At 40.9% G+C, this 144,179-nt stretch overlaps 6 protein-coding genes and 3 long non-coding RNA genes across 15 annotated transcripts in view; 3 read left to right on the top strand and 6 right to left on the bottom strand.

The window, feature by feature from the left end:
• The window catches only part of bsnb (bassoon (presynaptic cytomatrix protein) b), a 76,971-nt gene extending 52,323 nt beyond the window's left edge, over window positions 1–24,648 (top strand). Inside the window, exons 4-13 of the mRNA XM_080892830.1 lie at window positions 4,002–4,211; window positions 6,808–13,101; window positions 15,153–17,238; window positions 17,594–18,441; window positions 18,757–18,868; window positions 18,972–19,118; window positions 19,279–19,334; window positions 19,581–19,692; window positions 20,292–20,493; window positions 21,396–24,648. Of these exons, the coding sequence (XP_080748956.1) occupies window positions 4,002–4,211; window positions 6,808–13,101; window positions 15,153–17,238; window positions 17,594–18,441; window positions 18,757–18,868; window positions 18,972–19,118; window positions 19,279–19,319 (9,738 nt within the window). The 3' untranslated portion in view covers window positions 19,320–19,334; window positions 19,581–19,692; window positions 20,292–20,493; window positions 21,396–24,648. The remainder of the gene's footprint in view (window positions 1–4,001; window positions 4,212–6,807; window positions 13,102–15,152; window positions 17,239–17,593; window positions 18,442–18,756; window positions 18,869–18,971; window positions 19,119–19,278; window positions 19,335–19,580; window positions 19,693–20,291; window positions 20,494–21,395) is intronic.
• An 8,060-nt stretch (window positions 24,649–32,708) lies between these two features.
• On the top strand, window positions 32,709–78,260 carry erc2 (ELKS/RAB6-interacting/CAST family member 2). Of its 2 annotated transcripts, XM_080890421.1 has the most exons (18): window positions 32,709–32,802; window positions 37,469–38,276; window positions 53,580–53,603; window positions 58,420–58,854; window positions 59,199–59,273; window positions 61,390–61,545; window positions 62,355–62,522; window positions 62,958–63,125; window positions 63,987–64,124; window positions 65,849–65,989; window positions 66,240–66,380; window positions 70,177–70,379; window positions 74,461–74,584; window positions 74,679–74,839; window positions 75,885–76,032; window positions 76,825–77,451; window positions 77,919–77,986; window positions 78,124–78,260. In XM_080890421.1, the coding sequence occupies exons 2-17, from the start codon at window positions 37,605–37,607 to the stop codon at window positions 77,943–77,945; spliced, it is 3,408 nt and encodes a 1,135-aa protein (XP_080746547.1). In that variant the 5' UTR covers window positions 32,709–32,802; window positions 37,469–37,604; the 3' UTR covers window positions 77,946–77,986; window positions 78,124–78,260. The 2 variants fall into 2 exon arrangements, with proteins under 2 accessions (XP_080746547.1, XP_080746548.1); XM_080890422.1 differs by lacking the exon at window positions 53,580–53,603.
• Window positions 78,261–82,744: 4,484 nt separating this feature from the next.
• Window positions 82,745–86,388, bottom strand: creld1a (cysteine-rich with EGF-like domains 1a). 3 transcript variants are annotated; one of them, XM_080890704.1, is made up of 6 exons: window positions 86,259–86,388; window positions 85,132–85,362; window positions 84,948–85,031; window positions 84,691–84,786; window positions 84,001–84,141; window positions 82,745–83,895 (listed from the first exon to the last, which is right to left on the bottom strand). In XM_080890704.1, the coding sequence occupies exons 2-6, from the start codon at window positions 85,343–85,345 to the stop codon at window positions 83,675–83,677; spliced, it is 756 nt and encodes a 251-aa protein (XP_080746830.1). In that variant the 5' UTR covers window positions 85,346–85,362; window positions 86,259–86,388; the 3' UTR covers window positions 82,745–83,674. The 3 variants fall into 3 exon arrangements, with proteins under 3 accessions (XP_080746830.1, XP_080746832.1, XP_080746831.1); XM_080890706.1 differs by having other exon boundaries at window positions 85,132–85,303; XM_080890705.1 differs by lacking the exon at window positions 86,259–86,388 and adding an exon at window positions 86,097–86,234 and having other exon boundaries at window positions 85,132–85,303.
• On the bottom strand, window positions 85,418–92,996 carry LOC308402095 (uncharacterized protein). Its single transcript, XM_080890703.1, has 15 exons — window positions 92,866–92,996; window positions 92,260–92,419; window positions 91,743–91,977; window positions 91,058–91,161; window positions 90,859–90,964; window positions 90,730–90,771; window positions 90,471–90,589; window positions 89,873–89,929; window positions 89,711–89,771; window positions 89,396–89,619; window positions 88,296–88,349; window positions 88,158–88,212; window positions 87,976–88,077; window positions 87,784–87,822; window positions 85,418–87,699 (listed from the first exon to the last, which is right to left on the bottom strand). Exons 2-15 carry the CDS (start codon window positions 92,365–92,367, stop codon window positions 87,128–87,130), a joined length of 1,878 nt encoding a protein of 625 aa, XP_080746829.1. The 5' UTR covers window positions 92,368–92,419; window positions 92,866–92,996; the 3' UTR covers window positions 85,418–87,127.
• Window positions 92,997–96,091: 3,095 nt separating this feature from the next.
• LOC308402236 (uncharacterized protein) lies at window positions 96,092–98,720 on the bottom strand (the record flags this gene model as incomplete). Its single annotated transcript, XM_080890924.1, has 6 exons — window positions 96,092–96,784; window positions 96,884–96,968; window positions 97,042–97,190; window positions 98,172–98,340; window positions 98,482–98,589; window positions 98,705–98,720. The coding sequence occupies 6 exons, from the start codon at window positions 98,718–98,720 to the stop codon at window positions 96,670–96,672; spliced, it is 642 nt and encodes a 213-aa protein (XP_080747050.1). The 3' UTR covers window positions 96,092–96,669.
• Window positions 98,721–99,662: 942 nt separating this feature from the next.
• On the bottom strand, window positions 99,663–102,139 carry LOC308402051. Its single transcript, XR_013972679.1, has 3 exons — window positions 101,823–102,139; window positions 99,913–99,969; window positions 99,663–99,713 (listed from the first exon to the last, which is right to left on the bottom strand). It is a non-coding gene; the product is annotated as an uncharacterized lncRNA (long non-coding RNA).
• Window positions 102,140–112,726: 10,587 nt separating this feature from the next.
• itih3b.2 (inter-alpha-trypsin inhibitor heavy chain 3b, tandem duplicate 2) lies at window positions 112,727–125,422 on the bottom strand (the record flags this gene model as incomplete). The annotated part of the gene is made up of 14 exons (XM_080890923.1): window positions 112,727–112,770; window positions 118,286–118,434; window positions 119,837–119,958; window positions 120,054–120,233; window positions 120,343–120,524; window positions 120,702–120,812; window positions 120,909–121,077; window positions 122,372–122,488; window positions 122,611–122,739; window positions 123,661–123,771; window positions 123,868–124,030; window positions 124,336–124,440; window positions 124,568–124,728; window positions 125,351–125,422. The coding sequence occupies 14 exons, from the start codon at window positions 125,420–125,422 to the stop codon at window positions 112,727–112,729; spliced, it is 1,815 nt and encodes a 604-aa protein (XP_080747049.1).
• A 2,643-nt stretch (window positions 125,423–128,065) lies between these two features.
• Window positions 128,066–129,970, top strand: LOC308402049. 3 transcript variants are annotated; one of them, XR_013972674.1, is made up of 4 exons: window positions 128,066–128,082; window positions 128,183–128,295; window positions 129,325–129,419; window positions 129,528–129,970. It is a non-coding gene; the product is annotated as an uncharacterized lncRNA (long non-coding RNA). The 3 variants fall into 3 exon arrangements; XR_013972675.1 differs by lacking the exon at window positions 128,066–128,082 and having other exon boundaries at window positions 128,122–128,295; window positions 129,528–129,593; window positions 129,761–129,970; XR_013972676.1 differs by lacking the exon at window positions 128,066–128,082 and having other exon boundaries at window positions 128,135–128,295; window positions 129,528–129,966.
• A 117-nt stretch (window positions 129,971–130,087) lies between these two features.
• On the bottom strand, window positions 130,088–132,659 carry LOC308402050. 2 transcript variants are annotated; one of them, XR_013972677.1, is made up of 2 exons: window positions 132,257–132,659; window positions 130,088–130,592 (listed from the first exon to the last, which is right to left on the bottom strand). It is a non-coding gene; the product is annotated as an uncharacterized lncRNA (long non-coding RNA). The 2 variants fall into 2 exon arrangements; XR_013972678.1 differs by lacking the exon at window positions 132,257–132,659 and adding an exon at window positions 130,704–132,244.
• Window positions 132,660–144,179: the final 11,520 nt, after the last annotated feature.

The following is a 144,179-nucleotide window of genomic DNA, read 5'->3' as shown; positions in this document are numbered from 1 at the left end:
TAAGAAATGAGGAGTTCTCAGAATGATACTCTTACTGCAACTTCATTAGGGACACATTGCTAGTACTAGATTGGACCTGCTTTTGCCTTAAGAACTGCTTTAATTCGTCACATCTCAAATTCAATAAGGTGTTTGAAACATTTCTCTGAGATTTCGGTCCATATTGGCATGATAACATCCATGATATGAATCCCTGGCTCCACCACATCCCAAAGGTGCTTTGCTGAATTGAGATTTAGGGGCTGTGGAGGCCATTGGAGTACAGTGAAGTCATTGCTGAACCCTTGTGGTGTCCTCGGGTCAAAACTGGTCCTTAGGTGAATGGCAAACAAGTATATGGGAATCCCGAGGACACCACACGGGTAAAAACCCACTTTTGACTAGATGGTTTGAGCTTTGTGACATGACACGTTGATGGAAACAGGCATCAGAAGATGGGTACACTAGATGGGATAGATATGGACAGCAACACAATACTTAGGTAGGATGTGGTGTTTAAATGATGATCAGTTAGTAGGGGCCCAAGGTGTGCCTGGAACATCTTCCCCATACAGTTATACCAACGCAAGCTTGAACCGTTGATTCAAGCTAAATGACGGCTCAATCGAGACTCAGCATTTTTTCAATCTTCTATTTTCCGATGTTGGCGAGCCTGTGTAAACTGTAGCTTCAGTTTCCTGTTCTTAACTGACAGAAGTGACATGCAGTGAGGTCTTGTGGTTATGTAGCCCCTCTGTTTCAAAGTTTGATGTTTTGTGTATATTCATACCTTGATTATAATTAGAGATGGACCGATCCGATATTACGTATCGGTATCAGTCCGATACTGACCTAAATTACTGGATCGGATATCGGAGAAAAATGAAAAATGTAATCCGATCCATTAAATATCACGAAAGCACCTCACAAAACTTGCAACAGCCGTAACTCACCTCAGAACGTTAGCACGTCGAAGCAGTATGCATCACGTGATAGAGCGGCTGTGGAGCTTCGCTAGCAACCCGGCATTTCATCTCCGACAAAGTTATCCCCGAGAGAAGTAAAGCAAGTGTGTAAGTCCATCTCTGAATCTTTGTAAAGCATTCCTGCGTTAAGCTTAACAAGCGATATATGGAGCCACTGCCTCTTCTTGCTGCTACTTCAATCATGAAACTGCTTAATGATCAGCTGATCGGCTTTTCTGTTGCGAGTCCGTCTCTCTTGTTTGCTTTTGGCCCACTTTGCACCAGAAAGAGGAAACCAGTGGATAAACAACAGCAGCACGTTTAAGCTTGATAAGCTGTTGTTAGAATTTATTTAATATTACTTTCTACACCAGGATCTTTTTCTACGTAGCTGACGCTGGTAACTGTGCAGGGGCGGATCTAGCAAAGTTTAGCCAGGGGGGCCGATAGGGCATTAACAGGGAAAAGGGGGCACAAAGACATACTTTTCTTTCTTATTCTCATTTAAAATGTCTAGCTTTTAATAAATAATTATCTGACACTCAAAGTTTTAATTTGATGCAAAATGAATAGAAGTCAATTACTGTATATAGTAACTATTAAGTCTAATATATATATATATATACCCTAGTAAGCTATAGTACTTTTTACTTTGGGAAGGTACCATCTGTGCAGGCTGCAATTTTGTTGAAGAAATATGTTGAATCTATTTAATATTTTAATATATTGAAAAATAATTGATTTCTGTGCATTTTTTTTCACACTGCATCAAATTAAGGTTGATTACGTCGATTAAGCATCATGAGGTGGAGCGTGAGGGGTGGTTCCCTATTTTTTATTTATTTATTTTTGTTGTTGCTGGGAGTTGGAACCCTATTAGTTAGGTTCCTTAATATTTACGCTAAGTACTCTTTAAAATACCAGAATAGGGAGGATGGTGTAGGTTTAAGTTTATTAGATTGATCAGTATTGCTGAACTATGAAATTTTTTTTTTTGCATACAGGTATAACAGAATAGCTTTAGTGTAGTTGTTGTTTTAAACTTGAGTATGAACTTGTACAAAATGCAGCAAGATATTTAAAAAGACAGTTTTGTTGATTAAAAAACACTATATCGGATTCATATCGGTATCGGCAGATATCCAAATTTATGATATCGGTGTCGGTATCAGACATAAAAAAAGTGGTATCGTGCCATCTCTAATTATAATTAGTGGTTATTTGACTTACCCTTGCCTTCCTTCCAGCTTGAAGCAGTGTGGCTATTATCCTCTGACCGCTGACGGGCATTTTCACCCAGAGAACTGTCTCTCATTAGATATGTTCGCTTTTCATTCTGTGTAAAGATGGTTGTGAGAGAAAATCACAGTAGTTGTACATTCAAAGTAACTGAAATCACCTTTCTTCCATATTCTGATGTTGCTGCCCTGCGATTGGCTGAATTAATCTTCACATTAATGAGCAGTTGAACTGGTATACCTACATTTTCTATAGTTTGTTTTTAATCCTACTTTTCAATTAGGGTGTCCATGACCATGCGGCCACCATTCATTGTGGCCACTGAATCTAATAGAGGACAGACAAGGACCACTAAGAAGAACAATCAGTCTCTCCCTTACACAGGGCCGGGTCAATGTCTCTAAAGGTTTTGTATAAAATGATAAAGAAGACAGACTGTTGTACTCACAGACCTTATCACTAGAGACATATCTATCAAATGCTGGCCTCTTGGGTCTCTAGATTAAGATCCCTATTGTGCTGATCAGATGTTTCTTGCTGATTAAATGCTTGTCAGTCTCTGTCAGTCTCTCTTTGTCTTACGTGGAACATGGGCTTTTCTCATTTATTTGTATAACTCAGGAGGATCTCTTCTTAATGTAACTTTCCTTAATTGAATTTGACTGAAAGACAGCATCCCAGTGACTTCAATGACTCCCTTTTCCATTTGATCATTGCAGTGTGATGAAAACGTAAGGGTGCGTTAAAAATAAATGTTTTATTTGCAACCTTCTCTGCCATCTTGACTGTTTGCATCGCGGTAAAGATGTCCTCTGATACAGTCACTGCACACCTACCACCATTATTTTATTTATTAGCTGTTACCGGGCATGTTGTTAAATTCCATCTTCTGTATTTATGCTTTTGAAGTATTACACCAATAAAAGAAATGATTTATTTGGGCAGATGGTAATCAGCAATGGAGGTGTTTATGAGGTTATTTGTTTTGTTGTACAAGTCGGTGACACAAGAATGCTCATTCTTCAGGCCCGAGGCACAGATGATTGTCATTAACAGGAGGCTGTGTTACAAACATAGTTCCTTCCCCTCTATTTTCAGCTTTCATTACCTGTAATCGAACCATTTCTTTCCATTGAGCAGTTTGATCGATGTGTTGTGTTGACCTGAAATTGAATCTGTTTATGTTAATATCCTGTCTGTGATGGCTTTTGTACTAGATTTTTAACAGTGTCACACTCCTCTCTCCAAACATAGGGCTTAGCGAGGATGACTGTGAAGGGTGAATGCTGCTCTTGCAGATGCTATGGGCTCCATAAAAGATCTGATGATTGTTGCACCCGTCCAATCTAATAACAGTTGTGTTCATTTGTATTTGTGCTGCACTCTTTCTTCTGTGTACTCGGTTTGAGAGTGCTAAATGCTGTCAAATTATTAAGTCTTCTTGAGGAGATGAAAGGCCTTGTTTGGACAGGCTTTCAAATATTCAGTTGTTCAGACTTGCTATAGCATGTCCTTAGCACACCGTGACCATTTATGAAGAAACATGACTTGGATTTAATATATCTAACTAACAGACAGATCTTTATGCTTGTACCCATCAATCACTGGGAATAAGAATCCAGTAGTGTGTTTTGGAAAATATTACTATGAGCACCTAATCATGCCTGAGGTTTGCTGGTGGCAGAAAATTCAAATTGTTTCTTTTACTAGCATTAGTGTATAATTTGTTTTGCTGATGTACATACTATGAAATCATGTTCTCCTATCTGATTTCTTTACTTCATGGCTAAATCCTGCTTTCTTCTTTTTGTTTTTCAGAAGAAAGAATGGTTATGCTTGAACTGCCAGACACAGCGGGCCCTGTCAGGAAGCTTGGGAGATATTCCAGCTCCTGTTCCACAGCCAATGGCATCCCCCCGGTCACCTGTTCCAGCCAATCAACAACCACCTCAACAGAAAGGGCCCAATCAACTATCAGGGCCCAGGACCACAGGTCCTCAACAACAACAGAAACCAGCGGGTCCCCAAGTAAGTGGCCCTCTCTCTAATGTGAAACAGGCTGGGCCTACCTCTGAAACCAAAGGTTCTGCCCAACTTAAGAGTTCAACCCAGCCACCTTCCCAAGTTAAGGGTCCAACACAACCCACGGCTCAGAGTAAGGGACCTGGTCAGGTTAAGGGTCCTACTCAGTCACACGCTCAAAGTAAGGTCCCTGCTCAGCCAGCTAACCAGACAAAGGGCCCGAGCCAGGCCAAAGGGCTGACTCAGACAAAGGTATCTGCTCAGCCCTCTGCTCAGACTAAGGGCCCTTCTGGTCCCAAGACTTCATCTACCCCTGGTAAAGCTGCACCCAGCAATGCCAAGGCTTCTTCCACCCCTTCAAAAACCATACCTACTCAGTCTAAACCCACAGGTAACAACCAGGCCCGCAAACATCTGCAAAGCCAGGAGAAGACTAAAGTTGCATCTAAATCTCTAAAAGAAGACGTCAAAGCCTCGCCAAAGAAGGCATTGTCAGAGACTGTCACTTCTCCAAAAGACACGAAGATACCTGAAGATGCGCAGAAGTCAAGACACCATGAAGTGAGCTACCTGCAACTTCTTCGCCTTCACCTGTTCCACTTGAGTCACCATTTTTTTTATTTATTTTGCTCCATTAAGAGTTGTTCTTTTTTTTTTTTTTTTTTACATTTTTTAATTATTGTGCTTATCAAGCTCTTTATGATTTTATGTTCGTATTATAATTTTCATAACTTCATCTGTTCCACCACTCTGTCATCATTATCTCTTTAATCCTGAGCAAAGTTTAAGGTGTAAATAATTACATCTTTACCTAAAGGTGCTATATCATAACATCTTTTGCATAAAATAGAGTAGTGCTGTCACGAAAAGGTAGTTGTCAGCATCAGTTTTATTTAGGAATTATTATGATATCAAGACCAGTGACATCATTAAGAAGGCACGGAGGAGGGTGACGTCAACTTTAAGGTCACCTCGTGTGGAGAAAATAAATGTGAGAAACTACATTTGAGAGAGGCAAAGAACAGATAGAGATACAGAAATTCCTTCACTTGGTAGTGAGATGATTTCCTTTTAATGGACTTTTTTCATCATCATGATGTCCTTAACATCACCATCTATGTCATTTTCATCCTCATCCTTATGATCGTCATCATTGGTCTCAGGAGCCATTTCTTACATTCAGATCATGCCTTCGTTCTGCAGCCATGTTTTGTCCACTTTTATTTTATTTGCAGGTTTTCTTGAACTTTTTTTGTGTTTGTTTAATGTGACACGTGATGATATTTTAAGCATTCTAAGCATGTTCGTTATTCTTCAGCGGTTGGAAGAATGCAATGGAGAATGCATCAAAGATGGCAATGAAGCATGTAATCAAATGACATTTGTCCGTAATTGTTTGTATGTTCAACTGTCTGTTATAGTCATGCTGTGTCAGTGTATTTATCCATCTGTGTGTACATAATGCTGAAAGGCAAACTCAACCCAAATCAAGACGAGACAGTCAACAGCCATAATAAACTATGAAATAATTCATTACTAATGACACTAATTATTTTGTTTTCTTTTTTCTTTTCTATAAGACAGAAACATTTTGCAGTTAAGTTGGTCTTTTTTTCCAAGTACAAGTACAAATGCATAAATATTTCTAAATGGCAACTTTTGCAAATTTGCCTAATTTCTAAAACCAAAAAGAAATAAAGTGTAAATATTTGGGTTGATTTTAACCTAAAATGTTAATATATCTGGTTGTTTGATTGAAGAAACAGTTCACACATAAAAAAGACAAATTTATGTTTCCTCTGGCCTATAGTGCTGACTTTCCATCTAAACTTAGTGCGAGCTGCCCACTTTTTTTCACCATATAGTTTGGTGAATATCAAGGAGCTAACTGCCACTTACCAAGTGGTGCTCAAAACTCAACCCTAATAAAGTCTGTTTCTCAACATCATGACCTGGTTACTCTAAATAAATAGTGAATCCAGCACTAATCACTTTCAAGAAGTTTTTTTCTTTCTACCCCACTGCATCCACCACCTGCATCACATTTACCTGTGCTGTGAGGCTTGTAGTTGTGACAGTGTGGCAGCATGTATAGTTTCTTTTTATTTGCATGTGTAGTTCAATAAAAAGAATGTAGTTCCTAGAATGAACTACTCCCACCAAGGTCGGTGGTCTTTTTTTAGTTGTGCAGTCATACATTCTAGAAAGAGACATAGCTCCTGGATTTTCAAATGAACCTTTTTTGCCTGCCACCCAAAAAAAAACATGTATCAAGACAACTTTTTTTGGTGCTTTGTGCGCCACGAAGTAAGAATTGTTATTTTGGGGTGAACTGTCTCTTTACGGATATGTTATTTCCAAGTTAATTATTCTCTAATATATTACTATTAGAGACTATTTCATCTTTATTAGGTGTAGTGAATTAATTTTACTCCTAAGCATTTCAAAAATGCTCATAGAAATGTCACTGATGAGCTGGATGAAATAGTTGGATACAAGATGTGCACTGAAGCTTGTAATATACTTTTTCATTAATTAATTACAGGAAAAAAGTATGTCTTTTTTGCTTCTGACCTCTTCTCTTCTTCCTCTCTTTTCTTAGGATTCCAACAAATCAAGTTCTCAGAGTTTAAGTGACACTGGATACTCTTCAGATGGCATCTCCAGTTCTCATGGGGAAATTACTGGTCAGATTCGGGAAGAAGGAATCAAGCTCAGTGAAAGAGGTGCCTCCATCCCCTCAGAAATCACCAAGCTGGAGAGCTCCATGAAACCTCTGTTGGAGTCAAAGAGTACTTCAGATCAGAAGCACAGGCCACATTCACTGTCGGTAGGACAGGACATCAGTCCCGATGACGATGCAGCAAGAGATGAATCAGAAGATGACCTCAGTTGTAAGCTTCGGCATGATTACGTGGAGGACAGCAGTGAAAGTGGTCTCTCACCATTGCCAGTAAGACAGAAGAAGTCACATAAAGATTTAACAGATGAAGAATACATGAGGAGGCAAATTATGGAGATGAGTGCTGATGAAGAAGATTTAGAAGATTATGGAAATCAGAAAGTAAAAAAGTCACATAAAACAAGTGGAGACTTAAACAAAGAGAGGCGACGACTCTCTCATCATTCTAATAGTTTTGAGGATGACGCCAAGGTTTCAGAAGGGGCTTATAAGGCAAATGAAGAAGAAGACGTTGTGATCGCTGGAGGCCTTCGCCGCTTTAAAACCATTGAGCTAAATAACACCAACAGCTACAATCGAGACATGGAGCTCAGTACTGAGCATGACCTAAGAGAACCAGAGCTAGAGATGGAAAGTCTGACTGGGTCTCCAGAGGAGCGGTCTAAAGGAGAGTATTCATCAACTCTGCCTGCCACCACCCCCAGCTACACCTCTGGAACATCCCCCACATCTGTGTCATCCATGGAGGATGACAGTGACAGCAGCCCTAGCCGTAGGGCACGACTAGAGGAGGCTAAGCAGCAGAGAAAGGCTCGCCATCGTTCCCATGGGCCCCTGCTGCCAACCATTGAGGACTCATCTGAGGAGGATGAGCTTAGAGAGGAGGAAGAACTACTTAGAGAACAGGAGCAAATGAGAGATTTAGAGCAACAGAGGATCAGAAGTACTGCCCGAAAAACAAAAAGGGATAAAGAAGAGCTACGAGCCCAAAGACGCAGAGAAAGGTCCAAAACTCCTCCAAGTAATCTCTCTCCTATCGAGGATGCATCACCAACAGAGGAGCTGAGGCAGGCTGCTGAGATGGAGGAACTTCACAGATCGTCATGTTCGGAGTACTCACCTTCTATGGACTCTGAGGCAGAAGGCTTTGAGATAATTGGTGGAAAGCTTTACAAATCAGGAAATGAGTATAACCTTCCAACCTTTACTTCTCTCTACTCTCCAACAGAAAAGACAGCAGTTTTACCATCTGATAAAACACTGAAAAGTGCAGAGGAAGTGTACGAGGAGATGATGAAGAAAGCACAGCTCATGCAGAGGCAGGGGCAAGCTGTTAATCAGCGGAAAAGTACCTCTCAGTCTGATGATAAGCATCATCTTGAAGCTGGAACTGCACTCACCCCTGGCTCAAGCCCAACACAGGTTACTGCACCTATGTCCTTCTCTACAACAGGCAGTGATCCAAGAATTCCAGGTATTCATGCAGCACAGCATCTATCAAAAGAAACACAAAACAGGATGATGACACAGAGTGCCAAAATTGAAGGTGTTGTTGGAGTTGCCACAACAAAAGCTGTGAGTCATACTGTGACAAATCGCCAAACAGGTGGCCCGGTACCTGCTGGCACCAAGGTAGGCTCCCAGAGGCCAACACAGGCACCATCTGACCCTGGAACATCCTCCCTGACCTCCAGAGTCTTTTCCCTTTTCAAAGGGCCTAGCCCCCCAGTCTCTCCCACTGCTTCTCCAGTACAAAGTCCAACTCATGCCCCATCTGTGCGATCCACTAGTAGTGGCGGCAGGCAACTGCCATCTGTGCCTGGTGGTCCTACATCAGCTGCAGCATCCCATGGGGCTCAGGCACCTCAAAGAGCAGTTTCGCCACGTCTCATACGACAGCAGTCCTCCCAAGATTCACCGGTGATGGTGATAACTCTCGGTTCAGAAACAACTAGTCCTGCCAAGCCACTTACTGTAAATTCTTCCACTTCGCCTTTGTCATCACCAACACAAGCAAGTTGTAAAACACTTTACAGCTCGCATCCCTCTTCGACAAGTTCGCCAACATCACCTCAAAAACACCCATCTCAACAGTCCCTGAAACATTCTTCTCAGATGGCTCAGAATGTTGAAAAAGTTAATGTTGGTATAAGTGCTGGATCTGTGGAGATATCGCTAGGTAAAATTTCAAATATTCAAGGCACTTCAAAGGTTGTAGGTCAGGGTGAAACACTTCTTGGAACTAATATTGTGGATTTGAGGGCCCCAATGAGGCCAGCTCCAATTATAATGACAGACCAGGGAATGGACCTAACATCCCTTGCCTCTGACACGAGACGATACTCTTTAGGAGCAGAGCAGCCGGCTGGTAGACACACAGCAGTGCAACCTCTTATCATGAACCTAAATGCACAAGAGCAACCACACGTATCTGTATCAACGCCAACCACAGTGAGTGTCACAGTTGCAGGTTCAACATTCATATCCCAACCAAAGCAGCCTGTCGTGTATGGAGATCCATTACAAAACCGTGTGGATCTTGGGCAAGGTGTTGGATCAGCTGTCTGTTTAACCCAAAGTAAGCCACCAATCACAGACCCATCTATTCCCAAAATTGATGCCTGTCTGGAGAATCTGGGTATACAACAGCAACAACTGCAGTTACAGCAGCAGAAGCTGCTTCAGCAGCAACAGCTTCTGGAACAACAGCTCCAGCAGCACCAGCAGCAATCCTCTTTTGCTCGTTATAATTTGGCTAATCAAGTCCAGCCACTGCTGATAAAAAAAGACCTTGTAGTGAACCAGACAAGCAGTGCCCAGCCTGGAGTGACTGCTAGTGCCATACCTAGAGTCTCCCCACTGGCTCCACCATCAGTTTCTGGGGCTCCTGCTTCTAATATTCCCCACGAATTGTATGGTGGAGTTGCCTTAGAACTAAAAAATAAGCCAACAGTAATGAACCTGTCCACAGGTAAGCCCCATGTGATGATGGTGCACCTTGATGAGAGTAATCCATCACAAAGTGGCACAGTGACTCAACTGATAAAGCGAGAGGAACCTCCTCCCCCTCCTCAGGTCTTGGATCTTACTGGACAGATCAAACCAGAAAACCAGGTGGCTTGTTGTGATGTTGTTTACAAATTGCCCTTTGGTGGTTCCTGTTCAGGGTCACTCACTCAGAAGTCTACCACAGTATCCTCAGATAAAAACACGACCACTGAAAGCTCTCAAGCAGCCCATCCTCCCCAGTCACCTCACTACAGCATTAGCCAACAACAACAACACCAGCCTCAAGTTACACAAGGAATGACAGACGAACATAAAGCATACCAAACACCCATAGTCCCCTCAGGAAGAATACAGCCATCCATGTCGGATACTAATCTGCCTTCCATGACTGATGCTAGCCACTACCAGAATAATCTCCAGGGTGGTATGGCAGTAGATCTTAGCAGTATAAATCAGGTTTATGAAGGTGGATACCTTGGCATGGGAGCACAGTATGGTTCCTACACAGACTTGCGTCACCAAGGAGATCTCGGAGGCCCTTCGTTACCCCTTCGCCGATATGGCTCCATGTCAAATATCAGTTCAGACTATGCCTACAGTTCACGTGACCTAACAGTATCACAGGACTCCAATTTGGCTCAGTATAGTGCGACCACTGCCAGGGAGATCAGTCGCATGTGTGCAGCTCTTAACACAGTGGATCAGTATGGGAACCGGTATGGAACTAATGCAGAATTACCATATGGGGCAGGAAGGGGTGGACCTTTAGCAAAGTTAAATCTCCAGCAAAGCTTAGCATCAATAAGAGCAAATTTACTCTATGGACCAGATGGAAGACCAACAGCAAATGGCCAAACCCTAACAAATCTAATAAATGCTAGACAAGCTAGTATACGCGCCTTGTACCCTGCTGCTTTGAGGGGAGGTGATGGAATGATATATTCTACCATAAATGCTCCCATTGCCTCTACCTTGCCAATTACTACACAGCCTGCCTCTGTCCTGCGCCCCATGCCGAGAGGAATTTACAGATCGTACCCTACAGGTGTAACTGCTGTACCATTGGCTAGTCTTACAAGGTTGCCTCAGTTGACTCCCAGGATGCCTCTGTCCACGCAGGGAGCATATTCATACCCTCCTCCAAACCAATATCAAACGTCTGCCACACCATCAGGAGGTATGCCCGTGGTAAGCAGCTCCCACCAAGAAACTCCAATGTACCTTGGAAAGCCTTTAACAACAGTTGCTCCACAAACAGTTACAACAATTGCACCATCACAAACTGCAGTACAAAGTGTTGTTGCCACTGGGATGTACACAACAGCTGATCATCAAATAGACCACTCTAAGCTCTCATCGCAGAGTATTACAGCTCTCTCTCAAGCTCAAAGCCAGCCTCCAACTGTCCAGCCAGTGCAGGCACAGCAGTTGCCTGCTCAAACTGAGCCTTTATCCCTCACTCAAACCCAAACTCAAGCACAACCTGTCAGTCAGCCTCAACAGTTAGTTTTGCCGCAAAGTCACTCGCAAGCACCACCACATGGTTCTGCACAAGCACCAAGCTCCAAACTTTCTCCACCCACAGATGCTCAGAAAGGTAAGGAAGATGAGAGACTGAGTCAGCAACAAGAGCACATGCTGCAGTTAGAACGAGAACGGGTTGAACTAGAGAAATTACGACAGTTACGTCTGCAAGAGGAGCTTGAAAGAGATCGTATGGAGCTTCAGCGTCACAGAGAAAAAGAACAGCTCCTGGTTCAGCGTGAGATCCAAGAGTTGCAGACGATCAAACAGCAAGTCCTACAGCAGCAGCAAGCTGAGCGCGAAACGCAGCTCATTATGCAAAGGGAACAACTAGCTCAACAGAGAATGCAGCTTGAGCAAATCCAGTCATTACAGCAGCAGCTCCAGCAGCAGTTGGAGGAGCAGAAAAGGCAAAAGACAGCAGCAGTGGAGGCAGCAGCGGCAGCTGTGGCGGCTGAAGCTGCTGCTGCATCTGCTGCAGCTGCAGCAGCAGCAACATCTGCCCAAGGTGCTATACAAGGTGTTGTTGTTGGAGGAGGTCCCCCTCAAGGGTTTATTATTTGTGACCAAAGTGGTAGAGTTATTCAGCAAGATGGACAGAGTGTTCAGTTTTGGCAAGATGGACAGCTGGTCCAAGCCGTGGTGGCAGCTCGACCTATTCATAGTTCAGCCTCTGAAATGTCTTTAAAAAGCAGTGACAAACAGGTTGACTCTAAGATTATGAAAAAGCAGAATTCCATGCCTCGGCTGAGGGATGGCTCAGAGGAGGACTCTGTGAAAAGGATTACAGACAGCTGTGTGCAAACAGATGACGAAGATGGAGAGGAAAGATTCATGAACAGGCGCAGGAGAACTCGGCGAATTGCAGACTGCAGTGTACAGACTGATGAGGAGGACCAGGCAGAATGGGACCAGCAGCCCGTAAGGCGCAGGCGATCACGTGCATCCAAGCACTCTGAATCTAGCGGTGAGGCTAAATCTGAAGGATCATCCAAAGTGGTTTCTGCAAGCATAGCTATTCAGACCACAAATGATTCATCATGCCAAACAGAACCTGACCAACTAGGCAGGGTTTCGCCTGCAATCCACATTACAGTGGCAGAAACCTCAAAGGTTGACCTGTTACATTACATTGCGGCTCCTGAAAGAACGCACAAAGGAGAGAGTCTGGCCTGCCAGACAGAACCAGAGTCTCATTCCCAGGGAGTGGTCGCCCCTCAGCTAAGTGTGCCCACAACTATCAGCCCCTACTCAACAAGTCTGCATATAGTAGGAGCAAACACATCTGACCCAATCTCCCCTAGACTCCAAGGAGTTGTTAAGTTTGAGAGGAGGAAACCAGACCCCTTGGAAATCGGCTATCAGCAGCAACAGAATGAGTCTCATTCTCGCCAGCCCCCCAAATCTCCCCAAGTGCTATACTCCCCTGTATCTCCGCTGTCTCCTCATCGCATGCTAGAGACAACATTTGCCTCACAGGAGAAGCTTAACAAGGCCCACGTAACGCCCCAGCAAAAGGCCTTCACCGCCGAGTCACCCCAACGCCACCAGACTCTACCAAGACCCATAAAAAGTGTGCAGCGTTCGATGTCGGATCCAAAGCCTCTCAGTCCTACATCAGAGGACCCTGTCAAGACCAGGTTCTCCCCATATCACCAACAAGCTGTGTCCAACAGTCAGGTACAAAATCATAACCTTTTGTTTAAACAGAATTTATCATGCATGTAACATATCAGTGTTTATACACAACAAAGAACTAGTAGAATTCTAAAAATTTAAATGCCTGTTTGAAGAGTATAATCACAAGACAAATCTGACTTTAGAAACTAGTTAAACTAATGTGTGGTTATTAGTGTTACACATTCAAGACTAATTTATTCTATAGTTACTAGAGCCTATTAGCACAGATACAATCAAATAAAAGGAGCACCTTTTGGGGGCTATTTGAAGTCACATAGTGCTTTTCTACACTATAAAACTAAAACTTCATTACGTGAATTAAAAAATACACACACACACACACACACACACACACACACACACACACACACACACACACACACACACACACACACACACACACACACACACACAGTTTACGCCAACATATGCTGTCAAAGCTGCTTCAGTGCACCTTGGAGTTCATTTTCCAAGGTTGAGATTTTATGGTAAGGATGAACATAATTCTTCCAGAATATTTTCCCTTCATTTGGTGTTTAAAAAAGGGAGGTGGCGAGTGATGTACAACAAACTGGTCGAAAATCAACTCAATTTAGATTTGAAGACTTTTAAAGCCATAGAATATCATCCACATCATTTTCATACTGGTCAAACCTGTCCCATCAGGACAGAAATGCTCCATCAAAGGATAAAGGTGATTATAACAGTTCTTATATTAATTTGCATAACAGAGCCAGTATATCCCCTGACTGCAAGGTCAAAGGTTCAGGCTTTTCCTTTAATATGTATCCAGGATGTCTCGGATGCTTTGTGTGGACATGAACATGGATAATCACACAGGATCTGGCATTGACAGAGTACCAGAATGATCTCATAAGAGCAGATGGCAAAATCAGAAAAGCTTTTCTGCTACGTCTCCTCCCCTATCTTCTCCATTTATACATTTTTAGTCCGTTTGTCTCTCTCTCTATTTGCCACGTTTTCTATTTTTGGTAAACCCTAAAGTTTTGCCACAGGGAGACACAATGTGAAGTAATCCCACCGCTGCCTTGCTCGCTCCCTAATTGTTAGCAGCTGGTCAAAATAAATTAATATCGCTCTGCACTTAGACCAAGTCTTTTTCATATACATACCTCTAATCTTTAGTGTTAACATTTAAAACTCGATTCTCTTGTGGATACTAAAAAAAACCCTCCATCATGGATCAACGAAGCACAAATGTTTTGTAAGTAAAAGACTAGCATAGATATCTTTTTAAACTGTGTTTTATTTGTTATGTTTCACTGTTCTTACTTGCATGAGGCGCATAAATATTTATGTCTTGTAAAAGAAGTCCAGCCACAGCAACTATCAAAGCAGTAAAGGGAAAATTAGCATTTTTCTGAAACTACATTTGGAGTGAAATCAGAAGACATTTGCTTCATTTTATTCTTCATTTTATTCTCCTTGAAAAGTATGTCTAACCATCATCTGCTTATCTTTACATATACTAAACTGCTAAAACACAGAATTTGTTCAACATTATATTTCATCAAAAATTTTGTCATTGACCTTTATGGGCCTTAAATTTAGAAAAATTGCTGTTATTTTAAGATAATAGCTTTGTAGACTAATGCTTAGTTCATTACAGTAACAGTGGTTTTAATATTACTGTTTTAATAAACAACATGGTTACATTTGAACATTTTTATGTAGTGTGATATAGCGTGGTGCTCTGTGTTGACTTTTAGTTCTAAACATTTTATTAAAATTATTAACCTGGCATAACATGAAAAATTTCAATTACAATTTCTGGCTTCAGTGGAACGTTTTAATAAAATTAAACCATATTAATTAAAATACTGATGAATTTCAGGCTCTCATAGTACATAGCTCAATTAACGTCAGGGAGTCTGACAAAACACAGGGCTTAATAGTTCTTTGCTTCGGTGTAGAGATGAAGATGTGTGCAGCTTCTCTATGAGTACTAAGTGTACAGTAATGAGTTTAATTTACATAAACACATTCTGTTTATAGCTCCGTGTTTGCTGATGTGTATCTGCCCCTCCTAGCAGATGGCCTCCCTGCAGCAGCAGCAGAACTCTCTGATGAGGAAAATAAAGAGGACTCTCCCCAGCCCCCCTCCAGAGGAGACTCCACTTCCCATTGTTACTCCAGCACAAATGTACAGCTCTCCTGGCATGCACCAGAGGGTCCTTCCAAGACCCGCCCAGGGTGTCACCAAGGCTGGCCTTCTGAGCGAACTAAAAGCTGTGGAACAAGAGTCGTCGAAGCTTCGTAAGCAGCAGGCTGAACTGGAGGAAGAAGAAAAAGAGATTGATGCCAAGCTACGCTATTTGGAGCTAGGCATTACACAACGAAAGGAGACTATGGTGAAAGAGAGAGAGAGGAGAGAATTGGCCTACCTGCGATGTATGGGTGATGCCCGAGACTACATGTCAGACAGCGAGCTCAATAACCTTAGGATGGCAGCTGCAACTGGAACCTTTGACGCTAATGGTTTGCTGACAAGGCCCAGCACTGCCCCACTGAGTCAGTTTACGAATGATCTCACTGCAACTTCCCAGTATCCCTCAACTTCATCTTATATGTCTTATCCATACCCTCAAACATCTACACAGCAACCAGGCTCCACTTACCAACAGATAGGTTTCCAGCCTCCTCAGTACCCTTCATCCTCTGCACCCCAGCCTGGAACATTCCAGCCACATCCCCCACCAGGCCCTGGATATCAGAACCAGGGAACTTATTCCTCACGCATGTATGGCCAGTCCTCTTATCAGACAGACATTGGCATGCAACAGCATGGTCACCAGGGCTTCCATTCACCTGCTCAACCTATGCCAGGACAGAGCCTTCCTTATCCCACTCACAGTTCCTACCAGCCTGGCCTCTCCTATCAGCCCCAGGCTGAGATTCTCACAGTCCATCAAAGACCAAGGCAAACATCTTTGGCTGACCTTGAACAAAAGCTTCCCACCAATTATGAGGTCATCAGCAACCCTGCAGTATCTGTGGCTACATCAGCTCCAGATAGCAGCTATGGTTCAGCTTATGGCAATGCATATGGACAATACCACCCACCTGAGCCAGGCCTGACTCATTCTGTGGAGAGCCCCACATCTGCTTATGCTACAGATGGTCTCTACACTTCTAACTTAGAGCAGAGTATTCCTAGGAACTATGTCATGATCGATGACATCAGCGAGCTGACAAAAGACAGTGGGCAACCCACAGATGCTCTGGGTCATCCAGTCGGAGGGCGGTATCGTAGTGAGAATGGCCCCGCTCGAGGAAGTGCATATGGCAGGCCAGATGATGAGCCCGTGGACGCTTATGGCAAACCTATAAGTTCCACAGGTTACCAGACCACAGTGGACAGTCGCACTGGCACCACAGTGAGTGGAGGCTCTTCCTATTACTATGATGATTATAAACACTCATCACGCAGCAGCTCTAGCAGCCACAAATTAACTTCCAAGAATCTTGCCCCTGCCGTAGTCTCCTCTAAACGTAGTAAACACAGGAAGCAGGGAATGGAGCAGAAAATTTCAAAATTCTCCCCTATTGAAGAAGCACGGGATGTGGAGTCTGACCTTGCCTCTTACACAATGACAACATCAACGGGGGGTTCCTGTACAGTGGTGTCCAGATCCAAGAAGCTTCAGGATGATGCCACCTACGGGATGAAGAAAAGTGCATACGACCAGCAGAAATATTATGGCACCAGTCGTGAAGGTCTTGAGGAAGAGGACCGCATGTATAGCTCTGGTAGGTCCAGGTCTACAGGATATGGTATGGACAAGATTTCTTCCAGAGATGCCACAGGGCACCGGAGTAAATCGTATGAAAGAGATGCTATGGAGCGATCTCAAAGAAGCAGCCGCAGTGGAAGGCCTCCTATGCGCCAGAATTCAGAAGAGGAGAGCCCGCTCAGTCCGGTTGGAAAGCCTGTCGGCATGGGAAGAAGCTCTGGCATATCAGAAGCCCATGACGTGCGAAACCAGTACGGCTCCAGCCATTCACTTCCAGATGTACAGGACCATCATAAGAAGGACCTGCCCAGGAGTCATGTCTATAAACCAGATGACCCTTATCTTGTAGATGACATGCATTGTGCTGTTTCTGACAGTGAAGGTAACTGGTGCTGAATTATTTGTGCTGTAGTTTGTTCCTCTGTGCTGAAAAGACTGCATGCCAAGTTTGGAGAACATCACCATTTTTATTTTGATTTATTTATTTTTTTTCCTTTGACAAACAATGCCAAAAATGTTTTATATTCATGTTTTGCATGCATAGTTTTTATGTATGAGGTGGGCCGTGAATGCTGCTTCTTTTTTTCCTTTTGTTTTTTTTTAAACATCTGCATGGCTCTGGAATATGGAGCATGGCTTTACAGATATTTTGCATGTCATCAGTCTGCATGCTACTCCACCCGCCAAAGCAATACCACTGACATTGACTGATCATGTCTGTATTGATTTTTGAAAAGCCTATCATTTGGGTCAAGAGGAGACTGACTGGTTTGAGAAACCACGGGAGGCTCGTTCTGATCGCTCAAGACATCATGGAGGCGGGAGTCACTCGTCCACAGGCAGACGTAGTAAACATACTTACCATGATTACGACGAGCCTCCAGAGGAATACGGTCCACAGGATGAGTACAACCAACGCCACTCATCCTCCACACCACGGGACCACCGTCACCACAGCAGCACCCCTGGCAGACACAGCTCTTCCCGCCACTCCACAGAAGACTCCAGGTCCTCTCGGTCTTCCAGGACACACCCCAAAGACCCATCTGGCCGTTCTGATGGCCGGAGTTCCTCATCTTTACAAAGAAGGAGCGGTGCAGACTCACGTTCTGCCCAGGGAAGCCCTCGGAACTCAGGAGACTTCTCTCGTGACTCCGGTCATCACCATGGCACTGCAGGAAGGAGTCAGAGGGGACAAGGAGATCGCTCAACGTCCCGGAGACAGGATCCCACTGCAACAGGGCCTAAACCACAGCAACAGCAGACCTCTCAGGGCCATTCTGGACAGCAGCGGTCAGGTGGGCAGGACCAGTCGGGGAGGCATCCAGGCTCTGAGCCACTTGATGGTACCCAACATGCTCAGCAGCAGCACCATCAGCAGAATGCACAGCAGCAGCAGCAACAACAGCAACAACAGCAGCAGCAGCAGCAGCAACCGCTGCAGCAAGGCCAGATACAAAGCAGTCAGCCTATACCAACAAGTGCAGGGGCTGGACCAGCACAGCAGCAGCCAAAAGCTGGCCAAGCTCCAGCACAGGGACGACAGCCTGGAGTAGGGTCGGCAGCAGGGCAACCACCTGCAGCGGTAAGTAGAGCTACACCTGGCCTTGCTTTCCCCATATACAACAACATACATGTTTTTATGGCGACATATTTTAAGTAGTTGTGTTTTCTAAATAATCCACAGAAGCCTTTTATGATGATATAATAATTATAAGCAGTGAATTGCACTGGTGTGTCCTATTCAGCTTTCAAAAACGGTTCCAAATGCCACTATGGATAAAGCTGTTGTTTGATGCTGTTGCTGAAATGCAAGTGTGAGAACAACGTGACTCACTCAGAAATCCACTCAGTAGTTTCAGTTTCCCCGTACTCAGTATTTGTCTTGATTTTTGTTCAGGCAAAAATGGATACCACGCCTGCAGCAGCTGCCACAGGAATGAAACCTACAGCAGGAATCCCAATAGCACCTCAGCCTACCAAAATAGCCACGCCACCTCTAACAGGCATTGGTACGTCATAGTATCACTGTCAAGATGCCATAACCACCGCCACAGGCAAAAATATGGCACACAGTACATGATGATTTAGATTTTTTGTTGTTGTTGTTTGTAGGCTCCAAGGCTGCCCCCGTTGGGATCGGTAGCAAACCGGGAGGTATAGGCAGCGCTACAGCAGGCCAGGCACCTGCTGAAGGGGAGAATGTTCTCACCAAAATACTGCAAGGAGGAGCTGCAGAGCAAGCAGGAAAACTGGGAGATGGTACTCTCATTAATACTTTGATTTATTGAAATAGAGTTTTCCTTTAGGTTTAGTTTTGCTATGATATGGTAAAACAGAGAAATTTATTACAGCTAAAACTAAGCTCTTGGATTTTCTTGTTTTTTCATATTTGCCTTCTTCTCTTTTGTCATTCTTGCAGCTTTGTCCGGCCTTGGGAAGAAGTTCACTTCATTCTGGTGAACTGTAGAGAGGAGGGTAATGAAACTGTAGTTCTTAATAAGAGACTTGTTGAAATTATAAAAATGTATACATTTTTGTTGTTTTTCAAGCTGTTATGTTAGAAGCACGGATTGCGTTAGAGAAATGATGACGGGCTGACATCTGTCAACAGAAATGATGGAACACTTGCAAATTTTGAATAGTTACTGCTTAGAAAAGGGAAATATGTGTGGTTATTATTTAACATGTTCATTTTCTTTCTACTGTGCTGCTTTTTTCCAGGGTTTGCAGAGTGGAAATAAGTTGGATTGGTAGCTTTGTACTGGAAAAACCTATGAAACTGCTTTAATACATTTCACTTTTTAGAGGACAGGGAGGAATGCTGAATGCATCAGTGAGTATCTCTACTTTTAGGACAAGTTTGAAAGAGATTTAAAGGGTTTAACGCTCCAATGTATTTATTAATTGTCTGCTTGAAAAAAGGCTGAATAAGAAAATACTTACACATACACTGGCCTCATTGTCTGAATTTTGTTATGTTTAATGTGAGCGTCAACATTTTAACAGTGTACATTTGAAAGGGAATCGTAACAGGTCGACTTTGATTTTTATTTTTTTATTTTTTTGGGACAAAGCACCACTAAGCAGTCGAAAACCACGTCATAATAGTAACTTATTGAAAGATTTGATAATTTTGTATGTAGTAAATGCAGCAGATGTTATGCTATTGATCATTGGTGGTATTTTTTATGCATTTAGGTTTGTGTTTTGGTTTTCTTGGGGTACACCAACACTCCAAGCTGTGAAAACATAAAATGCTGTCTCACTTTGATTAATGGATTAAGTGTTCTATCAGGGTATATTTACATAGATTAGCATAGTCCATGTCTGCATAATGAGAAGACTCAAGTGAAGTGATGACTCATTAAATGTCTTGATTGTATATTTGAACTGATTCGCGGTACCTCTCCTTTACCCCGAATTGCTAAACAGAGGTGGAATCAAAGGATGCCTTGTCAGCACTCAATTCCCCAGACATGGGCGCATGACTGAAGTGGATTAAATAAGGGCGATCGCTTCGTCAGCACAGTGTTACAAGTCCTGAGCAGAGGGCTGAAAGTAAGTGGAGGCTTATACAGAACTATGGTCCCAGAATGATGATTGCGAAGACATCTGAGGCCTCATTAGACCAACGGCAAGTCACTTTCACATGCTGCACATCTGTGTTCTTGTGTGTGAATGTATGCCTGTGTTGCTGGTTTAATTAACTTTTCTTTGCATGTGCATTTTTTTTTTTACAGTTTTGTTACTGTCCACTTGAAGTTTGTGTAGCAGAGATGATAGGCAGAAACCAAGAGCAAGTGAGGTCTGCACTAGAATAGTTTACCTCCTAACTAAACACACCTCCGATAATCTGGGCCAAGCACACTGGGCTATAATTAGCCAGCGAAAGCTAACTGTGGCGTGGCTTTAGTTGCACACACGCAAAGACACACAGAGACAAGAGCACATGTAGGGACACAGATTCATGACTCATTGTAATTCATTACATGGTAGAATGAACAAATTCTGCTCAATGGAGCAGAATTGCAAAAGTGCAAATAAAGCAGATTTCAAAGCTCGCTTTTTTTTCTCTTTTGCCTGTGTTAAAACTCACGCAGGGACAAAGTTGAAGTTTATTTGAGTGAAGATCTATCATTTAGCTTTGATTCTGTCTGCTGTCGAGTTTGGATTGATGTCAGCAACCGTGTTGGTCATCTCTGTTGGTTGCCACTCTGAGGAGTCAGAGGGGAAATGTAGAGATAAACCAGACCCAGTGGCTCAGTGAATTACTGCCAGGACCAGCAGGGCTGTGATAGGCTGGAGTGTCATGTGAAGGAGGATGTGGTGGGCAGGCTGCGTCGTGACATGAACAGAAGAAAGAAAGCTTTAATCTCTGTCACTATGTGATTGCTTTTTACAAAAATATGGGTTTTTTTAACGTCATTTTTGGTATTTTTCTTTTAACTGTATTGTTTTAATTTAACTAGCATCTGTTGTGCATTAAGGTTTCATTTATTTCTGCCAACATTAACATTTCCATTGTCTCTATTTCAGGTGGATAATGGGGATGAGGCAAACTGGAAAGAGCAAGTCATGCCTCCCATCCTTTTTTAAAAAAAGAAAAAGTCCTCCTGGGATCTGTGTGACAGTAAAAGCCCCACTAACTGAGGCAGGTGGATATCATAGGGGAAAGTCAGCATGCTCATCCTTGCGTGTCCCTCCTTTGAAGCAGCTCAATGAAGAAAGCCTCACAGCGCCCTCTACAGGGGTTTTAATGTGACACCACTCATGTCTTTCAAGGATACTTGATTCTACTTTGATGCCTTCAGAGTATTTTCATGCAAAACATGGTGGAAAATCAATAAAAAGAAGTCAGATTTCATAGGTTTTACCTTGTACCAAAGAGACCAATCTTAGCCCTAAAAGGCACCACATACCTGGAGCAGAACCTGCATATCACGACAATGACGACCAACCTGATGACGCCACTAAAACTCTTCAAGGCTTGGTTTCTCTGATCTCTACAGTACATTCCAGTATAGGGAAAATGACCCTGTCTTTGAATGTGTTTTTATTTGTCTTTTATTTTGTTGTTGTTTCAGTGTCTACAGAATGCATTGTGTAAACGTGGACATGAGAATGCACGCACAAATGAAAAACTGCAAAAAAGAAAAAAAAAGCCCATATCAATACTTTTTCACCACCTCGAAGATGCCGCTAGTCATTAGCTGTAGGTTTTTAGGGAAGGGAAATTACTACCGGTGTGCCCACATGTGTGAGATTCACACGGATGAGAGGACCAAATGAAAGAATGGCCACGGCTCTTTATTAGCCATCACAAAGCCATCGTTGTAGTCAGCCCCAGAGCATTCTGGGACTTTATCCTTTTCATTGATTTGGCTCATCTTTTAGTTTCTTTTCACTTTTTTTTTGCCTGATATATTCACTGAATGGAAGAGCCTTATTCGGTACGTTTTTACTTGTATACCTCATATGTTTGAAAACGTTCATATTGTCACGCATTTGTTTTTACACTGTATACTACTGTATGTACATAAGACAAAACAAGAGATATAATTATGTAAATTTGTTGTTTTGTGTATTTAATGAATCACTTTTCTGTGACTTTTTTTGTTATGTGGTTTACTTTGGTAAAACTTTTTATTTATATTATCTATTTTTCACTTTGTATTTATTTGAATCTCTGTTTTCTCGCATCAAACTAATTTGCTTATTCATTTTTAAAAGCAATAGCATGCAGAAAATGCTATATAGCACATAAATGTAGTTTATAGTAGTGAAGGGTATTATCAGACACTTCTGTCAATAACTAGCCGTAATACAATTTGTCAGAGGGTTTACAATCACAGTACCGTGTACAAACATGCATGGTATATGCAGACGCATAAGAGCATGCAGACAGGTACGAACACACTCTCACTTTCTCTTTCTGTCTTTCTCTCACTTTCTCTTTCTCTCTCTCTACCAATTTCCTGCAAACACACGCACACACATACTGCACACGTTACACACTTTGCATCCCTGTTACACTTCAGAGCCAAGGCTAATTGAGTTCTCTCCAAATAGACCTGTTAACCTCCTGCTGATTGATGAGGTTACCAATAAACCAACGAGATGATCTCACTAACAAGCTGGGGCCACTGCCTCTATTTGTACAAAGACACACACGTACACACATGCGGACACACACACAAACACACACCTACACTCACAGACAGATACAGGAGAGGACGAAAGCAATTATCAATTCAAATGTTCTATGCAATGACTCATTTTGAACCTGGAAGTGATTCAGCCTAAAACAGTTTATTATCATCACTGTACTCACAAGAAAACAAGAGAATTATGAACTACGAAAGCAGAAAAAAAAAGTACTGAAAACGTTTTTACTTAGCAACTTGTCTGTATGAATTTGAATATTGAACTAGAGTTCTTGTTTGTTTTTTTGTTTTTGTTTTCTGTGGCATGTTTTGACCCCTCACTCCCCGCATGGGGGACTTGTTGCCAAAGGGTAAACTGTGTTAGACTGTCGGTTTTATGAATGTCCACCATCATGTTGCTTTGAAGCATGGGTTTGCTTGGCTTTGTCTGGCTGTTCGTAAGCCCTCATTCAGTTTTTGTGCGTTTTGGCTGACCTGGGCTCCTCAGTGTTTGGCTTGCAGTGACTGTCTGTGCTGCTATAAAACCTGTGATACAGATGGTCAGCACTCCTCATTAATATGTGTCAATGTACATATTGGGTGTCAGTATAACCTGTAAGGATGAATGGAATGCTTCTATCAGATATTTCATTGTTGATTAACCCACTCAGCAGCCAAGCCATTGGAAAGGTGCATGATTAGAAACTATATTCTTGGAAGTTGTACCTGAATTTAAAAAAGGAAAAAAGGAAAAAAAAAGGTAAGGCATGATTTCACCGAGGTTTGCCTAACAAACCTTGACGTTCATAGGCCAACGTAGAGAATAACAATGAGTAAAATGTTCAGCCAGTCATTCACAAATCAGGGCATGTCATTTTGAAAGCACAAGCCTGACTGGCAGCACTCGATGCTTGATGAAACACAGGAATATCGAGGTTGCGTGACAGTGCCTCTCTCTGAACAACGTTAATACTTGCATAAAAACACGGTGAGGAGCGACGGCGAGGCGCATGATACTAAACAGGACATTATTAACAGAAGGGCAGACGGGCACGTTCTCACATTCTTACTGTAAATATAAAGTCATTCTTCTGTACAGCTTTTGAGTTTCGAGTACGGCTTTCATGTGCATCCCCATGCCGTATTTGCTGCCAACTTTTGTGTATAAAAAGAATATTTATTATCACAATAATGAGGATGATGACGATAAAACTAATGATGACGATGATCATTATTACTGCATAAGCATAGTGTATGTGGCTGACTTGTATTGACTGTTTACAACAGTGGAACAAACCTTGTATTCAGAAACATATCCAGTCTCTGTGGAGTTTCTATACATATTGTATTTGTTAAACGAGGAGAAAAAAAAAACCTCCGTGGCAATTGCAGAGCAGAATGCCTTTGTCAGACTATCAGGAGGTCTTTAGTTTGGTGGGTGTGATCCGCGAGGTGACGAAGGGAAGCAACGGGAAAAAAAGGAAACTAAAAATTTGGAAAAATGTCATTCACTGTTGTAAGTGCAATGGGCAAAATGTCAGTCGTGTATCCATTGTGAAACCTTGTGTTTTATTCAGTGTATTCCTGTAAGCAGAGTAAAAATTTTGGTGCATCATGTCAAGTAATGTGATTAATGAAAATATTGACCCTGCAATTTCCAAATGGAGAAAAGAATAAAAAGAAAAGGAGTATATTGTGATTTCTGTCTGGGGTCTCTGTGTGAGTATGTGCATGTGAGACACCGATATAGACTCATAGTTGTAGGCAAGTTGTGCGGTAGGTTTGCTGCCAGCCAGGAGAGGAAAAGATCAAGAATAAGACCCTCGAAGGCAATGATACTGTTCAGATGAGACTAGGCTTTACATGCTGAGGCAGGGATGACTTATCCCGGTGTGGGTGGTAGAGGGGAAGGATCAGCGTGAAGTGGAGCGTTTGCCAATGCATAGGGAGAGATGGAGGTGTGAGTGTGTGAGTATTCGTGACTGAGTCTGCACATGTGTGCATGTCAGAACAAACCGATTACAGTTCCTATCGTCGCTAACGTGTGCCTTGTGTCACGTGTCATCTGCGTGGTTTGAAGGATGCAACATGATGAAGATCCTGATTTTTATTCATGATATTCTCATTGAGATTGAAGAATGTACCTTTTAATAACAAATATTCTTGGAAATACTGCTGGATTTAAAATTTGTTAAGAAAACTATGAAAAGGATGGTCTGTGTTTCATATGCACATTGTGCCAGATATTTACCTGAAACCTGAGAAACCAGGTTGATCTGTGTGTCCTGGCTTTTTGTCATCCATGTAATAATAATTCACTGTTTATTTCAATTCTGCTTACACGTATAATGTGTCCTCACCTGCAACACTGTTTGACTTACTGGTCCTCCAAATAGGCTTTGAAGTTGCAGTGCATTCAAGTTGCTGAATTGTGCTTGAATTGATGGCGGTGCAGTACAATAGTGTACTACTCTACAATGTGCTGAATTGCCCATCACCTTACTATAAAACACCACCCACTGAACAGCTCGCCATACCACACAGTAAGAAATCAACACCCACATTTCCTAATCTTGACTGCCCTCAACTGGTGTGATAGAGAATTGGAGTCAATGTCATTTTATTTTTAATGTAAGATGCACATAGTAAAAATAAATAAAATGTGCACTTGTGGATAAGCTCTTTATGATGTTGTTAAAATATTCATTTTAAGTGCAGGGCTATAGAAGGAGCAAGGAGGAACAGGAGAATGAACTCCAATGGACTGTTCGTGTGTACGTTACTTACCAAACTGTAAGAAAGTTACAGCCTTGAGACGACTGCTGTAGTGATTTGGCGCTATATAAATAAAATTGAATTGAATTGAAAGTTCCACATAAGCACTGAAAAAAAATCGTGATACCCTTTAGTGAGACCTGTGCTCACAGCCCAGCATCACGCAGCTCGACTGGCATACGCCAGAGTACACCAGAACTGACAGGTCTGCCATTGGCGCCTTGTTCAGATGAGAGCAGGTTCACACTGAGCATGTGTGACAGGCGTTACAGAGTGTGGACATGACGTGGCAAATGTTATGCTGCCTGCAACATCATGTGTGAAGAGAACGGGACACCAGTGGTGCACCTGCCAGCTCTAATGCTCTTGGATGAATACCAATTGAGCTTTACCTTGCCTGGCTGTGAGCACAGGCAAGGTAAAGGACAGCGAGCCCTCATGGCACCTTCTCTTTCTGACAGTTTGGCCAGAAGGAGAAAATTGATTCACATCAGCTTCTGCTGCCCGGCTGAACAGATTGATATCCCTGAAGTCTAACCGACTTTGTTGATAATCAAGTGTTAACTTTATTTTTTTGAGCAGTATACTTTATAACTTAGAGTTTGGAGAGGCAGATAGAAATAATGTATTCGTGCATTCGAAGTGTTTAATCATCACACTTCAGGGGTTATTTCTGAATAGAAAAGCAAGAGAATAGCTTAAAAATAACAATATAACCAACTGGAACCCTCTAAATGCAAAACAGGATGAAACCTTAAACTCATCCTTCAGTGCTACGCCCTTGATGCTAATCCTGACTCAGAGGTAGTCAATTATAACTGTGCTGGACTGCATAGTCAAAGACTACACTGGGATGTGAAAGGATTAAACTGAATTTGCACCCGACTTTACAGGCAAAAAGGTCAATGATTTGTTTAATGAGGTCAGTTTCTGTGCTGACCTGCAAATGCAACAATGAAAGATCTTTTGATTACAAAACACACACACCATCACATTTCCTCCAAAGTTTAAGATATGGGCAGCATGTTAAAGAAGAGACATGTTTTCTGGGATACAAAAGATATTCTTCTTTTATAAATGTGAAGTCCAGCTAGAAACAAAACGGAAGTCTCAGCAGTGAGGGATCTATTGGTCCTGTTAATTAGCATTACCGAGGACCTTACCGAAGTCTTTGATACTTCGAAGGAAGCATAGAGTGGACTTCACAGAAGATATACTCTTTGATACAGATGATGGAGCCATAGGGCCACAAAGGTTAAAACGAGACTAAAAGAATCACTGTTAGCTGATATCACCCATCAGTGAGAGCACCGCAAAGCTTTAACTCCTAAATCTTTTTCCTAACAAAGATTTATTGCCAAGTCCAGCAGCCAGCTCTACATCACGGGTGTCCAGCCTTTTTGTAACTTTAAGGAGTTCTAATGGGACACATTTAACATCATAACATCATAAATGACACTGCTGGGCTCTATAGTAACTTATGGACATATTTCTTCTCTCACAGAGGTGGTCTTTGAGGCTTTTTGAGCCAGCTCTATCCAGTCTCTCAGTGCAGAACAGATGAACGACTGTATACATCAGGCTGATTAATTGCCTGTTATTGCTGAACCCAGTTATACTGTAGGTCACTTAACCTGGATGTCCTCATATTAAGGGCATATGTGATAAATGATTAAACTATAATTGGTACGCTCACATTCATTCATTTCCTGAAAGCCATGACGACAGACTTTGGCTCCAAGGATTAAGCAGTTATTAACATCAGCCATGACCTGAGAGAAGCAGTTTATGACTCATCCTCAAGTGATGGAGGTAGAAGCAGAGGGTGACCAGAAGTGAGGGCCACTCATTCTACAATTTAGTCACCGTTACGATCACTCAGTGGGCTCAAAGATTACAGGAATTGAGGCTTTAAATTTAAACTGATTCACCGTGCTACTCATTTCTGAGAAATCTCCTGCGAGTGCAGCACTCCCTGTTTCTAAATCTTTTAAACACATAACAAACCAGACAAGTGTACGATGAAAAGTGTACAGAAAAACTAAAAGCGACTTTTACAGACTGAGGAGATGCTTAACAGGACTTTGATGTGTTTGAAACCATCAAAAAACAGATCCATAACCCTATCAGCCCTAAATATGGCAACATTAATCAGGCTATTGAAATTAAATAAACAGGGTTTCCTCCCTCACCCGTCACAGTCTCAACCTACCCGCTCGCAGTCCTTTAAATAATGAAACAACCCCTCTCTGTGCGCCTTTATGGACTGATGACTTTGTTTCGCCATTGATTGGCTAAGTTTTATTAATTTTAATTTAAGAACGGAAATTGATGACTAAAAAGTAAACTCAAATTATTATTGTCACGGTGCTGGATGCCTTGATGTAAGACAATATGACTCTATCAAGAAAAACTAAATATGAGAAAAACATATTGCTTGAATAGCATATGTCAAAAAAAAGAATTCCAACGATTCGATTTTGAAATTTTTTAAGAAATTGTTAAGACTCGGTTTTATTATGGTGACATTTTGTACAATTATTTATATGCCTATCAGTGCAAATACTGATTTTAAAAACTTTTCAAAAAGGACATTTCTGATATTTTTTTATGTCATAGTGCTACTCTGACTGACAGCCGTGTTTCACCGACCCATCAGCGTTCAGCGAAACTCCAGGTTTCTCCAGCAAAATAAGGATAAAGAAGAGGGAACAAATTCCCACCAATATTCCCTGAAATCCATCATATTTGAATGCATTGTTTTGTCTGAGCATCAGCACAAAGTTTCATTAAAGGGTTGTTTTTAGTTTTCATTTAGGATTGTTTATTTTAAAAAACGTAAGCAGTTAAGAGAACTCACAATATCAACAGCAATGTTTTGAACAACTAATCAGTTGATTGTTCATTTCAGCTGAACACTGGCCCCTTTCTGGGTGTGCTTCTGGGTAATAATGAAACTGCTCACACAAACTTTATAATGTTCGTGAGCACTTGGCTCTCGGGGTCTGGGGTTTTTTGTAGCGTGAGATAAACCAATTTTAATAAAACCAAGATTTAAGTTTTGATTCAGTTGTCTCACTGTTTCCATTGTTTGGATACAGAGTTATCAGAACAAGCCACATAAAACCCCACTGCCTCTAAAAACATAATGCTAGATAAAATAAACAACCCCCCCCCCCCCCCCCCCCCCCCCCGCACAAAGCTTACACATCAATATATCATATGCATTAATGAATGTTTTGTTTCCTCACATTTTTATTACTGCTTCCTATTTTATTTTTAGCTCTCTTTTCATTTAAGAAACTTCCCTTCTTGCCCATGAGGGTTTCCTGTCTGTGTGACTACCTACTCTTCCCTTATTTGTTTCACCTTCATTTCATTACCCTTGCAGCATGTGCGTTTCCTGTGTGTGTGTCTCATACAGGCGGGTTTCTTTTTCAGTGGTTCACTATTGGCATTTTGTTTTATTTTATTCCTTTCTCATGTTTTTAAAATAAGATTTCTCTTTGTTACAGATTTACAATCCGTAACACATTTCAGAATAATTTTTAATACAGTTGTTGTTATTATTTGACAACTTAGTGGTTTCTTGTGAACTTTCCACATTGTGATGGAGTGATGGAGCTTTTGGGGTTAGATTTGTGGCACTTGGCATTAGTGTTTTTGATGCAGTGCTGGTTATATTTTGGGTAGTGTGAGATACTTAAGATATGTAGGAGTGTGTACCAGTACCTGTGCATGCAAATTCTTTGGGATCGTGGCCTTAAACTCACCTAATTGAATTCAAAAGTTAAGAAGAGAGATTGCCTCTGATTGTCATGGGTCTGTGGATGTTACAAACTGCGTTCAGTGTTGTGAGGATGGCCTGAATGCAGGCTCTCGGGCAGGCAGAGGTGATGATAAAGCAAATGATTTAATAGAGTGTTAACAAGAAAAAATAAGGGAAACACTGGAAATGATGAACTACAAGAAAACACACACAGGGAATGGGAACTGCCAGGAGAGCAGACACTCTAACAAAGACTAATAGGACACATGGCACTGCATACACACAGACAGGGAGAAGGGCAATCAGCGAAGTGGAAACAGATGGAGAGAACGAGGCAACACCTGAACTAAATCACAGAAGATGGGAGAAGGGAAGAAAAACTAAAAGCAAAGCACAAGGAACAATGGACTATCAAAATAAAGCCGGAAGTGAGTCAACTTGGAAAACAGACAAAGGAATAAACTTAATACAGGAGACTTGACAAGAGAGGATGGCACACTGAAGGAGGAATTAAACTCTAAAGGACCGAGAACAGCACTAAATACACTAAAGTGGGGAAATACATGAAACAGCCTAAATTCTAAGTAAGCCAACAATCACATCAGATATTTACAAAAACAAAACTTGAAAGTCTAAAACACTTAAATACTGAGCAAACTGACCGTGGCACTGATGTCACACATGAGGCAAGTAAACCTTATGGCTAGCACTCACAACAAAAAAGAGGTCCTGCTGGTTATGAGATATGATAATGGAAACATCAGAGGAAGATAGAAGAAGAGATTATTCAGTCAACATGCCCAAAGGGTGTTTTACTACTTCCTCTTTCCCCCTCATTATTGTTTCTGGATACTGGCGTGTGCGCATGAAATAAAGAGCTTCAGAAACAGAGAGACCATGTGAGCTGGCGTGTTTGTGTGTTCAGGACACAGAAATGCTGATGCTTCTCCTTTGGGCCCTGTCAAGCACACTTAGCGTCAGTGTTTACAATGTAAAATTGGAGAAAGTCCCTGTAATTCCAGGAGGCCTGAAGGCTGGTGAGAACAGGAGGAAGACAGGAGCCAGGGGGAAATTGTTCGGAATTGGAAAAGCCCTCGGGGCTGTGTGTTCAAACACATGTGAAGGACGCACTCACCTCATGGTAAAATCACAGTGCATGATGTCATGGGTTTAGATTGATTTCCGCTGCAGCGTAGGTTCCTCTGTCAGAGCAGCTCAACAGATTCGTGGTTACCCTCAGGCAAATTTGATTTATAATGCTGGCAGGCTGAATACTGTTTTATAAAAGAGCACACAATGTGTCAGTGCTTTTCTGACTCTGTGATTCTTCCAGTGGTTTGATTTAAAAACAAAGATTATCTGTCCTAGTTCAGGGCTGCTTTCATATTTTAAAGAGGATGTTTTTTGGGTGTGGGGGCATTCCTATTGTGTTTGTGGAGAGTTAGAGAAGATTAATATCACTCTCTTGTCTGTATGGTAAAATGTTACTGCATGAAGTTTTGTTGTTGCTGTAAGATTACCAGTGCATCAGATGAAACAGTTTCTGCCTCTGACTGAATACAGAGGCAGAAACTGCCTAAAGCTTAAAGCTTTCACTACATTAAACAAGACCAATTTCAAGTTAATTAATGAGGCCTTGAGTTGCTGATCAATGCAGTAGATTTTTATGTCTTATACATACAGCAACGGTAGCGGTTTCCTGTTGTTTCTGAGCTTCATGCAAGGCTAAGCTAATTGCTAAGCTAATTGCTAAGCTTTACCATGTTTTCAAGGATGGTCTGCATGTTTTCTGGTTTGTTTCCTTTCATCGGACTGATTTACAACTTTTTATTATGGATTTTCTGATTAAGGCCCGTAGCTTATGTAAACCAAACCTGGACTGGCTTTAATCACTCTAACAGACATTAATATGTAATAAAATGCACTTGATCCACTTTCATGCAAGCAGATTGTTTCTTCTGCTTTATGAGAAAGAATGAACTAGATCAGATGTGCAAGAGTGGTCCTGATTCTGTGACCTATCATTCTACAGATAGGTCACAGAAACATACGGGCTTTGCTGTAAAGAGCTGAGGCTGTCACACAGACTAAGCCCTAATGATAGAAACAGGTGATTAAAAAAACAAATTTGAGTCCTGCTATACATAAGTAACCTTAAAATACTTTAGTAAATGTACTGAGTTACTTTCTACTACTTGTTGAATAAAAAAAGTATTCAGGTATATTTTGTCAATGATCCAAACTGATTTGTACTTAAACAAAGGTCAGTGCAATATAATCATATATAATCAGTTCAATACAATCACATAATAATTTGATTGTAATTTGTCCTTGTATCTAATATTAAATACACAATTTTACTACTTAAAGCAGCAGACTAAGTGCAGGAGCTGATAACTAACCACCACACTTGTATTTGGGGTGTTGTAAAGCATGTAAAGCTGGACTGCCCGTGGTGTGCCAAAAAGTGAGTGACTACCAAAAAAAAAAAAAAAAAAAAAAAAAAAAAAGATTTCCAGTGGGGTTTTTTGTGTTTTTTAAAGCACGATATATTTGTTTGCTTTGGTAAACAAACTGTGACCTGATTCAAGTATCTTTATGACTCTGTGTTATTGTACTTACATTATAACCAATCCAGCCTTTTTGGGCTACTTAACATATCTTTATAAATGGACTGTTTCTTATATCGCACTTTTCTACTCCACTTGAGCGCTCCAAGCGCTTTACACAACATGCTTCATTTACCCACTCATACAAGCACGATTTTTCTACACTTAAGTGCTGTCTATCTAACAGACACACACATTCATACTCTGATGAACGCATCGGAGAGCAATCTGGGGTTCGATATCTTACACAAGGACACTTGGGCACCTGGAAGCATCAAAGTGCTTCCAGGGCCCTGTGCACGCAGGTTTGATGCGCTATTATTGGCACAGAGAGACGTGCAAAGAAAATAAAATAAAACAAGATCCAAATATCTTCTACTAATGTGGGTGGGAATGGTCAGTGATTCCCATTCAGCACCAAGATGTGAGATTCAGCGCAGGCCGCTCTCCGCATCCCTCTCGCCCATCCCCTCCCGCCAGCTGCCACTTGCAGTAGTGGTGATGCTGCTCCCTGGCGTGTAGAGGAGGAGAGAGAGCGTGCCCGCTGCCCAATGACAGCGCAGGATGCTGAGAGAGGCTGCTCGGGTGAATGGAGGCGACAAGATGCCGTCTAGAGCGGCGAAGAAGAGGAATTAACATCGATAAAGGTAAAGCCCGTGCGTTTATTTTACCTCACATCAGATCTGTGATTTTCATTACAGAAGAATGAACGCCTGACATGCGCGAAGGTTTTTTTTCCCTGCCTTCTTGAGGGTTTCATGAACGACTTGCCGGGGGAAAAGGCACAGGCTGTGTGCGTTTAAAAAAAAGAAGAAGAAAGAAATCCTCCTAATTCCGTGGTGGCTGATTGCATAGCTCACTTGATACGTAAGAATTTGCATTTTTAAGCCGCGTTGACGCGATAGAGCAGCGAAGTCTTTCAAAATAAAGGTTTCAATCGCTTTCTCCACGGCGGGTTAGACTAATATTTCATTGGTGTATTCAGATGCACACCACGCTGGAGCTATCGAAAATGTAGGCCCAGTGAGCTGTCAATTGCTCGGTCGTGCCTTCCTGTATTACTGTGCTGCATTAAATGTAGCCCCTATCACCCAGTGTCAATAAGGCGACATAAGGAGAAACACCTCAGCTCCAAATAGTCGTTTATGACTTAATGAAGGTTACCGTGATATCGGGGTGTTTGACATTTCCCTCCCCCCGCCCGTGACATCTTCCATTAGGAGCCTGAAGCATAAGCTGGACCATCCTTAAATACTGGAATTTGGTGGATAAGTGGACATCTACATTTTCTCATCTAATCATCCAAGCGTTGAAGTCCGTGGGAGGCATTCGGGGGCGTCAAGGCTCTGTAGTAGAATACATGATGAGGAGGCTGCATGTGTTGCACTTGCTCTCGTAAGGAACCGGTTGGCGTGCTTGGCCGCCTTCACATGAATTACTAACTATTATCGGCCCATATGACAGTCTATTTATAGAAAATGTCCTTCTTTGTCCGCCATTGGCATGCGCTCTGACCTCACATTACCACAGCGGCTCCATATAGTTTAGTAGGCTGGTCGTTTCATCAGTTTTATCAGGGCAAGAACAAAATACCCCCGTGCAGCCTTTCATAAAATGTCACGATTGCCTGATAGGAAACACTCCCCCTGACCCCAGAGGTAGCCAAAGCATCCCCTGTGGTGAAATCTTTGTTTCGGGACATCTGTACCCTCTCTGCTGTTTCCGCACCATTTCTCTCTGATCGTGTTATACTGTAATTTGCTCTTAGGTTTGTCACCTCAGCGGCATAATCTATGTTTCAAACCCTCCAAAACCACGCGTGTTTGATATTTACGATCGCAATAATAAGCTCACAGCAGAAAGCCTGGATAATAAAGTCTGTAAACAAGTTTGGTGTCATAATGGAAGTAAGCTCTGATTTCCCTTCTGATTTGTCATGGAACCTTTTGTTATCCATATAAGGTAGATGATTGCAGTTGGGCTTGTCATCAGCTGGCATCTCTTGAGGTTCTTCTATATTATCACTGTTTCTGCAAAAATAGATATTCTCCTTTTTCCATTTTTTGACAGTTTTGTCATTCTGGCTTTCTCAGCAGTGTGCTTCGGATGCAGGTGATTCAATTTTCCTTTAGAAAAGGGTTATAACAACAATAAACGAGCCCCCACAGTCTTTTATAACACAGTATATAAGGTAGAACATAGCACGTTATGGTATTTGTCACAGATATTTGTCACTTGAGTCCAGCTTCTACAATGAAACAAACAACAATGACTAAATGGACTAAATGGATGATTTAGTGTAAATTTTTTCACTATCTGCAATCTTACACTGCAAGTCCTATGACCAAACCACAATTTACAGATTTCCATCCAACTATTCCACCACTGCAAGTGCAAGTAGAGAAACACATGACTGTGGCACAATGATGTGCTTGGAATGTGCCATATGGTGGACAGGGAATACTGTGCAATGTAAAAGCCTTATCACTAGCAGCTGATTTCTGTTAGGACAGAGAAAGACACACTTTTGGTGTGTTCACTTAAGCGGTGGCAGTCTATTGTGCTTTCAAAACCTGTGTTTGTATGTTGTTGTTGTTTTTTTTAAAACATTTCCCAGCATTGTTCTGCATGTGTGGTTTTCCTGTAATTTCAGAGTTTATATGCCTAACTCGGAATGGAAGTTGGATAGCCTAAAAAGCTTCAGCATTGGACAAGAAGACATATTTTAGGTCAACTTACAGAGTGAGAAACATGCTGGAGTCACTGCCTGAATCGTTGGCTCATCATTTTTGACACAAGTCAAACTAAAACAATAATCCTAATTCTGTAGAGACTCACATTTATATATCCTAACAAACTCTGATTCACTGGATATTTTCTGACACATTAATGCCTCAACTCTGAGCAGTGTCATCTATCAGCAAAAAAATAATGATTATGAGGCTCATTAGCAGGACAGTGCTAATTTGTTAAAAGATGCTTCTCTGCAGTCTTTTGCTGGATATGTTGGGGGTTTTTCCCCATAAATTTACCAACTAGACTTCACAGAGCTGCTGTAGCAAGCTGACCGCTGAAGATAACAGCAGCAGGCTTTGTTGTTGCACATGTCAGCATATTTGAAATTTGCATTTAATTTGCTCGTGTCCCTTTGAGCATGTAAAGTTAAAAAAGAGGGTTTTTTTGCAGCTAAAGGATATAGATGAAATATCTGAAGGCATGCTCTGTCCGAGCCTTTAGACAGATTCCATTTGATTTTCTTTTGCCCTTTTTAAATATATGCATATATCTGTCCAGCCCCGTTCTGTTTCCAGACACCTGTTACTTAATACAGCTAGCAGAGAAGACACTGTCTCGTTCCACTTCCTCAGCCTGGCTGCAGTGATCGCTGCTGGGCAGGCGCTGATTTACAGATGAAGCTTCGGTGAAAGCAGCTGAGGGTCCCCATCATCAAAAATCGCATTGAATTTCACACACTGCCCAACCTGTCGATATGCTCTACCGTGCCATTAATTGTCATTTTAACTGCCCTTCAAAGTAAAATACAAGAATGTACATGATAATAAAAAAGGAATTATTTGCAGAATATACCCTTAAGTAAATTTTGTGCTGCATATACAATTAAACATTTAAAAAAAAATTTTTTTAATCAGACCTTTTTGAAACATTACGTCAGACGACTGAGGTGCTTTATCTTTGTTAGCCCTGGCATAGTCACCATGGCAACTGGATCTGCGTAACAAGTGTCACCAAAGGAGACACTTTGATGGAAGAGTCTGGTTCTTTTTAACTTACACTGAATGCCTATAAGCTCAGTTAACCTTTGTCTTATACAGGGTTATACAGGGTTATACAGGGTTATATAAGGTATTTGACCCCAAATATCAGCTACGGTGTAATAAGGACATCAGGTTTAAATAAATTATAAGCGTAATACATCTTGTGATATATTTAAACTAAAGATGGCACAAACTGACACATCCATTATTACACCCATTAAAAATTAACTCTCCCACATCATTTTCTCCCATTTAGCCAGTAATGTCTGCTTTGCTTTGCAGTCTTTTAATTTCTGAAAAAACAAAACAAAAAACAAACTAGGCCCCATACTATGGCATTACTGTTATAGTTAATACTAATCCCTTCACATGTTCAAAAAATGAAACCCAGTCAAAAATATCCATTTATTTTCTTCATTGCAGTCTGGAGTCTATGCCAGATGACACTGGGCAAAGAGGCGGCGTACACACTGGATGGACAGTTCACCAGTCTAACACAGGAAAACGCAGAGAATCAGACAACCATCCACACTTTACTGTTTGCACATAACAACATGCAGTTAAGAGATAACGGCTGCAGCATTGTGCTGATCCCAAAGACACGTTCAATCCCAAACTCTTTACAGTCTTATTGTGAATATTACTGTGTGAATTAAATTATCCGTTTATGAGACAATAAAATACTGCAGGGCTTTACTCTGTTCTGTTTGCCATGGAATCTGTTAGCTGTCTTTTTGTACACACATAAATCACATTTATTTCTTTAGATATTGCATTGACTGCACTGTTGGATGCACTGTGATACTCTGTGTTCATGTGCTGTGATGCTCTTCATACTGTTACAAGCATGCTCGGTCATGCTTCTGTGTATGTGGGACATGTTATGGGCTAACTGCTCATTAAAACCACTTTCCGAACAACACATTTTTCTCCTCGCACGAGGAGCTAATTAGGAATCAACACTGCTAATTGGGTCTGTACTTTATCATTATATCTTAATATAATAAAACAATACAACTAATAGCCCCTATTAGTTTTAATTAAAGCAATATCATTAGAATGTGAAAAACCTTAAAAAATGACTAGATGTTTTAAAAGATTTTTCTTTAGTATCTCAGTAAATTTTCCATGGATATCATTGTTCACTCTACTGCACAATAAGCAAGCATCAGTGAATGGGCATGTGATATATTATTCCTGTGAATTAGTCCGTTGTTTATTTGGGATCATTAATGGGATTTACTGTACATCACTGCTGGACAGTGTATGAATCCAGTGGGATGCTGGGAGATTACTGTAAGTCACATAAATTGTGTCAATTTGCTGCTAATAAAACTAATAAATGATAAAACTAGTTATTTTTCAATCCATAGTAGTATTTTGCAGGCCAGGTCTGTTTTGGTATTCTTTTCTGAATGCAGTGTTTTTTTGGGGTTTTTTTTTGTAATAGTAAATGCTTTGTCTCGCTGTGCCTTTCATGTGACACGTACAAATAGTGGTTATTTATCTAACAGAAGCTTCTCTCCTGTTTCCTCAGATCTGACTTTGATCTACTCCACCTTTTCAGACATGAAATAAGTCACCCATGTGCAGTTCTAAGAGTCAGAGCAGTCTCATTATAACTCGCCCCTGTTAAGGACCCCTCTGGTGGCTACACCGCCGAATCACAGGACATGTACGGCAGTGCCAGAGCTGTAGGCCATGTAGAGAGCAGCCCCGTACGGTCCCCGCGCCTACCAAGGTCCCCCAGACTGGGCCATCGAAGGGCACACAGTGGGAGCGGGGGCGGTGCGGGGGGCAAGACGCTCTCCATGGAGAACATCCAGTCCCTCAACGCTGCCTATGCTACTTCGGGGCCCATGTACCTGAGTGACCACGAGGGCGTGGGCTCCACTGCCACCTACCCAAAAGGCACTATGACTCTGGGTCGCGCCACCAGTCGGGCCATGTATGGGGGCCGTGTCACAGCCATGGGCAGCAGTCCCAATATTGCTTCTGTGGGGCTGCCTCATGCTGACCTTCTGTCTTACAGTGACCTGGGCTCCCTCTCCATGCTGCACCCCCACCACCACCAGGGGGTGCCCTCTGCTCTGCTGAGGCAGGCAGTGCGGGGCAGTGGTGGGGAGCTGCTGGAGATGCAGGCCCAGCTCAGGGAGATGCAGAGGGAGAATGAGATGCTGCGACGGGAGCTTGACCTGAAGGACAGTAAGTTGGGATCTTCCACCAACAGCATCAAGAGTTTCTGGAGTCCTGAACTGAAGAAGGAGAGGATAATGAGGAAAGAAGAGGCGGCTCGTACGTCAATCCTCAAAGAGCAAATGAGAGTCACTCATGAGGAGAACCAGGTGAGACAAGCCCTCGTAGCTGTCATAATCCACTCATTACTGCAGTGAATTTCAGTTGCTGCTTTTGTCTCTTGCCTTTCTGTTTTTTTTCACGTACTGTCCTTCTTGAGCTGTGACTGTGCTTTCACCACGCTCTCCTTCTGCAATAGACCACAGTCATCCTCAGTCCAAGATTTCAGAGAATTATTGCAGTCATGTTTTTCAATACTTGTGGGAACCTTTCTGGAAAGAGTTATTTGTGTGCATAAATATTTAACATGCCGACACTCTCCTCTCCTAGTACTCCTCTGCAGAATCAATGTCACCTCAGCCACAGGAAATACAAAACACTAATCAAGTTTTTTACAATATACTCGAAATCTGAGCATATTAAGTTAAAAGTGCAGTGACGCTGCCAACAGGTAAACTGAACTTCCTGCACACAGTATAGAAGCAGCACTGCTTAATTTTAGTGTATTTTTTTAAAGGTTCAGCAGATTGGCCCTAGAGGGGGGAGATGTCAAAAGGTTTTCTGCTTGCCTCAGTGTGGGGGTGTAGTCATGGCCCAGTTAAATCACTGCCTGACAAGAGTAGGCACAAGGCCCAGACACAATTGTCAAGGACTCTTAAACACTCTCTATCTGTCTTACTCTCTAACTGTCATTCTCATTTTCCACTGTCTGTCCTTTACTCGCACTGGCTTTGATCATCTCTCGCTGTTTACCTCTGTTCATCTGGCCTTCACTGCATTCACTTTAAGAGAGCTTTCAACCCACTTTTGGAGTTAATGAAGTAAAAGGCTAACCTGCAGCTTTCTTCTTCTTTTCCACTGACCTGTGTGTGCAGCACACAAATATCTACAGAAAACAAGGTGGATAAAAAAAAACCCCCAGCTGAGCTCGCGTTCATGTTGAGAAAATGCTCACCCTGATTTTAATCATTTTTATGTCAAACCTTGGTGGCAGAAATTGGAAACAGTTAGCTGACTCATAGTCTGGAGAGAACATTTGAATATAAAGCCCTCGGTTCAGTTGGATATGTCATTGCTGATGATACAGTGCACTAGATTGTGGAGTAGGTCAGCGTACTGCTTGTCTGGCCAGACTGAACCGTACAGTATGTTTTTTCTTTTTGTGGCAGGCTGTGGCATGATGCAGCAAATTGAAGAATACCTCAGTGATGTAAAGGTTAAATATGACCAGCCGGCTGGCGTCTTTGTGCCAGTTTGAGATGTGATTTAAAATAACGAACAGCCAGTGGGGCATTCATTACTCAAAGCAGCAGACGGTGTCTCTCCACCCTTCAAGGTCATAGAAGGATAGTGTTAGCAGGACCGTCACATGACTGTCTGTCGGCACATTGGTTTGGATTTATGTATAAGAACAGCCCTTTAAAAAACAAATCGGTGTGGACGCACCTGATTTGACTGGAGTTAAAAGGGCCTGCACTTTTTATTCTTGTGGTTACAGCAGTGTCATGAGGCTAAACTGAAAGATGCGTCACAGGCTGGATGCCTAAACCTGCTAGCAACCCTCATAAAGGGTGTGGGGCAGGTGTACTTTGACTCTTGTCTTTCTTTATGATTCCTAAAAAAACAAGGGGGCACTTGTTTTGGGCGTGAATGAGCATTTGTGTGGTGTTATTCGATTTCCTTGATTTGTTTTTTGAATCCACGCCTGAATAAAAATGATATCATCATTTGCAACACATTAATTTGGCAACAGTTGTGTAGATTATGCACAGCCTTTGTATTTGAATAGTAGGCAGACTGTCTGGTTATTACTGATGAGAGTCTGTGTCACGCATCGGGATGAAGTCAAAGATTTAACATCGAAACAAGTTTTGTATGCAAATGTGCCTGTTTAATAGCAGTGTCAGTGACAGGACCAAAGCAGTTCTTTACATTCAGTGTGATTAGGTACTGAGTCCTGTATGCATTTTTAGCCTGGCTTCAGACATTGCAGTGGCTGATTGGTCCTGTAGAACATGAAGGCTATATACAGTGTTGGCTTTAATAGGTTTTCACTTGCCACAAATATATTTAGCCTTGTCCAGTCCATAGTCATCCCCTGCACTGAGTGATATTTATGTTCCTCCTGGTAGGGCTCATTAATGAAGTATGTCAGCTAATAAAAGGCAGATGTGCCTTGTTACTATAATTGGTCTGTTCTAAGTTGATTTCTGGGCTGCAAGGCGTCCTTACATAAGTGCATACTTGCAGTGGAATGCTTTGGTCACACCCACTAGGCTTGTTCAGAGGCTGAGTGAGGAGCAAATTGCTTCATTAATAATGGAGTAATTTCAGGCCAATCATTACGTCTGTCTTGCAGAACTCTTTACAGTTGCATCAGGTGCCTTGGGCCTCTATTAGCTTGAGCAAATGCCATGCATTATTTATCGTGCGAAATCTAGAATAAGGGAGGATGTGCTTCTTTTTTTAGACAAACTTTTTAAAGACATGCTCTCTGGCATTAGATTTTGCCTTTTGTCTGTTTTGTAAAGCGAAGATTTCATTGTGAGTGAAATACCAAGCGTAGCCTGCAGAGTTTTTATCAAAACGTTCAATGGTCATGACTGGAGGTAATGATTACTGATTAGCCCGGGACCGTTTTGTGCATTTTTAATGTAGTGTGGCTGAGGCCGTTATAAAACTGTTCTTTTTTGACTCCATTTCACCAAATGTTTTGCTGCGCTCAAGCTGGAGAAGAGCTGCTGGAGGCAAATATGTGAGCTAGAGCATACCATATCGGACTGAGTCATGACCACTCCTGCTCAGCCACCCAGTCAGCCTGCATCAATGCTTTTCACAAAAATGGAGGCTGAGCTTCCCAGTCCCTCTGCTCTGTGTCTGTGCATGGGTGCAATGTTTGCTTATTTTATGCTGGAAGATGCCAATCTTTACATGGTGTTAGCACAAGTGTGAACTTGTGAATCTCACCAGAGTGTTGGAGTGTATTTTAAATACCTCATGAAAAAGCATTCATGCTTGTATTCCTCATATCTGTGTGTGTAGTGTGTTTGCATTCTTAATTAGCGGTTACTTCCTTTGGTAGTTGTGCTGGCTTGTAAATGTGTGCACAGAAGTTTAATTGCCAGGGTGTGTTTGTGTGGGAGGGGATAGTTAATTGTTTGTATGTATGATTCATGGCTCAGGTGAACCCACTACAGAGTACATTAGTGCAGTTTGTTGATTTATCCCATTTCATTAAGTAGCAAACAAGCTTGCAGCTGTCATACACACATGATGAGCAAAAGTACTGATGACACGTTGAGTCATGTAACAGTCAGCGTCATGTGAATAGTCACTTTTCTTAAAGTGCCCATGGATTCTTCCCGTGCCGGCCACTCTCCATCAGAGCACATAAGATGGCTGCTGCCTCATCCACACGACAGGAAGGTGTTGAAATGAGGAGGCCGTCTCCCTATTTTATTTTGACAAGATGAGATTAAAATGCAGTTTACATAGGGCAAGGCTGCTAGGATTTGGATGAGAGTGAAATGTTACAGTCTCATTTTTCTACAGAATCACATCAGTTTAGATTCAGAGCAGAGATTTGAGTGCAGAAAAATCATAACAAGTAAAGTAATAAAAAATATGCACAAATGTAAGCCAGAAAATAAAAGGTAATCACACAATTAATGACACTGCAGTTTTGCATTTCTCTAGGAACATATTTGAATCTTGTTATTTCAATACATTACACTGAAGCATGTCAAAATACAGTGGGGGGAAGAATGATCTGATCTCCTGCTGAGTTTGCTCACTTGCAAAGAAATGAACTCTAATCTTCTCTGATTTTTATGGTAGTTTAATTTTAATGGAGAGAGACAGAATATCAACCAGAAATTCAGAAAAAAAAAATACATTAAAGTTAAATCCTTGTTGGCAACCACAGTTGTAAGACAGCCATAACATGTTTCTTGTAGTTGCTCAGCAGGTCTTCACACATCTCTGGTGGGATTTTTGGCCCACTCTTCTTTACAGACACTCACTGAAACCTTGAGGTTTCTTGGCAGCTGCTTGGCAACTCAAAACTTCAAAGTCTGGAGACTAGCTAGGCCACTCCATGACCTTAATGTGTTTCTTCTTTAGCCATTTCTTTATTGCCTTGGTCATATGTTTTAGGTCAGGGGTCAGCAACCTTTCTAATGATGAGTGCCATCTAAAATTTCCTCAGAAGTCAGTGTGCCATATGATTGCATTAGCAATAAATTTAATAACGCTCTATACTAACAGTTACACACTATATAGAACAACTTTATAGAATTATATTTGTTCGCAGATGTTGGCAGCTATCAGCAAATAGTTATCAGCTATTTTGTAACAAAAAAAAGACACTTTTTTAGCCATAACAAGAACTCCATAACAGCAAATGAACTGTACAACAGAAAATGCAAATGCTATTTATGGTCTCCTCACAACAATGATAAGAAAAATAAACTGGGCCAATTGGCATGTTTGTTAATACAGAGATACACGTATTAATGTGACCTCTGGTCTCTCACTCCAGCATTCAGATGGCTACCTGAGGACTCTCTTCGTGTGAGAGAAAATCTGCTCACACAGATATATAGAGCCAAATACTGTCAATAAGGCCTCCGCAATGTTCTGAAGACAGTTAAACTTGTCAGGTAGTGATGTCCAGCAGGTGAAAATGCAAGCTCCATGAACACGCACAGCTATGGATACCAGTTGCATTCGTATTTCTGCAAACTTTGACCCCCACAGAGTGTGAGTTCTGTCACGAGTCTACCGATGTATCCGTGTATTTCCGCGGTGTTGATGCTGCGCTGGGCAGTTCTTTCAACATCGCTTGAAAGAACTGCCAGCTAGTAACGTCCCTTTTACCGGTAGGCCAAGTAATTTTTAGCTTATTGGTTGTATCTGGTAGTTGGGGGTTGTTAGCTAAGATACCATCATTAAGAAGTGGCACAACTAATGTGTCTATGCAAGCTAATTTGCAATGTGCACCGCTGGCCCAGCCATTTATTTTTTAATGCACCTTCTCAAATTAATTCACTGCGTGTCGTGCCCAGGGCTGGACTGGGACAAAAAAATCAGCCCGGGCATTATGACTAGAGACCGGCCCACCAGGTATTATAGGAAAAGCCATAAAGCCTTTGAATGAAAACAAACACTGTTGTGACAGTGATGTACAGTCTTGTTGGTATATGTATGATTTCTATACATTTTACATCAGATAAAAACTTTGGTTGTAAGATTAAGATAATTATTTATTAAAAGCGAGACATTTTAAATGGTCCTGGGTGAGGGACCAGACAAGGAGCAATTCAGAAGACCCTTATGAAAAAAACATCGAGGGAACAGTTTACCCTGCCCGGGATAGGGTTACCGGGGCCCCATCCTGGAGCCAGGCCCGGGGAGGGTGCCCGAGGGCGAGCATCTGGTGGCCGGGCACAGCTCGAAAAGGGGACATGGGCCCATCCTCCTGCAGGCCCACCACCCGCAGGAGGTGCCATAGGGGTCGGGTGCATTGTGTGCCAGGCGGCGGCCAGGAGCGGAGGCCCTGGCGGACTGATCCCCGGCTACCAAGACTGGCAATCGGGACATGGAATGTCACCTCTCTGGTGGGGAAGGAGCCTGAGTTAGTGCGTGAGGTTGAGAGGTACCGGCTAGATATAGTCGGGCTGACCTCTACGCATGGCTTGGGCTCTGGAACCAGTCTCCTGGAGAGGGGCTGGACTCTGTCTCAGTCTGGAGTTGCCCCTGGTGAGAGGGTATTCTAATATCCCCTCGGCTTGCTGCCGATACGTTGGGGTTTTTCCCGGTGGATGAGAGGGTTCCCTGTGCCTTAGGGTCGGGGAACGGGTCCTGACTGTCATCTGCGCTTATGTGCCGAGTGGCAGTTCAGAGTACCCAGCCTTCTTAGAGTCCCTGGGTGGGGTGCTGGAAGGTGCTCCACCTGGAGACTCTGTTGTCCTACTGGGAGACTTCAATGCTCACGTAGGTAACGACAGTGAGACCTGGAGGGGCGTAATTGGGAGGAACGGCCTCCCTGATCTGAACACGAGCGGTGTTTTGTTATTGGACTTCTGTGCAAATCACAGTTTGGCCATAACGAACACCTTGTTCGAACATAAGAGTGTCCATAAGTGCACGTGGCACAAGGACGCTCTAGGCCGCAGGTCGATGATCGATTTTGTAATCGTATCACCAGACCTGCGACCATATGTTCTGGACACTCGGGTAAAGAGAGGGGCTGAGCTGTCAACTGATCACCACTTGGTGGTGAGTTGGATCAGGTGGTGGGGGAGGACGCTAGACAGACCCGGTGGACCTAAATGCGTAGTGAGGGTGTGCTGGGAACGTCTAACAGAGGCCTCAGTCTGCGAGATCTTCAACACACACCTCCGGCAGAGCTTCAACAGCATTCTGAGGGAGACTGGGGACATTGAGTCCGAATGGACCATCTTGAGCATCTCCATTGCCGAAGCTGCTGCATTGAGCTGCGGCCGCAAGGTGGTTGGTGCCTGTCATGGTGGTAATCCCCGAACCAAATGGTGGACACCAGAGGTGAAGGGAGCCACCAGGCTGAAGAAGGAGTCCTATCGGGCTTGGTTAGCCTGTGGGACTCCGGAGGCAGCCGACAGGTACCGACAGGCCAAGTGGAATGCGGCTCGGGCAGTGGCTGAAATAAAAACTCGGGTGTGGGAGGAGTTCGGAGAGGCCATGGAAAAAGACTTTCGGACTGTTTCGAAGAGATTCTGGCAAACCGTCAGGCGTCTCAGGAGGGGAAAGCGGTGCTCTACCTGCACTGTGTATAGTGCTGGTGGAGCGCTGCTGACTTCGACTGAGAAAATTGTCGGGCGGTGGAAGGAATACTTCAAGGACCTCCTTAATCCCACTGACACGTCTTCCGAGGAGGAAGCAGAGTCTGGGATTGAGGGGAATGACCCGCCAATTTCCGAGGCGAGGTCACTGAGGCAGTTAAACAACTCCTTGGTGGCAGAGCCCCTGGTGTTGATGAGGTCCGCCCCGAGTTCCTGAAGGCTCTGGACGTTGTAGGGCTGTCCTGGCTGCCACGCCTCTACAATGTTGCGTGGAGATCAGGTGCAGTACCCCTGGACTGGCACACCGGGGTGGTGGTCCCCATCTTTAAGAAGGGGGACCGGAGGGTGTGTTCCAACTACAGGGGGATCACACTCCTCAGCCTCCCTGGGAAAGTCTATGCCAGGGTGCTGGAAAGGAGAGTTCGTCCGTTAGTCGAACCTCGGATACAGGAGGAACAATGCGGTTTTCGTCCTGGTCGCGGTTTCTGCGGATGATGTGGTTCTGTTGGCTTCATCGAGTGAAGGCCTCCAGCTCACACTGGAACGGTTCGCAGCCGAGTGTAAAGCAGCGGGAATGAGGATCAGCACCTCCAAATCTGAGGCCATGGTTCTCAGCCGGAAAAGGGTGGAGTGCCCACTCCGGGTCAGGGATGAGTTCCTGCCCCAAGTGGAGGAGTTCAAGTATCTCAGGGTCTTGTTCGCGAGTGATGGGAGAAGGGAGCTGGAGATTGACAGACGGATTGGTGCTGCGGCTACAGTGATGCGGACGCTGCACCGGTCCGTCATGATGAAGAGGGAGCTGAGCGTAAAAGCGAAGCTCTCAATTTACCGGTCGATCTACGTCCCTACCCTCACCTATGGCCATGAGCTGTGGGTAGTGACCGAAAGAACGAGATCGCGGATACAAGCGGCGGAAATAAGCTTCCTCCGAAGGGTGGCTGGCCTCTCCCTTAGAGATAGGGTGAGAAGTTCGGCCATCCGGGAGGGGCTCAGAGTAGAGCCGCTGCTCCTCCACATCGAAAGGAGCCAGCTGAGGTGGTTCGGGCATCTGATATGGATGCCTCCTGGGCGCCTCCTGGGTGGGGTGAGGTGTTCCGGGCATGTCCCACCGGCAGGAGGCCCCGGGGCAGACCAGGACACGCTGGAGAGATTATATCTCTCGGCTGGCCTGGGAACGCCTTGGTATTCCCCCGGATAAGCTGGAGGAGGTGGCTGGGGAGAGGGAGATCTGGGCATCTCTGCTTAGGCTGCTGCCTAAGCGGATGAAGATGGATGGATGGAATAAGAAAGAAAAGTATTTCTTTGTGCCCCCCTTTTCCCTGTTAATGCCCTTCCTGGCCCCCTGGCAAAACTTTGCTAGACCCGCCCCTGCACAGTTACCAGCTTTCAGCTACTTAGAAAAGGATCCTGGTGTTATTTGTCTCTCAGAAACAGTTCATAACTTCCCTTCAACTCATTCATGTCACCTAAAAGGTAAACCTGTTTCCCCATAACCTGTTCAGCTCTGATAATTCAGTAAGGACATCTCCGTTTCCCTCTCACCACATATCCAAACCTATATCATGGCCAGCAGCTTACAGCTGTGGCTCCAGCAAACATCAGCTGATACTAGAAATTAATATTAAATAAACGATTCAGTTTTTTACCGGACGGTTGGCAACTCTAATAACTAATCTTATGAATGAAATAAAGTTCACTATCAGTAACATCATAGCACCCGCCCAGCCATTGGCTGTATAGCACCTCCGTCATGCTAGCTAGTACGCAGTACAAGATATTGTAACTCACTGTAAAAAGTCAGCACAACAAAAATAAACTACACCTAAACTTGGTTTATATCTGACCCAGATAGACTGCAGGTCATAACTTCTTACCTGAAGTTCAGTTCACCTGACACTTGGACCAGCGGCCGCCTCGGGTCTCTCCTCCTCCTGTCTCTCCTCCTCCTGTCTCTCCTCCTCCTGTCGCCCCTTTCCCTCATCCACCTGCTGGCCTCTGTGAAAGCTCCGCCATAGCCACCATCAAACAACTGAGTTATTTTTACACATTGGCCAGCATCTGGCCAATCCACCACCTTTCATTGTTTATACTGTTACAAAAACGACAACAACAAAAACAAAAAAACATCGGCCCATGAAAACAAAAAATCACCATCACCGGTATGCCCGATGGCCAGTCCAGCTATGGTCGTTAACCAGATCAGTTAACCCTTCGCATGCCACAGCTGGCACAGGTGCCCAGGGTTGCCGACCCTGGTTTTAGGTCATACCGGAAGACCCATGCATGACCTAATGGATGGAGGTTCTCATCCAAGGTTTTACAGTACATGGCCCCATCCAGTGACCCCTCAATGCAGTGATGTTGTCCTGTATGGTAAAAAGAAACCCAGAACAGCCCCAAACTTAAGACAGCCCAGAACTTGTGCCTTCTTGAGCAGGGGGACCTTGCAGGTGCTGCAAGAGTTTGATCTATTACATTGTGGAGTGTTACGGATGGTGTTCTTGATTACTGTGGTCCCAACTGCTCAAGATCTTTCATGAAACTCCAGACAGAAGGCGATTGACAGTTCTTTTATATTTCTTCCATTTGTGAATAATCATATCAGCAGTTTCTCCCTTTTCACAATAATTCTTGCTGATGGTCTTGTAGCCCACTCCAGCCTTGTGCAGGTCCACAATCTTGTCTCTTACATCCTTTGACAACTCTTTAGTCTTATGCAAAGATGGTTTAGAGCAGGAGTATCTGTGATTGTGCTCCCAATCTGTGGGAGTAAGAATTCTTCCAAAGGCTTGGTTTCAGGGGATGAAATAATTATTTCATTCAGTGACATGCAAATGAATTTATAACTTTTATGTAAGGCGGGGTAAACCCTGGCAACTATTCTCACATTCACATTGAAGGTCACTTTAGAATCACCATTTAACCTAACCCCACTAACAGTCTTTGGACTGTGGGAGGAAGCCAGAGTACCTGGAGAGATCTCATGCAATTCACGTGTGGGAACGCCACTAACCACTGCACCACTGTGCTGCCCTGATATTCTGCCTCACTCCATTAAAATAAAACCTTCATAAAAAGTAGATACTGTTAATTTCTATGTAAGTGTCAAACTTACCAATTCAGCAGGGGATCAAATATTTATTTCCTCTAATGTAACATAGATTATTGGAGGTAAAAAAAACCCTGATATTTAAAAGAAATGTACATTAGTTCTTTTTTTCTCATGTGTGGTTCTGTTTTTCTAATTCATGCCTGATTAAAAACCATATCATGAGCACATTAATTTGGCAACATTCCTGTAGATTAAACACAGCCTTTACGTTTCAGTAAAAGACAGACTAGCTGATTTTTCATGCAAAATGACCGTGAAATTATCCACTTCAGTCCATCATTACTGATGGGATTGTACATCATTATTTTGCATCAGTTTGAAGACGATTTAATAAAGAAGTATCACATTAGCTTGCTGTTATTCATAGCACATAAGCCTGAGCCTAATGGATACACTAAAGCCCATGAACTCAACGTTACACTACCAACACAGAATTAGTAAAGAAACACACAAACTGTGTCACAGGTTCATTTCTTCTTTTGATGTCTGGTGCATTTAATCCCACAGTTTCTGCTGCCTGCCTCATAAATCTATAGTATTCATTTATATTGTTAATTAACTGCAACATTCTACAAAAAATAGACTTTGTGAACATTTAAGAAAACGTAAGCTCATTCCATAACTACAACAAGGACTGAAAATCATGATTAGCAGAGGCGTGCGCTGACAATTAATGAAAGGCAAGCAGTGTTGATGAATCAATCAGTGATTCAACTGGTCAATGCACAAATGGTCCGCACTTACACACTTCAAGAGTGCAGAAATTATTTTGATGATTTTCTCCTGTGCTGAAAATCTATGTACTGCATCTTGAGAGACAACTGTTATTACCGGCTTCCTGCGCTCTTGAACTGTTGGTAGGTTTGAGAGATCTTCTCTATAGTTCAGTCAGTCCTGTCACCCCCATATTTACTGACACGCCACCATGGATGCATGTGGGGTTATCCATAAAGATAGCAGACTGTGTTGCCAAAAACACACAAAAAACAACAGTGCTCTCTCACCATTGCTGTCAAGACACACACACGTATTTCTTACTTTCAGCTGAAAGAGAAAAGATGCGACATACCTGTGGGGTCAATATGGGGTCATCACATTTGCCTGGCTATATATTTATCTCTCTCTCTCTCTCTCTCTCTCTCTCTCTCTCTCTCTCTCTCTCTCTCTCTCTCTCTCTCTCTCTCTCTCTCCATATGTATATATGTGTGTGTGTATGTGTGTTTGTGTGTGTAAATGGCCGCAAACACAGTTACAAAAAACTTTAATTAAAAAAAATAGATAGCAGCACTCTCATTATGGCTTCTCTCATTTGATGATGATGGATTGGGGTAATCACCACCCCCATATGTTATCTCAAAGAGAGCAGAATTAAGTACATAAACCTTTACTTGTGCCCCCATGTGCACTCAAATACACGAGTTTTACAGGCGTTGGTTATGAATCTAATTATTTAATACATTAACGGTTAAAGAAGCCAAAAGTTAACATATGTTGTATTTTATTGCTCAGAGGGTTTAAAAACAAAACATTGGCTGTTTCCAGTGTATATTGGTTTGCCCTGACTTGTTATTAGGTTATAGCTAATAAATAACTTTTATAACCATGTGGATGGCAACTTTGCATTATATTATCCAATAAATACTAGCAAAAATGATAACAATAGTACTACTAATAAACAGTGTGCTATCAATGAGTTTAGAAACATAAAAAAATATATAATCAATAAATTATTTGCTCTTCTTTTGCATATTACATCAACAGTGAACAGATCTGCATCAGAGCACAGTTTAACTGCTAAAATGAATAATTTCATCTTGTGTTTGAACTTCATATCATTCTTCACAGTGACGCTTTGACACTCAGTTAATTAAACAAAGCCTAAGTGTAGAAGATCACTCCTCAGTCTTTGGTTTTTATCAAACTTAATGATGCTGGAGTATTATAGTTGGCTGTTCTTGACTATGAGGAGAACATCTAATACGTTTAGACATCACGCCTACAGCTTTAAAAATCCATATTGAAAGATATCAAAATGAAATTCCCCTACCAAGGGTTAATCTTTAGTAGTGCTGCATAGAAAAAATCTTGCTGCACAGTTGTGTGTACTGCCTAGACTCACAGATTCGTGCCTTTACTCTGCTGCCTAACTTTCCTGTAGCTGCATGCAGATGCACAGTTGCCTCGTGTGGGTGTAATTGTGTATTGTCAGCTGTCACGACATACAATACAAAGATTAGGAATGTAGTGAGGAGTAGGCTGCTCCGAGTCAGCACTTTAAAGCTGTCTGTCAGATGCAAACACCCACATTCTTTAACACATACACAGACAGTATGCCACACATATCGCAGCTTTTTCCTTTGCCACCTGGTAAAACCGCCTAAATGCCACCAGCTTTGAATATAATTCTGAGGGTAGAGTAGCTTTAACAGTTTTTATTACTCATTGCAAGACACATTTTAGCTATCCTAGTAAACACCCATCCTTGTGGGCAACTGGTTAGAATAATAAGGCGGGGAAGAGTAGAAGTTTCTGTTGAAGTTTCCTCTGCTTCCAGGATTTATGGAGGCAAAGTATAAGTCTGAAAAGGTCATGCCTTATTGTTAAACCAACAAGTGATAGAGGTGGAGCAGGAATGCTAGTTCTTTTAAACAGGGCACAAAGGGAGGTTGGCTGGCTCCTCTGACATTGAGGAAAAAGGTGGTTGATTGTGGATCACATTTAAAATTTTCCCAACAGCTACAACTATTTAATGCCGCCTGTCAGCCCCTGCTAAGGAGAAGAACTCTTTAAAAAATGTCAAGGATGTTAGAAATCAGCCAATATTTTCACAGAGATTCCTGAGCCTTTGTTGGATAATTTAGCTATGAAGAAAGAGCATCAAAGACATGTTGTAAGGCAGGAGATTTTACACTCTGGGTTCAATCTGTTTAATGTCATGTTTGACTCTTTAAGATGTAGCACGTGCACATTCTTACAGAACAACAGTACTTTTAGATGTCAAAATGACAAAATATAGTTTTAAAGTCTTCATAAACCTTCATACACCTCTCATTAGTTATTATTAATGTGTGGCTCTCTTCCACAGCGTGTCTTTGTCCTGTCTTCCTCCCCTCACCCCAGCCATTCGTGGCAGACGGCCGCCCCTCCTTGAGCCTGGCTGGAGGTTTCTTCCTGTTAAAAGGGAGTTTTTCCAAAGCGCTTGCTCATAGGGAGCCATATGATTGTTGGGGGGTTTTCTGTTTTCTTTGTATTATTGTAGGGCCTTTACCTTACAATATAAAGTGCCTTGAGGCAACTTTTATTGTAATTTGGCATTGTATAAATACAACTGAATTGAATACTTACTGTAGTTGTAAGCTGCCTTGTGGTATTGTGCACAATACAGTGCTTACATAATACAGTGCTAAAGAGTAAGCACATACAGTGGTTACTCTTTGCATGAGTAGGTAGATGGAACTGTAGTAAGTTTCTGTCTACCGATCCTGCCTTTTCCTGTGGTAGCTGGGATATGCCTCAGTTTGAGAAACAGGTAAGGAAAATGGATGGATGGATTGCTAGAGTAGATTTAGGTCTAAAGTTCAGGTTAATGCAATTTTGCAGGCAGATTTTTTAAGAAACTTATTCCACTTAATCTCAGTCTTTTTTCTCTAGATTAACCAGAGTTTTGCTTTTTATAGATATATTCCTTAAAATGGCTGAATCTGACTCCTTGTTTATGGTCTCTCTCAAATGGATTTCCTGTTTCCGCACTACAAGATTTCTGACAGCCAGTTACCCCCGGCTGCACCAGGTGTCAGTCGAAGAGGGAAGCTTAGCATCTCTCTGCGACTCTGGTGAAACCTCTGGAAGCAATTTTTTAGGATATGCGGCCAAACAGAAGCCTACTCGTGAGAGAGAGGGTGACCAAAAAGGGAACATCCGCTGAGTCATTACTGACTCACAGAAACTTCCACAGTTGTGCTGTGATTATTGGAGGAACGGCCATGCAGTCAATTTAACCCACAGTGCAATTATGTAAATGGATTCACTGGACTGGCTTTTGCAGTTCAGTTCCAAGATGGGAGGTAATTTAGGAGAAAGGAGCAGAAATGAGGGAGGATAAGAAAGAAAGTATGTGAGGAGAAATAAACGGTTGGGTTTCAGTATTTGCAGAGATTTAACCTCTACATGTTCAAAAAATTAGATATATTTCTAACATGTTTTTATGTACATAGCAAATTAATATTTCTGTGAGAGAGAAAACTTTGTGTTGAAAAGTGTTTGTCACTAAGAGACTGTTCAGGTTTTAAAGTTTGGCCTCATTCTCTGTTTTATATATTATATTTCCAACAGCACTACTGAAGGGAGTTGTGCTTGGCAGCAGTCCCGCAAGAATGCTGACACAAACACCGCCCCCTGATGGCCGGAAGAGTACATGTTTTATACTTACACAGTATCATGTCAGTTCTGTGCTCAGATACTGAGCCAAATGAGAAGGTTTTGTGACATTTATGATAATTTTGTATTTATATTAAGAGGTGGCTGTACTACATATATTATAACGTAGTTACACTGTAATTATTATAAATTAACACTGCAACTAGTGACTCTGTGGTTAATCTGTTCATTATGTTACGTCCCTCTGCAATTACTATTTCAGTAAGTTCTAATGAAATGGTAAAATAAGCTAACAAAGATCAAAAAATATATTTGCTGCAAGATTGTAAGAGGAAAAAATGTACTTTTAAAGCTGGTGTAATGTTTTGCGTATTTTCTCTGTAGCTGCAGTTTTCTACGATAATGCTTCATCTCATCATTATCATTCTTAATAACATAATTTATACTGCTTTTATTAATTGTACATCTATCACTGCTGCTAACCAGAATGCTTAAGTCATTTTTTAAAAAGCCATTTCCAATCTTTTCTTCATCTCTTTCCAGAAAGGCCATTCTGATAAAGTCATCATTTTTCTGTGGACAGACTTTTGACTTCTTGTAGAGAGAAAAGGCAGAAATAAAAGAAATAGCTGAGCTCTAGTAAGTCTCAGCACGCAGTGAGATGAGAAGTGTACAGAATTCCATCCCTAACTTTTTGATGGTTATGTGTACACCCTCTGAGCACTCTGTATAGACAGAGCTATTAATGTGAACACACATATGTGTAAGTGTGGAAGTACAGCTCAGGACTCTGAAGCATCCTTTATCAATTAAATGCTGTCACTATTAAAATGATTAATTTTTTCCATTGCTTTTCCTACTATGACAAGCCAAAATGTCTGTTTTTAAGAAGAATTTGCACTACTGACTGTGGACTGATAAACTGGCAGCTCTCATTTTAATCTCTGACTTGTTTATGTTCATCCATCTCTGTTGCATCAAGCTCTGACGCTGTGTTTTCACCATACATTTGTTTTTCTGTTCATTCTGCCCATGCTCTGCAGCTGCTGGATGCCAGGAGAACCAAGGTTTGTCCCTATGTTTGCACCACGTGCTGAGTGCACAACATAGAGTCACCTTCAGTGTGGCGTGTATTTTCAGACACCTGGCAATCCCTTTGCACCATACAGTCCTTTCTCCTATGAATCCTATAACTCCTAGAAGTTAAATATTTTCAGTGTTTCAGGCTCCCTTCTTGTCCTATGAACCCTGGTCTTTATGTTTCCTCATTTTAAGAGTACAAAGCGATTACTCTGTTTAATGTAATAATGTCTGGTGCTCCTTTAGTACAACAAAACCTAAAACCTCAGACTCCCCGTGAAGTCGGTTTGATTTCACATATTTTCCACTCCTTCAGATCCTGACTGAGCTATTTTCTGAACAAAAAGTAATTTGTGCTCCACTCTCTGTCTCTGCTGGAAGAAAATTTCAACAGAAGTCAGTTTTTGACAGAAACCGGGCCTTAAAGGTATTCCTCTAGACCCAAAACCAATCAATAAAAAGAATGTGAATGGTGTATAGCTTTGATATCATGTAATACGGACAGACAAATTCACAAACATGCACACCTTTGTTCAACAGATGGCTGATCTGTCCCTATGGGGTATCAATACTGTAACTTCTGTTCATTAATTTTATATTTTAACTAGTTTTCATCCACCCAGCCAGTCTCTACCAGGAAATTTCACAGTTAGTTTGCATATGTTTTCATTGTAACAGTATGGCCCCTCTGATATTTTTAACTTTTAGTATTCGTGTCCTGGTGGCAGATGCATAAAGCTGTGTGTATGCACAAAGGCAAAGGCAGATTTATGAAACCATGCATACAGATTGTGCTCTTCAAATACACCTAGACACTTAGATTAAAACAAAAATCTGTATAGTTGATAAGTTTTGTATCCCATATTATCCTCATCAGTTTCACCATATCTGCGCTGATTTCCTCTAAAAATGTCCCTCATATGGTCTGAAGATCTAGTGCATCTAAGAAAATTTGATCATTGTGAAAAGTTCATTTTTTTGTGATTAAATTAAAGAAGGTGAACTTTGATACATTCTACATTCATCATATATAAAGTGAAATATTTCAGGTCTTTATAAAGAAAAATATAGATTTCATTTTGAGTGAAATACTGTTCACACAGTATAAATAATGTCTATCTCTCAGTCTAGTTCAGTACATGCAAACACAACCCAACTGCTGACTTGACAGTTCTCCAGATAATGATCATTGACATCGTCCACAAGGGCACGGAAGAAAAGGCTGGCTGTTGCAGAGTGCTGTGCTCAAGCTTATTCGTGGATAGCTGACTTCAAGGGAAAAATGTGGTAGGAATAGTGCACAAACAGCAGGGATGACAGCAGCCTTGAGAGAATCGTGAGAAAAGTTGATTCAAGAACTAGGGAGAGCTTCTCGAGGAGTGGACAGATGCAGTGTTACTGGGCTGTTGCACAGACGTGCAAAATGCTTTTTTTTTCAAATGAAGCAAAGGTCCTGACGTCTGGGGGAAGAGTGGAAAAGGCACAAAATCGAAGATGTTTTGAAGTCCAGTAAGAAGTCCGCACACTGTGATGACTCAGGGTGCCAAGTCTTCAGCCGATGTTGTTGGTGTTTTGGTCCACTGTTTTTTATCAAGTCCAAAGTCAATACTGACATCTACCAGGAGATTTTATAACACTTTATGCTTCCATCTGCAGAAAAGCACCACCTGCTCACAGTGCCAGAACTGCTACCATGACCATGTTATTACTGTAAATGATTAGCCAGCCAACTCTCCTGACCCGAATCCCCAGAGAATCTAAGATGAAGATGAGAAACACCTGACCCAAAAATACAGTCGAGCTGAAGGCCGCCATCAAAGGAACCGAGCAGTAACACCTCAGCAGTGGAACAACCGTGTCATACTGCTCTGATGCAGTAATTAGTGGCAAAGGATTCCCAAGTACTGAGTATTTATATAAACATATATTCCATTAATTAAATATTTCTACATTACAAATTGTTTTAATAGTTTACTGGACTTCTGATTTTCATGAGTTTTAAACCATAAAAATCAAATCCATCCAGCCATCCATCCATCCATCTTCTCCTGCCTTATCCGGGGCCGGGTCGCGGGGCAGCAGCCTAAGCAGAGAAGCCCAGACCTTCCTCTCCCCAGCCACCTCCTCCAGCTTATCCGGGGGAACACCAAGGTGTTCCCAGGCCAGCCGAGAGATATAATCTCTCCAGCGTGTCGTGGGTCCTCTCGGTGCGACATGGCCGGAACACCTCACCCAGGAGGCGCCCAGGAGGCATCCTTGTCAGATGCCCGAACCACCTCAACTGGCTCCTTTCGATGTGGAGAAGGAGCGGCTCTACTCTGAGCCCCTCCCGGATGGCCGAACTTCTCACCCTATCTCTAAGGGAGAGGCCAGCCACCCTTCGGAGGAAGCTCATTTCCTCCGCTTGTATCCACGATCTCGTTCTTTCGGTCACTACCCACAGCTCGTGGCCAGACTCTGCTTCCTCCTCAGAAGATGTGTCAGTGGGATTAAGGAGGTCCTTGAAGTATTCCTTCCAGTGCCCGACAATTTTCTCAGTCGAAGTCAGCAGCGCTCTGCCAGCACTATACACAGTGCAGGTAGAGCACCGCTTTCCCCTCCTGAGACGGTTTGCCAGAATCTCTTCGAGACAGTCCGAAAGTCTTTTTCCATGGCCTCTCCGAACTCCTCCCACACCTGAGTTTTTGCATCAGCCACTGCCCGAGCCGCATTCCGCTTGGCCTGTCGGTACCTGTCGGCTACCTCCGAAGTCCCACAGGCTAGCCAAGCCCGATAGGACTCCTTCTTCAGCCTGGTGGCTCCCTTCACCTCTGGTGTCCACCATTTGGTTCGGAGGTTACCACCACGACAGGCACCAACCACCTTGCGGCCACAGCTCAATGCAGCAGCTTCGGGAATGGAGATGCTGAACATGGTCCATTTGGACTCAATGTCCCCAGTCTCCCTCGGAATGCTGTTGAAGCTCTGCCGGAGGTGTGCGTTGAAGATCTCACGGACTGGGGCCTCTGCTAGACGTTCCCAGCACACCCTCACTACGCGTTTAGGTGCACCGGGTCTGTCCAGCGTCCTCCCCCGCCACCTGATCCAACTCACCACCAGGTGGTGATCAGTTGACAGCTCAGCCCCTCTCTTTACCCGAGTGTCCAGAACATATGGTCGCAGGTCTGGTGATACAATTACAAAATCGATCATCGACCTGCGGCCTAGAGCGTCCTGGTGCCACGTGCACTTATGGACACTCTTATGTTTGAACAAAGTGTTTGTATGGCCAAACTGTGATTTGTGCAGAAGTCCAATAACAAAACACCGCTCGTGTTCAGATCAGGGAGGCCATCCCTCCCGATCACGCCCCTCCAGGTATCACTGTCGTTACCCACGTGAGCATTGAAGTCTCCCAGTAGGACAACAGAGTCTCCAGGTGGAGCACCCTCCAGCACCCCACCCAGGGACTCTAAGAAGGCTGGGTACTCTGAACTGCCACTCAGCGCATAAGCGCAGATGACAGTCAGGACCCGTTCCCCGACCCTAAGGCGCAGGGAACAAACCCTCTCATCCACTGGGAAGAATCCCAGCGTACAGGCAGCAAGCCGAGGGGATATTAGAATACCCACCCCAGCCCGCCGCCTCTCACCAGGGGCAACTCCAAACTGAGACAGAGTCCAGCCCCTCTCCAGGAGACTGGTTCCAGAGCCCAAGCCATGCGTAGAGGTGAGCCTGACTATATCTAGCTGGTACCTCTCAACCTCACGCACTAACTCAGGCTCCTTCCCCACCAGAGAGGTGACATTCCTTGTCCCAGTTGCCAGTCTTGGTAGCCGGGGATCAGTGCGCCAGGGCCTCCGCTCCTGGCTGCTGCCCGGCACACAATTCCCCCGAGGTGGTGGGCCTACGTGAGGATGGGCCCATTTCCCCTTTTTGGGCTGTGCCCGACCGGGCCCCATGGACTAAGGCCTGGACACCAGACACTCGCCCTCAGGCACCCTCCCCGGGCCTGGCTCCAGGGCGGGGCCCCGGTAACCCTTACCCCGGGCAGGGTAAACTGTTCCCTCGATGCTTTCCTCATAAGGGTTTTCTGAATCGCTCTTTGTCTGGTCCCTCACTCAGGACCAATTTTCCATGGGAGACCCTACCAGGGGGCAAAAGCCCCCGGACAACATAGCCCCTGGGATCCCTGGGACAAACAAACCCCTCCACCACGATAAGGTAGCGATTCAAGGAGGGGATAATAATCAAATTTAAAACAAAAAAGGCTTGGAATATTTCACTTTATGTTTGATGAATACAGATGATTATGATCATTTAGATTTAGAATTAAATTAAATTTCAGGGTGTTCAGTTTTTTTTTTTTTGTTCATCTGCACACTTTCTTCACTTATATGTACCAGTTTACATAAAGTTGAATGTGCATGTTATTGTACATGCACTTGGTCCCTGCTTTCTCAGTGTGAAAGTCAGACCTGTGAGAGCACCAGGGTGTTTCTGTGTATAATAAAGCCCTTTACAGACTAATAAATTTATATTTGGAAGCTGTGAATTCTTTTTAAAGATATTTTCTCCAACAACTGTAAATCTATGCAGTCAGGACTTAAATTAGATCCGTGCTTCACACTTTTTCAACAAAAAACCTAAAATCTAAAAGCGTGCCAAGGTAAGTCATGTGTTCCCCATGATCGACCTGCTGTGGGATTGTTTGTTCATCCCCATGTGTAGTGTTATTACGTAATGTCCGGTTATGAGCTATACCTAAAAATAGTTTCAATAATTGGTAAGTGTGTGTGTTTGTATATGTGTGTGTGTTTGTAGCATCTTCAGATGACCATCCAAGCTCTGCAGGATGAATTGCGCACACAGCGAGACCTCAACCACCTGCTGCAGCAGGAGAGTGGTAACCGCTCTGGGTCTGAGCATTTCACCACCATTGAGCTGACAGAGGAGAACTTCCGGCGGCTGCAGGCTGAACATGACAGACAGGCCAAGGAGCTCTTCCTGCTGAGAAAGACCCTAGAGGAGATGGAACTGAGGATTGAGACCCAGAAACAAACCCTGGGTGCCAGAGATGAGTCAATTAAGAAGTTGCTTGAGATGCTACAGAGCAAAGGGCTGCCCCCGGGCCCGGGCAGGGCGACCGAGGAGGAGGAGCAAGAACGAGCCCGGCGCATTGCAGAAGCAGAGGCGCAACTGGGACACCTGGAGGTCATTCTGGATCAAAAGGAGAAGGAAAACATCCATTTGCGAGAGGTAGTATATGTCGAGGGTTAAGATGATGATGTTAAGTCATTGCATTCACTGCTTTAGAGTAAAAAAAAAAACTGTTCTTTTGTTTTGTTGTCACTAGATGGCAGTGCAGCATGTCACAAAATCAATATTCTCTTCTCTGCTGCTTATCCCTGCATCATAACAATTATGTAATGTATGAAGTAAAAGAACTGAAGAGCAGTTGCATGAAATATTTTGCATGTGTAAGCATAAAGCTTTTATGCATTGTGAGGTGAGCTTTTGAAATTTTAATAATCTAGCTATTCATTGGAGACCACGATCGGTTTTGCTGTACCGCTGCTACAAATTGTTGTCTTTTTTTTAAGGAACTGCACAGAAGAAATCAACTGCATCAGGACCCAAGTAAAACTAAGGCCCTGCAGACCATTATAGAGATGAAAGTAAGACTCCTATACAGCCTGCGCATAAACACATACAGCAGGGCCCATCATCAACTACGCTTCACTGCTTCTGTTTAAAGCCAGATGTTATTTTTGTATTTACCTAACTGACTGACGTTCACAGCTGTAGCATGTTTGCCACTGCATGTCTAAATGGAAACCTGTTCCGGCAAATCTATTGTTGTGATTGTGATCGTCGGCAGCTGAGTCAATCATCAACACACTGACACACTCTAGCAAACACACACACACACACACACACACGTACTGCTCACAAAGCAGTTGTGCAAACATAAACAAGAGTCAATATTACTGTTTAACATTTCAGCTGTTGTGGCTCGCTTGACAGATGGCCAGCTACCCCAGACAGTAACACGCCACACCAGTTTCATGACAAGATGTTTTCTATTCTGCATGACAGATTGTTTGCAAACATCCCAGACTCCAGCTCTATCATTTCAGCTTCATTTTTTTGCAGGGGAGTATTGTGACTCCAAAGCATTGTTTTAAAATTTTCATTCAAGGTTTCTGAACTGAGGAAAAACTACTGAGCTGAAATATAGCAAAAAAAAGTGTATAAAAGGATAGCAAGAAGCATCTTGGATTGTAAATAATTCCACAAAACATACCATATGGAGAATCTTTTAGGATGAAGGACCCCACCCTCTTTACACAAGCATGTTGTACAGCAGCTGGATGTGACACTAGCGATATCAGGCTCATTCAATGAACCACTGTAGACACCACCAGCCTCACTGCAGAGGCCTGACATCACTTCCTCAAAATAAATCATGACATCATCGCTGAGCTGACACAGCCCCTCTCACTCGGCTGGATCCGTGCCGAGCAGGCCCCAGCCTAGTCATGTGATGTGCAAGCTCTACGATCCTGTTGATTTTCATACGGCGCGCGGGGAAGTCCCGCCTCCTTTCTCCTCCTGTGCTGTGCAGGAAGACCCTGCATCTCTCCCCCTCTCCTCTCTCCCACTGCTGTGTTGATGCTGATGGAAGCACGAATAATCCTCCCTCCCTCTCTTCCCCTACATCCCTCCCACCCTCTCCTCCTCACTCACCAGAGACAGTGCACGGTATATAGCCTGCCTGCTGCTGCCATGGAAACAGGTGTGGTTGTTTATGACAGTGAGAGGCCAGTATGCAGGGAGATAGAGAGACAGAGAGGCATACAGAGGCAGGGAAAGGGAAATAAAGAGCAAGATTTACTGACCAGGTCGATGTACCAGTGATTACATGTGGATGGAATAAAATCACTCTTCTTTAAAGGTACGATGTCTTGTCTCGATTGCAGCAGTGTTAGTTCATTGATGTTCGTCTCGTAACACAGAGACTGAGCTGAGGTGCAGCAGCAGGGCGAAGTGCATGTACAATGTGCAGTGCTCATACATTGACGTTAACCCCTCAGATCCTTGTCTGGTACTTCATCATTCCTCATCACATTTCCCACCTTCCTCTGCAGCGGGCTATCACTGCCCCTGCTAATGGCCATAAGTTCATAAGTTCAGAGTCACTAAGAGGAAAGAAGGAGGGACACAAAAAAAGAGAGAAAGACAGAGAACAACAAGGTTGCTCCATGTTCTGCTGGAGAGGGAGATGGACCATGGCTAATCTTAAAGACGTTGTATTATTTATTTAAAAAGCCGTGAAGCTAAAGCTGCACTCACAGTCGCAGTCTAGAGACTTGATCTGCAAGCATCTACGGCAAAAGCTACGGCTTGTTACTTTTCTTCCTTTCCCCCTGCGCATTTCTCTCCGGTCCTGGTTGATCTCGCCGTACTGGATGTGCGCTCAATATTTCCCAATGGTGATTAATCCTCCGAGCTGCCGCACGGAGCTGAGTAGAACGCTTCTGATTTCACCGACAGATACTGCAGTTGCTCTCAGTCAGACCAAAGAGCTTTTTCCATTCTTGGTTTATCTCACTATATCTTTCAGTTCCTCCCCCCCCTTTCAGTCTCTGTGTCTGTATTTCTCTTTAAATCTTTTACCCTCCATTTGTTTCCTGGACTCTTTTCTTTAGCTCAGATTTATTTGCAGCATGCAACTTTTGGACATGCCAGTCCTGGTTTTGAGGTGTGTCTCCTCCGCGTGTTTGTGTGCAGGACACCAAAATTGCCTCTCTGGAACGCAACATTCGGGATCTGGAGGATGAGATTCAAATGCTGAAGGCAAACGGCTTACTGAACACAGAGGACAGAGAAGAGGAAATCAAACAGATGGAGGTCTACAAGAACCACTCTAAGTTTATGAAGACGAAGGTAGAGACTAACTGCACTGTGCATGCAGATCTGATGCTGTTAAAGTATGGCTTAATATAAAATGGCAGGCATGATGTTCAGGGTACAGAGCTGTGCAGAAGAGAGAGTACTGAAAAATGTTGTGTTACATAAATGAGCTGCTTTAACACATAGTGAGAACAGCAAAGTGCCCTGTCGGCAAAAAATCTGAAAGAGGCTCCGTGCCAAAAGTGGGGAAAAATCCAAACTTTGCAAACGCATACTTTAACATTTGAAAACACTTTTCTTCCTTAATTACACATAAAAAGTACATCACTTTATTAATCTGTGGCCACAAGACAAACACAAGTCTAAAATAAGATAAGCCACAATGAAAGCTTTGTTTTTGTTGAACTGACTTCCGCTGCTTGTTTTCCGACCGGTCCGTGATGATAAGTTGTGTTTGCATATCAGAGTTAGAGTCATACACTCAAGCACAGCCACCTACAACCTGTGATAGTGTCAAGGTGTGTGTGTCTGTGACTTTCTGGGGCTCACGCGTACGTGTCTTTGGAGTGTTTACGTTTTCTCTCCTTATTAAGCGACCAGCCACAGTTTTGTTCTTCTATTTTTAGACTTCTTTTCATCAATCATGAATAGAAATGATGTATAATATATGATGAATGCAGGGGAGTTAGTCCCAAATGCATATTTAATGAGGGAGAAGCGTGTTGATGAAAATAGTGCGAAAGCTGTGCAGACTAGCTCGCGGTTCCCATTCGTGAGTGTGAAATCGTTACACTGCTCACGTAACGGTTGGGTCAAAATGATCTGCTTCCTCTCATGTACAGATTGACCAGTTGAAGCAGGAGTTGTCAAAGAAAGAGTCAGAACTGCTGGCTCTGCAGACGAAGCTAGAGACCCTCAACAACCAGAACTCAGACTGCAAACAGCATATCGAGGTGCTCAAAGAGTCTCTCACTGCCAAGGAGCAACGTGCTGCCATCCTGCAAACGGAGGTAATAAAACAAGCTCAACTTATTTGTACACGTACAATAAATTAACTTAACAATACATCGCTTCACAAACATTCTCAAGCTCCTAGCCAAACTGAGCAAACAATAGGCTCGCCCTGGGCCCGAGGCTTATTACAGCAAATCATATCAGCAGAGTGTTTGCTTTGAAAGCTTTGTAGTAAGTGAAGTGCAACCTAGGTCACTACCAATGAAAAACTGTCACAGCTCATAGACCAGAAAACATCACAGATCTGCAGTAATAAATAAATAACTGTGGTGAATTATTAAAATACTTCCCTAATAAATACTCATCCAGCACCTTTTTTACTTTAGGGTTACTATAAGTTATTAAATCAAAGTGCTTTTAACTATAATGGTACACTTGGGATAATTAGTCCACTTTGTGTGCTTCCTCTGACATGTATTAATGTGCTTTAGGTTGACGCTTTACGTCTACGTCTGGAGGAGAAAGAGTCCTTCTTGAACAAGAAAACCAAGCAGCTGCAGGACCTGACGGAGGAGAAGGGTACTCTCGCCGGAGAAATCAGGGACATGAAGGACATGCTTGAGGTCAAAGAAAGAAAGATTAATGTCCTGCAGAAAAAGGTGAGAATGGAAGGAAAGAAGACCTCACCATGTAGAAACATTAGGGAGGAAATACACTTTAGCCACAATTTTGGCTTGCCCACATTACTCTGCTTTTGAGTTATTGTTTATTTTTTTGTCTACAACACACTGTATTGTGGGGGCATGTCTAATTACTCCAGATTTAGTCACAAATTTGAAATGAACAGCGACTGTGTGGGTTGTTTCGTCACATTTCCGTGTCCTGGACTAAACCAGTCGCTCTGTGGAAATATAAAGCTGGGAGGTTACTCTGTCCATGAAGTGTGAGAGAGTCTCATGCTCTCAGGGGAAAATGCCCACAGAAAGACAAGCAAGAAGATATTTCTGCCTCACTGGCTCTCATTTGTGTGTGCTATAAATACTCACAGAGTGTTACTCCATATCGCACCCAGACCTGCTCTCTCGTTTTGTTTTTCTTCTCTTGTGTCTGATCACACACCCTCTCTCTCTCTCTCTCTCTCTCTCTCTCTCTCTCTCTCTCTCTCTCTCTCTCTCTCTCTCATCTTTGCACTTTTATCTGTTTCATCATTTTTATTAATTATGAATCATTGTTTTCTCCTATCTTATCATAAATAAAATACCTTAATTCAGTCCTGCACTGCTCAGATAGCAGTTTGGTTTAAATTCAGGTTTACATTAAGTTCTGCTTTTCAAAACTTAAAGGTCTTATAGTTTTTGATGTATTTCTTCTCACATTGTACATTGTTGCTTATGTAGTGTGTTAAGCTTCAGAGACTTAAAAAATGGCAGATATACCGACTTTAAATGTTGCGCTGGTTTGGAGATCGTGCTTTTTATTGTGTGTTTTGCTCCTTGTTTTTTCTTATTTTTCTGAGTCAGATTGAGAACCTGCAGGAGCAGCTGCGGGACAAAGACAAGCAGCTGGGGAACCTCAAGGACAGGGTCAAGTCTCTGCAGACCGACTCCAGTAACACAGACACTGCCCTGGCCACCCTGGAAGAGGCGCTGTCAGAGAAGGTAGATCACGCCACCCTTATACCACAGAACCCGTAACACTGTCTGAACTGTGACACTTTATCTGTTTGTAGTTACTATCATATCATCAAAAGGATGTATATACTGGAAGGAATTCCAGGTGACTTTTTCAGACAATCATTCATTCAAAATCCAGGATGTGAATGACCTCTTTTTTTCTTGTATGCTCTCAAGAAGACCACAAGGACCAAACATTAGCGTCATTATCGACAAGAAATTGAGATTAGCAAACTTTTTTCCTGACGTTTTATATCTCTGTTAGGTCGCAGTAACACGGTCCTAAGCAAACTTGTATTCCCTGACCGACTGGTAAATGGTTGCTGGCTGTCGCTAAGTGATACTGATCACAAAGAGGATGCTGCACCAAAAACCTCCTTGTGGTTGTTTTGGTCACTAGCAGATTGGCACATTGCCAGCGTTTGTATGGGTGGCTCCAACTTGTCTGCAACATTTTCTCTCTGGGCTCTAGTGAAACTTGAACACACTGCAAGTGCCACACAGAGTAGAAAAGGAGCATGTTCGCCATCAGTTCAATTAAATTCAGTTCGATTCAATTTTATTTATATAGTGCCAATTCAACAACAATCACCTCAAAGTGCTTTATATTGTACGCTAATATTAGAGAGAAGCTATCTGCTGTGACTGGGGGTGAGGAAAAAGAGAAGATAAATACACATTTATTTATTTAATTTAGTAAAAGTTACACTCTTTAAAGAGAATAATGTAAGCTTCGGTGTTGTCATAGATACTTGAACTTTAGAGTTCCTCATAAGGGGAATTTAAAGAGACACAAACAGAAATGCTTCCTCTTATTTCCAGACTTCATATTAAGCTTAGTCAGCTGGTAGCTGGTGAAATTCCCACATATGTTAAACCTTTCCTCTAAATGAACCATGTTAGTAAAAATTCTTGTTTTCTGTTTCTTCTTCTTCTTTTTTTAAACAACTACAAGTTGCGTCTAGTTGCTGTGGAGTGATTGTACAGAACTTCTGAAATTGTGACGAGATCAGATTTGTACTTGTGCAGAAAGAAGTGTGAATAGTATAAAATATTAAAACATTTATTATTACATTCTGTTATTACATTCCTTGATATCAAAGAAGAGAGATGAAGGCACATGTCGCAGCAGGGCGACTGTGCCCTTCTCTGCACTAAGGCTGTTTGTGAAGCCCATCATGGTGCTTTAAAAAGCTCCATCGGGTTTGACTTTTCTTAATCCTCCTAAAAATCGTGGAACCTCACCAAATATCAGTAGTAACTCTATTACAGTTCATAGATTTATGTATAATTGAGGAAATAGCTGATGTAATCCTCTAGCTGCATTAGATATCATTATTTCTTTCCTGCACTAGTGTTTTATTCAATTTTTAGGTAACCAGATTTTGATGATTACATCTTTACTTATAAAAACATACAAGGAAAAAATAACAAAGTAGCACTGGGGTAAAATTCCAGGCACGGCATCTAGCTTGATTCAGCATTTTAGCTTAATTTTAGTCTAATTTCTTAATAACTGTATTTTTCATGTGTGATATTAATTTCACATAACTAGAGACATTTGTTTTTTAAAAGGAATGAACTGATACAAATCTCTGATTTGTGCTGGAACAATCTTAAATGAACATCTCAGCAGTTTAATGTTTATATAGACTCTTAACCGTTCAGTCATATGAAGAGTTTTAATTCTTTGTGCTTCTGTGTGTTAGGAGAGGATTATTGAGCGTTTGAAGGACCAAAGGGAGAGAGAAGACAGAGAACGACTGGAAGAAGTGGAATCATATAAGAAAGAGAACAAGGAATTGAAGGAGAAGGTGAACAGCCTGCAGATAGAACTAACAGAAAAGGAGGTCAGTGAGCAAAGAGATTTTCTCTATAAGGCTACAGGGCTGTGTACACATGACTGTGTCCTTCTCTTTGCTGCAGAGCATGCACCTTTTTTATGCACAGCAAATATTGAAACACTATCTTTCAGTAGGGCTTTAGGTGCCATTTAAGCAGTCGCCTCAGGTGCTGTAACTTTGTTGCACATGCTGGCACTCTGCTGGCCTGCCTGGTTTGAAGCGCTGCTAACCGTCTGTCCTGACTACTCACCTGCAGTCCAGTCTCATCGATCTGAAAGAACACGCATCATCCCTGGCATCCTCTGGCCTCAAGAAGGATTCAAAGCTCAAGTCACTGGAGATTGCAATTGAGCAGAAAAAAGAGGAATGTAGTAAGTTGGAGACACAGTTACAGAAGGTAGGTGTGCATCTCTCACCACCGAATCACCTCGCACACTATAATGCAAAATTTTAATTTAGATTTTAAGAGACGAGCAATTCACAGTTTTTAACCTGTAGAGAATTTTTCAGCAGGTTGTTTTGAAAGAAGTAATTACAGATTATGGTTCCCACAGCCATCTATATTAAAAGACGGCTTATCTAATGCTCATTTTTACACAGTTACTTTTTGCAGCCAATCCTAATTATCCAGTTTTTTTGGTTTTAAAGATCTGTTGTGCTTCAGTTAGAGGGAAATCAAGTAAAGGTGGAAAAGTCGGAAATCCTGAATTGGGGTCAAACAGTGTAGTAAAGCTAGCATTACACCACACAGACTCATACAAGTCTGCACGTGTTGGGAAAACGACACCGCAACAAGTTTCATGTTGGAGCTGCTGCTAAGCTTTTGATTGTACTATTCAATCTCTATATAAAGTTAAGCAATTTCATGTGCTCAGGAAACCTGTGTTTAACAGCTCGACAGCAGCCATGTTCTGGACTTTAACACTGGTTAACACTGTTTTGCTATCAGTGATCCACTGTGAAGAAAGAACTTAAAAATGAGCCTAATGCTACTCTTACTGAAGGTCATATATAAATGATGACTTTCCGCTGATGATTTCAGAAATGTCTGGATGAAAGCTGACCATTTTAGCAGTCAGTACGGCAACATTTTCTATGGATGTCTCTTTGTCTGAATTGCAGAGAGCTTCTGTACTCTGAATGAAGACTGCAGCAATGTCTCTCTTTAATTGCACTGAATTGTAGATAAGAAGCCAGAGCTGAGTGTCCACTGCGAAGAAAGGAATGAGCTCATTGTGAATTCAGGGACCACTTCAGTGGAGACTGTTAAGCAGTTACAGACATAAGAAAAAAAGGCTACTTTCCTTTTGTAGAAATGATTGGCCAAATTAACGTGCAGTGTATTTTCTCTGTTCATATTTTCCTGCTGGTCTGATCTTGGCCTGTGTCATTGAGGGAAGATTAAGTATGATCACAGATTATTTAGTGAAGACAGCTCTGTCCCATTTAAAAATTAAAGTAGCAGTAAAGAAACAAGAATACTGAGGTCTCACTTCTGAGAACATGTTATCCTTCATTAGGCTGTTTCTTTGGACCTGAACAAGAAATGTGAACAGACCTTATATAAAGCACACTTCATTAGGCTAATGGCTGCCATCGTGCTTTGTCTCCTGTAACAGGCAGCCATGCTTTTTAAGGGTGTTGCAAGTAGCAGGCAGTCATTAAATATCCCTCTTTGCCTTCTTCTTCTCTTTCTTGAGACTATCGCTGTATCATCTCTTCCTCTGTGTTTGTCTCTGTTGTGTTGCCGTTAGCCTAACAACATGTGTACTATGTTACTTATCTGTCAAACATGTATTGTACCATGTCTGATCCTGCTGTTCTCTCTTTGGCTCAAACTCAATCCTGACATTTACTCTCCCGGGACTCCCCCGTCTCCCTCCTGTTCCTTCCTCAAACCCTCTGTTTGCAATGTAGCAAGCTGAGCAGCTATTCAGTCACATGAACACTCCTGTAAGTCCCTCTCCTGAGCTCTCTGAGGCACATATTGAAAGCATGAGGACACTGATAACTTCCTTGAAATATGCTAGATGGTGATCGTGCCAAACCCCAGCACAGGTCCTGCTTTCACCCACCCAGGATGCATGTTGTTCATTGCACTGTACTGATATAATGAGCTGCAGTCAGAGTCCTGTGCACTGTGCTCATCCTGTAACTGTTTGTGATATGTGGTGAAACTGGTGCTGCATATATGTAGAACCGAAGGCTTACTTAGTCTGCTGGAACGTGCTCAATATAGATTCTTCTGCCATTTTATTAAGTATATGTAGCTCAAACTAAAACAACAATCTTGCAATAAATTCTGTCTTTATGAGGGTTAATTTTATACAGCTGTTTATTGCCCTTTGTTGTAATTACATTTTACATGTAAAAGTCTTCCTATGATTTAGTATAGCCTCATTACACTGTGTCATGTAAGGACACACCTGGGATTAATTGCAGGACTGTTAGACTGCATTAGCTTTAACTATGTGTGAAGTTGTTGTTGTTTTTTTAAGTTTTGGCTTTGTAGATAGTTTTTTCGGTGGTTATACTTAATAAACTGTCATATTCTTCCACAGCACAAAAAAAACATTTAAATGTAACAAATTTTACATTTATGTAAAATTTTGTATCTATAGCTAAATTTAATGGTAATGTTTTTAGTCACTAAGGCCTCATCTGGGAAGTTGTGTGGCAACAGGAACCCATACATTCACTGAATTGTACAGGTTACACTGACCTCAAATGCAGCACACGTGTGTTTTGTCATAGAAGCTCATGTGGGGAATATGACAAATTAATAGTAAACTTTTCATTGGACTTTCAGAGACTTTATGCAATTGAAGTCACAGGACATGGCATTCAAGTTTCCTCATATTTGGTGCACTTATAACCAGTGAAAAAAATTAAAAGAGGCAAACAGAGTGAACAAACCTTTCTTTAATACATATTTGTCATTGAATTATGTCTAAATATTACATTTTTAGCACAGCATTTCAGTTCAGTGTGTTTTAGCATCTCTGTGAAAATCCTCAAAAAATATCAAACTATTTGACAGTGAATTATAATATTGACATCCCCCCAACTTGATCCACTTTTGTGTATTTTGTGAATCTTGGCAATTTCAGAGGTTCTTAAACAAATGTTATAGATAAGGAAAACAGAATAAAAACACAGAATGCATTCAAATAAATAAAGTAATTGAACTGCAAAATCCTCAAATCATCAAGTGCTTCCTTCCTATAGCCTCCTATAAATGCTCTTCTGTAGTATACTGTTCATTGCAATATTTGCAGGGGCCATATGGAGGGCAATTTGTTGTCCAATAACTGTCTGTTGTAGTTATTTTTCATAAATTTCAACTAGGATTATTGGGTCTTAAATAAAATTATGTATATCTCCTCTAAGCTAAACTCTAGCATCGTTCCTCATGCATAAAATATGACAGTTAGAACAGATTTACTTGGTCACCCTTGCTTCTCTTTCTTCATTCTTTGGACTGACAATTGCAAAGACTGTGCAGCTTCGTTGGGTTTGCATGACTTGGTCGACCTTTGTGCATGTTGTCAGTATCAGTGTTGCCACGCTTCTCTTTTGTCTCAGTGTGGTGCTGTTAGCGAAGGTATCGGCCGTGGTTGAAGATCACTGCTGTGTTTTGGTGGATGGCTCTGTATAACTCTGCGATATGTGTTAACATATGTGGCTGTGTATTGTCCAGGGTGCTGTGTACCACTGTAGTGGAGAGATGTCCTTGCTGTCCAAAAACTAGACCTCTGATTTTGATAGCCAGTGAATCAATTTAGTGCTTAACTATAATGATTTGTTATTATTGTCACAGACATACAAAACTCTCACAGACTATCCTGAAGTCCTGTATTCTACTCCATGTGCATGAAGTGAGTCTCAATGGACCATTTAATTGGAGCTAAATAATAGCTTTGTTAAAACTAATGAGCCAGTACCAGTAATGATGCCCTCATCCACAACATTTGCCTCGGCTTTATTCATTTGAAAGTACAGGGACACTGCAAGAGACGTAGATAATATAAGTCACTGATGGACTACAGTGTACTGTATGTATCTCTCTTTCATTGACAGTAAAACGTTCTGCGCTTCACACTTTTGTTGATACTGGGTTGTTATTTTTGTTAACTGTGTGTTTTTGGGCGTGTACATGTTTGTATTTGTCTTTTCTTGGCATGTTGATGCAGAAAGCCCATGAAGTGGAGCAGCAGTCGGGCTCCAGAGGGAACCCAGAGTATGTGGACCGGGTGAAACTGCTGGAAAAGGAGGTGAGCTACTACAAGGATGAAGCTAATAAGGCTCAGACAGAGGTGGAGAGACTGCTGGACATCCTGCGAGAGGTGGAAACCGAAAAGAATGATAAGGACAAGAAAATTGCTGAGTTGGAAAGGTAACTAATTCTGACTGCATATTAGCCTGCACTGCTTTAATGCTTCCCTTTTAACAAACACTCTGTTTTCTATGACCATTGTTACATCTATGAAGATAAAAATTAGCATACCTGCCTGCAATTTTAGCAAACCTCTTAGGTAATTTAACATGTTTGCCTGAAAATGCCTGATACATCCATTCTTTGTTTATTTTTTAGCTCTCTACTTAGCTTCAATATATTTATATACAATATAAATATAGGGAATATAAAAACACAAAAAATGGGAGAAAACAAGTAAAGAAAAGGAAAAACAAACTTATCAATACATACATACGGTGTGTTTATTTCATGTATGATCATAGACTGTATATAGAAAAGATGGATGTAGCAGGTTTAGGACACTAATAAAGGTGTTTCTTAAATCACCATTCTTTCTGTTGGCCAATTCAAAAAGAAATCCATTTGTAAAGGACTGCATGAGAAAAGGGCCTCATGAAAATGACATTTTCTTTATGAGTTTATTGTCTGTTTTATTAGTTTTAGCTCATATAAGATACAACATGAGATAAATTTTGTAAATTAGCGTCCCAAATAGAGAACAGGTCTGCTGGAAGTAAAATTATACGTGAAAAGTGGAAGTCCCCCTTTATGTTACTAAAAAAGAAAAGAGAAAAAAATGGCCAAGGCCAAAATGCTCAAAACGTTGTGTATGATACAAAAAATAAATATTTTTCTGTGGCTTGTTTCACATCATAACAAGTAACCCGGCATAAAGAGATGGTTTTAAATCTGCTACTCTCTATATCGCAAACAAAACCCCATTTATCTTCAGATAAATCAGTTTATTTTGTAATTTAGGTTACCCAACTCTCTAATGGTATTACCATAAGCAATACAGTGTGCCACTGTTTGTGCTGAGTAGCTCTGAGCAGTCTATTCTTGATCTGGATGCATCTGTTTGTCAGCTTTACAGTTCTCTGTGTTCGGTGTATGCTGGGCAAATGTCCATGTGGCTCTGTGCACATTTTCATAGTGTTTCCATGTTATGTTCAGTTGTGATGTTCTCATACTGCACTGCACTCGATGGTATTGGATAATGTGCTCTGTACACACAGTTTTGATTTACACGTTTAGGTTTTGTTTATAAATATCAGCAATGCTCCACTCAGCCACTTCTCTTTCGGAAGAGGTCATCTGAGTCCAGTTAATGGAGTGCAGAAATAAAGCAGGTGGCCTCTCTGGTTCTCTCCTGGGAGCAGTACTGCAAGTTTATTTGCACTTTGGTTTGTCTAATGAAGGAGATCATCGTCCTTTACCTGGACAGGATTCAGACGGATGAGACTAACATAGGGATTGGTTGATCTGCATGAGGACCACACAGCCCTTCTCCCCTGCCACTGCTTAGTGTTAAAGACACTTATATACTCCCTTCTCAGATCATTATAGGATTAATGTCGTGATACTTTGTTAGTGGTGTTTGATTAATTGCGTCTTCTTGTCCTTTTTTTTGCCATCTTTACCCACTTTTCTCCGTCCCATTTCCCTCTCTCTCTTCTGTACCATGCTCACCTGCCCCTCTCTTTACCCCTGGCCATGAATCAACTTTCAACCTACTTCTCTTCTGTTCTGAAATCTGATTCTGATTTTTCAAAATCTTTTCTTCATCTCCCTTGCAAATCTTTCTCTGTTTTGACACCAGCCCCCCTCCCCCCGCCCCCCGCCCCACCCCTCGTCCCGGTGGCAGAGCTCCCCCTGACCCGCTCCCTTCTGTGTCCACTGCTCCCCAGCAGATAGGGGGCATGGTGTGGGATTTCCTGGGAAAGTGAGTGCTCTGCCCTGGCACTTAAGGCTTGGCTGCGTGGTTAAAGTCTCCGACTGCGACTGCCGCAACTGCATCTGGTTTCACCTGTGTACCTGGGTCTGCCTGCTGTTTGAAGGATTCAAAAATCTTTGTATCAGAGTTACACAGTCTGTTTTTAGTCCGTGGTGCCATTATTTTATTCGCGTACATGATACAAAGATCCCTGGATTCATTTTGATTTCATTTCTTTAGAATGTTTTTGCTTTCTAGTCTGCATCTGTGTCCGTGACTGCTTTTTGATCATTTAAGGAGCTTTTCTACGCGCGTGTGTGTGTGTGTGCACGTGTGCATGTATACACGTGTAAGGGAGAAGGAGTTTGTGTTGCATGTTTATTTTGGGGGCAGCAGTCATCATTAAAACTCATTTATCTGTGCACTGATGATGTAAAGTGGGAAAAAAGTCCACAAATATTTTGCTGCATGAGCAATCACAGCAAATTAAACAGCCATGTGAAATTTTAAGCAAATATGAAGTTCAAACCTTAAAGATCAAGGGTTGTACTTCATATAAATGCAAATCATCAGGTCATAATGTTGTGAATATATGTCCAGATAGGCATATATTGCTTGCCATTTATTTGCACCACATGCTACACTCATTTTTTACTGTTTTGGCGTGTTTCTGTGGTGATGCTTGGTAAAGTCACACAGTAAATTCAGTCACACCGGTGTTGCAGCAAACTGTCAATATAAAAATTGCAGTTTTATAAGCAAATGTTTTGTAATTTGTAACCCTAACTAAAAACGCATTGTATATACTGTAAATGTTTTAATACTAATAATACTGCAAATAATGCACGCATCAGCACCTTTATCTATAGAACTTGGTGTGATTTACCCACTTGCTTTGACTTCTTTACTTTTTTTACATTTTATTTGAACTTGCTATACTTCCTTGTGTTCTTGTGGAAATAGCTTCCTGCTAACACACTTTAAGACACACAAATATACACCCTTTTGTGTCTTTTTGTGGCGTTGGTTGTTTGTAGTAGCTTATTGTATAAGTGTCTGCCCTCAGCTAATGTTTGCTGTTGCCACGAGCACGCTTCCCCTTCTCATTCCAGCCACCCATCTGCTCGCCTCACCCCAAGTCACCCTCTGTGACCCAGCCACCCTTGCACCCTCATATCCCATTAACACCACCTAACAGACCCTATTTTCTAGTGCCCCCTTCTTCCTGCTTTCCATCCCAACCTGCCCCCACGTGCCCTGCCTAGCTTGCTCTACGAGATACTAAAGGAAAAGATCAGCCCTAGTGGCCTGCATGAATAGAGCTGCTGTGCTCCACGTCTACACGCGCTCAGTGTGGGGTGCTGTAGTAGGTAGGGTCTGGACTGAGCCCTCAGTCCTGAAGTGTGTCAGTTCAGTCAGGTCTTTTCTGTCTGAACAACCCTGCATCCATAACTGATTCTCCCACTAGCTCCCTTCTTGCCCACTTGATCAAACCACCGTTGGCTTCCTCTCCTTTTGCTCGACTCTCCAACCTGTCCTCTCCTCTTATTTTTGCCCGGCTAACTTTTGCCTGACTAAATGCATGTCTGCCACTTCCAGGCTTGGCAGAAGATGCACATGGGCCCTTGTTTTCAGAGAAGGTGCATCCTGCATTAGCTGTGTCAGGCTGCAGAGCAGTGACTGCCACAGGCGTGTTTGTAATTTTCCATGTTGTTGGATGAGCAATGAACGCAGCGTGATCTCCTCTGGGTTCACTGTACTTTTTTCTTGTGATTGTTTCTTTATGTTCTGGTTCTAATGTGTCTGTTTTGTTTGTTTTTTACTTTCCTGTGTGTTCTCTTATTTCCTGCTTCCAATGTCTACTTCACTCGTTCCATCAACCCCTTGTCTTCTGCCTTTTCCTTTCCCCATCTGCAGTCTAGCTCCCAGGTAAGTAATGACCCTGCTCCCATTACATCCCCATTTCTTCCTAACTCCATCCTAACACTGGTGCTTAAACCTGTGATTTATCTCAGCAATGCAATTAACATGAAGCTATCGCTACATCTGTGATGCTCATGTTTTGTTGTTGTCCTGGTGATCTCATAAGCGGTACTATTTTGAAACTGAATACATTCAAAATGCACTTGACATGATCGCCCATTGCTGTACTGGCTTTGCTTGTTTTGTGTTTCACATTTTTGTTGTGGTTTTGGGTATAAAATGCACCCATTTCATAAGTCTACATATTTTTCATATAACTCTACTGACTTTTAATGAAAATGCACAAATTTTGTGGTTTTGCAGACAAGGGGGTAAAGATCAAGCTAAAAAGGGTTCAAACATCAAACTGGGGCTGCAAGGTGACAAGAAAGGCTTGGGACAGGACCCTCGTAAGGACAGCTCCATAGATGGTGGTCACCACTTGAAGGTGATGTACCCTAATAAAAAAAAAATTACCCCTGATGATACACAGTTTAATAATTACCTAATGAGATATATGTCCTTGTTTTCCCAAACGTCAGTTGGAGGAGCTAATGAACACGCTAGAAAGGACGAGGCAAGAGCTGGATGCCACCAAGCAGCGTCTCTCCTCCACACAGCAGTCTTTACAGGAGAGGGACACTCACCTCACCAACATGAGACAAGAACGCAGGAAACAGCTGGAGGAGATCCTTGAAATGAAGTTAGTGTTTTCTGAGATTTGCTGTTAGCAAAAATCAGATTGGCGGTCTACATTTTCAACCTCCTTTTTTAAAAAATGTTCTTGTAATTAAGCCTTGGATTAATTTCTTTTCTCAAAATGTAATCCAGTTCATTTGTTTTTGTCCTTCCCCACCGTCTTTATGAGAAGACAGCCGACATAGCACTGCTAAATTGAAATTTGATTTCATTATCAGAACAAAAAGTAATCTGAAATCCACCACGATGGTCACACTGATATTCAAAACAGTAGCCAATCTACCCAAAATGTCTGTGTAGGTTCCCAGTCATCCAGGTCATTGTAATCTAAGTTTCTTGAAGAGGTTTCACTTCTCATCCAGGAAGCTTCAGTTCTAAGACCAAATGGTGGAGAGTCCCAGTTTTTTTTAAAGGGACAACTCCCACTAGGGAATACCTGGGGCTCTCCACCATTTGGTCTTAGAACTGAAGAAGCTTCTCTGAAGTGAAACCTCTTCAAGAAACTTAAAATAGTCCAATAATTTTTCTTCCCAAGCTCCTTAAATCTACCCAAAAGTCAATATGTGCTGCACATTCACCCTGAGGCCAGATAATGTCCAGAGAAATTGCAGAAAAAAACACAAAATCTCAGACTCTACATGCCTTGGTTAGCTTGTTAAATGTTGAAGTTCATGACAGTTTGGCTTGTATGGGAGAGCCAGAAGAACATGGTAGCACACATCGTAAAAGTGCATCTTAAGAAAAAACTGTCCTGGACAAATGAGATCAATGTGGCGATGTTTGCTAATAATAATTAGCACAAAGTTTGACAAAAACCAAACACAACATATCAGTACAAACACCTCATACCCTGTTAAAGCACAGTGTTGGTGGGGTGATGATTTTGGCTTGTTTTTCAGTCGCAGGGTCTGAGCACCTTGTAATCACTGAGTCGATCATGAGTACCTCTGTATATCAAAGTATTCTAGAGTCAAATGTGAGGCCTTCTATCTGATAGCTAAATCTTTCTGGAGATACTACTGTAGTGTTTTATGTTGTTTTTCTTTCAGACAACAAGCTCTGCTGGCAGCAATTAGTGAGAAAGATGCTAATATTGCACTGCTGGAACTGTCTGCCTCGAATAAAAAGAAGACCCAGGAGGAGGTGCTAGCCCTCAAGAGGGAGCGGGACAAACTGATGCACCAGCTCAAACAACATGTTAGTACTGCAGCATACTTCCAAGGAAATTTCTCTCTGCCGATGCTTGTTGCCAAAATAAAAAATGTAGCTGTACAAGTCAGCTAAACAATTTTCTACAAGGTTATCACTGCATGACCACTTTGCAAGTTCAGAGTCATTTTTCTGCTTTTATTTCTTAAGTCTTTGTTAATTCCAGACTAGTACTAAAATGAAGTGATGTCATTATCATCTCAATTTGCAAATAATTTGTGGCCGTAAACATCAGAGTTGAATAAGAAGTCTGTGCCTCCAAGACTTCAGTTTTGCAGCAGTCTCAAATATTCCGTTTTTTAATTTTTTTTTTATTTTAAGCTAACTCAAATTTTAAAGCGTACAGCTCTAGTATGATTTACACACGTAAAATTCTGGCAGAGGCAATCTGGCCACTTTTCTGTCTCTAGTTTTTGTCTTATGTCACCTTGGAAGCACATAAACTGATCCTTGAACAGTGGATGGTCACCTGGAATCGTACTGTAGTTTAACCACAGACGGTATATAAAGAATGGAGGAAGCCTCTAGGCCTAAAGCCATTGTAAATGTGTCTAAGAGTTATACATTCTTTCTAACTGCCAGTAGGAGGTGAGAGTTGTTGCTCATCTTAATCAGTAGTTTTAAGCCTTATTTAATACAACCTGATTTTTATGTTATGAATTAGGACAGCGACAGTTACTTTGTTACTGACAAGTTGCTGCCATGTACTGCAAGTGTGCAGTCTCCTCACTTCTGCCAACTGCAGAGCGTCATGCACTGACCTCTGCCCTCCTCCTACAGACACAAAGCAGAATGAAGCTGATAGCCGACAACTATGAAGACGAGCAATATCATCCACATGCTCCTCACCACCCCCAGTCTCAGCCCCCACATGCTCCACCTCAGCCCCAGCCCCAGTATTCCCACGCTCCCCACCCTCAACAGACTCCATATCCACACGCCCCGCACCCGCAACATCCGCAACACCAACAGCACCCACAGCACCTGCAACACCCACAGCACCCACAGGCATCCCAGCAACACCCACACCCACAGCAGCCACAGATGCAGTACCCTCACCCTCCTCACCAGCAACATCCTCAGCACCCTCAGCCACCTCCCCAGCACCAACAGCACCCACGCCCTCCACAGCCCCAGCACCCTCACCAACAGCACCCCCAGCATCCTCAGCAGCACCCACATGGGCATCTGCCTCCGCAGCACCCTCACCCTCAGCACCCACACGGACCTCCGCAACAGGGGCCACACCCCCAACATCCACACCCTCAGCACCCCCAGCACCCCCAGCACCCTCAGCATCCCCAACACCCTCACCATGCCCAACATCCACGTCACCCGTCGCCCCACCATCGCGGGGGACCAGCCCGAGGACCCCCGCATGCTGGTCATCGCCCTTCCCCAGACCAGGTAAGATCACACATGTTATCTCTGTTATTAAATGCTATTTACAACATGTTTCAAAGGTCAGCACTGACGTCTTTTTGATATGGAAAAGTAAAAATGTCTTAAAACTCAGTTAATCTAATAACTGTGACCAACAAATGCCACAAGCTACATACTGTACTTGCATGTGACACAGATATCTGTGATAATCTCAGCCATGATGGTTAGAAGTTTGCTTTGACAGACTGTCAAATACACAGTAGCACAGTAGTTGGACAATAGATGCAATGTTAAAATTCTGTTGTAGAGAAATAGTTGTGACATTAAGCGAACAAAGAATTAACCGCTGACATCGCTCCAGTCACCAGATGTTGGTCTCAATAAATAAGACACAGTTTCAGTCCCTCCAGTTCTCAATGCTGCTTTGAATAAAAGCAACATAACAGCTTCTGCTGCTTTCTTCTCCTCATGCATAACGCTGCCAACGACAGGATGACGAGGAGGGCATTTGGGCATAATCCTTGCTGTGACAACCAAAGCTCTAATGTTGTTTTGAGGGGTGAGAAATATTTAAGACTTTCTTAATTTTACTTCTTTGCCAGCGGAGTCTGTGGTGTTTTGTAAAAATCTCAGCATGTTTGTCAGATTTATATTTTTATCTTTATATATCTTTGTATTTTTTTTTCTCACATTCAGATGATTCAGTCACTACTGGAGGAGCACAGCCATGCCATGATGTTGTAACACTACCCAACTAAATATTTATTACCTCCACTCAATCAGTACCCAGCAACGGGACCTTTTTTTCCCAGGAAGAGGAGGGGGAACTCAGGTGTGCAGGTCATGCATAGAGACTGACAGCTGAGCAGGTATTTCACCCATCTGGACACGCATAGACATGCTGTAGTGAACATTATATTAATTACACTAAAAGAAAAATCTTTCCAAACTGAAACTTCCACTGTCTCCTTCATGTTCTGTTTAAGGTGATGTGGGAGCTCTTCTTGGTGTGAACAGGACAAGACGCACTCCACTTCACACAACATTAGATATTCACAACTGAAATGGAAGGAGAGAGAACGATATGGAGAAAGAGATGTTCTGTGTGTGTCTAATTGTTGCTTGGAGATGTGATTAACACGGGAGCACTGTATCAGAGGTTACACCGAGGTCAACTCACCTGTCTGTCACAAGTTCAGGCCAACGGCGCTCTCTTGATCCACCCAGCAGAGATCTCATGACCGTCTGTCAGCCCAGTATTTCTTCCTTCCTCCTTCTTCCTTTGACTGGTTCAAGATCATGGTTGTCTTGCTGACTGTTTCACCTGCCTGACTCCTCTGGCTCTGGTTGGCTCCTCCGCCTGACTCTTGTCATGGTTTTTCAATCCTCACTGCCCTCCTGACTCACCTGGTGACATCTGACCCCTCTGCCTGGCTGTCATGACCTTCGGCGTGTTGTAATCATCAGATTGTTTTGCTGAGCTATATTTTCCCTCCGTGGCACGCAGTGACTTCTTCCTTTCTTTTTCTTTTTTTAACCTTTTTACCTGCCATGTGTTTCTTCAGCATTTCTAAACGTGACGTGGTGTCCCTTTACTAGCATGTTCCACACAGTCCAGATTAAGTGGTTTTAGGGTTTCTTTTGTCATTTCTTGTTGGTAAAACGAAGAGCTTTGATCTGACTGATGACAGGCTTGAGCCTTGCCTGCAACATCAAGAGGTCTCTGTGGCTGTGCAAGCAGGGCCTTCCAGTTCTCTGGCTAGTTTTAGCCTTAAGGCTGTGGCTGCACTGGATTTTATCTTCATCTTACCTCATTTTAATCAAAAGTAGTCAAAAAAAGAAATAAACTATGCAGATGTAAACATAGAGTGAATGCATTCCCATCCTTACTTAAATCAAGTCAAAATGATTTAATTGTCCAATCACAGCAGCCAAGGGAGTGGTCAGAATATATTGATCAGATTATTTAGATTATTTCTGAGACTATGCACCTATGCACCTCCTCTGTGTTGCAGGAATTTTTACTAATGGTGCTTCTGCTGGTGCTCAAACTAAACGGTGTGAGAAGACCTGGTAAAGAGCATCTTTTAGTCCTTTTACAGTAAAGGGACTTGATCCCACAATGGGCTTCATAAACAACTGTAAAGGAGTTCTTTGTACATATGATTTGACAAATGGGGTTTGTGATCCACAAACAGAGGCTAGGTCCCTCAGCAAATACTGCTACTATAAGCATCATTCTAGACTATAAAGAGAAGGCAGTGTCCAATAGATGTTTATCCTGCAGGTCTATTGGAGCCACTGACACACCAGTGTCTGACCTAGAGTATGCTCCTGCTCCCCTCTCCCTTGTACTCTTCCAGCAGTAGTTTGTGTGACCTCCCCAAACATAGTGACTTGTTTTCTCCTTCTCAACAAGGTGGCCTGTGCCTCGTAAAAACTGTACACATATGATAGATATGAATATATTATACATATAGAGAGAAATCTATAGAGTGTGTCTATATGTGGTCAGAAAATCATTTCAAACTGACAAGATACTATATAAATATATATATATATAATATATATGTTTCTTTTTTCTTCATGGTTATTTTTCTATCTGGCTGGAGGTCTGAGAAATGTCTTATTTAGAGCGTTGAGCGGTGTGATTTTCCTCTGATTTATACTGTATATGAAAACCCCCCTCAGCAGCAAATTTAACATTCCCTGTCTGAAAATACAGGACAGCCCAAATAAAAAAAAATTAAGAGCTTTAGGACAGTTTATGGGAAACAAAGAAGTGTATCCAAATCTATCTAGAAGTTTAGAAAAGGTGACATTATTACATTCCTTTCTTAATGTGAAAAACAACTCAGTTGAAGACCACTTTGCCTGTGGTGACGACTTTGAACAGCGACTTTATTTATTTTTTTAATTTTGCAGCTCGCACAGGTAGCATTGAGATTATGTCTGCTGAACTCAGCAGTCAGAAGCTTGCACTTGTGAGAGGACTATCACAGTTATCACCCAACCGGAGGTTTGAGTGACTCTGTCTGGATGCATTTCCTTCGTGTGTTTGTCGTTGTTGTTGTCTCGTAAGCCGAAGTGATGATGTATGTGACTGTGACAGCTAACCGAGTAGAAAAAAAAAACACACGCGCACACAAATTGTTACAGTATAGTGGAAAAATGAAGTAGACTGTTACAATCCCCAGTTCCTCTCTCTAACCCTCATAGTGCCTGTGTGTCTCCCTTTTATGGCCAAGTGTTGGTTGTTGTATATAAATGTCTTTCCATTTACTCATCACTCCAAGGTGATCTGTGCATCATCTTTTATGTGTCTGCTTCCCACCGTTACGGCTCTGATCCACTGACCAAGAACCAACAGACCGTGTGAAACCTTGCTGTTTGTGTTTACAAATGTTAAGATAAATCCTGACTTGGATGTTTAAAAAAACAAAAGGGAAGACAATGCAAACAGACAGAGGAGCAACAATCCTCTCACTACACCGAGAGGGGGATGAAGTATGAATCCTCTATTTTCAGGTCCTTATCTACTGAATACTTGAAGTAGGGAGTTCTCCTACCATGAAATAGTAACATATGATTTACATGGTAGACGACATTTCAATTGTGCCCATGCATGTCGATTTTTACATAATGTGCCAACTGAAAGCGATGATGTAAGGATAATCTCCTGTTCTCTATGCAGAGCGATTTCTCTACTGTTGCGTCAAAAAAAGGTTTCGGAGACACCAAGGCTTAGAGGCTGGGACTGGTTTCCTGAGCTTAGACGCAAGAGTAATCTGACATTGCGCGTGGCAGATTTTAGAAGGCAAGGCTTCATCGGTGCCTAGAAACAGATGTGTAGAAAGACTTGAAAAGTCACCAGTAATTTTTGTAAACAGGTTGTTTTTGTTTTACTGCAAATCACTGAAAACTTTGGATTAAACAAATCACTGTGACCAATGCCAGAAACGCTTTTGTTTAACGGAACAAATATTATGTTTACTTTTTTATTATTCATTTTTTTGTATTTAAGTTAGCTTTATTTTTTCTATTTTTTCGGTGCACTGAACATGCCAGTTTGAGACTGTACTATTTGTATAGGTAAATGTTTTGAGGTGTACAGTAAAAACCAAGGAGCAAACTAAATGTGTCCAGCATGCTGAATGATTATTCGTGTGAACGTGAGCTAATCTCCCATAAAGCATCATTCCTCATACATTAATTGCATCTGCATCGTGCATTGTGACGGTGTGATGTTGTGTTTGAGAGTGATGTGTGTCTCACTTACTGTGTCCCCTTAGTAGACAGCCTGTGCAGTTCTGTGAGAGTGCAGCATGTTCTTGGAGTTGCTGGTGTAAATGCATTCAGAAAAGAGGGATGTGTGCGTGCATAACTGCAATTTATTTGTTTATGAGTGCGTGTATGTTGTTGTGTGAATGCACAAGATAAAACTATTTAAAAAAAACTGAACAAAAACAACAACAACTTTATAAAGAGAAAGTCCCTAAATTAAAAAAAAAAAAAAAGTGAGATTGAGTAAGTTTGGGGAAAAAAAAAAGCATGGATACTCTGTAATGTTTTGTTTTATAAAAACTATAGGAGGCTGTCCTCAGTGCCCCAGTTTGCTATTGTATGTGCTGTATCAGAATATTACTATTGAGTGTTGGCCAGCTTGTTTATATCCATCAAATAAAGGTGACTTTCTTTCTGTCTGCGTTTGTGATTTTTCAACTAAAATCACTTAAACAGTTGCTACTTTATACATAAACTTTGTCTACCTTCTTTAAGTTAAAACCTGATTTAATGCTCACTGAAGATGACTGATTCAGAATAACTGTATGTAAAGTATTTATTTGAGCATTTATACCTTGAAAAATGTGCACATGGAAAGCATTGAACATAACAGCTTTACTACAAATTTCCATACACCAACACAAATCAGGATCCTAATGAGGACATATAATCTTTCCTTTAGTTTGTGCTGACAGCAAAAAGCAAAGATGAAAACCAGCACAGAGAGACTTTGACTTCAGAAACATGAACAGGTAGAAATGGAGGCAGCAGCCTAACTGCTCATCGCTGCTTTTGCTACATGTTAAAGTTCAGGGTCTGGCTGCTGAGCTGGGGTCCACATGCCTTGGACCATCATCTGTAAACTATAAAGATGGTTATGTTGGGAAATTTTAAATAGATCACCAGTTTGTGAAATACTGAGACCAGGCTGTCTGGCAACAACAACCTTGACATAGTCAAAGTCACTTAAATCATTAGCCAACTATATATTTGCATAAACGGCAGCTGAACAGGTGTACCTAAAAAAAAAAAAAAAAAAAAAAAAAAAGGGTGGTGAAAGCATCCTCTCATTGTATTTTGGCTGCTCCAAATACAGAGAAAAAAAACCCCAATCGTTGGTCATTTCTAATGCAGTACATACAAATAACAGCAGCATTTTATATGGAAAACTGGCCATGGTCATTACCTTGGACTGCTGCAGGAGCACAACATTAATGTGTTTGTTTGATATATATAATAATCTAAACACATGACTTTCTTCCTAAGCCTTCTGCTAAGATACCTTCTCCCCCCTTTGTTTAGATCTTTAGTTTGGATTCTTTGGCTCTTACTTGTGTAAAGTGAGACAACATTCACCGTGGTATTTAGATGTCTGCAGCTTCATTAACGTCCTTGTGAGAAAGATACTTGAGACCCTGAAAGTCAGTTTTTCCTGGGTGCCTGTGCCAATACTTTTAAAGATTTAACAGGTTTTACTTGAATCTCCGTAATCAAACTCACTAAAACTGCAATGTGCACATAGAATTCAAGACATCTGTAATTTTATTCTACGAAATAAGACGATGTTAGATACCACCAAATGCACTTCAACTCTTTAGCTGCTTAACTGAATCAACCTTTTGTAATCTCACTGCACAAATATATTTTCTTTTCCGTACTCCATAAGGACCATGATATCACACACTGACTTATGGAAAAACAATTTAAATCCATGAGTCTGAGAAAAATCTGCAGACTTGCAGAAGATAAGGCACACTAAATGTCACCCTCCTGAATCAAAAATTTTTATAAGCAGCATAAACTTAAAGTAATAGTTTATACACTTTAACAAACAAGACATTTTTAAAAGCACATATTATATTCCACACAATACAAAATAATGCAAAACTCCATGGCCACTCTAAGCAGCAGCGCATTGGTTTGTCCATTTCCTGTAAAGTTCTCTTTGCAAAAGTCTGCAACTCTAATGTCCCTTTACAAAGCTGTTTAACAATCGGTCGCCTCGATCAGAAAGCCAGTAACCCGCCATGGCTGCCAATGCTCCCATAAACACAGATGTGTAGACCAAATCTCCCTTTGCTGCAAGTGTTGCCAGAGCACAAAGGACCACCCCAAAAAACATCTGCTTCAGTATCTCCACCTCATCATCCTGGATATCCTCAAATAGACCTTTCTCCTCAAAATCTGCAGAAGGGTGGGAGAAAAGAAGAATTCAGTTTGGTTTCCTTTGAGCAAATTTTCTGTTCATGTATTTGTAAGTGTCCATGGTTAACATTAGGTGGCACTCACGAGGCAACTGCTTTTTCACGCAAACACTGTCCATGCGGATGAATCCTTCAGCGCAGTCACAACGGAAAGATCCTTCTGTGTTGGTACAAATCTCATCGAGACCATGGCAGGCAAGCACACGGTCACTGCATTCATCTATATCTGAGCAAAACAATAGCAACAGAATGGTCAGACTTTTTAAGCAGCTAGAACTTTGGAGCTCTACTTTTCCACCATGTACCTGCATCATTATTTTTCACCTACTTTTTGCTCTGTCTGTCATATAGAGTGAAACTAGTACATATAGCTAGCGATGCTTTACTGAGTCATTTGTTTGCTTTTGGTTCACATTTAATCATCTACTAGTATCTCCTCCTTCATAGCCTGGTTGCACTCAATGGTGTTTTTGCCTCAAGTTTTGTTGTTTTGACCTCTAATGGGAACAATTTTCTTGCATATTTTTTCAGTGTACTCTTTTCACTGGAGGCTGACATACAAGCTCTTTCTTCAAACACACCTGAGCTTGTCTCATTTTTGTGCATTTTGTGCTATTTTTAAGGCAACAATATTGCAAAAACACTTTTATATTGTGAGAAAGAATCATACCAGGTATTTTATTACAACACAATATGGCACAGGCCAGTTTTACAGTGTTCCAGCATTTTTGGAACTCATGCATATATCATGCACAAACTATTCTCTTGTATTTACCCAAACACTTGGATCCTGTCAGTCTGTACCCAGAAGCACATTTCCTGCAGCGTGCTGGTCCGCTACCCAAGCAGCCCACACAGGCCACGTCGCAGCCTGAGAAAAGAGGGGTCATTTCCTTTTTTTAATCCACTGCCTGCATTGCATTCTTAAGCTGCTGCAAATAATAAGCAAACAAGTGAGCAATAGGTCCAATTCTTAATTTTCTGCATGAGTATCCAACATAGTTTCTTTAACACCAACTCTAAGGCACTGACCTCTGCACTCAAAGGATCCTTCTGTATTAAAGCAGTAACTGTTTGGAGGACAGTTACCCAGCTGTGTGCCACACTCATCGATGTCTAAAACATAACATTTAAAAATGTAAAAACACCTTTTTAAAAAAATTTAATATATAAGTGATAATGTCTTGACTCCAGAAAGAAGCTCTGTATACAGTACCTACACAGATCTTATTATGGAGTGTCCATCCATCTCTGCATTCCTCACACTGGTCATTTTCTGGCCCTGAACACAAACTGCAGCTATCTGGACAACTGCTCACCTGAACAGCCAGCAGACTCCATAGACAAACACCCTGAAGCAGGTTTCTGTGGAGACTCTTCATGCCCATCTGGCCAGAAGATGAAACTATGAATTTGCTCCAAAATACCATGTCTTTACGAAATGGTGCTTGTGTTAGTAGAGATAAAGTGAGATTTATCTGTTTACTTCATGACAATATCAGTTATTTTCCACAATTATATTTAATGGTCTCCAACACTGCTTCACAATATTTCACACATAACACAAACGTTTTTGTTTTGTTTTGACACAGGTTTTATATATTAAAGTTTTACATATAAACAAAGGTTGCTTAAAAATACACAAAAATACTACTACAGTTCTGAAAGCTATATCAATTAACTGCTATTATCAACAGTTACTGGAACATCACAGATATATCATATCAAAGGTATTTGTTGTCTTATATGTTCTGACTGTTTTTTATTTATTGATTGATTTTTTTTATTGAACTAAATGCTGAAAAAAAGAGGCTTGTGGTAATTTAGAAATGATGTCATCACCTAGTTTGCCCAGTAGAGTGGTTACATTGTTTACATTGTACTCAATATTATCTGCAGCTGTAGCAAATTATGCACCACACTTGAGCAGAAATTATTAAGTTGCTATAAAGCTAATAAATTTTGTTTTACTTCCCGAAAAGTCTAAAAATGGAAACCTCCAGTATTGGCTGGGGTAACAGAATACATTGCTTAACACACCCTAATTAGGATTTTCCATATAAAGGATATTAACTTCTAAAATATTCTTAGTTAATTTATTTGTTCCACCACTGTTTGGTTCAATATAAAAACGAACATTAACATAAACAAACAAACAAAACCAAAAGAAACCGGACGTACTCGGTTACCGTGCTTCTAAATATAAAGTAGCCTTGATGCCAGTCTCTGGTTCTTCATGTTTCACGTTGAAAAAAAAAACATATCAGCCGACAGAAAATCTGACACTAAAACAAGCAACACGACCAGCAACAAACTGACTCTGAAATGAAGAGTATTCGTTACCTTCGCGCTGCTATAGGGTGAAACGGGCAGAAAACTTTAAAAGAAGTGAATCCAAGACAGACCCGCTTGACACATGACCCGGCTGTTGGCTACATTGTGTTCGGTTGCAGAGATAACTCACACCTCCCGCGCGGGCGGAGCACATATCCGTCCCAAGACACCGCTCTTACGGAATGTGGTAATACTTATAACAAGTACTTCAGTAAGTCCTTACACTGGCCCAATAAGAGCCGCTGTCCTTCCAAAGACCAATCATAACTCGATGTGTTTTAGCTTTTAAACCAAACAAAAAAACAAAAACAGAGGCAAATATAGTTATAGACAGGTGTGGACAGGCTTCCGTGCACGGTTATTTTTAGTCTGTAGGAGTTACAGTTTTGCAGCTTTGACAATAAGACTATAATCGTTCTTGCTTTCAAAAAATCCCCTAAAAGACCAAAATGAATAGATCATCCAGATTTTTTTGCCGTTGTCTTTGTGTACAGAGATGATCATCTCAAGACATGTCAGGACTTAGTTTATACTGTCAGTTTGTATACACTGTCCTGGTACAGCAGCTGCTTCTGCTTAAGCAGATTTAAAAAATAAAATAAAATAAGGCTTGAAGGTATGTGGAGATTTAGAACAACAGATTATTGGTTATGGTCTCTGTATGGAATTTGTTGACTGTATTTGTATCACTTATCACTGAGTCGGGAGTCTTATTCTTCATTAGCATATCATCTTCATGGCAGCCAACTCTGATGAACATATTCTTCATGTACACAAAAAAGCAATACAGCTTATTAAAGTACATTTGGGGGATTTAAAAGATTTACACGATGATGCCCTCTTGCTGGTCTTGGTCCCTTTTTAGCCATTGGAGTACCTCACCTTCCTCCATATGATCCTCTCTCTGTCTTTGTCACAGTTAGCTCAGCTAGGAGAGACTGATTCTGAGAGGGAAGACTAAACAGTGGCAGCCCCTGAAGAAGCTCTGGTAAACACCTGTCTCTGGTGTGAGTCTCTCTTGGGTGGGAATCAAATTTCACCAGAACGAAACGTTTACCAGCTCTATCAAGGAGCTTGTCAGCTTGAATGAGGGACAGGGAGGCTGTGAACAAATCAGAATACGGTGACCACAGCTTTGGTAGATCATTTTCTTTGTTCCCCATGCTTTCGTTGATAATATCTTTGTTCCAGTGCATCCATTCTTCGGTTCTCTCCAAGGCTCTACGTGTCAGAACCAGCAGAACTCGGCCACCCAGGCTGTTAAGCTCCAGCAGCTGTGAATGCAGCCATGGCAGAGGCCCCCAATTACACTGCTCCCTCCTGCTCCACTGGTCGACAGACACACTGAAGCCCTTGTCGCTGAGGTTGGACCCGATCTGACACACCAACTTAGAAGTGGCATCATCCACGTCTGGGGGGCTCAGCAGGACAACATGACGCATCTTACCAACTTTAGAGAAAGGTAAGTCAGAATTGTATTGTTGTGGGTGTATGTGTATGTGTTTTTTAGTGAAAGTAGAGAAAAAAAACTCACTTTTTACTATCCCACCGTGTTGCCAGCTCCACACCCATCCTATAAAAGTAAGAACAGGTAAATTTAAATCACTGGATTTATCACTACATGGATATTTATCTCTTCACAAATAACTGATTCGCTGCACCGTGAATACGCGATGTTATTGTTAGACTACTAACGCGAAAAAGAAAAGGAAATTTTCAAACTTACCCTTGATAGATTTATGAAAGGACCATAACAACAGCACAGTAATGAAAGCCAGCAGCATAACAGCAGTGGCTAGGAGACTCCAGCGCCACCTGCCAGCTGCAACTAGGAAAAAATAAAATCCCTTTTCAGAAAATAGAAGAATGCTATTCTTTTACAATTTTTAAAATGTGACATGTACCTACCATTGTCATCAAAACAAAATGGACCTAGGTCATGTTCCATTCCCTTTACTCTCATCTGCACAAACAAATAAAAACAAAGGAGTTACCTCTGTTCAGGAATCAGGTATGACTAAGTCTATACATTTTGGAATACTTTACCATCAAACACGGCAAGGGCCGGAGGGGTACATTTTCAAACACAAATGTGTTCACCTGATGAAACAATTGCAAATCCTATTAGTTTATAAAATAGGGTGTTCAGCTAGACACTGTTTTATTTTATTTTTGTCTAATACAGATACATTGATACTAATATTGGTACTTCACTCGTTGCAAATGTCCTTTATTTTCAATTAAGAGCTGGAACAAACTGATATAGTGCATGCAATCCCGATCAAAAGTTTAAGACCACTTGCAAAAATGGCAAAAATTTTTTTGCATGATTGGATCTTAACAAGGTTCCAAGTAGCGCTTCAATATGCAACAAGAAGAAATGGGAGTGAGACAAAACATTTTTGAGCATGTAGTTTTTTGAAAACAACGCTGAAACTGAAACAGGCTGTTTTACAGCTGATCAAAAGGCCAAATCTGTCAAAAAAAATTGATTCATTGTCAAATTCTGTCAGGTAATCACACTGTCACGGTGTTCTGAAGGCAAAAGCAAAAAAAATGTTCCCGTTTTGAGTGTCGTCAGGTTGTTGAACTGCATAAGCAGGGTCGCAAAAAGAGTCTCTTGAAATCCATATACCTGACCGTTTGGACCAAACATGGGACATTGAAAGGTGGAAGAAAGTTTTATTCTCTGATGAGAAAAAATGTAACCTTGATTCCAACGTTACTGGCATGACAAGCAGATCCCACCTGAGATGTTTTCTACAAGCCACAGTGGAAGGGGCGCCATAATTGTCTGAGTTGTTTCAGCACTGTTTTCAATAAATTGCGTGCTCCAAAAAATGTTTTGTCTTTCTTCTTGTTGGATGTTGAAGCTCTACATGGAACCTTGTTAAGATCCAACCATGTAAAATATGAATTTTTTTTTTACCATTTTCAGGTGGTCTTGAAAACAGATAGATAGATAGATAGATAGATAGATAGATAGATAGATAGATAGATAGATAGATAGATAGATAGATAGATAGATAGATAGATAGATAGATAGATAGATAGATAGATAGATAGATAGATAGATAGATAGATAGTAATAGTGAAGAGTCTGAAAAAGAGGAGTGCACGCCTCACTAGGCTGTATCACTTCTTACCCAGAGTCCCTTGATGTTTTGTTTCCATGCAGTGCCATTTTCCAGCTGTTGGCTGAAGGCACTCCTGCTTCGACTGTGTTTCTTAAGCAGCCACACTTTACCATCCAGCCTGCAAGGTGCAGACACGTTCCAGGATAACATTTCTCCAAAGCTGGTCATTTGTACATGGGGCTTTGACACGGTGATATTTTCCCATATGTTCTTTTGTGATTCATTTAGAGAATCTAGGGGAGACACATAGTGAGTTATGATGTCTACATTTCAAGGAGGTAATCATCCCAATTAAATAAATACACATTGCTCAAATTTTCTCACCAGATTTATTGAAGGGGCATTGTAGTGACCGTGTAGACCTTTGTCCATCCTCGTACCACAGCTATAGGACATGTGAATATGTGAATATGATAGTCATATAAGTCTGCATGGGACACAAGACTGCTGATATTAGCCAGGAGAAATCATGTAAAAGAGCTATACCTGGAGACACATGCAGCGGGTTACGGAGTACAGTGGTATGGTCATCCTGTTCCAACTCTGCAGAGTAACATTTAAAATGGCTTCAGCAAAGAGTAGTACAACTTTAGTACAATTTGCCTAATTGCCCAGCTACTTTTGTGGGCAGAGGAAGACAATATTCACTACATTTATCAGGTTATGTTTATCAGGTAGTTACTTTGCAGTGTTAATGATTACTTATTATTATTTGCAGTGCATTTAATAAAGCAGTGAAAGCATTTCCTCCTCAAATTCTCGAATTATTCCTTAAACTAAATACCTTCTTCACACACACTAAAAGTAATAAAATTAGCTTCACCTACACCAGCCATCGAATATTATGATTGTATACTTATTCGTGTTTATATAACATCATGAAAAACTCCACATGATGAGTAATTTCTCCTCTGATGCGTTCTAATAATTTGAAATAAAGTGAAATTTTAATGCTACAGTTTTACTTGGAATGGTGTTTTTGCTTCTTTTACTAAAAAAAAAAGTCAAACCCTTTCCAACCTTTGTACAGAATATAAATGACAAACTATAAATGTCATGAAATTAAGGCACTGATATCACTAACCTGACACCTTCCTTTCTGCTCGTACTGGATGCACATCGAGGGGGGGATCTTATTCCCGTCTTCAAGCTGCAGCTCCACTTGATTCATCTTTGAGTTTACTGCAAATGTGAATTTGGGCACTGAAAAGAGGAAATCAGTGTCAGTTATTAGGTATGTTTTCTCTCTCTCTCTCTCTCTCTCTCTCTCTCTCTCTCTCTCTCTCTCTTTTTGTTGTTTTTTGCTTTAATGCACAGGGACATTGTTTGATTGTGTGTTTTACCTTGACACTCTGGTAAAGTTTTCTGCAGTTCCTGGGAGCACACTGAGAACAAACAGGTATATATGTCACTGTTGCCAGATGTGTAATAAGCTGTAGCTTTATAGTTCAAACGTAATTAAAAATACACACCTTCATTAAAAGAAGGAGCAGCAACCCTTTCAGTTATACTTGAGCTACGGACAATCAGGGAGATTTCAAAGGGAAAGCCATCTGACTGAGTAATCACCACTGAGATCTGTAGAAGTCACATACAGATCAGCGTTAATGAGACAAGTATGCTGGAAGTGAGGCAGTAATGGCAGTGCAAAGTACATGGGGTTTACAATACCTTTAGCTGGTTTTGTTGAGTAAGAGCTTCATTATTCACTGTAAACACCACCTTCTTGCACTTTGGCATGGACGCTTCTGTGCAATAACATACTGTCAATGACCCTGTGGTAACACAGAAACAAACGAAGGTGTGGATAAGAAAGAATTGAAACTTCATTTCCACAATAAGCCAGTAGTCTTATCTGTCAAGACGCTTGACTTATATTGTATTACTAACCATTAGTAACTGAAGCTAGTGGTTTTCACTTGTGCCACTGTTATCTATGACAGCGTTGCAACAAACCTCTGCTTCTTCAGATTGACTTATGAAAAAGCAAATCAGATGTAACTGATTTTTATTGTGAGCTAAATTGTTGTTTTGTTAGCAAAACACGTGTTCATTTCACACGAACCATTTCACAAATAAACTCCATGTTTGCTCATTCATTGTTCCAGTGATGATTCCCAACATGCCAGGACATGTTCTTCTACATCTCACTTGGATGGCTTTCAAAACACATCTGCTTGTATATCGCAGCAAGTAACTCTGACTTTCAAGTAAATAAGAGTCATTGCTCACTGTAGTGGCTTTCCTTCAACCAAGACAAAAGTTTAAAAATTGCATCACATAAAAAGGCACGTTACAGTTTCCTTTTGTTTTAATACAAGGCTGATGTTTGAACTTATAAGTGGATTTCAAATACCTTGTGAAGTGATCTTGTCTTCTCTGTATTCTTCCATTTCTGAGCCAGAGGAGCCTTGATCCTCCGTGTCTTCATCTGGATCGATGTTAAACTCTATGTCTATCACCAAACATAATGCACATGCTGTCTTGTTCGTACAGCAGAGCTTAAAATCTGGTTTTAGTGTCTGAACATCCACAGTGTTTTTGCTGGGATTAACAGGCATCTCATCTTTCATCTTGCATTTAGAGAGACCCTTTAAGGAGAAAAAAAATTGGAGGAAAAACATTTGACTTGTTACTGAATGAGCCTGGGTGGCAATATTTGCAGTTCTGATGACTATGTTATAAAACATAAAACACTCTGATCATATAACCTTTTGTCTGCTTTTAATTAAATGTTTAAGAACAGATAACTTGATTGGTGAAACAGGAAATGAAAATGTTCAGGGACATTATGATAAACTATCAATGAAAACTGTGTTTTATGTACAGGGCATGCCATTGTCGGTGTATTTAAGCACTGTAAATTATAGTACCTGTGAGCAAATGACTTTGTGGCTGTCATGTTCAAAAATCTCCAAGCCATGAAGTGGCATGTGTAGACTCAGTAAAATACACCAGAAGGACCATCCAAGAGCCAACATTCTTCTTTAGGTATCTGCAGCAGTCCTACAGCATTCTTCTACGCATATTTCTCTGAGGGCAACATTCAAACCTTGTTAAGCGAGTAATTTGGCTGCTTCCTGATCATCAGCTGGGTTAGAGATTGGAAGTTATACACATAGAAACTCTATTTGTACAAGGAAGGGAGTGAGGCACTGAGATAAACTATAAACCCACATATATGAATATGTGTTTCACATTTGTTTATGGTCTAGTCAAAAAGAGATAAAAAAAATAAGTTATTTTGTTTAACAGAATAACTTAATCAATACAATTTAGATCTAGCAACTTGACTGGCATTGGCAATCTTTGTGTTGTTAACAAATCCATTACAGTGTTCACTGTTAACTCAATAGTCCTTGCTTAAAACGCATTCAAACATGAAAAATAAGAACACTGTAGTATGACATTAGATAAGACAGGAGTATAATGACATAAAACTACAGCAAAATTAGTAATCTAATAGAGAATAGTCTTACTTTCTTTAAAACCTTGTGTTGTAATCCACTCCAAAGTGTGCATTTCTACTGGGTATTCAGCTCCACACCTTACCAAAGTATCCCACAAGTGCTTGAGTCATGTGAAAATTGCACCACACCGCACGTCATTGTACTGAATCAAGACAAGTCCCTCCCTCTCTCTCCCTGCCTCTCTTTCTTTCTGTTCCTGTCTGCAACCGAGACTCAGCAATGCGCATAATCCTAAAACTTCCTGCTCCGAATTCTTGATTACAGTGTAACCAACACAAACGACAAAGTTCAAAGTCCACAAGGAGGTTTTTTTCTGGGTTTTTTTGTTGTTGTTTTTTTTTAAATCAGAACAAGGTTCAACCTTTATAAGACTAAAGTATTCTTAAACAGTACACAGAGTGTTACTTTAACAGTTAACAGTTCCTATTTGGGTTTTTTGTTCTGTTTTTTTGGACAGCACTTGATAATGTGTTCTCTGTGCCTTTGTCAAAAATTCCTTGTGTTGCTGTTTTTGGTATACTGTGCCTAGATAAACAAGTTTAACACCTACTTGCATGTCTTTCATCCACTCTAATGCAGCCCGTTGAGTGAGAATTATTCAAGGAGGAACACAATGGCACACACCTTGCACAGCAGCTCAACTGGTTTGACCACATAATGCTTAACTAAACTCAAAACCGTGTCTGTCTCTTGAGAAGAAAAAAAAGAAGAAAAAAAGAAAAAGAAAACGTATATCAGTGTTTTTGCTTTGTCACTGTGAGACAATGGCACTGAAGTTTTCAAGCCTTTCTGCATTTACCATTTCATTTTTTGTCCGATTTGTTTTTCAATGCACTGCAATAATCAGAAATTTCCAGTTTAAGATAACATCTTCTCTTTGTTTAAGAACCAGTTAATAAAGAGTGAGTGAACAGTGAGGCATATCACCACCCGTGTAACCGAACTCTGCTTGTCCCTGTCCATGCAAGTTTGAACACTTTAAAACTTGTGCTGTGTTTATGTTTTTCAGTTTCTGCTATTACCATTAAAAAAAGCAGATAGCCTTGCTAATCTCATTTCTTTTCACTTAAACATGGAGTTAGCTTTCATTCATAATGCTTCAAAATTATTGCATTTAAACAGGTTGCCAATGTGAAGTATTTGTTACTTTAGCGCAGTGTAAGAAGTGTTCACATTACTTTCACTTTTGGTTTGTATCATGAAGAGACAGGTGCATGCAGAGCTACAAGCTGGTGTTGTTGCATTCTTTACATTGAAAGGACTAAGATGCTTGGTAGAAAGCACTAAGACAGTAAGAAGTATATAAATAATACCTTTTTTACTGTCAATTCTGTGCAAAGGAGTAATGTTGGAAGGTAAAGTGGCACCACACATTTTCTACTGAGTAATTACCGTTATTGCAAATCTTGATATATATATATATATATATATATATATATATATATATATATATATATATATATATATATATATATATATATATATATTTCAAGACATTAAATACGAGGTTATACGAGTCATTCATATAAACCTTTTTTTCTGTTAATGTTGGTAACAGGTAGAAAAGTATGAAGGAGCATTAGTAATATATTAGTAATATATATTATTGATCATATTGATCATTATTGAGAATACATTTGGAATTTCTTCCACAGTTTTCCGTCTGACTTTCTATGCCATCTTTTTAATGTCCTTAAAGTCCTCTCCACACTCTGTTTATGTGCTAAGAAATAACCTCCTTCTTACTAAAACCGATTCTGAAGTACGATCTCATTAACCCAACTACACAAGACGTTTTGCAGAGGGTAAAGCAGCCATGACAGTTTGCTTGATACAACAACTGTAACATTCAGATTTCTTTTTCTCAAAATAGAATTACAACTTTAATCTTGAAACTTCAATTTTATTCTCAAAATGATAAATAATATTTTTCTTCTTAATGTGGCCTAATACTCCATCATAGGAAAGACATTTTCCTCATAACAAAGAAAACTCTAGTCTAGGTGTTGGAGTAAAAAACCTTAGTAAACAGAACCAATCAGTGCAAAGTTTAAAAAGACTGAAGAGACTGCTTAAACTTTTCTTTAGGAGTTAGATATGTCACTGTATTTCTTGGTCAGTCTTGGACACATCACCCAGTTTGGACTGGTGTGAATAAGTGACCAACGAACTAAATAAGGCCACACATTCTAAGGAGGAGAGGCCAGGGCCCCCTATAAAAACATGGAGGCTCCAGTCAACATAACATAACAACACAAATAAAATAGCCTCTACACATTTAACAGAATATTCATGCTCACAGTATTCAAGTTAAAGTTGACAGATTATATGAGTTAGGCTGTATGTTATATAACATATATGTCATGGTTCTATTGTGAACCAAAGTCTAACGTTTTGTTAGACTTTGGTTCCACTCCACTGATTAAAATAGCTGCCTTTCCGCACCAGTTGTGGTAGAGATGCATGCTGGGAATTTTTTTATTTTTTATCTTAACTTAATCTCAGTCATTTGTGCAAAATGTCCTTTAACCTGTTGTCATCAAATATGTAGGAGCTAAGATAAGGCATATTAGAATATCTTGAAAGTAAGAAGATGAAAGACTACTCCATCCCATTTAGTACTTTAGTTTTCTTTATATGCAGTTTTATTTTAAACTGTAAATCTGAGCATTATATATACATATGTTTTGGGAAACTATAAACAATGACCAAAAGGTAATAATAACAGTAAAAATTATAACAATTTATTTAGTAGTTGCAGTATTAGAAGTACTCATCATTTAAACTTGTGTTTAATTTTCCTAAGACTTCTAAACTGGTCCATTGTTTGAGTTAGGTGCCTCCTTATGCAGGAATAGGTCAGTGTTAAGTGGCTATAGAAAATATAACAAAAAAAGCATTTCTTTGAAAATAGTCAAGTAATACTGGACATAAATGAGCGAAAAAGGAGCCAATGTCCAAAGGAAAACTTTGAAACTTCAAAAAACCCAGTGAACCGTTGCTATTAATGTTGAAAATTTACAAGAAAGTCTAGCTCTCTCCTTGAAAAGAAAATACAAAGAAACAAGGGTGGCTCGAATGTGTTTTGAATTTCTTGTACATCAACCTCCCCAGCAGGAGGGGCTTATAGCTGTTGTACAGAAGAGCTCGCAAACAAGGTTAGGGAATAGTTTGGATTCTTTATTCATTCGCTTGATATCCATTCCATAAACTGTTCTGAGGAAGTCATGAAATTATGCAAGAAAAATAACAGCATTATATTTGTCAGAGATCCTTGAATCAAGTCAGCCTCATTACATGTCATTTGCAGTTTGAGGCTAAAGACAAAACAGAAGAAATGTTTTAAAAAGTCTTCTCTCTCAATGTTCTGGTACTTAACCAGGATTCAGAAATATTTGAAATTGTTATTTATAAGCAAACCTTCTACAATCCAACTCTCTTCCAGATCAGCCAGCAAAGCTGATTAACATTTAGCTATAACAATATGATTACTGTAGTTTAAACTTATAAAATTAATTTTTTTATTTTTCAACGAATTTAAAAAAATAAAGGTGTAGAAGTATGCCTGTTATTGTCATGTCAACTGCATTTGTGTCATTTTGGACGCTATGTTAATGGCAGATGGTGGTAATCATAAATCCTGATTTATGTATGTTATTTTTAATTGGTAATGCTGTCTGACACTAGATCCACATTCACAGTTATATTTCTACATGTTGGAAACAGATGGAAAGAAAGTTTCCACAATATATGTTTTTGCCTTGTTTTCCTTTTAAATTAAAGATTTTTCAAATAAATCAACATATTTGCCAGTTAAAGCTGTGTAATGACAAACTGGAACAGTGGTCTCTGCAGGGCAGAGTCAGCAGACGTGAGCCAACACTTCATTGTGACAGGAGAAGCAAAGCTGTAGTCAACAACCATCTCCCTACAAAAGAAAGAATAAAGAGATCATTAATCTTTGTAGAAATGGCTGGATTCTAAAGCAAAACAAAAACATAAATACAAAAAAGAAAAGAATATATACCCAGTAACGTCTGCCTCCTGGTTTTTAATCTTTAGTTTTCTGACAGGAGCTTGCTGTACCTCCTCATAAACTGCAGCCTCTACAGCTGGAAAGAGAGAGTGAAGCAACATTGAAAACCAATGCAGCAAGGACACAAACACACACAGCTTTTCACTCACCTAAAAGTCCTTCAGCATTGTTGTCCGAGGGACGCTGTCTTAAAACTGGCCAAAGGATTTTTGGACCATTGTTCTCATGAACTATGATGACCATTCGCATGTCTCCAGTGGCAACGTCTATTTCGTTGTTGCGCACAATCACTGTCACACTGGAAAAACATGGAGTTACTCAACTTTTTTTTAAAGCTGTATAAAGCACCTGCACAGATCATGCTACTTGGATGAATTTAGCCTGCTCTGATTAAACAGCAGTGCAGTGCATAAAGTACAGGGACTTTAATGTTAGCATCTTTTGTAAAAGTGAATTTATGACAGTGAATTCATGACAAACTCTACTTCATGTCTGCCCCTGCCATTTTCATTCTGTACTTCAGTTCATGGCCTGAACAAATAATTATTTGCATCCATCAATGCATTTTCTTCCACTTATCCATGATAGGAGCTGGAGCCTATTCCTGAGAGTTGGGGTACACCCAGGATAGGTCCTCAGTCTGACACAGTGCTGGCTTGGTTTCTAATAAGTAAACTTAAGTCTGTAAATAAATATAAGTGTATGGCTTGTAGTCTACCTCAGCATAAAAAGTGAAGATCTGTATGCACTCGTCTGCCTGTATTCTCGTGCATTTGGGCTTTACTCAAATCCACTCATGTGAGAAACAATCATGTTCCTGCTTTCGCTTTCCTTTTCTGAGCCAGCTAATCTCTGTTCTGTGTGTTTTAAATCTCACAGCCTCTTATCATTTTGCTTTTCGGACTCCTTCATGTGACCCACCTCTTCCAATTGCTTTACCTCATCCACCATTCGCATGTACCCTCCTAACATTGACTCTGATCTGTTACACTATGTCTAATCACCAAATAGCTTATAATTCATACTCTTTACTTATAAATCTTACCGGTGCTTTCAAACGATCTGTCCTTACTAAAATCATATCCCATCTGTTCAATAATCAACACAAAATAAAAAACAAACTTTTTAGGGGTTTCAGCCTCAGAGATGTCAGCTAACATATATAGGTGCTGAGAGAGACAGTCTTCTCATGTAAATCTTGGTAACACAGGTGAATAAGGTCACACATCTGTGCTTAAAGCTGAGAGCACGAGTCTCGACCATGATAATACAACATCACCTTCCAGCTGTAATGCGATCCTGTCCAGTGTAATATGTCACTGTCTGTCCATCTCGTACAGTGACCCAGTTGGTGTCGATCTCAACATGTTGGCTGTCTTTGACGTGTATGAAAATTCTGCTGAAGCCTCCATTTGTAACTGAATCAAGCTCACCATTTACAGACAGTTCTAGAAGAAAAGAGAAATGCTCATCTTATACCACAAACTGGAGTTTTCATATGAAAAATAACAATGGGGAAGAAAAATATTCGTTTATATTACACTGAAAAGAAAAAAAAAATTAGGATGGAAAAAGCTAACACTACTGACCCCTGCTGGGATAGTGAAGAAGTTTAAGGCGGACAGGTCCACTGACATCAAAGCATAGTGGAACAGTCTGATTCTCAGCTTTTAGCAAAAACCTGTGGAGTACAGGAACTAGAGATACAGAGGTACACAGTGTTAGAACATTTTTAGTGAAATTAAATATTCACCCCAGGTTTTCTACCCAAAATGTGCTTTATAACCCCTGAGCCAGGAATCCAAAAAATACACATTTGTTCATACATACTATGCAGAGCCTGATTTATATAACATATTATTCTTACAATTTTGTTTGCTTTTCTTTTTGTTTTATGGTTAATGAAGAGATTTGAAAAACAGCCCATGTTTGGAGTTTCCTTCCAGAAAAAAAGTATGTAATTTGCTGCATATCTGAGTACATCATGGGTTGTTTGGAACTTGCAATACAAAAAAAGCAAACAAACAAAAGAAACCAAACCAAAACAATTACTATTATTTTTTTTATCAACCTGAATGACATCAAGGCAATACAATACCATCAGTGTATTCCAGAGTAGTAGTATCACGTGAAAGATGAACAACAGCAGGTTGGACATCAGGGAGAACAACTGTAAATACATTTAATCACATACACTAATATTTTAAGTCTTTATGTTGCATATTGAGTTTATAAACACATCCTGATACTAACCACTGCTTTAAATAAATAAATAAAGACATGTATATATTGAGTCTCACAACTCAGTGTCAGTCTGTAAACATAGTTTGTACATAAATTCTAATTTTTGCACTTCAACTTGTTAGAAATGTTGTTGACAAACATTATCAAAGACAGCTCCTACACTGGTTTTGACCTGTTCAACCTGCTTCACTCAGGGAAACACTACAGATGCAGCGTAAATAGTTTCTTCCAAAAAGCCATAACCACGCTGCACTGACAATACAATACCACCTCCCAATCCAAGGACTACCCTCTACACCCAGACTACACTCTTTACCATCACTACTGTGTAATATTTAATTAACGTGCAATAACCAACACAGTAAATATATAACCCTATTTGTTTTTCCCCCATTATATATTTATACATTTGATGTTTTTTGAATACTGTTCATATGTATATAGTGCTGCAAAATACTGTTAATCTAAAGCAGCAGTTACATAAACCTTGCATTGGGTGACGGACTAATAAATTTGTTAAGCACTTCACCTGGTGCAAGGTATCCTCTCCCTCCTCTGGGGGTGTGCTGTTCCATGACTAAAAATAAACAGTAACATATAAGAAGGAAATATCTGCTTTTATGAAATACTATTTTTTGCATGTTTTTGTAAAAGAGTACATTTGAAAAAATAATAAATAAAAATAAAAAATTGGTAGTTACCAATACTGTTAATCTAAAGCAGCAGATGCATAAACCTTGCATTGGGTGATCTAATAAATTTGTTAAGCACTTCACCTGCTCCAGGATGTCCACTCTCTCCTCTCTCTCCTCTGGGGGTGTGCTGTTGCATGACTAAAAAGAAACAGTAACATATAAGAAGGAAATATCTGTTTTTATTATATACTTTTGTATGTTTTTGTAAGAGTACATTTGAAAATTCAGGGATAATATTAATGATTATATTTTAGCATTGACAATATGATTTTAATTAAACAGCTTGCACATACTGGTGTATTAATTATTCCATTAAACAGATTTGTTTTGGTAGTTACCAATACTGTTAATTTTATGGTAGCAATTACATGAACCTTGCATCAGGTGATGGTCTATTACATTTGTTAAGCACTGTACCTCGACCAGAGAATCCTTTTTCAGGTGAATTCTGTACATTACGTGACTTAAATAAGAATAGACAATCGGACTTCTACCGGATTGCAGAAGTTGGAACAGTTTGTTGCCAGGATGGGACGGGTCCTTCAGTATCTGCGCTGCTCTAGTCCGTCATCTCCTGGTTGCATTTATACCCTAGTGGAGGTCCCTTAAGAGGACTATTAATCATGTGACTCATCACATGAGCCAAAGTGTGAAAAAGGCATGGGTCATAATCACAAGAGGTTTTTGGGTTAAACCACTGTGGGACCTTGCTTCACCTGATGCTAGATGTAAGTGGGGCGTGAGCTGGGAAGGGATCTCAAAGCTGGTTTGTAGGTGGCAGACAGTTGGTGTTGTAAGCAACCCCCTCTGTTCAAAGATGGTCATTCACAGTAGACATAAATAGCTTCTTTTACTCCTCTTTCAGATTATCTGTCTTCTGTTTCCAAAATGTGAACATTGCCATCCTTGACAGAGTGACCTTTGACCTTTAGATCCAGTTGTATAGCCAAGTCTTGTCCCGTCAAGATGGCTCTTCTATGTCATGTGTTTATAGTATGGCTGTTTGGATTCTGTGATGTAGAGGTGTGGCTGGGTCTGAAGTGGACTGGGATGTCATGCTTGGTGAAAATTCTCATTTGGTTCTAGAACTCAATACGTTTCTCAGATGAAAGGTGAAACATCTTCAAGAAACTTAAAGAAGTCCATTAACTTAGATTCCAAGCTCCTTAGACTACCATGACCTGGATGACTGAGAACCTACCCCATTAGCCTTTTGCAGGTAGTTGTAAAAATTTACCATAGTCTCCGATAGTATTACAGGTACATTATCCCATTAATAAACTGAAAAAAATAAATAAAAACATTCTGAACGGTCTTCAATTTAGAAGTATCCTTAGAGGTTCTAAGGTTCTAAGCCTGATCAGAAATGGCCCCAGTGGAAGGGTGGCTGTTTTATGAAAGGGAAACAGAGGCAGACAACCATTCACACTGACATTCACACCTATGGACAGTTTAAGTTTAAAATAATCAGTTAATCCAACCCTGCCAACTGCATGTCCTTGGACTGTGGGAGGAACCTGGAGAGGACTAGGGCTGCCACAAACGATTATTTTGATAATCGACTAGTCACCAATTATTTTTGCGATTAGTCGACTAATCAGATCATACATCCATTGGACATAAAACATACAGCTTATTGCACCAGCAGCATCTGCTCTTATATAACTATCATTAGCTTACAGCTTTAAGTGTTTAAGGTATGTGCTAAATAAAAATAAAGACAAGATGATAGTTTGTTAAATTTTAATGAAATTTGCAGATTGTTTCGGTGAAGTTTAATAAACTTCTTACTATCTAAAATATAACGGGACACCGGAGTATATTCTCGAGCATCTCACACTTCTGATAATCAGTCGTCTGCTTATTCAGCTGTGTAAAAACTATAATTTTAATCTCAGCCAAACCGATTTACTCAGGAACAAATAAAATACTAAAAAAAAGGCCAAACAATAACATTTTTAAGTTATCTAAGTGACTTATGTATGTTTAACCTGAGTAGCGAAAGACAGCGGTGGGTTTGAAAACGATTTGCCGGGAGTCCAGTGTTCTCACGGGCTCGAGTGCGCCTTGCCCCCAGCTAGGAAAAAGTCGGAGCGCTTTTGAAAATATGTGGTGTCTTGATAAACTGAGCAGATATTTGAGGTTTAAATAGTTACATTCTCGCCTGAAAATATGTTAAATATATTTTGTGACCCAGAGAGAATAATCAGAGTAATATTAAAACTAGCTAGCTGCCGCCATTGTTGGAAACTGAGCTGGCCTGCGCTATGAATTCTGGGACACAACTTCTTCTTCTTTGGGGTTTAACGGCAGCTGGCATCCTTGTACATGCAGTGCTGCCATCTTCTGTTTCAGTCCGTTATTACACTCTTAAATCTTATTACTGCGTCTTTTCGACTATTAAATCAGTCGTCGACGATTTTGATAGTCGACGTAATTGTGACTAGTCGACTAATCGTGGCAGCCCTAGAGAGAACCCACACAAACATGAGAAGAACACACACACACACACATATATATATATATATATATATATATATATATATATATATATATATATATATATATATATATATATATAGATAGATAGATAGATAGATAGATAGATAGATAGATAGATAGATAGATTTAAACCATAACAATTTTGGGAAAATCAGATGTGGTTGAGCAGAAGAAAAAAAAAATCTGATAATGTAAGATGGGATGAGTCTAAAAAATTAACATGCATTTATATAGAACTTGCTGACAAGAAAAAATATAACTGTGTTTATAAGTGAGAAGTGAGGGAGCAGGTGAGAAGTGACGGAGCAGGTGAGTAAGTGACGGAAGTGACGGACAAGGTAAGCGACTCATGTTGTAACTGACGTCAGACGCCGGAGATTTTGGCGGAAAATTAAAGCAAATGGTAGTTTAGATTTGAACAAATTCATTTAAGCTTCAGCATTACCAAATACACTTATCAATTGTCTTATAACTAACACTATTTGTCTAAATAATCTCCAACACCCTGGAGAACAACGAGGAGAGTTTAGAGACTCTCCAAGATTACATCGATCAGTGCTTTCAGGATCTCGTGATGAAGAAGACCCCGTGTGCAGCTTCCCCGGCCAAAGCTGAGACGCCGTCGTCGAAAAGACAACGCCCGGCAGATTCCCCCGGCTCAACATCGCCAGCCGGCAAAGATATTGCCGACATATTGGAGTCAATCGACAAGCGATTGTCCAGTTTCGACGCAAGGCTGTCCTTGGTGGAGATTCTTCACCGAGAATTTAAATGCTTGCGAGAATCCCTGGAGTACAGCCAGCAGCAGGTGGAAACGCTTGCTGCTGAAAATGCCACGCTAAGGGAGTCGGTGAAATGTCTCACAGATAATGTTACCCAGCTCAATAGAGAAAATAAAAAAATAAAAGAAACAGTTATCGATCTACAAGCTCGTAGCATGCGTGATAATCTGGTATTTTCTGGTATTCCAGAAGCCGCTGGAGAGGACGCGGAGACCACGGTAAAAAGCTTCATCAAAACCCACCTGAAGCTGCCGGAGGACACTGTGAAGAACATCGTCTTCGATCGGGTACATCGCCTCGGCCCCATTCGGGCTACGGCCGGGAGACCACGTCCTATCGTGGCCAAATTCGGCCACTTCAAACAAAAGCAACATGTGAAAAGCCGCGGCAGGGAATTAAAAGGAACGGACTTCAGCGTGAACGACCAGTTCCCCAAAGAGATCTTGGAACGACGCAGGGTCCTCTTCCCAATCCGACGCGGCTTCATCCAGAAGGGCTCCCGCGCTGTCATCGCTGTGGACCGGCTGTACGTGGACGGACAGCTCCACCGCGACCCCAACATCACTCCGTGGCTGTATTAACCTCACACCAGATAAGAATCAGCTACACCATTTCCCTATCCACTCACACTAACTTGCATTAACATCTGTTTAACTTACCAGTATCAAATCGCATCTTAAAGTGTGATTTCATAGCAGAATTAACACCGTCACTCTCCGTCAGTGATTTAATTGGAATGTTTACGTTTTGTTTCTGTTTTTTTTTTCTTCTCGTTTTTTTTTTTTCCCTCCTCTCTTTTCCCCCTCTTGGTTTTATGCTGCTCACCTCTGTCCTTGGTTTCTTTCTTTATTCCTTTCACTGCCTCGATCACCTGCTTCGACACTCATCCACAAACATCCTTTATTTCGACACATACGCACCATGCGCTCAACGGCAGCACATTTACATCAGTCAGACAGCGCACACAGTCATATAAGATACACACACACTTAAGCCAAGCCTACTCATATTAGTAACTATGCATACACAAAGTCAGACTCAGGGAGCATCTCGCCACACATTTTCTCTCTCTCCTTCTCTTTATTTATGAACAAGTGACGTATTCTCTCCACCTGTCTAAGCGACGCACACAGCATACATCCCTAGTTATACACAAACATCTATGGGTACACTGAGGTTCATTACATGGAATATAAATGGAGCTGGCTCCAGAGAAAAGAGGTTAAAAATATTTAACCAACTCAAAAAACTACAGGCAGATGTTGTCCTATTACAAGAGACCCACAGACCTCTTAGAGGTTCGAATGAACTTAAAACACCTGAGTTTCCTAATGTGTTCTCAGCTTGTTATAATTCTAGACAAAGGGGAGCAGCAATTTTAATACATAAAAATATTAATTTCACAGTACTCGATACAGTTATAGATCCAGAGGGCAGATTGTTAATCATTAAACTATCTATACGTGATAAAAAGCTATGTATTGCAAGTGTATATGGTCCAAATGTTGATGATCCCTCATTCTTTCACGGTTTTTTCAGCGCACTCTCTGAACACTTAGATGGCACACTTGTTCTTGGAGGTGACCTCAACCTTGGACTAAATGAAGACATGGATAGGCTCAATACAGCGGGAACTCAGCGTAATTGGCAGTCCACAAATATAATCAAACAATATATGAGCGACTTTGGTCTTTGCGATGCATGGCGCTCCCTTCACCCCACCAGTAAGGAATATACTTTTTTCTCACATGTCCATCACTCCTACTCTCGTCTGGATTATTTTTTGGTCAGCAGCTCACTGCTGAACGACATTTCAGACACTGAGATTCACCCTATAGCTGTCAGCGATCATGGTCCTGTATCTTTAACACTAATGCACAAGAATAATACTACGCCAAGAAAAAACTGGAGATTTAATATATCACTACTTAAAGATGAAGACTTTATTAAATATTTTAAAAAAGAGTGGACTTCATATTTGAACTATAATGACACTCCCGAAACATCAGCTTCTGTTCTATGGGAAGCAGGGAAAGCTGTGATGAGAGGTAAAATAATTTCTTTCTCATCACATAAAAAGAAAAAAGAAAACAAAAATATTCAGGAATTAGAAAAAAACATCAAATCACTAGAAGAAGCCTACGCGTCCCACCAAGATCAGGAAACATTGAACAAAATACGCAAAACAAAACTAGAATTAAATGAGATAATTGATAAAAAAACAAAATTCTTAGTACAAAGACTACGCCTACAAAATTATGAACATGGTAATAAATCCGGTCAATTTCTAGCAAACCAGCTAAAAATAAATAAAGAAAAAACAACTATATGTGCTGTTCAAGATTCATCTGGGAACACATTATATGAACCGATACAAATAAACAACATTTTCAGGGATTTCTATAAAACGTTGTATTCACCACAAATAAACCCATCTAAAAAAGAAATTGATCAGTTTTTGGACAACATAACTCTTCCAAAATTATTGGACACTCAAGCAATGGCACTGGATTCACCACTGACACCAGGTGAACTCCAGGAAGCCCTGATAAGTATGCACAATAATAAGGCTCCAGGTCCAGATGGCTTTCCTGCAGAATTCTACAAAGAATTCTGGTCGATTCTAGCACCAGTTTTCTACAGAACGTTGTTGGAAATTAAAGAAAAGGGCAGACTTCCATCAAATATGAATTCTGCAAACATTAATCTCCTGCTAAAACCAGGCAAAGACCCTGTATATCCCTCAAGCTATCGTCCAATATCCCTTATAAATGTAGACCTTAAAATAATCTGCAAAGCTCTCTCAAAGAGACTGGAGAAAATAACCCCCCTCTTAATTCATCCTGACCAAACTGGTTTCATAAAAGGTAGGCACTCATCAACAAATACACGTAGATTACTTAATTTGATAGACTACTCATACAGTAAAAACCTAGAAACTACAATATTCTCTTTAGACGCAGAAAAAGCATTTGACAGAGTTAACTGGAAATTTCTATTTGCAACTTTACACAAATTTGGTTTTGGATCCTCTTTCATAAACTGGTTAAAAATATTATATAATTCCCCAACAGCTTGTGTTAGAACAAATGACCAGACATCCTCCAGCTTCTGTCTCTTGAGGGGCACCAGGCAGGGATGCCCACTCTCCCCTTCACTATTTGCAATTTTTATTGAACCACTAGCAGCAGCAATTAGACAGAATTCAGTAATTAAGGGCATAAAATGCAAGAACGTGGAACATAAAATCAGCCTTTATGCGGATGATGTGTTACTCTTTCTCCAAAATTCACAAACCAATATCTCTGGGGTGATTGAATTGATAAACTCTTTTGCAAGAATATCAGATTACTCAATTAACTGGTCAAAATCTACAGTCCTACCGATTAATTGCTCCTTCCATAATTCCTCTTCTACACCACTGCAATCGGGAAATATAAAATATTTAGGTATTAATGTTTCTCCCATGCAGATCTAACTAAATTAAACCATATCCCACTTTTAAAGAAGGTAGAAGATGATCTGGCTAGATGGAAATGTCTACCCATATCACTCATGGGAAGGGTTGCCGCTATAAAAATGATGGTCTTACCAAAAATAAATTATTTATTCTCAATGATCCCAACTAAACCGCCACAAGATTGGTTCAGATCTCTAGATTCATGTATGTCCAAATTCCTTTGGAAAAATAAACCCCCACGTATAAGCTTAAAAACACTACAAAAGACCAAGGATAAAGGAGGACTAGAACTGCCTAACTTTCAGCACTACTTCTTAGCCAACAGGCTTCAGTTTATCTCAGGATGGCTAAAACACACCCTCTTAGATGAACCTTGGCTAGATGTAGAACAAGCACTCTGCAATAATCTAGAGATCTCAGACCTACCATTTATCAGCTCAAACATCCAACGACATGAATGCTTTAAAAGCATCAACATCAGCTCTTCTCTGACAGCATGGTGGGAGTTTCTAAAATTGACGGCGTCTTCATTAATCCCATGCAAACGTACACCTATCTGGAACAACCCTGACATATTACAAAACAATAATATGATAAACTTTTCAGATTGGAGTGATAAAGGAATCAAATATTTAGAACATATACTAGAAGGAACAGAATTTATTTCATTTGACGGACTAGTTACACAATATGGGATCAACAAGAAAAGATTTTTAGAATATCAACAAATTAAATCCATAGTAAAAAAGAAATTTAAACCGGGTCAAGTTGAACTACAAACACCACCAAGTGTGGTTCAATTTCTTACTCTTAAACCCCCCAAATTACTATCCAAAATATACAGAATGCTTTCTAAAACAGATGAATCAATATCACTTCCTATTGCAAAATGGGAAGCGGATTTATCAGTTAACTTAGACCTAAACTTCTGGTCTCAGATTTGCTTAAAAACCTTTCATCTAATTAGAAATCCCAGTCTTCAATTAATTCAATACAAAATATTACATAGAGTACACTATACAGGTCATCGGATGTTCAAGATGGGCTTTACGTCTACCAACAACTGCTCACACTGCCAAACCAATTCACCGGACAATTATATCCACGCTCTTTGGTTCTGTCCACCAGTTCAGAAGTTTTGGCGCGAGATATGTGAAGACTTATCGAAGTGTCTGAAATGTAACATTCCAACTTCCCCCTTAGTGTGTTTGTTGGGCAGCTTAGATAATGTCACTTCAGAAAAGAATATCGCCCATATGGTTTTCACTGCCCTATGCATAGCCAAGAAAACAGTCCTCATGAACTGGAAAAATAAAAATAATCTTAATTCTAACCAATATAGAAATTATCTATTAGATTACATTAGTCTTGATACAGCCTCTGCCACCACATCAGATCAATTGCTCTGGGCTCCTTTGATCAGCTCCATCACCTAGTGGGGGTGGGGGGTCATAGTTTGGTCCCGCCTTCACTGTTGTGATTGGTGTGGGGGTAGGGACAGGCTTAGGGCGTCGGGGGGTTCCCCGGAGGCATCTTCCTTGGGGGGCTCAACCCGGGGTAGCGGTCATGTCCGGTTAGGGGCTCTGTTGGCTCTCCGGTGACTGTTTCCTCGCGGCTGCGTGCAGCGGGGCTAGGGGAGGGTCTGTGCTGACGGACGTGGGTTACTGACCTGGTAGCCTGGCTGGCCCTGGGTGGGTCCGGGATGGGCGTGAGGTTCTGGGGGCGCTCCGTCTCTGGGCTGGGACCCGGACTGGGCCTCGGGGGCTTGGGTCCTGGTTGGTGTGTTGCCGGGGTTGTGGGCGGGTGGGTGCATGGGGGCCCAGCCCTGGAGCAGGGTGCCGCCGGTGCGTCGAGCCACCTGGGGGGCTCTTCAACTGGTGGGGGAGATTGTCACATCTTGCAGAAGCTTTCCTCTCCTCAGGGGCTCTCTCTGCAGGAGGGGGAGATACAGGAGAGGTGGAGGAAGATCTCAGCCTGGGTGTTTATTGTCTTATGTAGTCTGGAAGATGAGTGGATGGTGGGGTGGGTGCAGTTTTCTCTGTGGTGGGGTTGGGTGGACTGTCCCGGGCTCTGTGGGGCCGGGCGGCGCTGCTGCACTGGGCCCGGTCTGGATGGGCCTGGGCCCCCTTTCCCTGGCGGGTCGCGGAGTATGGGGGTGCCTACTGGGGTCAGCGGGGGAGCTGGCCCCAGGGAGGGGTCACTTGCCCCTCCCTTCCTTCCCTCCCCATCTCCAGCTGCCTCCCTCTTCCCGCTCCACCACAACCACCCACACATGCAGGGCCTTGGAGTAGGGGTATGTCACCAGGGTGCAGAGGAGGCTACCCCCCCCTCTGTCCCCTTCTGGCTGCCTCTGCCTCAATTTTATCCCACAACTTAGACATTCACATTACTCACACTCTCATTACACATACATATAGGATCTTGGGGGTGGGCACGATACACGGAGTCCAAAGTACCATCAGGGTGTACACCCCACCCCTGGCATCGTTGCCCACCTCTCAATTTTAAATACACGTAGACATTGAGGGCTAGCAGGAGGGACCATGCGCTTACCTGCTGCTCTCTGGCAGGTAGCTCCATGCCCTCCTGGGTTTTAAATGCACCTTAGAACACACATGCATCAACATTACAATGAGCGGGTGGAGGGAGGTTTGGAGTCTTCTCTCACCCCCGTTCTCTGCGACCTGCTGGAGCAGGGGGGCTAGGAGGAGGAGTTGGCCGTCCGACTGCGGTCTGGAGTGTGGAGCCTTCCTGCTGCTGCGGAGTCGGGGCGGTCTGCCTCCCCCCACCGCAGGGAAAAGGGAAACACCACCTGGGTCTGGGTGCAGTTCCCCCCTCCAGGGGCGAGGGCACCTAGACCCGGTTTGTAGAGTACGCTTGGGGAGTGTGATCGTGTGTACAACGTCTCTTTATGTCTGTCTCCACGTTGGTTGAGTGTGGAGTAAGTGCATATGAGAGCATGAGGGTGGGAATGGATGTTTGTATCTGTGTGTGCCTGTATGTCTGTGTCTATATGTCAGGTTGGGTGTCAGGCGCCACCTCTCTGGGGACATCTCAGGCCCTCCAAGGTTTGGAGGCCTATCTCCCCCTACCACCACTTCCCCTGCCAGTGGCGGACCCCCTCAGACATCGGTGCGTTGGTGGTTCTTTGTGTCCGGGGATGGGCGTCCAGGTACACACCGGCTCACTCCTTGGCGGCCGCTTATCGGGGCCTGGAGCCTGGGGCTCGCTCGGGCCACTTCGGAGGTGGGGTGCCCCCGGCCTCTCGGCCTGGGGCTCGGTCACTCAGGCGCAGCTGGCTGCCGGCGGAGCTCACGGGCGCGTCACTGCAACTCCCCCTGGCTTCTGCTCCGCGGCTGCTGAGTGAGCCCTCATCTGGGACTCTCCTCAGCTCTTTCCGGGACAGTGGCGCAGCTGCCCCTCTGTTGGTCTTCCTTGGTCTCTTGTGTTCTGGGGGCCTCTGGATGTCTGGAGTTTTGATCTCCTCCACACCTGCTTCACGCCCTGGAGGATGGGGCTGTGGCCCCCCCACACCCTCTAGCAGATTATTACATGAAGGAACCTTTTAAAAAAACAAAAAACAAGCGCGTCCATGCTCACAGGTGTACACACGGGTGATCACACCCACAAACTACACCCTTTTTGGCTCCTACCTCAAAGCACACTGTGTTCTGTTGATCTTATGTGCTGCACAATAATGTTTAACATTTAGTATTTACTGTCATATTCCCATATATCATTGTGATGTTGTTTATTCTATTACTCTTGTTCTCTTCTGCTTGCTTTCTTTTTTCTTTCTCAGCAGGTGATCCAGGTGATTGATATATGCATTTTTTTTTCTCTGCCCGTTCTGTTGGTTTTTGTCTTTTGCCCTTCTCCCCCGTCCCTCTTCTCAGCTGTTTCTCTTTCCCTCTTTCTTTCTCCCCTTCTTTCCCCCAGTCAAGTCTGTCCCGTATTCAGTAAGTGAAAATAAAATAAACAATAAAAGGTGAATCAAATGGACCATTACGGCAAGGCTGGGATGGTCAGTTTGGTAAAGTAAATCCGTTGGGCATCTTTCTTTGCCTTTAGACAACAATTCTGATGGCAAAAGAGCCAAACGGGACAGGCCAAAAAAAAAAAAAAAAAAAAAAAAGAACTTGCTGACAACATTAGTACAGCACTCTATATTAGTCATGTTTTCTCACAGTATCTAGTTTATTAGTTAGCATGCATTTATATATTGTGTATTTATAATGAATAAGTCAGTACAAACTTTAGTAGTAATTATGTCTTAATAGAGCACCTGCATTATGTGCCACAACATACCTCAATGTTGCAAATCATGAATGCTAATGACTCATAAAACAACAAAATAATGAACAAATTGATTAATTAAAATTAAGAAACATATTCATTTATATTTATATATAAATAAACCCAAAGCAATCGTGACTAAAATAAAGTTTAAAAAGAGGACAAAAAACCATCTTGAATCTACAAGAAAAAGTATTGTAGATTCAAGATGGTTTCTTGTAAAAACACAATAAAAATAGAATATTGTATGAATTGATATGTTTTTTTTTATGTAAAATGTTTCTCATTAAGAGTCTGTTTCTGTGTTAGGCCTCTTTGTGTTCCCATTTTATTTTTGTAGTCTTTTGTCTATTATGCTTTGTATTCAGCTTTACTTCCCTTGTCTTATCCCTGATTAAGTTTAGCTGTGCTAGCCTTGTGTTTCCATTTTACAATGATTGCTCTCAGTGTCTGGGATAATGTTTGTTCATTGTTGTGCTGCACTGCTGTCTTTAGTGTTTATTCTGCCAATTTGTTCCCAGATCCTTCCTTGTGTTTTCCCCATTATTTCTAGTGCTCTATACTGGACTGCCATTTATATAGAGCTTACTGACAACAGCCTATGTTACTCATGTTTTCGGCCTGTAACTAGTTTAATAGTTAGTACAAGTTTAATTATATTGTATTTTTTTGTATTTACATAGTTAAGATAGTTAATTTATTTAGTACAAACTTAAGCAGGAGTTACATCATAATAGAAAAGCTGCAATATTTGTCACATCATACCTTGACGGCCAATATTCTTTCCTTTTAAGATTCCTGAAATAACAAAAACAAATTGATAACATGAAATTAAGAAACATGTTCATTTATTACTTGCCAAAATAAAGTAATAAACAAGGTCCCTTTTTCTTGTCAATTCATACACGTTTTTCATTCAATTCAGTGCAATTCAGATTTATGTATTGACGTTGAATACATTTAAACAACACGAATTACATACACCAATATTTAAAATCCTTATGTTGCATATTGATTTAATAAACACACCCTGAAACTAACCCATGCTTTAAATAAGTAAAAACACGTATTATATTGAATCTCAAAACTCAGTGTCAGGTTTGTAGTGATGGGAAGTTCAGCTTTTCAGAGAGCTGGCTCTTGTGACACGGCTCCCAAACGGGTCTTAATTTATTATTATCTATAGCCTCATATTTTAGCCCTACTTGGCAAAGATGGATGCTTTGTGTGTTTATAAACCCTTTTGCATTCATTGTTTTTATGAGAAGCCTTATAATTGCCTAATTTTGTTGTTCTGTTGCAAAAGCAGGTATTCTTACTTTTGTTTAATATTTTCATGAAAATTTTCATTTTAATTTAACACAAAAACAAAACACTGCAAAAAGGTTTTTTCACATAACAGAAACAGAACCAAACTCAGTAGCCGAACAGTATTTCATCAGTGTAGGTTGACATTGCAGTGTCTCCTCTTAGTTAGTTAGTCATCTGCTTCTTCTTTAAAGTGCAGCCAGTTGCTGCTTTATTTATGTGTGTCAATCATATTTATGTGTTTTCACACTCTTCTCCTCGACGCTGTCTACCATCTCACTCACTGACTGAGGGGTAGGGACGTGCGGAACGATCCAGAAAATTCGATACTTTTACGTTTGAATTTTTACGTTTTACACTCTGTAATATAATATCTTAAAAATGAAAGTTTAAGCAAAAAAGTCAGTAATTTCCAGTTAAAATGTTAATGAAAAGCTCTACGGCTGTGAATCCTTCATCAGAAGAATAGACGTTAGGAAACCCAGTAAACTACGCATTAACAACCTTAAGCAGCAATTACATAATATTAAAGCAGCTGCAGTATGTGTCACATCATACCTTGTACGGCACGAGTACGTGTGTTTGAGATTCCTGAAACAACAAAAACACAAATTGATAACATGAAATTAAGAAACATGTTTATTTCGATTTATATATAATACTTAACTAGCCGAATGGCCCAAAATAATACACAAGGTCCCTTTTTCTTGTTCCCACACAGCAAGGAGGTCTGGCCCGGATCTGGTATCAAGCCGGCACTGCTGACCGACCTCTGGCATGATAGGACGTATGTCATCCAGACATGGGCCAGGCCTGGCAGAGATGGCACTGTCTATGTGATGGCATGGCATCGATTGTGGTTTGGGTTCTGTGGCCCAGGCTCATAGAAAACAGGTCTTCCCTGGATCCAGCATCAAGCTGGCACTTCTGACTGACCGGTGTCATGGTAGGGTGTTTGTCAACCAATGTGGGCGACCTCTGGCAATGATGGCACTATTTATGTTCCTATTTTCCTATTTTAGTTAGAAGACCCAAATGCCATGTTGCAGCCAAATGCCATGTTGTAGCCAATGTTTCAAGTGCAGGTTTGACAGGTTTGTGAGGAAGCACTCAGTTTAGAGAAAGTGTGTGATTGGCTGAATGTGGCCTGTTGTATGGAGCATTTTGAGTAATCTGGGAAACTAGAAAAGTGCTATATAAGAGTCAGTCCATTCACTTATGAACAGAGTTTTGTCATGTTACTTTTGCACTGTTTTGCATGTTCCAGGACATTATTACATGGCTTGATTAAGGTACACATTAGGCCGACATCTGGGGCCAGACCTGAAACTGTTCTGTGCAGTGTGTCTACAACTGGCCCATGGCTGCACACAACTTACACATGGCCCACATACCGCAAAGAATGACGGCCCTTTGGTGGCCCAGACCAGGTTTACCAGAGGTTGTCCACACATGGGCCAGCACAGGACCACCAGTGTGTCTGCAACTGGCCTTGTGCTGGCCTATGTCTGGGCCACATCTGGCAAACCAGATCTGGGCCACCAAAGGGCCGTCATCCTTTGCGGTATGTGGGCCATGTGTAAGCACATTTTGTGGGCCAGATCCGGGCTATACCAATTTTGCTATGTGGGTTGATTCAAACATGGTTTTTTTTAGTAAAAATGTGTTAATTCAATTCATTGCAATGCAATTTAATGTATATATTGTTAAATTTCAACAACAGTTGCTTCACAGCACTGTATATTGTTAGATTATTCACACAGGTTTTGTCTTACTTTTATTATCCTTTTTTTTTTAATCATTAGAACAACTGAATTAGAAGGTAGTTCAGTTTCTTGAACATTGAACTTATAGAGACTAGAGTTTGAGAAATCTGTTAAAAGCTAGTTTTAAAAATGACTGAATTAACTGAACTTCTCAGAGAAGTCATAATTTTCAAGAACTAAACTTATTTTTCTGTTCAGGAATGTGAGTTTGGTAGTTACAATTCTGTTAATTTAGAGCAGCCGTTACATAAACCTTGCATTGGGTGATGGTCTAATAAATTTGTTTAGCACTGTACCTGATAAACTGTATCCTCCATAGCCTCCAATGGATTGTTTGCCCATCACATCTGTGATTAGAAACAAACAGTAACATTTAGGAATCTGTTATTTTCTTTAAAAAATGTTTTAGGGTACGGTACAGTTGCCAATCTATGTCTGTGTAGGTTCGCAGTCATCCAGATCATGATAATCTAAGGAGACTGGAAGGAAAAGTTACTGGACTTCTTTAAGTTTCTTGAAGACATTTCATCTGAGTAACGTCTTCAGTTCTAAAATCAAATGGTGGATAGTCCCAGATAGTTAAACCCTATCGAGGTCGCTTAAGAGGACTATGTATCATGTGACTCATCACACAAGTGTGAAAAAGGCATGGGTCATTATCACTAGAGGTTTGGGGTGAAACCATTGTGGCATCTAACCTCACCTGACGCAAGATGTGAGTGATGGTTGAGTTGCCTGGAAACGGGTCTCCATGCTGGATTGTCGTGAATAACCCCTCCTGTTCAAAGATAGTTGTTGACAGTGAACATAAATGGCTGCTTTCATTCCTCTTTCAGATTATCTATTGTCTTCTCCTTCCAAAATGTGAACATTGGTATCCTCGACAGAGTGACCTTTGACCTATAGATCCAGATGTACAGCCAAGTCTTTTCCTGTCAAGGTGGTTCTTCTGTGTTGTGCATTTTTTAGAGTGGGTGTTGAGATTCTCCAATGTTGAGGTCAGTGTTTGTGTTCTACCCATTATTCCTAGTGCTCTAGACTGGATAACCATTTATATAGAGCTTACTTACAGCAGTCTATAGCTGTGTCCCAAAACATCGGCTGCATCCTTCGGAGGCCGCATTTGAAGGCCGATTACGTCACAGCCAGGCAACGAAGGCTGTCCCAATTCGTCGACTCCTTCAAATGCGGCCGACAAATGCGTCCTTCATTTCCCCGAATTTGAAGGATGGGTCGGGTGTGTCCTTTGTGGCCCACCATATCCCAGAATTCATAGCCAGCCAAATTTCAGCTGCCAACAATGGCGGCCACTACTGAGTTTTAAAATTAGTCTTATTAATCTTTCTGGGTCACAAAATAAACTTTTAACATATTTTCAGGCGAGAAAGTAGCTGTGTAAACATCAAATATCTGCTCGGTTTATCAAGACATCACATATTTGCAAAAGTGTGCCGACGTTTTCAGAGACGTCTGTTACCCACCCGCTCGATAGCAAGCCGGGGGGGTTCAATGGTCACTCCAGCCGGCGAGAGCAGCGGACTCCCGACTTCATCGTTTTCAGACCCCCGCTCTTTCGCTACTCAGGTTAAACATGATATATAAGTCACTCTGATAACTTAAAAATGTAATTTTTTACCCTTTTTCTGTGTTTTATTTGTTCCGGAGTAAATCGGTTTGGCTGAGATCAAAGTTATTAGATTAAATAAAACTTTCTTAATAATTAACTTTATTAATTCCTCCGGAATTTTCACAGAGCTGAATAAACGTCAAACAGAAAACTGATTAAACAGAAGTGTGAGACGGTCGAGAATTTACGCCAGTGTCCTGTTATATTTTAGATAGCAAGGAGCAGACGGACGAGTTTATTAAACTCCACCGAAACAGCGGTAATGCAAATCTGAAGGCTAGACCGTCCCATTTCACAGCCTCGCACTTCCGGCCTTCTCGGTCTTCGAAGGACCCGGCCCACGTAGACCGCGAAGGCCGGGTCCCCCGAAGGATGCAGCTGACATTTTGGGACACAGCTTGTAAGTGTCACAGAAATGGCTTATGTATAAAGAAGTTTAATAGATGGTTCCAGCAGTTAAAATGTTCTTGCTTGTACGTTTCTGTGGTCAATATTGTAGTTTTGTTACACCGCTATTATCGCGAGGTTTGGGCGTGATAGTATAGGCTGTGAGCCCACGTTTAATAATCACGCTAAGGAGTCCAGCGAGCTATCTGCAAAGGCCGGGTTAGTCTACCAGCTGTACAAGGTATTTGTCATTTGCCATAACTGTATTGTAATATTGTGAAAATTTGTAATGTATGGTGTTCTAATTATTTTATGTTTTAATTTAGAATGCACAAGACTGTAAAGGTATTCTTTTAGGACCTCCAAAGTGGCAGGTGGCCACGAGGTAATTTTTGTTGTTAAAGCACAAGTGTTACTTTTGATAGACTGAAGCGCTTAAAGCCTTTGTGTTTTATGTTTGTAGTTTTCACGGCGTTCAATAAATGCAGCGAAGCGCCCGTCTTGAAGAAGCTGTGCCTGTGTTGTCATTTCGGAGTTACACAGCTTATGTTAGTCATGTGTTGTGGGGCGTGGTCTGCGGTGCTGGACGCACCTGCACAGCATCCATAATCACACCTGCTGTGTTAAAACACAGTGAATTGGGGTTTGGGGCTGAGTTGTAAGCTGCGTTGAATGTGGTGTGATGTGCAATATAGATGGCTCTGAACGACAATCTCTGGACCCGCTGTATCACACTGTTAGGGTGCCTGGGTCGTCGACCCAGTGTTTTGTGTTTTTGGTTCTTTGATTTTGTTTATTTCATTATATTATGGGTTATAGGTTTATTCTTAGTTCAGGTTTTCTGTGTGGGTTTTGTTAGAGTTTTAGTGTTCTGGTTTTCTGTCTGTTATCCATAGTTGCTGTCTCCCCGGGTCAAGTCTGCATCTCTGTGTTATGTTTCCTGTTTTACTTTGAAAGTACTTGTCTCATGTTAATGTCTCTGGTTTTGCTGCCTTTGTCTCGTTAGGCCTGATTTGCCCCAGCTGTGTTTCCCTCCTGTTTCCCATTCCCTGATTGCTACCTCTGTGTATTTAAGCCCTGTGTTTCTCTTTGTCTGTGTCGTGATCTACCCTCATCTTGCTGTGTGTTCTGTTTGCGTAAACCTATTTTGTATTCTCAGTTTTGTTATCCTTTTAAGTTCAGCATTAAAGCTGTGTTTTGTAGTTTACGTTTGTCTCCGGAGTCTGCACTTTGGGTCCTTTCCTGCCTGCACACAGCCATTTCATAACACACACCATATCATGTTTTCTAACAGTACCTAGTTTATTAGTTAGTATAGGTTTACTTATATAATGTATTTATAGTTATTAAGTTAGTACAACCTCAAGCAGTAATTACATCATATTAAAGCAGCTGCAGTATGTGTGGCCCGGATGCACTGTCTACATTGGCTGTCTCTCACCCTTTTTCAACCCTCTTTCAGTAAATATTCTCAGTTGTGGTTATTATGTGTGAGTTTTGATGTTTGAAGTTTAGAACTTTTAGTTTCTTTTCTTAATTTTTGTAATCATAGTGATGCCTCTGTTCCCGGTCTGCACTGGTTAGTATCTATCAATAGTGGTCCAAGGAAGGAACAGTGGTGAACCAGCGATGGGGCCATGGGCGGCCTAGGATCACTGAGAAATGTGGGGAACAAAGACTGGCATGTGTGGTTCGATTTAACAGATGAGCTACTGTGGCTCAAAGTTCATCCTAGCTCTGATAGAAAGGTATTACAATACTCAGTGGATGGCAGTTTGATGCGCATTGGGTTTTTCCTTAACTTGACAATGACGTTAGTCTACTCACCCAGGCGACTACTAGTTAATCAGTTAATCCAACCCTGCCAACTGCATGTCCTTGGACTGTGGGAGGAACCTGGAGAGGACTAGGGCTGCCACAAACGATTATTTTGATAATCGACTAGTCACCAATTATTTTTTTGATTAGTCGACTAATCAGATCATACATCCATTGGACATAAAACGTACAGCTTATTGCACCAGCATGCATCTGCTCTTATATAACTATCATTAGCTTACAGCTTTAAGCGTTTAAGGTATGTGCTAAATAAACATAAAGACAAGATGATAGTCAGGGCATGGCAGTTTGATGCATATGTTTTTTTTCCCCTTAACTTGACAATGACATTAGTCTGAGGGCTAAAAGTAGAGATTATGAGGCATTTCATTTATTTCAGTCTTTTTGTGTTTGTGATACTCACCAGATGAACGGCGACTACTAGGAGCCAAATATTGTCTTGAAAAGGAGTGATCTACACGGGGCTGCCATCTCTGTGGTGTTTCACCTTCCTTTGGTTTATGAAGCACATCTGTGTTCTCTCCTGGAGGCTTTGTGACCACCATAGATGTGAGAGGAGTCACAAAACTGTACTTCAGTGACAGCTCCAAAGCCTCCTTCTTTACTTTCTCTTTCTCCGGTCTCGATAACTGAAGCCTGTGCCACAAAATATTAAATAAATATGAACATTAAGAAAGAATTAAATGTGCACTTGATAACTTCTGCATGTCCTTGGCCCATCTTGAGTGTTTTTAAAGTACTGCTGTATAGGTGGAATTTTTAGAAAATGGAAAGATTAGATTAGATTTTGTGATTCTATCCATCCATCCATCCATTCGCTTCCGCTTATCCTTTTCAGGGTCGCGGGGGGCGCTGGAGCCTATCCCAGCTGTCATAGGGCGAGAGGCAGGGTACACCCTGGACAGGTCGCCAGTCTGTCGCAGGGCTAACACATAGGGACAGACAACCATTCGCACTCACATTCACTTGCACATTCACACCTAGTGGCAATTTGGATTATCCAATTAACCTATCCCCACAAGTTGCATGTCTTTGGGAGGAAGCCGGAGTACCCGGAGAGAACCCACGCAAACACGGGGAGAACATGCAAACTCCACACAGAAAGACCCCGGCCTGATGGTGGAATTGAACTCAGGACCTTCTTGCTGTGCAGCAACAGTGCTAACCATTTTGTGATTCTAATCATAAAAATTGATAAAACAATAATTTGTGTGTAATATTATCACACAAATGGTGACAACAGTGAGTTCATGTGCCACACTTCTTTTTAAAGCTGGTCCTCATTTCCAGATCAACGGAAACATTTACTGATACATTCAATAGAATGTAAAATATAGGTTTTTAGGTCATCGGCTGCCTGCTAATATGAAACAAATTTTCAAGACAGGTTAGCCTCAAACAGAGCTATGCAATTTGAAATGTGTTTTGTTTCTGTAATGAATCATTTCAGTCATGACTTGTTTACTGAACTGTGTTTATGGTAGTTTTCATGATAGAATCTTTTACCATTAGCTACTTTCAGCCACTCCCTTATTCACAAGCTGGTCCACATTTTATGATCGGGCAGCTTTTTATCATCATCATCACCATCATCTTTATTTATAAAGTACTTTAAAAACAACCACAGGTGACAAAAAGTGCTGACATTAGAACTAAATAATACAATTAGATGAGGTATAAATAAAACCCAAATAAAAGAAGGAAAAAAGTAAAATAATTAATTAGTTAGTTAATAAATGGTTTAATTCAAAGAGAAACTAAGTCTCACTACAGTCAAAAGCCAGCTTTTTATGCAGCTTTTTATGCCAAATACCCCAAGGGATTTGTGACTCCTCTCAGAATCAAACCTGGGGTCTTTGCTCCTTAGAAACGTGTATAAAGCTGGTCAAAATAAGGAAATTACTGTAAATATGTTACCTCAGGGAAATTATTAAATAACTTTGGCCTTTTCTAAAAGCCCAACTTTATTGTACATTTGACCATTAAATAAACTGTTAGGAACAGTCAAATGAGGAAAGATGGCATATATCATACTCACTCTTTGTCTAGTAGCTGCTTAACTGTGAGGTACGCCCAAACCCTCTGGATACGGTCATCAGACACTGTTCCAGTGGATTCCACGGTTTTATTTGATTTAGAGAATATTATTCTTCTATTACTCTGTAACAATTCAAATGCAATGTAATGTCAGTATAGATACAGGGAAAACAGTTTAAGAAAATGACAACTGATGAGTCCTGCAAATCTATTTTTACCGAAATGGCCACAACTTGAGGGGTGAAGGTTTCAATATTGTTATCTGTGATCTCACCGGCCACCACAATCTCAGAACCATTATAATACTGGCTGAAGTTAGTCTGGGTTAGATTGGTCCCACCAACATAGATCATTGTCACGTCTGTTAATAGAGGTGTGGCCACCTCTTCATAGAAACCCTGTTGATATACAATGTGGACATTATACAAACTATTCTTGTTTTTTCTTTCAATCCTCTGCGATTTTTAAATCACATCATAAGAGTATTTACTGTATAAGGAAAATTACCTTCAGCTGTAAATCAGCATCAGAGTCTTCATATATCCGCCGTGCCACACCATTATTTTGCAGCGACATTTTCTCAAGGAACTTAAAATCAACATCAAAACCAAAACCAAGACAGTACAGTGGGAATTTGCCTGCAATAGCTTGTCTTACATTTGACTGAATATTCTCCAGGTTTGTCACCCCTGAAAAGATGCAAGATATACCCAGATAGAGTCAGAAATAACAGTCTCAATAATGCTAAAAAAAAACTTGATAAAAAAGCTTAAAACATATAACTAAATTAAATACAGTGTTTAATCTAATCCCCTATTTCTTGAAGTATTCTTGCACATTTATGTAAATGTGTGCTTTATTATAACCTGAGGTTGGGTCTCCATCTGTAAGAAGTATCAGAATAGATGCTGAACCTTCTCTGCTATGATCATTCAGCATACGTGCTCCTTGCAACACTGCTTCATTTATATTTGTGGCTGAAATTCAACAACAAACAAACAAAGTTTCAGGCCAGACATTTTTCTGTCAAGTGTTCATATTCCATAATATATATGTTTACTGCAACTCCTCACATCCTCTAGCTTGTATATTGCTTGCAAAGTTTTTGGCGCTTTCCAGGTTTTTGCTGTTGGCCTGAACGAGTTCTCGCTTCCAGTGCAAAATGTTGCCATCAAAAGTGATCAGACCAAAGTGATCATCTTCTGCCAGATCATTCAAAATGTGGATTAATGCAGTCCTAGTCTGGGCAAAAACATGTTACATTTTTAAAGTGATTTAAACATATTGCATGTTTTAGAATTATAGAGTGAAAAACCACCACAAAAGTGTTGATAAAAAGTTCTTTCCCTTTTCCTGATTTCATATTTTTTCCATATTTGTCACAGTTGCATGTTAAAGATCATTAATTTAATTTTAACATTAGACATAGATGACCCAAGTAAATGCAAAATGTAGTTTTTAAATGATCATGATTTAAATTTTAAAAAATTACCTGTACCTGTTTCCATGTGTAAAAGTAATTGCTAACAAATATCAACAAACAACACATCAAGCCCTAAACTAATGAATCTTGAGAACACCTGAGAGACAAAGTTACTGAGATATATCAGTCTGTAAAAGATTATCTGTTTGTGCGTTGAAGCTCAAGCATACTAAAATTATGCCGCACGACAGTGGTCCAAAACACACAAGGAAGTCCACCTCTGAATTACTGAAAACAGAAATATATGAGTAAAACAAATAAACAATTCATGTCAGGACTTAAATCCCTTTAGATGCTTTGGCATGGCCTTAAACTGACCGTTGTAAACCCTCAAGTGTGGCTGAAAGAATTCTGCAAAGAAGAATGGTCCACAGCAATGTTAAAGACTCAGTGCAAGTTATCTCAAAGACTTGATCGTCTTTATCAAATCGAATTTAATTACTGGAGTCCAAGATAACAAAACAAACTGGAAAAACGTGAACTAAGCAGGCAGGCCGAACACATGGCAAGAAAGGAGGGAGAATGTGACGCTGAACAGAGGGAAACACAGACACTAAATACAAGAGAGAAAAAGGACAAAGAGGAAACACCTGAGAAACACAGCTGGCAACTAATGAAGCAGACAAGACGGGAGAGAAGCAAAACAGAACATGACACACAACAACAGGAGACTATCAAAGTAAAACAGGAAGTACAGGGAAAACACACACACACAGGCAGATATCCAAAACCAGAAACACTAAGTAAACTCAGGAGCATAAGCATACTAAACTAAACTAAGAAATAAACGATTCAGAGAAGATTGAAAAACCTCAACCTCAAAACAGTAAAAACAAACCACTGGGTCAACGACACAGGTAACCTAACAGGCGATACTTTTGGAAAATGTTTTTTCCAAAATAAATAAATTCATCATCATTTAAAAACAGCATTTTGTATTTACTTGGGTTGTCAGTATCTAATACTAAAATCACATAAATCTAAAGCACGTTGGTGTGATAAAGATGCAAAAATCAGGGAGGAGGGCAAATATAGGCCCTTCAAAGAATTTACCTGGAGTATTTTTCTGCCACTCATTGAGCCACTCTGATCAATAACAAAGACGACATTTTTTGGCACTCGAGGAAGATCAGATGGAGCAAAGTGATGAACAAAGTATCTGTCAGATTTCTAAGGAGCAGTGAGAAGAAGGTTCGTTGGTCAAAAGATAATTTAAGGAGCAGAAAAATATAATATTAATTCAGCATTTCTTTTTCTCTTTGTGTGTACATTGATAATTGACCAGGTTTTACCTTGATGTGTCCTAGTCCATTGTCCCTGTTGACATCATAAATAATAACTAGATCTCCATTCATACCCTGATCACTACAGCTGTCACACATCTTCTGTTGGTCAACTGTTGGATAGAAATACACCCACGCCTGGAAACAGAATGAATTTAATTCTTTAGACTCATGAGAGACAGAGAGGTCAGTGATTTTAATTTCTGTTTACTTGATAAAAAAAAAAAACTGTGTCCTTTCCTTCCAAACCTTTGATTGCATTCATCTGAAAGGTGAGAATGTACAAGCTCAATTTCAAAATATTCTGCACAATGTGTAAGATCTTAATATAAACAAAACTTTCAGACAACTTACACTCCATATTAAAGAATAAAGGTCAGCAGCTTAAAATTCAGTTTTCTAACAAGTCTAATTATACTAAAAAATATTTAGGTCTGACTGGTCATAAAAAGAGAAGCGGGGAATTTCAGCAGTAAAGATGGTCTCACCACTTTCTCAAAGACTGTCTAGGAAACTAGACAGTTATAATATGACATATTAAAAGATTCAGAATATAGAGACATATGTTTTTACTCAAGGACCAAATGTTTGAATCAATATTTTATCATTGTCCATTCAGTTGGCACCACATCTAAAATAGACGAGACTTTGTAGTAGCAATCCCTGCATGAGCTCAGGAACACTTGAGAAAACCATTGTCAGCTAATATGGTTTGTTGTTGTATACACAAATAAAAAAAAAATCAACAAGATTGTGAAACACTTATTTCTTATTTAATTTCTTATTTGAATTTCTTATTTCGTATTGAATGTGGACTGACGTGATAAGAAATGCAACTGCCATGTACACATGACATGGTTAACTTGTGTATTTGTACATTTCTGTGTAGCTTCCACCATTTAATCCTTGCCTCTTCCTTCCCTCGCTTCCTCTTCCTGATTTTCAAAGGCATCCTACAACCTATCATCCTATCCTGATAGTATCTATTTTATTGTCTGTTGTGACAGGACTTAGGTTCACTTAATGCTTTACAAAACTGAGATTTCCAATATACGGTACCTCTTTATCTGTGTGTGTTTTAGTGATGGCATTAGCGAGGGCTTTGGTGCTCAGGCCTCCTTTCACATCGATGAAACTGAAGCCAGCTTCCTCTTGAATGTGCACGTCCACCTGGTATTAAGTACAGTAAATATAAGATCTAGTCATGGCTTACCTCAGCATTGTTCTCCTAAACAATCACCGAACAGATAGCAATAAGACAGTCACCTTGAAGTCACTGACAGGCTGCATGGGTCGAGCATGAATTTGCAGCTCGTACTTGCCACGTGTTCGTTTCATTAATTCCTCATATGTGAGTTCAAAAGTGACCTTTTTGTGAGCAGCCACAGTTACAGAGGTCTTAAATTCCTCCAGAGTCCTTCCTACAGAACTATAGCAGAAACAATAATCATTTCCTTAAATAGAATGTCACAGCAGGTTATTGCTAAAATGAGAACATTAAAAAAACAGAACAAAAAACCCCCAAAGTGGGAAGAGGGGACATCTTCCCACACCCTTGTTTCAAACACCCTGCCTGTGATGGGGGTATCCAGGAGATTTGTGGTGTGCTTTGGCTTTGTCCCAGTTGGTCCTGTTGGACTTTCACCCTTTGGCCCATGGATCCCCCCCAAAAAACTTGTTTTGCGTGACTGAGAATTGTTTTTTTTATGTCAAGTTATGACTGAACTCAAATACCTGACAAGTCCAGCACTTTCACCACGGGACACAGCTTCAGAGTACTGTTGCTGAGCTTGCTCCTTAGCTTTCACAACACCATCATAAACTTGGCCATCGATAAACCTGGAGGACCAAGAGAAGCCCTGGTGTAAATACACACTATTGAGTATCCTGTAATTTGTTTTTCAGTATAGAATTCTTTATTTGCAAATGTCTCTGGATGGTTACACATTATTTTAACTTCACACACATTCGAAATTTACTGATGAAGGCATTCTTGGGAATCCGAACATGGAATTCAATTTCCTTTGACTCGTTCATACGATTGGCCACACGGCTTGTGATGACAGTGGTGGCATAACGACTGGTCACTGTGGAGTTTATGTGAAAGCTGTAGATGTCCCAGTCATCCTGAGCAAACACAGGAGGCACATTTTTAAAAAAGTGGCTTAGGTGATCTTATTGGTTGACCAAAGGTCAGATGTAAAAACAAATGAAAAACAATGTGTTGGTGGATGACATCAGTGAAATCTAATTGGTTTAACTGCAGTAACACCCCATTCTTTTTATTTTTCCTCTAGTTTTAACTATTACATTCTTTCCCTAAAGAGTTGATTTCCCAGACCGACTGGGAAACAGAAGTTTCCAAAGTCAGAATAATATTACAATATTTAAGTTAAAAAAAGAATAGACAATAAATATTTACTTAATGGGACTTGGCATTTTTAACCTTAATTTAGAACTTACCAGTACCGTTATCAATAGCAAGCTTTAACTATTAAAGTTTGCTCAAATTTCCTTTTGACTTCGACCCAGAGCAAGAATAAAGTAAATATGCAAACAGAGATTGATCAAAATTCCTTCAATTCACAAGACATTATGCGATCTTACTGTATATTAGTTAGCTAAAGACTTTAACCTTTTATTTTTGCCTCCTCAACATCCGTAATGCAAACATGCACACACACACATTTTTTTAGATTTTGGATTCTTGAAGTGGTTCTGTGGCCCTTTTTAAGTATTATTATCTTACCTTGTTTGGCAGTGTGGAGGCCAAAGACAGCAGCAGTCCAAAGAGAGTGATTTGCACCACACTTCTCTCCATTATGCCTCCTACCAGAGTGCAATCAAGGCAGCTGAAACTGCCTTTTAAACTCAAACAAGGACAGCACTGCTGTGTAAATATTTTTAATATTTAAAGAGCAAACTCTACTTTCTGTCCTCTTCTGCCAGCAATAACAAACACCCCCACACACAAACCACTCCTCCAACAAAGTGATTTTCCTGCAGTTTTGTGAGCTTTAATGTTGACAGATCGGTGCACTTTACCAGGACTTTGTTACCACAACAATCTTTTCATTTGTGGTAAGCCACAGTGTTCTGATAAAGATACATGAAGACAATTTGACTTTGTAATTATTGGTGAAACTGAAAGAATGCATTAAATTACATTTTCGATAAGACAAATCAGTGTTGTGCAACATAAAAATCAGTCAGTGGTCTCTGAAGGGCAGATTCAGCAGACATAAGCAAGCAGGTCATTGTGAGAGGAGAGACAAGGGTATAGTCAACAGTGCTGTCACTCCAAAAGAGACACCAAAATAGTTAATATATCTTTGTGTTTAGGAGTAATAATAGAAATTGACGATTTTTCATGTAAAACAAAGGGGGGACTAGGGAAAAAAAGTTTGGGAACCACTGCGTTAGATTACTAATTACTGAAAAAAGTAATGGCTTTCCCATCACTGGATATGGGGTTGTGACGTTCGGTGAGCCCCTGCCATTTTCATTCCTAAATAAATAGATTATTTTAACTCCTTACAAATAATCACAGTGCACCTCATCTGAACCTTTTCCTAGGTTCATACCTAGTTGAGGATTGATACTTAGTAACATCTCAATAACATCTCATTTACATTAAATTGTAAAGATAAAACCCCAGATAAGGTAGATCAAATTAGTGCTCTGCGGATGGATGTTCCAGAATACTTTTTTGTCTAGTTTCAGACATGTCAGCTAAGTTGGACAGGTGCTGACAGTAGACTATTGATCTTGGCATGTAACTCTTAGTGACAGAACTTTATAACAGCGGTCCCCAACCTTTTTTGCGCCACGGACCGGTTTATGCCCGACAATATTTTCACGGACCGGCCTTTAAGGTGTCGCGGATAAATACAACAAAATAAAACTAGTACCGGTACCGAAAAAAAGAAGATTTATTCTTAACACACGTGAAAAGACCCAGGAAAACAGAGTTAACGCTAAAAACGATAACAAAATAATGCTGAAAACCCTGAAAACCATACATTTCACACCTGAGCCTCAACTCTCGCGGCCTGGTACCAAACGACTGACGGACCGGTACCGGTCCGAGGCCCGGGGGTTGGGGACCGCTGCTTTCTAAGGTCACACATCTGTACTTAATGCTAAGAGCATGAGTCTTGGTCATTATATTGCAAAATTACCTTCCTGCTGTGGTAATTAGTGATGGTAAATTTGATTCTTTTTACTGAATCGAGTTTGAATGAGTCACTCACCAAAATTAATCGGGTTTTTTGAGTCCTTTCAGTCACTGAGTCAGTTGCCCAGAGAGCGCAAAAATGTACATTTTCACTCAAACTTAATTTGTTTCTCTTTTCATGTATATCATACTGCTAAGATGAGTGATTGAAAAAGAAAAACAACAATTTTTATACAGCAAAAAAGAGCAAAAGATTTTAATTTTATTTTATTAGTATTTTCCTCAAATGTGTCAAATATATATTTTCTCATGTAAATGTCCACTGAGCTGTGAGCCAGGGGGCGGTAATGCGCTTTAACATTGGTTGCCAACCAAGAAGAAGAAGAAGCTGTGAGCCAGGAGGGAGGGGGTGAGTGAGTGAGCGATTCGTTTATGCTATTTCAGCACAGGAAGGGAGGGGGTGAGCGAGTCCTGAGTGATTCGCTTGCGCTTACGATTCAGCACAGGAGGGAGGGGGTTAGTGAGTCCTGAGTGATTCGTTCGCTCTATGATTCAGCACAGGAGGGAGGGGGTGAGTAGCTCAAATGTGCTGTTAGCATGTTAGCAGAGCGATGCTACTGTGAACTGAGGAGCTATTGTCTTGATGTGAGCTTCTACTCGGGGTTTTTTCTTCCAGTTCAGAGCAGAAATTCTTTTGTTAAGATACTGGATGTTGTGTTTTGCTCCACAATTTTAATTTTAAGCTAGATATATTGCTGCTAACAGCAACAGGGATGAGTCAGTGAGTCAGTTGGGCTTGTGAATCATGATTCATGAGTCAGTAAAGTGATTCTCGAGTATTGAACGATTCGTTCATGATTCGCGCATCACTAGTTAATATGTTGATTAATGGTTTTCTATGGAAGAAATATAGTATCATCAGAATTCAAGTATTTTTAGACATTGAATTTATGACACTGAATTTTTATCCTCCAAATTTCCCTGCAAAAATATTCACCTGCAAAAATTCACCTGCAAAAAATTCACCTGCAAAAATTCACCTGAAAAAAATTCACCTGCAAAAAATTCACCTGCCAAAAATTCACCTGCAAAAATTCACCTGCAAAAAATTCACCTGCAAAAATTCACCTGAAAAAAATTCACCTGCAAAAAATTCAACTGCAAAAGTGATGAACTTTAATGACCCAAGCCAGAGCAATCAGCACCAGATCGAGTCGAGTGGCTCTCGGCCAATTAAATTACGCTGTTTGATCACATGACACCGTTAGCCAGCAGTTTGTCTCCTAAAAGAGAGCTGTTTAGAGGTGAGTGATTAAGTTTTTCTCCTAAATAGAGATCATTACAGAACGCCTAGTCCTACTTAAAATCCCATTTATTTTTATTTTATCATCTACTCGAACTAAGGAAAACGTTTGACTAACTCAAAGACAATTTCCACGCCTCCCCTGCCTGACTGCAGAGGCAGTTTTGAATTTAGGAGCAGCAAGATGGAAGCGGCAAACCCTGGCGATTCTCCGGTAAGTATATTGTTTTTTATCTTCAAGTTTGTCTTTTGAAACGTTAATTTTATTTAAATCCGTTGCTCACGTATAAAGTACACAGACGGGGTCTTTGCTCAACTCGTCTGAGGCGTGTCTCACTAAGCGCTACATGCTAGCATCCTGCTAACCGAGCTACCCTTTACATGCTGTGCTTTAGAAAATAGGATACTCGTTAAAAAATACTCCGCAGATATTGATAGATAGACGAACACTACAAATATAATGTTGTAAACGAAAACGGCCTTTGGTGAAGTGGTAAAATACACCATGAATAAAGCCATAGATTGAATGGCTGCCATGGTTGCAGAACGGCCTGATTTAATGACAAGAATGGGGAAGAGTGAGGCGAAGTGAACCAAAGCCACAAAACACGGTCAGACAAGGCGGCAAAAGGGCAGTGATCTGTCCGTCAGTATGAAGTTGGTGTGTGCTTTGGTGAACAAAAACTCGAGACCGGTAGCAGGAAGGTGGGAGACTCGTGTTTCACTGGAATAGTGGTGAATTAAAACATCCTTTGTTGGGGACATTTAGGTGTAAATGCATCCATAAAGGTGAGACAGAGGCAGACCAGACAGTGAAGAAAACAAGGCAAACATTAGAAATATTAAAACGGAAATATAGGATTAATATAACATACAATTGGGGAAAATGTAAGGAACACAATGTAAATGATATTGTAAAGTCATTAAAACAGCATACTCTGATTAAAAGAAACAGATAATTGGGTAGGAGGATGATGATGATAATAATAATAATAATAATAATAATAATAATAATAATAATAATAATGTTAAAGAACATGTACAAGATGGGTATGTATACTTGTAGCCAGAACTTAACAACTACAAAGTTGTAGCATGCCAGACCATCTTGATTGAATGTAACTTCGCTCCACACAAGTTTTATGGTAGACATATTCATATTGGTATCTAATAAATGATTAATTCTTAGATTTTATCAAACGTTAATTTATAAATTGTTTCTGTCTTTATGTGTTTGTTTCAGATTATGCAAGATGTAATTATTCAGTCAGCAAGACACTTGCTGCAGTTACTGACATCATCCAACTGAACTGCTGCTGTGATGAATCAGAATACAAGGTTTACTTTAGCAAGACTTATGAGTTAATGCTACATTTAACTAAATTGTTATATATTTTGTGTCCAATATTGTCTCCATATGATTTTGTTTTTTGCAACATCTTGCAGAGAACAGAGTCAAGGTACCAGCTTGGTCAACCCTAAAAGACCATCTGTTCATCAAGAAATGACCAGGTGAAAAAGTCATAAACTAAACACTCTGCATGAGCATGGAATTTAGGATGCAACTTTACATCTTACCTGCTCTACACTCAGGGCTTGAATTACAACAACAGTCAATCACATAAAAAAAAAAATATACTTTTGGTAGTTCTGTGTCTGTCTCTCTCCTCCAAACCCAGATGGCTGCTGGTACTGAACCGGGTTCTGCTGGAGGTTTCTTCTTGTTAAAGGGGAGTTTTTCCTCTGCACTGTCACTTCATGCTGCTCAGTGTGAGGGATTGTTGAGGTTGAGTCCATATGTCCTGCGAACAACTGCTGGGCAATGACACCATGCAATCTTCTGGGATTCCTTGGATAGAAAACCTGTGAGCTGCACTTGTCCTTGGTCTTCACAGCTCACCTTTTTACTGTTTATTGAATCAAAATGCTCCAGTGACATGGATTCTACATTGTAACTGATGTGATGTTCTATAAAGTGGTTTTAATAAAAAAAAAAAAGGCAAAAATTAGTTTGTTTCTTTATTCAATTTTTGAACAGTGATACTCATTCAGTAAATGCAAATTATTTACATGGCAGTGCACTATAGGCATAAATCTAGACCCCTAGATAAAACATGATGGCATTATAGCAGTGACAACTCCTCCACAGTAGCAGGTGGGATTTTTCTTTTTTGAGGACGGCTCCTTTTACCTGTCACTACAGATGGTCTGTTTGTTCTGATCAAGAGCCTTTTTTTGGGCAGCTGAAGAGGAGAAGTCTATCTTATGGCCAACCTCTGGCTGTATCTTGGTCATATTACCCAGCAAAACCCAGTATGCAGGTTCATCTGTAACAGTCCTTGTGCCACAGATCACTGTTGCTTCTACATTAAACAGAAGAGCAGTGACGTGGGTGCAGGTCTCCGTGACTCCGGCCTTACAGCTGCAGTGGGTGGCTTCAACCTTCCCTGTGATGCTCACAGTGACCCATGGCTGCAATGCTGGTTCATTCAGTCTTTGAGAGTGCAGGACCTGAAACACACACAAAGTTCTTGTCTTTAAATGAACTATGAGCCAAGGCTGACATAAATGTTTTATCTACTTAATCATTAATGTAACAGTGTTTAGAAAGTTAGCACATACATGTAATTTTTCATTTCTTTATGTGTCCATCTATAGAACGCTGCATGTTATAGTGTAAATCTGCCTGTTCTCTGTCAGAAACCTGCCTGCAGAAAATGAACCTAAAGGATGTAATGCAAGGATGTCATCACTTTCAAGATGGAGAAAGCATAAAGTGACAATTATGAATCACTTAATATGATAAGGAGATTCTGCAGGTCATTAATCAATGTATAAAATTATTTTTAGTGACACAAGATACAAATATGGAAGGAAGATGTATAATCGCTCAGTTTGGGGAAATTGTGGGTAGCCTGCAAGGGCCTCAACTTCTCCATACCCACAATGTGCAACAAATGGGCACAGCTATCTTCAACAGTGGAACATCGGCCAGTTACTTCCAACTTTAACGCAGCTTGTAGTCTTGGAGAGCAGCACACCAAAACTGCATGCACAACTTCTGCTAACAGTGGAAACAGATTAAGAAATCCATGCAAACAGATTCATAAACCGAAAGAATATTATTTTACAGGATTAATGATCATATCAGCCGCTGGCTGATCACAAACCCTGAGGGTGTATACGAGAAGCAGAAGAAGCAGAGGGGATATCCAGTTTAAGTTTAGATAGTATTTGTAAAGATATTGACCATATCCTTTTCTGAAAGTGTGGATATAATGGATGGGGTAAGGTACTGACATGCTACAACTTTATAGTTGTTAAGTTCTGGCTACAAGTATACATACCCATCTTGTACATTTTTTTATTTTATTATTATTATTATTATTATTATTATCATCATCATCATCATCATCCTCCTCCTACCCAATTATCTGTTTCTTTTAATCAGAGTATGCTGTTTTAATGACTTTACAATATCATTTACATTGTGTTCCTTACATTTTCCCCAATTGTATGTTATATTAATCCTATATTTCCGTTTTAATATTTCTAATGTTTGCCTTGTTTTCTTCACTGTCTGGTCTGCCTCTGTCTCACCTGTATGGATGCATTTACACCTAAATGTCCCCAACAAAGGATGTTTTAATTCACCACTATTCCAGTGAAACACGAGTCTCCCACCTTCCTGCTACCGGTCTCGAGTTTTTGTTCACCAAAGCACACACCAACTTCATACTGACGGACAGATCACTCCCCTTTTGCCGCCTTGTCTGACCGTGTTTTGTGGCTTTGGTTCACTTCGCCTCACTCTTCCCCATTCTTGTCATTAAATCAGGCCGTTCTGCAACCATGGCAGCCATTCAATCTATGGCTTTATTCATGGTGTATTTTACCACTTCACCAAAGGCCGTTTTCGTTTACAACATTATATTTGTAGTGTTCGTCTATCTATCAATATCTGCGGAGTATTTTTTAACGAGTATCCTATTTTCTAAAGCACAGCATGTAAAGGGTAGCTCGGTTAGCAGGATGCTAGCATGTAGCGCTTAGTGAGACACGCCTCAGACGAGTTGAGCAAAGACCCCGTCTGTGTACTTTATACGTGAGCAACGGATTTAAATAAAATTAACGTTTCAAAAGACAAACTTGAAGATAAAAAACAATATACTTACCGGAGAATCGCCAGGGTTTGCTGCTTCCATCTTGCTGCTCCTAAATTCAAAACTGCCTCTGCAGTCAGGCAGGGGAGGCGTGGAAATTGTCTTTGAGTTAGTCAAACGTTTTCCTTAGTTCGAGTAGATGATAAAATAAAAATAAATGGGATTTTAAGTAGGACTAGGCGTTCTGTAATGATCTCTATTTAGGAGAAAAACTTAATCACTCACCTCTAAACAGCTCTCTTTTAGGAGACAAACTGCTGGCTAACGGTGTCATGTGATCAAACAGCGTAATTTAATTGGCCGAGAGCCACTCGACTCGATCTGGTGCTGATTGCTCTGGCTTGGGTCATTAAAGTTCATCACTTTTGCAGTTGAATTTTTGCAGGTGAATTTTTTTCAGGTGAATTTTTTGCAGGTGAATTTTTGCAGGTGAATTTTTGGCAGGTGAATTTTTAGCAGGTGAATTTTTTTCAGGTGAATTTTTGCAGGTGAATTTTTTGCAGGTGAATTTTTGCAGGTGAATATTTTTGCAGGGAAATTTGGAGGATAAAAATTCAGTGTCATAAATTCAATGTCTAAAAATACTTGAATTCTGATGATACTATATTTCTTCCATAGTTTTCTTTCGTTTTTGATGTACTGCGAAATATTTTTTATAAAATCCCAGGCCAGGAAAATCACCTTCATGTTTTTCTGTGTTTTATCTTCAGCTACTTTGACACAAAGGCATCTGCTGTGATGCTCACACCTTTGATAAAGTCTTGCGAGTGTCAGCTTCCTTTTTATAGATACAAAAACATGTAAATGTACTGATCTGAATTATAATATTTCTGACTGTCTGAGGCAAAATTTCCCAGATTCAAATCGAATCGAATCGAATCGTGGATCGAATCGATTCTGAACCTTGTGAATCGGAATCGAAACGATTCCAGAAATCAGTGACGATACCCAGCCCTAGTCAAAATATGTGTTGTCCACCTAAGTGGACATGTAAACAACTCTTTGAAAAGTACATGTTTTAAAAAAAAGTTCAAAAATCTTTTTTTCATGTCTAAAGATGAATAAAAATACTCTGGATTGAGGTTGTCATAATTCATGCACGAAAGGGTTAAGATTTAAAAATCTAGTTGGTATAGATATGGCGAGTATCCTTCAGTAAAAGTAATAAATCACACAGTAATATTACATTCATGTAGTTGTAAAAAGCATGACAATATATTAAGTAATCCAAAGTATTCAGAATATGTAAGAATCCCTCACACCCCCACACATGCAGGGTTTTGGGGTACAGATGTGACACTGAGGTGCAGGGGAGGCATTCCTCCTCTGAACCCCCTTCTGGCCACCTGTGTCTGAATTTTATCCCACAACCTAGACATCCACATTATTCATACTCTCATAACACATACATATAGGACCTTGGGGGTGGGCACTCCATACGGCATTTAGTAGTGATGTGCGATACCACTGATTTCCTTTCTGATCTCATACCAAGTAATATTCAGGGTAGTATCGACGATACTGATCCGATACCGATACTATGTACAAAAACATTTTATTTATTGTATCATCAAATTATAGCATCATAATGATTACAGGCAGGGGCGGATCTAGAAGGGTGGCATGGGATGGCAAGTGCCACCCTAAAATGATCCCTTGCCACCCCAAGTGCCAACCCAGTTTTTCATATGACAGTGTTGTTTATTAAAATAAGATAGCATTAACAGTTTGAGCATAGTTACAGTCAACAGTGAATATAAATGCTAAAACTGAATATATTGGATAGTGTCCCCCCCCTCTACCATTAACAAATGGTTCAGCCCATAGCAGGACCGGCTTTTTTCTTGTTTTCAGTAGCAAGCAATGCTTATGATTGTGCCAGAGCACATTTTGAACAACACCATGGGAATTTCAGATTTTACACAGGTGGTTGGATGTTACACTCTGTAAATGAGTGTTATCAACCCTCTGTAGTCCACGGACGCGCTGCACCTCCAAATCACATGACTGATTTAAGTTAGCAAAAAGCTGCAGCCACGCTGAGTCTCTATTTCAGCCCACATTGAAAGTTCGGACTTCAACGCTTATAAATTTTAATTACAGGCCAGTAAATCCAGAGTTATGATAATATATATAAGCCATGCTTTTTTCTAAATACTGTCGTCATGTTTGTGTGTGTGTTTTAAGCGTTCTTTAAGGAAAGCGCGAAAACAGTAAAGAAAGGAAAAAAAGCCATCGCTTTCCTATCGGTGGAAAAATGTACCATGTCGACCAATTTAAAAAAAAAAAAAGTCAACACTGAGATTTGGTTGTTTAGGAAGAGGCAAAAGTTTTGGGAGTGACAGTAACGACAGCGAGACAGAGCGAGCGAGTGAGTGAGTGAGAGAGAGAGAGAGAGAGAGTTTTTAGATGTGGGAGATTTGTGACGGTTAGTGTGGAGTGTATACTTAGTGTGTTGTGTTGTCTTGTGTAGCTGTTCTGTTGTGTAGTCGTTTTGCTTGGTGTGTCAGTGAGGGCACTAATGAACACAAAGGCACATTTGCAATGTAAAAACTGTCACTAAGTAGAAAACCAGCAGAGTGATACACCTCCTGTTGTCAGGCCTGCAGGTTTATCCCTGTGCTGTTCTCATTTGTCTTTTGGTGGACAAACTTTTTTTTTACTGACACACATCATTTGTGGGGCATCTTATTGCGAAACCTGATTGTTCTCTCATTTTAATTTTAATGGTTAATGGTTTTAGTTTAAATGGTTGTGCAAAATTTAAAAACTCGGCAGGTGTATTGGCTGCATTTTTAGATAAATAGTTGTATATGTTTACAAAATATACAATTATATTTGCATTTCAAGTTATAAAAAATTACTCAACATGTCTATGTTTTTTTTACAGTAAAAAAAATACTTATAAAAAAAGTTATTTGTGTGATTTCAGATCAGTAATACTAATGCAGTATGTCGGTGAAAAAAACAACTAAATTCAGTTGAGCTAAAAAAGAATGATACCAAACAAGGCAAGGGGAAAAAAATAAAATAAAACAATTTGAGGGTGAAACTCAAAACTCAAAAGGAGTCAAAAATTGCCAGTTGTATTTCAGACCTCAATGGGTTAATCCAACAAATCATGAAAAATTAGGTTGAAATATTTGTTCATGACAGTGCAGATTTCTGACATTTTGTGCAATTTAAGCTGTAACATTGTGATTGTTTTCTAACAAAAAAAGTGTGAAACTTAAGTTAGACTTGTGTTTGTAAATGAAGCGCTCCATGTTGTGTAGCTTTCTGGATTTTATACTTATTGGGCTACATATTTATTTATTATACAGGCTATACAGTACATAAGAATCAAAACTCACGTTTTATGTAACTGAAGTGTGTAGTTATGTGGGCTAAAGACAATAATTAAGTTATAGACTATATTTATATGAAAAACGTATATACTTACTGCATTTGAATCATTTTAACCACACTGTTCCAAAAAATAGTAATGTCAAAGTATCTTACTGTATATTTCACACTTTTGTACTGTCTTTCTAGAATATCATTAAATTTACATATGTAGACTGTGATTTCACATGTCAAAGGTAAGATAACATAACATCACTCTAAATATAGTAAAACACAATTTACTTGTTTTTTTAAATATATTTTTTTGTACATATGCATATTTAGATTGTAAAAATACATTAAGAAATATATCATAATTTCACAAATATTTGTCTGTTATGTGAGAGAATGATCTGTTAAATTCAAATGTAATACTATGGAAAAATATTTAAAATGATCGAAAATTCATGAGAATAATCAATAATTAAAGGAGTAATTGAATTATAATTTTGCTGAAAATTTCATGTCATCTAGGTCTGATTCAATAATTGAGAGGTAACAAGTGAAAATATAATTAATAGGAATAAAAACTAAAAAGAACATATAAAACTGTCACGGTCTGGCTGGGGCAGACCGTATGTGTTGCAGAGGAGGACTCAAACGCAGACCAAAACGTGGTGTGGATTAACAAAACAAGCCGTTTATTGAGGCTAGCAACGAGGGTACAAAATAATAGGGCATCATTGAAAACTAAACAATAACCTAAACTGGGTGAACTAAAACAAAACATGAAAAACCTTAAACATAGTGAACTGACATGGGTACCTGGAGCAGAGACATGAACAGCAGCAGGGTGAACAGCAGCAGGGTGAACAACAGCGGGGTGCACAGGGAAGGAGCAACAGCGAAGTGAACAGAGAGAACAGACGACCTGACAAAGAATGACTGAAAGCCCACGGACTAAATAGACACAGGAGGATAATGAGGGAAGTGGCAACACATGGGGAACCAGCTGACACATGAACATAATGACGTCACAGTGGGAGAGTAAAACTGAACACGATGAACACAGAAACACCAGACCTCTTCACAATAAAACAGGAAACATAATGAGACGTAGACATGACAACCCGAACTTGACAACGTAAGACACAGACATGAAACACATGAAGAGCAGGGGAGACTTAACATAGTTGGAAACACGAGGGGGAAATAATAAGAACTAGAAACAAATGATAACATGATAACAAATGAACTTAGGAAACCTGAAGGACTTACATAAACTAAAACTCAAAACGCTGGGTCCACAGACCCAGGATCATGACATAAAACATTGCACGGCCACGCTGTCCTAATTATATATTTTAAAAAATAAATGTAGAGGTAGGAATTGCAATTAATATGAATCTCAAAGTATTCACAACATTCCTGAACAAAAATAGGCCTCTGCACCTGGGGTGAGGGTGTGGCCATGAAAACAATGTGACATGCCATTGGATGTTGGGACACATAATAACATGACGCTAAGCATCGGCCAATGAATGTGAACTAACAACCACAATGTCGCGGGTATGGCTGCACTGTAGGAAAAAATCCTAATATGAAGGTATTTTAAGGTGCATTTTACAGTTTTGTTCTGTTCTTCTAGAATATCATTAAAGTTACGTAAATAGACTGTGATTTCACATTTCAAATGTAAATTAATGTTAAATCACTGTAATGTAATAAAACATAATTTTCATGATTATTAAATGTATCTGTCTGTACATATGCTTAATTAGATTGTTAAAATACATTCACAAATGTATCGTGATTTCACAAATATCTGTCCGTTATTTGAAAGATTGAACTGTTGAATTCAAATGTAATGCTATGGAAAAGTATATAACATGATTCCTATAAGCTTGTGTTACATCACATAAGTATTATTATCATTGCTATTTAGAGCGATCGTGGCTCAAGAGTTGGCAGTTCGCCTTGTGATTAGAAGGTTTGAGCGCCCGCTCGGACACTCTCGGTATTGTGTCCGTGGTTAAGACTCTTTACCTACTGGTGATGGCCAGAGGGGCCGATGGTGCTCCTCCGTCAGTCTGTCCCAGGGCATGCGATCCATTATTATTTAAACCAACTGTTAACTGTATATTTCTGTACATTTACGTATTATGATTCAAATTGCCACATTCATTGACCTTGTTTATAGGTAATTTCATTGTTTGATCACGTTAAAATGTTCCTAATTTAATGTCTAAAAGCACTTGGAAAAGGCAGAATCCCATGTAAAATTAGCGCAACAAACTATTTTCATTACTGAAAATGACTGTATTTTCATGAGAAAGTTATTTTCTGTTATTTTACGGTAGTATTTTGGCACCCCAGCTGCCGGAATATTACCGTTTTTTTAAGATGTTTTTTTTTTCCTATTTATAGATGATTTCATTGTTTAATCACATTAACATGTTCCTAATTTAATGTTTAACATCACTTGAAAAGGCAAGATCCCATGTAAAATTAGCACAACAAACTGTATTGTCATTACTTGACGATATTTAGAGAGGAATAAACACACATCAGCCTTCGGCCATTTTGATGAACGCATACGCCCCCTAGAGAGCGCTAACTTTATTAACAGCCACACAAATGTAAAGCACACATCAAACATAAATGAACCATTTGACTGTCTCCATAATTGAGAGCATTTTCTCTGCTTATTTCAACACCCCCACTTGCTCTCATATTATGATGCTCCTAAGTAAACAAAAAACAACAAACAAAAGGTTTCTTCCTCAGTACTGTATACATCTCCGTATACCATGTTAATGCCCAAACATAAACTTCTCAAACTTGAACAACTTAACTTTTGTTGCAGGTTTTGTCATTACATCTGCAACCATCTCTTCTGTTGAACAATAATCCAGAGTTATTTTTCCTGCACTCACAGTTGACCTCACAAAGTGGTACTTTATGTCAACATGTTTACATCTCTTGTAACTGTTGCATTAGGTACAAAACTTCTTGTAGGGTTGCAGCTTAAGCCATGTACTCAGCTTCACAGGTAGATAATGCAACAGTAGGTTGTCTTTTGGTTTTCCATGAGATTAAAGGACCATCTACAGACAAGCTTATGCAATAATACTCCGTCTGCCTGTTACATCAGCTACCCAATCAGCATCGCTGTATGCCCACAACCTCAGTTCTTTGTTGTCACATTTCCTGTAACACAGTTCTTTCTCGGTTGTCCCTTTCAGATACCTCAGTACATGTTTTACTGTAGTCCATTGGTCTTCAGTTGGCTCAGTAAAGTACTGTGAAAGTTTACTGACTATAAAACTTAAGTCTGGTCTTGTGCATGTAGCCAAATAGATCAGACTACCAACTGCCTCTTTGTACCTTTTGACATCACTCATCCTTTCTGCATCATCAGCATAGTTCAGTTTTTGCTCACAAGGTGTCTGTCTTTCTTTACAATCCTGCATGTTGAATTTTTCAAGTATTTTTTCTACATATTGTTTTTGTGACATTTTTACACAGTTATCACTCTGCTGCAAGCATTTTCTTCACAACAGTTGGTTCACTTTCATCACTAGCAGCAATGATCACTGTCTTCTTACCCTCAGGCAAAGTGGTTAAGGTAAATGTGTCATTTTCACTTAGTGATTGCATCTCTTCATCCATTGCACTGACCCATTTCTCTGAGTTAGATGAAGTTATTGCTTCCTTGAATGTTTGGGGAATGTTACACATTGCTCTGTAACAATAATCCATGTTTAATAATAAATAATAAACTTTATTTATAAAGCACACTAAAAAACCAAGGGTATACCAAGGTGCTTGACAAAAAGTAATAGGAAAAGGGAGATGGGAGGGAAAAGAGAAAGGACCTGGCACATGTCAATTATAAAAACCTTGACAACCATAAGATATAAAAGTAGTTCACAAGCATGACGGATAAAAATGTACCAACGCACAACAAGTGTTAACTAGGTGGAAAGGCAAGATTAAACAAGTAAGTCTTCAGCCGTGATTTAAACAGTGGCATAGAGTCAGACGCCCGGATAGCAACAGGAAGGTTGTTCCATAAGACCGGGGCAGCTACAGCAAACGCGCAGTCCCCGTGAGACTTCAGCCGAGAACGAGGTTGCTCCAGAAGAATTTGGGTAGCAGATCTAAGTGCTCTGACAGGAGTGTGTAACTTGAGAAGCTCATTGAGGTAGCTTGGCGCCAAATTATTAATGGTTTTGTAGGTGAAAAGTAATATTTTAAATTGAATACGGTATTTAATTGGAAGCCAGTGCAAGCCAGCAAGAACAGGAGTGATGGAAGAAAACTTCCTGCTACCTGTCAAAAGGCGTGCCGCCGCATTCTGGACAGTCTGCAATCTAACGAGAAGGGTGGAGGAAAGGCCAATGTAAAGAGAGTTGCAGTAGTCCAACCTGGAAGTCACGAATGCGTGAATGAGTTTTTCCAGGTCAATGTGCGGAATATAGCGCTTTGCCTTACAAATGAGGCGCAGCTGATTAAAACTAGACCTCACAACAGCAGACACTTGCTTGTCAAATTTAAGCGAGCTATCCAGTAGTATGCCCAAATTACTGGCATAATCAGAAGGAGAGCTAGCAAAAGGCATCAGAGCAGCACACAGTTGGTCGCGGGGGATTTTACTATCAAAACACCATGATCTCCGTTTTCTTTTCATTCAGGACAAGAGAATTACTCTTGAACCAACCTTTAACCTCACGCATGCATTCACGAAAATAGTGAAAAGACATAGCAAGATCGTCAGTAATCTCAAAATAAATCTGTATATCATCAGCATAGCAATGAAAGGCAATATTATACTTCTCAAAATTGCTCCAAGAGGGAGCAGATATAGCGAAAAGAGAATAGGGCCTAATACAGATCCTTGAGGCACACCACAGCGTACAGGTACCGAGGAAGATGAGAAGTTGCCCAAATTAACCGAAAAAGACCTGTCAGCAAGATAAGATTTAAACCAGTTGAAGGCAGTGCCTCTTATACCCACAGTATGCTCAAGTCTTAGTTGAAGAATGTTATGATCAACCATATCAAAAGCAGAGGAAAGGTCCAATAAAACCAGGACCACAGAGCGTCCAGAGTCAGTGCTTAAAAATAGGTCATTGAGAACTCTAAGCAAGGCCGTTTCAGTGCTGTGCCGTGGCTTAAAGGCAGACTTAAATTTCTCTGCAATGTTGTTCGCGTCTAAGTACGCCTGAAGCTGAGAGAGAACTAGTCACTCCAGGATCTTGGACAGAAACGGAAGCTCAGAGATTGGTCGATAGTTCAAAAGATCATAACAATCAAGATTCTTTTTTTTTCAGAATAGGCTGGACTACAGCATGCTTAAAGGCCAGTGGGACAGATCCAGAGAGTAGAGAAAAATTCATTAAGAATAGAATGCTCGGTCCAATTACATCAAAGCAGCCCTTAACAATGCGTGATGGGAGAATATCAAACACAGCATTGGTGTTTTTCAGTTGATCAACCAGCTGCTTCAGAGTCGAAAGCGACACGGGCTCAAATTGATGAAAAGTTGAATTACACTCAGAGGAAAAGACAGGATAAGAGGCAGATGAAGAGGAAAGCTTAAGGGATGAAACCTTATCTAAAAAAAGAATTTGAAAACGCTCACAAAGAGCTTGTGAATACAGTAAAGGCATATCAGGACAGGGATTAACAACAGAATTAAAAATTTTAAATAGCATACGGGGGTTGTGACCATTAGCCAAAATGACTTTGGAAAGAAAAGATGCCTTAGCCATTCTAGCAGCAGTTTGAAACTGTGAGCGGCTGGTCCGTAACATATCATAAGAAACCTGAAGTTTATCTTTTTTCCACCTCCTCTCATCACGGCGACAGACACGTCGTAAGGCACGTGTAGTATCATTTAGCCAGCAATGAGAGTAGGTTCTAGGGCACTTCATTTTGATGGGAGCAACAGAATCAAGAATAAAAGAACAAACAGATAACAGGATATTAGCACAACCATCAACCGAACAGAGAGAACAGTCGTCAGGTACAGCCAAATCAGAGGTAGATGAAAATAATGATAGCAAAGTATCAGCATAACCATTTTTGTAAGTACTTGATCACAATCCTCCTTATCAGTAACATATTCACTTAAATACCCAGGCCTCTTTCTCACTCTGGAAGGATACCTTGCAGCCTCGCAGTCGAGTTCATTCTCCTGTGAGTGGCTGCTCATCTCAGACATGCTTACTGGGATCTGTTCCTGAGTATCTGTGTGTTCTATACTCACATCAGTCTGTTCTCTGGTCTTGGTGAACCTGTTTGGTGTCTCAAAGTCACCCTCATCATCTGGCACCTTGTCAGTCTGTGTTTGTCTCTCTACTCTTGTTTTAGTCTCAAACTTCACCAGTCCATGCTTCTGTACTTTCCCACTGTTTGGGTAGTAGACCATATAAGCTGGACTGTTCTTGTCATATCCAACAAAAATTCCTTTCTCACACCTTGAGTCTAGTTTTCTCTTGTTCTGCCTGTAGGCATAACACACTGACCCAAATGTCTGCATCCTGGAAAGGTTTGGCCTTCTTCCTGTCAGCATTAAATATGGTGTCTGTTCTGTGCGTCTGTTAAAACATCTATTCCTCACTACAGCTGCTGTTTGCACTGCGTAAGTCCACAACTCTTTAGGTAACTGTTTCTCTATTAACATACACCTGGCCATATCAAAAAGAGTACGCCAATTGCGTTCTGCAGTACCATTTTGGTGTGGTGAGTATGGTGCTGAGGTCTCATGCCTGATTCCATTTTTGCTAAGGAGTGCCTGATACTCATTTCCCATAAACTCTGTTCCATTGTCAGACCTGATACATTTAACCTGCCCATACGGGGCTGTATCAGCCAAAAACTTCTGTGTCGCTTTTGCTGTGTCACTCTTATTTTTCAGAAAATACACAAACACTGCACTGGAATAGTCATCAGTGAATGATAGTGCAAATCTATATCCATCTCTGGACTCTGGGTCTACTGGACCAGCTAGATCTGTGTGTACCAGCTCTAAGGCGGTTTTGGCTCGTGCATCAGGGTCCCTGTTTCTAGTTTGAACAAACTTTCCCTGTGTGCACACTTCACAATGCAAGACAGATTTGTCTGTTTTTCCTTTGATTGCCATACCATCAACAACACCCTGTAATTTCTGAATGTCATTATAATTACAGTGACCAAGAATTTCATGCCATGTTTGCATGTCATAGCAACCCTTACACTGGTCTTTACCTTCAGTGTTTACTGTTTGCAGGTAGTACAGTCTGTTGTACTCATATATTGGGAACCTTGTACCGTCTTTGTGTCGCAGGGTGTCTTTTCCTTGCTTGAAGATCATAGTTGCTCCATTTGAGGCAGCTGCTTTCACAGAGAAGATGTCTTGTGGATACGATGGGATGTACAGTGCTTGTTTCAAGGTTGTTTTGTGGCACTGCCCCCTGCTGTCCATCAAGCAAAACTCTGCCTCCCCTCTTTGCTCTGCAACTCCAGTGCACTTAGTGCCGTCAGCCAACTCTACGTAGTGTGACTTGGGCTGGAAACTGTCGTCGAATCTCCTGAACTTCGTTATATCTGTGACAATATGCGAATTTGCCCCTGTGTCCACCATCAGACCCTTTTTGTTGATGCCATGCTCTGACTGGAACGCTGCATCCTCGCTGCTTACCCGGAATGCGTAGTCTTTGCTACCCGACTCCTCGGAAACTTTCCGTGCGTTGTCTTGCCGCCGTTTCTGTCTGCATGTTGAGTCCTGATGGATGGTGCTTTTACACTCGCTACACCACTGCTTGCGCTGACACGTCCTGGCTTTGTGTCCTTTTAGTCCGCATCTGAAACACACTATGTCTGCGTTGCCAGCCCCACGGTCATTCGATTTTTCAAACATGGGATTGTCGCTCGGTCATGCACGTGCTTTCATGATGTTGTCATCTGACGCTGTGGCGCGCATTTTCTCTGTGTCTTCAAAGCTTCGCAGTTTAGTTTTAAATTCAGCAAAAGTCACTTCAACTTCACTTTATGTGACATGGATAGCAAACGGTTTCAAAACCATTGCTACCAATAGCCCATCACTCAAAGTTTCTCCAGCATTCCTCTCTGCTCGTATCACATACTCAGTCACACTCTCACTGCTGGACTTTTGGAGCGAAGCTAATTATACGAGGCTTTCCTTTACTGGCATAATAATTTCTTAGAATCCCCAGTGCCTTTCGTCCATCATCCGCTGCTTCTCGCATAACAAGAGACGAACTTTTGTCATCCAGAAACTGGATCAGCTCCGCGTAGGCCTCTGCATTCTTTGCTCTGTCTTCTTCTCCCTCCGCGTCGGTAGGCTGCTTCAAAATAATGTCTCTTAAACCTTGCAAACGAAGGTGGCCCAAAAATTTCGTCTCCCATAGTTCGTAATTCTTTTCGTCTCCATCAAAAACTAGCCGAGCCCAACGGCTATTTGACTCAGCGGCTCGTCGGCTCATGGCGCTAGCATGGTATGCTAATCCTCACCGAGTGTGCAGTACGTCGCGGCGTTTTCTCTCGGTGGCAAAACCACATGGACTCTTTCGGAAAACTTCTTAGCTTCCTGGGCCCATAACCT

This window comes from Rhamphochromis sp. 'chilingali', assembly GCF_963969265.1.
Source record: "Rhamphochromis sp. 'chilingali' genome assembly, chromosome: 9".
NCBI lineage: Eukaryota > Metazoa > Chordata > Actinopteri > Cichliformes > Cichlidae > Rhamphochromis > Rhamphochromis sp. 'chilingali'.
Note: the sequence above shows the minus strand (reverse complement) of the source record. Positions and strands in the feature narration are given on the sequence as shown.

Bases quoted from the DNA above. Each gene is read 5' to 3' on its own strand.
- erc2 (XM_080890421.1), top strand. From the start codon at position 37,605: ATGTACGGCAGTGCCAGAGCTGTAGGCCATGTAGAGAGCAGCCCCGTA. The intron at 38,277-53,579 runs GTGAGACAAGCC...CATGCTCTGCAG, and splicing joins TCACTCATGAGGAGAACCAG to CTGCTGGATGCCAGGAGAAC. The intron at 65,990-66,239 runs GTCAGTGAGCAA...ACTCACCTGCAG, and splicing joins TAGAACTAACAGAAAAGGAG to TCCAGTCTCATCGATCTGAA.
- creld1a (XM_080890704.1), bottom strand. From the start codon at position 85,345: ATGGTATTTTGGAGCAAATTCATAGTTTCATCTTCTGGCCAGATGGGC. The intron at 84,142-84,690 runs GTAAATACAAGA...TGTTTTGCTCAG, and splicing joins GACAGGATCCAAGTGTTTGG to ATATAGATGAATGCAGTGAC. The intron at 83,896-84,000 runs GTGAGTGCCACC...ACCCTTCTGCAG, and splicing joins CGTGAAAAAGCAGTTGCCTC to ATTTTGAGGAGAAAGGTCTA.
- LOC308402095 (XM_080890703.1), bottom strand. From the start codon at position 92,367: ATGTTGGCTCTTGGATGGTCCTTCTGGTGTATTTTACTGAGTCTACAC. The intron at 91,162-91,742 runs GTATTTGAAATC...GTGTTACCACAG, and splicing joins AGACAAGATCACTTCACAAG to GGTCATTGACAGTATGTTAT. The intron at 88,350-89,395 runs GTAAGAAGTGAT...TTGTTTCATCAG, and splicing joins AAAACATCAAGGGACTCTGG to GTGAACACATTTGTGTTTGA.